This window comes from Thrips palmi, unplaced genomic scaffold (assembly GCF_012932325.1).
Source record: "Thrips palmi isolate BJ-2018 unplaced genomic scaffold, TpBJ-2018v1 HiC_scaffold_3, whole genome shotgun sequence".
Taxonomy (NCBI): Eukaryota; Metazoa; Arthropoda; class Insecta; order Thysanoptera; family Thripidae; genus Thrips; species Thrips palmi.
Window position 1 is genome coordinate 1 of NW_023144630.1, and position 130824 is coordinate 130824.

Below are 130824 nucleotides of genomic sequence, written 5' to 3' on the forward strand. Positions count from 1 at the left end.
TGGAGCCTTACAGCAAAATTGGTGGCATCAGCAAAGTTTAAAGAACGACCATCTTACTTTATATTTTACCAGCGAGGTTTAGACGGTCCTGCTTGGGAATTCCACATAGATTTTGAGGCAAGTAACTTTTCACTTTGGAAAAACCAAATTTGAGATGTCAAACTAATGCATTGCATTCTCATTTATACAGATCAAGAATAGACCCCAAGACGAGAATGTGGATAAGCTGGCTACAGTGGCTCTAGCAGGTTCCCATATACACCCTGATCATTTCTCAAAAGACTTTAAACAATTCATTAATAAGTTTCCTAGCTGGGCTTTTGTATCACCTCGATCAAGTGAGATTAAGATTTGGGAGATTTAAAAATCATGAAACCAAACCAGTGGCGGATCCAGAGGCGACTTTAGGGAGGGGCAAAGTAGCTCTTTTTTCCTACTTACAGGGGCAAAGCATAGCTTTTTGCCTTTCTTTCAGGCGTCATCTAGGTGCCATGGGAGGGGCAAAAGACTAACTCCCCCCCTCCCCCTTTCCCCTCCCCTCCCGTGTGGATCTGCACTTGAACCGAAAAGCACAGAAGACTTTTGTTCCCCCTTAAACTAGATTCAACTGTGTAATTTACTATCTGATAGATGAGTTTTAGAACAAACAGAACATATGATTAATGCTGGAGTTTTCTTTTTAATAAACTTGCCTGAAAAAGAATTTTTTTATTGAGTATGGTATTAAAATTTATTGCGTTAATGGTAGACTTTGTGCTATATTTGTATTACAGACATGTTACAAAATATGGGTAGGCATTTAACTTTCTGTGCAGAGCAACAACTTTGTCAACAGATCACCAGGCTTACTACCCACATACAGTCAAACACACTATTACTTATTACTTAACAGTGGGCATGTCCTTAATAAGTTAGGAAAATAATATGGCACACCATTTGTTGCACGGAGTAATATTGGAAGGAATGTGAGTAAATATGAATCTTTTGCTGCAGACCCAGACACATCATTAAAACAAAGTTTCAAATGATGTCGCTGGTGTGAGAGAAAGTCACCATGGCATCAAAACAAGAATCAGAAATTAAGAATTCCTTATCTTCCATTGCATTGTTGTTGATACCACAGTGAGTTTATCGTGGTATTCTGTTTTACCTGGAGCAGATAACTGATAACTAAAAAACATAAGTGCTATCTAACAAACATGAAAATCCTACTTTCAAATTCTAACAACAAACAAAAAGAAAGAGTTACAGGGAACAACGCACATTTTCTATTTGAAACATATTCCAAACATGTTAGTCACTGTTTTTGTTTTTTAATAAAAATAAATTTTGCATCTTTTTGGACTAAAATATTCCAAATTATTTCTAAAAAGTCGAAGTAACATTGGAATACATTCCATTGCTTGCCCATCAGACAGGGAGGGGGCAAACCTTGAAGACTTAGCTCGGATGATATCATCAATGCTTCTAATGCCACAATGTGCCACGTATTTGACAGCAGCCAAACCATTCTAAACATTAAACTAGCAAGGATGAACGATTGAAAATACCTCTGCACAGACTGTTGATGTTGGTAGCACTCAATCGTACAATCTTTTCCCTCCTGCTCCCCTCCAGTGAGACAGGCAGCGGCAGCTGAGTTCGCTGCGGTTGTACTAGCACCGCCGACGGCTAATGGGGCCGCGCGGCTGCCTTTGCGGCAAAGACTGGACGGGTCCGTCCACCCCTCCTCTACTTCTTGCTGTTGTTGTTGTAGAAGTTGGGCATCGGCGTCTTGGAGAAGTCGATGTGGACTTCCTTCTGTAGTCTGGGCGGCAGCTCGCGGTATATCGTCTCAGGCACGTGGTCTGTGAAGACAAAGTAGACAAACGCGTCATTCCCCGAAGCTCCCCGACCCTGGAGACTCCCAAAGAACACGAAACGCTTATAGTGACGTCATTTTGATGTCTATATAACAAATTTCGGTCAGAATTTTGACCAAAAACAAGCGTAATTTTGACGTCATTTTGACGTTCTTTGACTGCTTCGTGTTCTTTGGGCTGATTCCGAGAGTCGTCGTCGTCGTTCTGTCTCTGTCACACTCACGAGCCGTCCCGTTTCGGTACGAGAGAGACAGACTAACGAAAACCTGATGCACAGTGGGCAAGAAGACCGGTGGAGGCTGTCAAAACCCTGGACGCGTTTTGAGCTACAGAGTCGCGAAATGGGACTCGAACCGAACGTGAGACCCCACCAATGGATTGCTCTCCGAACGAGGAATCCATTGGTAGGGTCACATGTTAGGTTTGAGGCCTGTTGAGCGATTCTGGAGCTTAAAAAGCGTCTAGAGTTGGGGTCGCATACGCCGGTCTTCTGGCCCACCATGAGATTAGGGCCCAGCGTCCGACGCGCGCTGAGCGAGCCACGCCGCCTGCGCGGTAGGCAACACATCCTCGCGCCGTCGGATGGGTTGCCTACCTGCCATTGCCATTACCATTAAGGGCTAGACCATACATGATCGAATGCCAATTCGGGCCCGACACAAGCTCGTCTGCTGGGCCGGCGTGCTCTGACACTGCACTCACCGTTACACCGGTACACCAGGTCGGACCAAATGATCATCTCCTGCGAGAAGCAGAAGACACCCAGTCGGCCGCCCTTGAGCGTGTTGTCGAAGATGTTGCCCGAGTCGGCCACCATGCTCTCGCCCTCGAAGATGCGCAGGCGGATGAGGCCGATGGTGGGCCTGTGCAGCAGCAGCCAGCGGTAGGCCGTCTTCTCCTTCCAGCCGACGTTGCGCGGGTCCTTCCACAGCAGCCGCACCTGGGGAAGCGAAGCGATTAGAAGACCGGTGGAGGCGGTCAAAATCCCGGACGCGTTTTGAGCTCCAGAGTCGCTAAATGGGACTCGAACCGAACGTGTGACCCCACCAATGGATTGCTCTCCGAACGACGAATCCATTGGTGGGGTCACACGCTCGGTTCGAGTCCTATTTAGCGACTCTGGAGCTCAAAACGCGTCTTGAGTTTTGGCCGCAGGCGCAGGCCTTCTGGTCCACTGTGAGTCGTACCTGGTCGGGCGTGTCGCCAGTGTGCCACAGCGAGTTGCGCAGCATCTGCCCCGGCCCGGAGCGGCTGTTGACCAGCTTGATCTGGATGCCCGGCTCGGCGACGGCTCGGAACGGCGTCGACTGCCAGTAGGTCTGCGTGTGCTTCTTCCACGCCACGGTGTAGAACTTGTGGTTGTCTTGGTAGCTGCGCAGCGGAAACATGAAACGTTGATCAAAATTGCAGCCCACGGGATTCCAGAGGCCAAATCCAGAGGGCAAAGGGACCCACAGTGGGCCAGAAGACCGGAGGACGCGGCCAAAATCTCGATCGCGTTTTGAACTCCAGAGTCGCTAAGTGGTACTTGAACCGAGCGTGTGACCCCACCAATGGATTGCTCTCCGAACGAAGAATCCGTTGGTGGGGTCGCACGTTCGGCCCGAGTCCTGTTTAGCCACTCTGGAGCTCAAAACGCGTCGAGAATTTCTGGTCACCTCTACCGGCCCTCTGGCCCACTGTACAATGCTTTGCGATGGCTGCGTATACACACCTGAAAATGAAGCCGACGTAGTCGTCGTCGATCTCCGTGTCCACGAAGAAGGTGCCCTCGAAGTCGACGCCGCCGAAGGAGTCGAAGCCTGTGTGTATGAGACAGGGCAGGTCAGTGTTGCCTCTTGCTTGAGTAGGCAAAAAAGTTGCCACGGTATGGAACCGTGTATAAAGGGTTGCCAACCTCGGCCTGCCCACTAGGCAATGTCTGGGGCTGGCAATCGAGAAGTTGCCTAGTAGGCAGGCTGAAGTTGCCGACTCTTTCAAGGGTCATGCATCGTGGGAATTTTTTCCCTGGAGGGCAGCACTGCAGTGGGCCAGAAGACCGGCGCCGGCGGCCAAAACTCTGGACGCGCTTTGGAGCTCCAGAGTCGCTAAACAGGACTCGAACTGAACGTGTGACCCCACCAATGGATTCCTCGTTCGGAGCGCAATCCATTGGTGGGGTCACACGCTCGGTTCGAGTACCATGGAGCTCAAAACGCGTCCGGGATTTTGACCGCCTCCACCGGCCTTCTGGCTCGCTGTGCACTGGGCAGCGATGGTGAGGCCGAGCACCAAATTGCTGCTACACGGCAAATTCATTTCCACTCACCGACGGCGAGACCGGGGTCGGAGTTCATGGTCTGCACGATCTCCGCGCCCTTGTTGTAGATGACCCAGTTGGGGTCGATCTGGGAGTCGCCCTCGGGGTCCAGCACCACGGTCTGGTAGGTGCGGAAGTCCGTGGAGAAGATCATGGAGTTGTTGGGGCAGTTGTCGAGGTGGTCCGCCACGTTGTCCTTGTCGTAGTCGCCCTGGCACGCGTCGCCCACGCCGTTCTCTGCAACACGGAGCAAGGGGTCGTGTCGTCTCTCTCGCACCCACAGGGCGTCCCGGGACGGAGCACAGTGGGCCAGAAGACCGAGGCGGCCGAAACTCTAGACGCGTTTTGAGCTGCAGAGTCGCTAAACAGGACTGGAACCGAACGAGTAACGACGACCCCACCAATGGATTCCTCGTTCGGAGAGCAGTCCATTGGTGGCCCAAAGAACAGAAATTTGTCATCCAGACGTCAAATGATATCAAAGAATGGTCAAAATCCTGTTTGTCAGAATGACATCATTGTCGACGGTCAAAGTTAGGGTATTTTGACGTCAAGTTGATGTCAAATGATGTCACGAATCCATTAAATGTATAAAGGATACGATTCTACTCATCGGCTGATATCCCCCTTTTTAGTTGTCCCGCCCATGTGTGGTTGTAGTGTCTCCTTCCGTTAAACGTCGAAAGTCGCACCGCGGCCGGCCGGACTTGAACCCACCTCCTCGGCTTCGGGGGCGAGCTCTTTACCACTGCGCCACGAAGACATCTAAGAATCGACTGCTCGCCGCTGCTCTAAGACCAGCGGTCGGAAATCGGCCCGGCAGTTGACTCGAAAGTGACGGCAATTCTTTGGGATGAAAAAATGCCTGGTATTTTCCACTTCAGCACCCGAACGCGATAGACTTTCCAGAATACCAGAGAAGTCTGCATTTTTCACCGCAATTGCTGATAAAATGCGTTCATGGATGACATCAAACGGACGTCATCGTGACCAAGTGTACTTCAAGATCTTAACTTCACAGGTTATCGCCAGTTTACCTCTTTTCCAAATGGCGTAAGACTTTTTGAAAGGAATAATGCAATTCCAGTTAGTTTTGCTCGTAGTTTGTAATGAGTCAAATTGACATCATCCTGATGTCACCTTTCAAGAGAGTGACTAAATTTTGTCATTTTTCAGTCACTAGATGTCAATGTGATTATTTTCTGTTCTTTGGGGGGGTCACACGTTCGGTTCGAGTCCCATTTAGCGACTCTGGAGCTCATATCGCGTCAAAGGTTTTGGCCACTGTGCAGAGCTACGCCCAGCACACTGATAAAGCAAAGGGGGAAAAATGGCCGTCATGGGCATTAAACTGTTTTCACGCTCTCAAATTTCGCCTGGACGGACGCCCTACACTGGTAAAACTGGAGCGTAGTTGTATGCTACATTCAAGCATACAACTACGCTTGAAGACTCTACGCTTGACGTCAAGCGTAGAGAAGAAATCCTCCCATGCATTTAGATAGGCGGGAGAGGGGCGAAATGGAGAAGTACGCTTGAAGCCGAGCGTAGTTCTACTACGCTTGAAGAAAGGCGTAAAAGTACGCTTGAGTTCTACCAGTGTACAAGTACTCACGGTCGATGTCCTCCTGGTCCGGGTTGTACACCAGCGGGCAGTTGTCCTGCAGGTTGGGGATGCCGTCGTTGTCCCGGTCGTTGTCGCAAGCGTCGCCGCGGCCGTCGCGGTCCGTGTCCAGCTGGTCGCCGTTGGGGATCCTGGGGCAGTTGTCGACGTTGTCCTGGTGGCCGTCCTTGTCCGTGTCGTGGTTCGTGTCGCACGCGTCGCCCACGTTGTCGTTGTCGCTGTCGATCTGGTTCGAGTTGGGCACCTTGGGGCAGTTATCGCACACGTCGCCCAGGCCGTCGCCGTCCGTGTCCATCTGGTCGCGGTTGGCCTTCTTCGGGCAGTTGTCCTGGTGGTTGAGGATCTCTGCGGGGAGAGCGGGAAACTCGGTTAGCACAGTGGGCCAGAAGACCGGTGGAGGCGGCCAAAACTCTAGACGCGTTTTGAGCTCCAGAGTCACTAAGCAGGACTCGAACCGAACGTGTGACCCCACCTACGGATTCCTCGTTTGGAGAGCAATCCATTGGTGGGGCCACCCGTTCGGTTCGAGTCCCATTTAGCGACTCTGGAGCTCAAAACGCGTCCGGGACTTTGACCGCCTCCACCGGTGTTCTGGCCCACTGTGGCGCGCCTACGAACCGTCGTTGTCGATGTCGTCGTCGCAGGCGTCGCCGATGCCGTCGCCGTCGGTGTCCTCCTGGTCCACGTTGGGCACGGTGGGGCAGTTGTCGCAGGCGTCGCCCTGCTTGTCGGGGCCCTCCTGGTCCGTGTCGGCCTGGTCGGGGTTGTACACGAGCGGGCAGTTATCCTGGAAGAGGAAACAGTTTAGCAAAAGGGCGGAATCTTGCAGCCGGCTAAAGGCGAGCCAAAGGTAATGCTGGGTCCAGGGGTCTCAGAGACACGGCCCGGCTAGCGCGTGACACAGTGGACCAGAAGACCGGTGGAGGCGGCCAAAATCCTGAACGCGTTTTGAGCTCCAGAGTCGCCAAACAGGACTCGAACCGAGCGTGTGACCCCACCAATGGATTCCTCGTTCGGAGAGCAATCCATTGGTGGGGTCACACGTTCGGTTCCAGTCCCATTTAGCGACTCTGGAGCTCAAAACGCGTCCGGGACTTTGACCGCTTCCACCGGTCTTCTGGCCCACTGTGCGTCGTCGCTCTCACCCACCCCGCCGTTGGGCACCAGGTCGTCGTCGGCGTCCGGGTCGCACACGTCGCCGAGGCCGTCCTTGTCGGCGTCCTCCTGGCCGGAGTTGGGCACCAGCACGCAGTTGTCCTGCACAAAGAGGAGGTGTCAGTGGACTGATCTTGAGAGTCCTTCTCGTCCCTCTGTCTCTCTCGCATTCATGGAGCGTCCCGTACGGGTGCGACAGAGACAGAGCGACGACAGCGAATCTAGGAATGAGTTTGTAGTGAGTAGGGGGTGAAAGCCTGGTGCAGAGTGACTGCCGAGTGACTCCACCCTCCGCTCCCTCTCTCTCTCTCTCTCTCTCTCTCTCTCTCTCTCTCTCTCTCTCTCTCTCTCTCTCTCTCTCTCTCTCTCTCTCTCTCATTCTCTCTCTCTCGCCGCAGTCCCACCTTTCGGCAGCGGCTGAAGCTGCAGCCGAGATCGTAGTCGGGCCAGCCGTCCAAGTCCCTATCCGGACCGCAGACGAGGCCGTCTCCCGCGAAGCCGACGCGACACTGCGAAGAGCAACAACCGTAAAGCAACAAAAACAAAACGCCACGTAGTAAATCGGAAAATTGTAAAAATTGAGGAAAAAGTGACAGTCAAGGGCGGATCTGAAATAAGAGGGGCACACGTCTCTTGAACTTTGCCCCTCTCCCTCTGAGCCCTAGAAAGCCACCCGATTGGGAGGAAGACGACAACACCTCGCACAGTGGGCCAGAAGACCGGTGGAGGCAGTCAAAGTCCCGGACGCGTTTTGAGCTCCAGAGTCGCTAAACAGGACTCGAACCGAACGTGTGACCCCACCAATGGATTCCTCGTGCGGAGGGCAATCCATTGGTGGGGTCACACGTTCGGTTCGAGTCCCATTTAGCGACTCTGGAGATCAAAACGCGTTTCCAGTTTTGGCCGGCGGCGCCGCGTCTTCTGGCCCACTGCGCTTCGCCTGCGAGGCGAAAAGCGCCGCTAGTCCCCCTTTCCCAGGCCGATTCTGGATCCGCCCTCGGCGACCGTGCTGCAGTCTGATTCCGAGAGTCGTTTTCGTCGCTCTGTCGCTCTCGCACCTATACGGGGCGCCCCACGAGTGCGAGAGAGACAGAGCGACGAAAACGCCTCTCGGAATGAGTCTGCTGTGTGCTGACTGACCCTGCAGCGGTACGAGTTGGCGGTGTGGCGGACGCAGTCGGCGTTCTGGTCGCAGTCGGTGCCGTCCGGACACAGCCCGGGCTTGTTGTGGCACCCGACGGTCTGGTTGCCGACGAAGCCCTTGGCGCAGCCGCCGCAGTGGAAGGAGCCCTGGACACGCGAAAAACAAAACGATTCATTATCATGCACAATGTGAAAATATGTTGTCACTCTGCGACAAAAACGTGGGATATTTTCATCATTCTTAAATGATGACAATCTCATCACAAATTGATGACATTACCAAAATAGACCTTTCTTTTTCTATCCTTTTTATTTGTCCTTTCTTTGGTGAAGCAGCGGCCAAGCAAACTGATTCCGAGAGTCGTTTTCGTCGCTCTGTCTCTCCCGCCCTCATGGCTCATCCCGTGGCGGTGCGAGAGAGACAGAGCGACGGAGCGACGAAAACGACTCTCGGAATCAGTGTGCAGGAAAACAAGAGCACCGCGGCGGCCGGGCCGCGCGGTCGGCGTGCCCTTAGAAGGCCGTGCGGTCCAGCCGGCTCATTCCGCGCGGCGCTTTCGTCGCGCTGTCTCTCTCGCACTCACGGGGCGGCCCGGAGAGGTGCGAGAGAGACAGCGCGACGGAGCCGCGTTCGGAGGGAGCCGGCTGGACAGAAGCCTGCTGTCATCCTCAGAGGCCCCGGCCGGCCCCGCCTCGATCCAGGCTCCAGCCGGCTCCAGCGGTGGGTACATATGGGCTAGGCGCGGCAGCTCCGTCGCCGTGAAGCCAACCCGTGGCGAGGGCAAGTTCACCGTCATCCTCCCTCCCCTCCCAAACCCCGGACGCGTTTTGAGCTCCAGAGTCGCTAAATGGGACTCGAACTAAACGTGTGACCCCACCAATGGATTGCTCTCCGAACGAGGAATCCATTGGTGGAGTCACACGTTCGGTTCGAGTCGTGTTCAGCGGCTCTGGAGCTCAAAACGCGTCTGGAGTTTCGGCTGCCTCCACCGGTCTTCTGGCCCACTGTGCGGGCTCACCTCGGTGTTGACGCAGATGGAGTGCGGGGCGCAGCCGCCGTTGCGGCCGTCGGCGCACTCGTCGATGTCGCTGCAGCGCTGGCGGTGCTGCACGGCGTACTCCAGGCCCACGCCCTCCACGCCCGGCGAGCCGGTGTAGCCCTGCGGGCACGGGTCGCAGCGGTAGCCGGGCTGCATGTTGACGCAGCGGACGCGCGGGTCGCACGGCTCGGCCAGGTCGCACTGCGGGTCGCAAAGCAAGACAGGGGTTACAACAACAACAAAAATGACTTTTTGGATCAAGACAAAATTAACTTTTCTTGTTTTCTAAAGAAAAATTTTCGAGAGAGAGAGAGAGAGAGAGAGAGAGAGAGAGAGAGAGAGAGAGAGAGAGAGAGAGAGAGAGAGAGAGAGAGAGAGAGAGAGAGAGAGAGAGAGAGAGAGAGAGAGAGAGAGAGAGAGAGAGAGAGAGGGAGAGAGAGAGAGAAAGAGATTGATTGATTGATTGATTGATTGATTGATTGATTGATTGATTGATTGATTGATTGATTGATTGATTGATTGATTGATTGATGATTGATGGATTGATTGATTGATTTAAGGTACATGACAACGAGAGAGAGAGAGAGAGAGAGAGAGAGAGACGAACCTCGTCCAGGTCGTGGCAGGTGGTTCCGTTACCGGTGAAGCCGGCGGCGCAGTTCCCGCAGCGGTAGAAGGGGTGGTCCTGCAGGGGGTGGCACTGCACGCCTGGAACAGGAAAAAACGCGAAAAGCGTCAACGAACCGCCGAGTCTCACTTAGCGACTCTGGAGCTCAAAACGCGTCTAGAGTTTTGGCCGCCTCCACCGCACAGTGGGCCAGAAGACCGGTGGAGGCGGCCAAAACCCTAGACGCGTTTTGAGCTCCAGAGTCGCTAAGCAGGCCTCGAACCGAACGTGTGACCCCATCAATGGATTGCTCTCCGAACGAGGAATCCATTGGTGGGGTCACACGTTCGGTTCGAGGCCTGCTTTGCGACTCTGGAGCTCAAAACGCGTCAAGAGTTTTGGCCGTCTCCGCCGGTCTTCTAGCCCACTGTGCACTAGTCTTCTGGCCCTGTGACCAGGGCACTCACCTGGCCAGCACGGGTTGTTCTCGCAGCCGTTGCGCGGAGTGCACCGCTGGCCGTCGCCCTGGTAGCCGGCGGGGCAGGGTCCGCACTGCGCGCCCTCCACAGTGTCGTAACAACGCACGCCCTGGAAGCAGGGCCTCTCCGCGCACGTGTAGCCGGGCTTGCAGTTCCGGCCGTCGCCGACGTAGCCCTGCGGACAGCGGCCGCAGCGGGGCCCCTCCGGCGTGTCGCGGCACTCGGCGCCCGGGAAGCAGGGCGACGGCTGGCTCTCGCAGGTGATGCGGATGGCCGCGGGCTCGCCTCCTGCAAGGGGCACAGCGGATTTGCCAGGAGACCGGCGGAGGCGGTCGAAACCCCGGACGCGTTTTGAGCTCCAGAGTCGCTAAATGGGACTCGGAGAGAACGTGTGGCCCCACCAATGGATTGCTCTCCGGACGAGGAATCCATTGGTGGGGTCACACGCTCGGTTCGAGTCCTCCTTAGCGACTCTGCAGCTCAAAGCGCGTCTTGAGTTTTGGCCGTCGGCTTCGGTCGTCTGGTCCACTGTGGGATCCGCAACTTATCATTGGGCAGCGTGCCAGTAACTTAAGAATAGAGGGTTTGAGCGAGCACTGATGATGGTCTGAAAATTATTACAAGTGGTTCAGAATGATTTGACTGACAAAGTCCAGAGGCTAGAAAAGTAATGAATTGTTTTACGAATGAGTCCGTGTTTTCCTGACAATAATTTATTTTAGTTTTTTGGATTTATAGAGAGATTGGGTTTATTTAGTTAGGAGCGACCGGGCCCACATTTCTCGCACGATTTTGTTGTTTTGTTTCCAGAAAGTCAATATGCAAACGGCACAGCCGTATCTTCTTCTTCCCCCGACCCTACCCCCTTCCCCTCCCCCCTCCCCCTGACCCCTCGCCCCACCTCCCCCTCAACTTTAACGCCCCCTCTGCCCCTCCCCCGTCTCGCGACACACCGTGTACGAATCAGGTCCGGTCCGCAGACCGATTCCGAGAGTCGTCTCCATCGCTCTGTCTCTCTCGCACCGATAAGACACGCCCCGTGAGTGCGAGAGAGACGGAGCGACGAAGACGACTCTCGGAATCGGTCTGCTGTCCTTTTCGTTTTCCCCGAATCCCGCGTCGCGTTATGCGATGCCGCCTCTCGTGTCTCTTTTGCCTCTATTTGGAGGCAATGAGTGGCCGACCGGGGCGTGTCTGAGAGTCCGAGACTCGTAAAGAAGCCGTCCCCATGTCCGGCGGGGCAGGCCCGACCACTGCAGACTGAGAGTCGTTTTCGTCGCTCTGTCTCTCTCGCACTCATGGGGCGTCCCGTACGGGTGCGAGAGAGACAGCGCGACGAAAAGGACTCTCGGAATCAGTCTGCTGGGCCGGCCGGACAAATGGTGGACGGCGGGGGCGGTGCCGGGCGGTGCCGGTGTTGCCTTGTTGGAGAGCGGATGGCCCGCTAGTGGCGTCCGAGCCGACAAGATCGACATCTTGTAAAGTCTCGCCGGGGTGGTCGCGAGGCGCAGACTTTGTCTTTCACTCGGCTTCGTGCCGGTCGCTCTGTCTCTCTCGCAGCCTCACAGTGGGCCGGAAGACCGGCGCCGGCGGCCAAAACTCTACGAGCGTTTTGGGGTCCAGAGTCGCTGAACAGGACTCGAACCGAGCGTGTGACCCCACACCAATGGATTCCTCGTTCGGAGAGCAATCCATTGGTAGGGTCACGCCGATACATTTTCAGTGAGTTTGCGAAAAGAAGAGGACGTGTCGTGCTTGTGAGAAGGAGAGGTTTGAAAAAAATGGTAAAAAAAAATGAAGAGAAAAATCTCGTGGTATTTGAAAGAACGTACCTTTATTCGCATTGTTCGAGCGTACATGGTTATCACAGCTCAATAGATTGCGATCATAATAAAAAAGAGAGAACGAAGTATAAAAAATTAAATTTCCTCACACAGGAATGAAGTTCTCGGAATGAATCGTTCATTAAAGTTATCACTTAAAAAAAGCACATGTCTCCTTCTTTTCGCTAACTCGGTTAAAGTTAAAACGGGCCCGGAAACCTGACGGAATCAAAAATTTAGAGCCCAGAAAATATATCAAGTTTTTTTTTGTTTTGTTTTTGGTTGTTGTAATGCTTTTTTAGAGTAAGCAGCCCTACTTGTGGTCCTTGTCTCTCTGCCTGCGCCTGCCCCACCCCATCAGGCGGGGCTGGCTGGAGTGCACACTGTGCGGCACACTGTGCGGCGCACTGTGCGGCACACTGTGCACGCCACCTGGGTGCCGCAGCGCGCCCACGACAGATGGTGAGTCCGGCCGCCAGTCCGGCTGCCTGCGCGGCGCGCTGCGCGGGGCTTTACCTTTGCAGAGCTCGCACTGCTCCAGCATCTCGCGGAGCTGCCGCGTCTCGGTCCGCTGCGGAACAAACGGGGCGACGTCAGAAGGCGGCTCCGGCGCACAGTGGGCCAGAAGACCGGTGGAGGCGGTCGAAACCACGGACGCGTTTTGAGCTCCAGAGTCGCTGAATGGGACTCAAACCGAGCGTGTGACCCCACCAATGGATTCCTCGTTCGATGAGCAATCCATTGATGGGGTCATTCGTTCGGTTCGAGTCCTGTTTAGCGACTCTGGAGCTCAAAACGAGTCCGGGATTTTGACCAACTCCATCGGTCTTCTGGCCCAAAATTGAATATTTTGAGCATATATAAAGCTATCAAAGAAAATTCTTTGTAATATACGAACTATTTCCTTGTACAACAAAATAAATAGTTAGTACCTTAAATATGCTCAAAATACTTCGTAAGGTTTTAAGCGTGTAGCTTGTTAATAAAAAGAGGTAGATCAACAAGGGTGAAACAAAAAACAAATGAATTTAAAGAAAGCTGCTTCAGCTAGTACTACTTGAAGGGTGCAACTTTAGTTGGAAATCGAGCCTTGTTTTCGGTTCTAAGCTCTGAAGCTCAGCCCTACACTTTCGACGAGCCAGAGTTATTGCAGGCAATTGAAACGAAGAGACACCACTGTCATAGTACAGTGTATTTCATCTGCGAAAAATCTCAGACTACTCTTCGTCTGACAACACAAATACACACACATGCATAAGGAGGCTTTCTGGTCAGCAGCAGCCAAATTATCCACAAGCGGGTCGGAGCCGCCGTTGTTGTGGTGGTCAGGGTGCAGTGGTGCGTGCGAACCGGGTCACAGTGGTCCAGAAGACCGGTGGAGGCGGCCAAAGTTCGAGACGCATTTTGAGCTCCAGAGTCGCTAAATGGGACTCGAACGAAGCGAGTGACTTCATCAATAGATTGCTCTCCGAAAGAGGAATCCATTGGTGGGGTCACACGTTCGGTTCAAGTCCTGTTCAGCGACTCTGGAGCTCAAAACGCGTCTGGAGATTTGGCCGCCTCCACCGGTCTTCTGGCCCACTGTGCGGGTGCAGGATTACACACACACACGCACACACACACGGCGCATGCGGCTGGACTCAGAGCCGGATCCTTACTTGCATGATGTCGCACGCGTGCTCGGCCCTCAACTGCGCGTTCCTGTCGGCGCAACCACCAACCTGGTACTCCATCTCCTCGCGCAAGCGCTTCATCGCGTTGATCAGGTCGTCCAGGGTCTTCACCAGCAAGTCTGTCGGCACGCCGGACAAGGTCAAGGGCACTCAGTGTCGCCACCCAAAATTTCAACGACTCACCAACTCACCAGCGTCGGAAGGGTTGCCAACCTCAGCCTGCCTGCCTGCTCGGCTACAGGGGTAACCAACTCAAGATTTTCATGTACACTGATTATATTTAGAGTATGATTACATGTGATTTCTTTTGATTATTTTATTATTTATCACTGATTATAGGAGGTTATTATGTTGATTATTGGGAAATATTGGGGATTATTTGAGCGCCCACCTCGGAAAGCTGTTAAAGTGTCGGTAATTCAATATTGGTGACTTTGGGCAGCCACTGCGTCAAATGTAGTTGCGGTTATAGGCCTTCCTCGACGCCTTACTATTCTGAAGACCCTACTTTTTCATGCCCTGCCTCGGGAAGGCTTTGACCGCTGATAATTTGGGAGCAGTGGTCTCGCAAAAATGGTCAAAAAGTGTATGAATTTCAGAAAATCACCGTTTTTGCCGACTTTGAGAGGTCACTGCATCCAATTTAGTTGCGGTCAAAGGCCTCCCTCGACGCCTTACTATTCTGAAGACCCTACTCTTTTATGCCCTGCCTCGGGAAGGCTTTGACCGCTGATAGTTTGGGAGCAGTGGTCTCGCAAAAATGGTCAAAAGTGATTGAATCCCCGAAAGTATGATTGCCATTATTTCATTGGATGATGTTGATTATTTCACTGATTACCAACTAGACGTGCAATGATTATCTTGAGTTGGTACCCCTGCTCGGCTACGCCTGCTTGAGCAATCGCCTAGAAGGCTGGCTGAGGTCGGCAACCCTTTCAACACGAGTGCATCGTCGGAGTCTTTGCCTGGCAACACTGAGGACACTCGCATGCACACCCACAGGCTGAATGCCATCAAGAATATCCAGAAAAAATATTTAAAATTGTGAAAAAAATTGCAAATTAATAACGATTGCTGGATTTGAACCACGTTGAGTCTTAGCAGCGGCGCCCACTCACCCTTGTCACATTCGTCACAGCCGTGAAGGATTGGAATGTCTCCTGCAAACACAAATACAAAAAAATTTAAACCAACAGTTTGGGGAATTGAAATCAAAGTCTAGATTTTTTCGTTTCAGTGTGGGAGTTTATTGGTGGGCCAGAAGATCGGCACAGGTAATCAAAACTCTAGAGACGCGTTTTGAGCTCCAGAGTCGCTAAATGGGACTGGAAGCGAACGAGTGGCGCCACTAATGGATTTCTCGTTCGGAGAGCAATCCATTGGTGGGGTCACACGTTCGGTTCGAGTCCCATTTATAGCGACTCTGGAGCTCACAACGCGTCCGCGTCCACTGTTTTGGCCCTTACCTCTGTTGGGGTACAGCTCGTTGCCCTGCGGGCCGCGCTCGCCCGGCCGTCCAGAGCCGTCCGGCTCGATGGCCACCATGCGGTCCTCCTGCTTGGGGCAGTCCAGCTTGTCCAGCATCAGGCTGGCGTGCATGGCGCCGTGCACCTCCACGGCGTGCTTCCTCTCACGGCTCTGTGGAAGGGAAGAACGGGCTCGGTTAGAGTGGCCACTCCGCGTTAGAGTGACAATTCTCTTTTAGAGTGGCCATCACTTCTGCATTGGAAAAGCCATCACTTCTCCGTGGCTTCAATTCTGCGTTAGAGTGGCCATCACTTCCACGACAGAGTAATCACTGCAGCGTTAGTAAGACCACCACTTCCGCCTTAAGCTAGAGTGACCACCACTTCCGCGATAGAGTGACCACCACTTCCACGTTAGAGTGACCGCCACTTCCGCGCTAGAGTGATCACTTCCGCGTTAGGGTAACCACCAAATACGCCTTAGAGTGACCAGCACTACAACCGTTAGAGTGACCGCCACTTCCGCGTTAGAGCGACCACCACTTCCACGTTAGAGTGACCGCCACTTCCGCACTAGAGTGACCACTTCCGCGTTACAGTGACGACGCTTCGGCACCTACCACGTGCACGGTCTTGGCCTCGGCCTCCACGGCGTTGAACAGCTCCCTGGGCGTGCGGCGCAGGTTGAGCGAGCCCTGCGTCTCGCAGTCCACGTAGAGGCGGGCGCGCGCGCCGGGCTGCCGCTGGTCCAGGTAGAGGACCATGTTCTTGATGGGCTCCTCGGGCGACAGCGGGTCCACGGCCCAGTGCTGCGACTGCAGCTCGCCGTCCTCCGTCGTCACGTCCAGGACCACTGCAAGCGCCCAATCAGAGCGGCAGGCGGATTAAAATCAAAAACAAAAGAAGCAGTGCAGTGGTGGGACTCCAGCACGCCGCACAGTGGGCCAGAAGACCGGTGGAGGCGGCCAAAAATCCAGACGCGTTTTGCGCTCCAGAGTCGCTGAATGGGACTCGAATCGAACGCGTGACCCCACCAATGGATTCCTCGTTCGAAGAGCAATCCATTGGTGGGGTCACAGGTTCGATTCGAGTCCTGTTTAGCGACTCTGGAGCTCAAAACGCGTCCGGGATTTCGACCGCCTCCACCGGTCTTTTGGCCCAGTGCTCGCCGTCATCCGTCGACGACCAAGGACCACGGCAAGCGCCAAATCAAAGCGGCGGGCAAATTTAAAATCAAAATGGCAAATATTTTTTTAAAATTGCAGTGTGCGTGCAACACACCGCGTTGAGCAAGAAGCGCGACAAGGAGGACGCGATGCTCACCATTGTCGAGAGTGGACGGAAAGTCTGCGCGGCAAAGGCAGGCAAAGCCGGTCCTTTTACAGTGGCAGGACCGGCCGCCGTTTGTCACTCATCCTTTAACCTGGTTCGCTCCCCACCCACGCGCCACGTGGCAGAGAGAGAGAGAGAGGGGGGGCGAGCTGTCATGGGATCAACGAGACACGGCAGCAGCGTCGAATTTACAACCGTTTCATTTTTTTCTTCTTCTTAACTTGCTTCCAATGCAAGGCCCAAAATAAGCCCCCAGATGCCCCGCCCCACTCACGCATGTCTCCCCCCTCCCCCTCCCCTCCCCCCGCGGGGCCCACCCCGCGACACACGGCATTCCCGGTCAAAACCACAGCAGAGACACCCACTCACACCACCGGGGCGACACAAGGGGATTTGGCTGTCGGGCCCGCCGTGTGGTGTGGCACTTCATGTGCACTGCACTGTACGCAGAGGCATATTCGGGTCAGGAGGAGGGTCAAGTAGAAGCCGGCACAGTGGGCCAGAAGACCGGTGGGGGCGGCCAAAGCCCGGACGCGTTTTGAGCTCCATAGTCTCTAAATGGGACTCGAACCGAACGTGTGACCCCACCAATGGATTGCTCTCAGAACGAGGAATCCCTCGGTGGTGTCTCATGTTTAGTTCGAGTCCCATTTAGCGACTCTGGAGCTCAAAACGCGTCTAGAATTCTAGCCGGCTCCACCGGTCTTCTGGCCCACTGTTCAGTGGTCACTGTCAGGACGATATGCGGCAACGGCTCTCGCGGAATCAGACTGCCGCGAGGACAAAACTACTACTTCTCGCTACAGCTGCCTTCTGACTTGGCTGCGATCGAGATTCAACGTTTTAACAGCTGATTCACTTCGTGTGGAAAAAAAGAGGAGCCGCCGGTTCGCGAGTTTGGCAGTGCGGTGGCAGTGCCTCTCCCGACTTGACTTCTCCGGCTTTGACATTCCTCACGTGTGAGTGTCTGGACATCCTCGCGACCCCCGCGCGGCACCCACGCGGCCTGTCGCCGCCCCGCCCCGCTCCGTGCCACGCGGATCCGCTGTGGGACACCTGGTGCCTGAGGGGGCACCCGGCCTGCGGGCCGATTCCGAACGAAGTGTATTCCTCTCTCTCTCTCTCTCTCTCTCTCTCTCTCTCTCTCTCTCTCTCTCTCTCTCTCGACGGCTGAGGCAGCCGCGGTCGTTTCGACAGCAGTGCAATAAAGCCAGTGCGTGACGAGCTGGATGCTGGCCCGTGCTGGATCGACGGGCGGTGACGGTCTGACTCGTCTGACTCGGCCCAAAGAGTGGCGATGCATCTCGCCAAATAGGGACGTGCGCCACCAGGCCCCGTCGCACAGTGTGCCAGAAGACCGGCGGAGGCGGCCAAAACCCTTGACGCGTTTTGAGCTCCAGAGTCGCTGAATGGGACTCGTACCGAGCGTGTGACCCCACCAATGGATTCGTCGTTCGGAGAGCAATCCATTGGTGGGGTCACACGTTCGGTTCGAGTCCTGCTTAGCGACTCTGAAGCTCAAAACGCGTCTAGAGTTTTTGTCCGCCACCACTGGTCTTCTGGCCCACTGTGCCTCGGGCCCCGTCGCTCTGTCCCTCTCGCACCCATGCCCATACGAGACGCCCCCCAGGAGAGTGAGAGAGACAGAACGACGAAAACGATGAGTGGAATCAGTCGGCAGGGCGGATCAGCAAGCTGATTCCGAACGGTGCTGCTCTCTCTCTCTCTCTCTCTCTCTCTCTCTCTCTCTCTCTCTCTCTCTCTCTCTCTCTCTCTCTCTCTCTCTCTCTCTCTCTCTCTCTCTATCTCTCTCTCTCTCTCTCTCTCTCTCTCTCTCTCTCTCTCTCTCTCTCCCTCTCTCTCCAGCGTGCGTGTTCGGCATGCCCGCTCGGGGCCCAGTGGCCTGGAGGCATAGTCCGGAGGCGTGAGGCCAAGGCAACGCCAAGGCAAAGCGAAGGCACGAGGCACTTCGAAGGCTGTGCCAAAAGGCCGATGCCGAACGGGTGCTCTCGTCGGTCTGTCTCTCTCGCACCTATAAGGACGTATAAGGAGCGCCCCATGAGTGCGAGAGAGAGGAAGGGAGAGACGTTACGCTCGGAATGAGCCGACAGGCGCGCACAGCCCGCCTTGCCTTATCGGAGTCACCTTGCGTGCATGTCCCTGGGAGGGACGGCACCCCAGCGGGCCCCAGTGGGCCCCAGTGGGCTCCAGTCGGCCCCAGTCGGCCCCAGTGGGCCCCGGTGGGCCCCGGTGGGCCCCACTCCCACGGAGGGATGCGGGATTCACAGCACGCGGTTTCGGCACCGAGAAGTACCCACACGATCGACAGGACAGGTAGCCACGTTTTGCTCGCATGTGAGAATAATTTACACTGCACAGTGGGCCAGAAGACAGGCGGAGGTGAACAAAACTCTAGACGCGTTTCGAGCTCCAGAGTCGCTGAACAGGACTCGAACTGAGTGTGTGACCCCACCAATGGATTCCTCGTTCGAAGAGCAATCCATTGGTGGGGTCACACGTTCGGTTCGAGTCCCATTTAGCGACTCTGGAGCTCGAAACGCGTCCGGGATTTCGGCCGCCTCCACCGGTCTTCTGGCCCACTGTGCGGCGCGCCGAGTGCCACTCACCCTTCTTCTCGTGCCTGTCCAGCGTCAGGACGAACTTGCCCTCGGAGCCGGGGAAGTCCAGGGCCAGCAGCGTCTCCGGGGCGTTCTTCTTGCCGCGGGGCTTGAGGTGCGTCCAGGCCACCACCACACTGTCCTCCTGGAGCGCCGCCTCCAGGCTGGCACCCAGCTCTGGAACAACAAGACCCTCGTCAACGCTTGCACACTAAAAAGAGAGACAAAAACCTTTCTTGAAATGAAAAAGTTAATTGAAACAAGGAAAATTTACTAAATTTTCCTTGTTTGGAGGTTTATGGTGAAGTAAATTTTCCTTTGTTCCGAGGATAGGGTACCCAAATTTTCCTACAGTCGGTGCAAGCTTAAAACCATAAACAGTATTTTGAGTTTGTTTCGCGGAAACAGTTCAAAAATTACGTAGTATTTTAAAAAACTTCGTAATTTTTGAACTAGGTAATTTCCGTTTTTTTCCTTTGAAAGGTCTATAATAATTTGAGAGGTTTTGAGTTGAGAGTGGTAGAACCACAGCACCAATGTCGCACTTCCGTCAACGCGCGGCCATGGCCCCTTACGGAGCTAGGTAGGCCGTCCCGTCGAACAGGGCTGCGTCCGGGACTGCCTACCCGCCAGGCGGTTCCGCCGCTTAAGAGGCCGCCGTGTAAGCAAGCCAGTAGACAGCAACCCCCTTGCAATAAACAGCTTTATTTTTGGTAAAAGTATGTAATTGGCCTAAACAACAATGCCGCAAGAGCTACAACGGGGCGCCGCACAGTGGACCAGAAGACCGGTGGAGGCGGCCAAAATTCAAGACAAATTTTGAGCTTCGGAGTCGCTAAACAAGACTCGAACCAAACCTGTGACCCCACCAATATCCTCGTCCGGAGAGCAATCCATTGTTGGAGTCACTCGTTCGGTTCGAGTCCTGTTTAGCGACTTCGGAGCTCAAAACGCGTCTAGAATTTAGGCTGCCTCCACCGGTCTTCTAGCACACTGTGCTCCACGGCTGATGACCCCTGAAACCGATGACGTCATCACTCAGACTCAACGGACCAGGGAGCATGCCAATTTTTCAACTCCACTCGCCCTAGCTTCGCCACTCACTACGGACCCAGCGGGCGCGACTTACGGCCATCGGTACACTGTTCCGAAAAATAAACTAAAATGCCATTCGGCGGAGCTATTTTTGAACGGGTCGTATTTTAAGGTGGCGGCGGCGCGTCTTTACGGCCGGACAGAGGCCTGGCTTCAAAAGTGTCGCGTGGCCGAGGCCGGCCGAGGCCGTGTTGACCTGCCGCACACACTTGTTGGACAGCACGCCGTCGGCAGCCCGTCGGCACACAGTGGGCCAGAAGATCGGTGGAGCCGGTCGAAATTCTAGACGCGTTTTGAGCTCCAGAGTCGCTGAATGGGACTACCGAACGTGTGACCCCACCAATAGATTGCTCTTCGAACGAGGAATCCATTGGTGGGGTCACACGTTTGGTTCGAGTCCTGCTTAGCGACTCTGGAGCTCAAAACGCGTCATGAGTTTTGGCCGCCTGCGCCGGTCTTCTGGCCCACTGTGCGGCAGGCCGTCGCCAGCACACCGGCAGGCCGAGCCCCCTTCAAATATTTAGCGACCTTGGACACGATGGCCGAAGCTTTTGACACTTTACGGTGGCGTAGGCAATTCGCAACAAGGTACAGAGTGCCACACCGGCAAATGCAAAGAGATATCAGCCAATTTTTAATTTTAATTCTTTTTTTTAAGATTGAAAATTTGAAAGACGCGCGTGCCGTGTCGTCGCGGTCGTCTGTCAGCCAGTCCCAGGCCCGGCCTGAGATACAAATTTACAGTGCGGACGAATTTATTTCACCGCGGCTTCTCGTTAACTACATCGAGGACTTGTTTACGGAAACGGAGACGAGAACGGCCCAGGGCGCGAACCCCCGCTGAACGGCGGGGTGGGGCGGGGCGGGATGGGGTGGGGTGGGGCGGGGCGGGGCGGGGCGGGGCGCGGCGGCCGGGCGCGCCGTGCTCGACACATGGACACCTGGCTGTTCGCCAAGCGGGCGAGGGTAGCGGCCCTACCCCCATTCGTCCTCAAATGTCGCCCCCCCCCCTTCCCTATTCTTCGTCACATGCCTCCGCGCGAAACACACGACGCTCGCTCTCGAAAGTGCACAGCCTGCACTGCGGAGCACAGTGGGCGAGAGGACCGGCGCCGGCGGCCGAAACTCTAGACGCGTTTTGAGCTGCAGAGTCGCGCGGGACTCGAACCGGGCGTGTGACCCCATCAGTGGATTCCTCGTTCGGAGAGCAATCCATTGGTGGGGTCACACGTTCGGTTCGCGTCCCATTTAGCGACTCTGGAGCTCTAAACGCGTTTGGGGTTTTGGCCGCCTTGGCCCACTGTGCTGCGGGCTCGCCTTACCGTGGTCCAGGGCGTGCGACGCGCCGACGGCGGCCTCCGGCAGCAGGGCCGCCATGGCCACCGCGAGGAGCACCGCCCCGGGTCCAAGTCCCCCCAGTCGCCGCATGGCTGCGCCTTCGGCTTCGCCTCGCTGTGCCTCGCTGTCTCGAAGGCCCGCGTCCGCGAGGTGCGCGACCGCGTCCACTGGCGCCGGGGCTGGCGCGCTGCGCGCTGCGCGCTCGCTGTCTCTGGGCAGCGGCTCGGGGACGTCTCGGCGCGACACTCCGCCTCACCGCACGCACGCTCGACTGGGCACGAAGCCGCCACGCCGCAGCCTCTTATAGAGTCGCCATGACACACGGCGACGCACGGACCCACACGGACACACGCGCCTCTCTCTCTCTCTCTCTCTCTCTCTCTCTCTCTCTCTCTCTCTCTCTCTCTCTCTCTCTCCCTCTCTCTCTCTCTCTCCACCCCCCCTCTCGGCTTTCGTGCGTTCATTCGAGCATCCATTCATTCCATCATTCGATCATTCATTCAATCATCCGAGCGTTCATTCAACTATTCGAGCATTCATTCAATCATTCGAGCGTTCATTCATTCCATCAGTCGATCATTTCATTCAATAAGTCGAGCATTCACTCAATCATTCGAGCATTCATACAGTCATTTGAGCATTCGAGCATTCATTCAATCATTCGAGCATTCATTCAATTATACGAGCATTACAATCATTTGAGCATTCGAGCACTCATTCAATCATTCGAGCATTCATTCAATCATTCGAGCATTCATTCAATCACTCGAGCATTCATTCAATCACTCGAGCATTCATTCAATTATTCGAGCATTCACTTAATCATTCGAGCATTCATTCATTCCATCATTCGATAATTCATTCAATCATCCGAGCGTTCATTCAACTATTCGAGCATTCATTCAATCATTCGAGCATTCATTCAATCATTCGAGCATTCATTCAATCATTCGAGCATTCATTCAATTATACGAGCATTCATACAATCATTTGAGCATTCATTCAATCATTCCAGCATTCATTCAATCCTTCGAGCGTTCATTCAACCATTCTAGCATTCATTCAATCATTCGAGTATTCATTCAATCATTCGAGCACTCATTCAACCATTCGAGCTTTGATTCGATCATTCGAGCATTCGCATTCGTTCAGGATTCAACTGGCATTCGTGTTTGTATTCATTCGTTACTCTTCCTTACCATTCCTTTTCGTTCATTCCATTAACTTCCACGGGAAAAACAAAGTCATAAAAGGTATGCCCGATTTACGATTTACGCCCCTGGTACGGGGTTTATCGGTTCACGTCTCTAGAAGGCGAGTGAATTAGTATAGGACTACATGCAAAATTGTCATGGCCTTTCAAAGGCATAACGTTACGCCCTTGAGGGGCCTGAAAGACTCGAACCGAACGTATGACCCCACCAATAGATTCCTCGTTCGAGGAGCAAATCCATTGGTGGACGGTCGGTTCGGGTTCGAGTGCCCATTGAGCGACTCTGGAGCTCAAAACGCGTTCGGGATTAATTTTGATCGCCTTCACTGGTCTTTTGGCCCACTGTGCGCCACCGAGGGCGTAGGTTTATGCCTTTGTTTTTGCCAGTGTATTCATTCAATCGTTTATTAGATCATTCGATCACTCGCTCTTTCGTAAAAGGTTAAAGGGGCGGAGCCGGTTCACTGCCCGAGAACAGGGCCGCGTGTCCCTTCCCCTCAGAAATCCGTTTGTTTTTATTGAACTGGGCTGTGGGGGTGTCGGCAGACTGATTCCGAGAGCCGTCTTCGTCGCTCTGCCTCTCTCGCACCGATGCGGTTCGCCGCCCGTGAGTGTGAGAGAGACAGAACGACGAAGACGACTCTCGGAATCAGTCTGCAGCTCCAAAACGGCACCATTCCGATGCCCTTCCTCCGATCCGATCTCGCCTCCACTTCGGCTACCTTCGGCCCGCTTCGGCCGAGTAGTGCGGCACTCGAAACAGCAGACCGATTCAGAGAGTCTTTTCGTCTCTCTTGCACCCACGCGGGACGCCTCGCGAGTGCGAGAGAGACAGAGCGACGAAATCGACTCTCGGAATCAGTCTGCAGATTGGGATTGGGGGCGTAGCACAGTGGGCCAGAAGACCGGTGGAGGCGGCCAAAACTCCGGACGCGTTTTGATCACCAGAGTCGCTAAATAGGACTCGAACCGAACGTGTGACCCCACCAATGGATTGCTCTCCGAACGAGGAATCCATTGGTGGGGTCACACGGTCGGTCCGAGTCCCATTTAGCCACTCTGGGGCTCAACACGCGTCTAGAGTTTTGACCGCCTCCACCGGTCTTCTGGCCCGCTGTGCGTAGTCTGCTCTCTGAGCATCTCTGAGACCCCTGGCCTGGCCCAGAGACTAGCCCAACGTGAGCAGCCTCGACAATTTGGCCGCTCATTGGAATGGTCAACAGGTGCCGAATCGGCAGGCCTGACCAGCACACTGACTCCGAGAGTCGTTCTCGTCGCTCTGTCTTTCTCGCACTCTTGGGCGTCCCTTAGTGGTGCGAGAGAGACAGGGCGATGAAAACGACTCTCGGAATCAGTCTGCGGCCTTACCCCCCTTGTTGCCAGGCAGATCCTCAGAGGGAGAGGCTGCAGGATGGAGACAGCAGAACAGTATTGTCGTCACAAAAGGCAAAATTTGCCACGAAGAATCAGTGTCCGAGGGGTTGACAACCGTTGACAACTTTGACAAGCAAAAGCACGGTGCCGAGAAGGCGGGCAGGATGGCAATCCACTGAATCGTGGCGAATTTTCCCACTGTCGTGGCAACGCTGCCACAACCTGGGAAAAAATCGCCCCCTTGTCGCCAAGATGCATTCTTGTCGAAAGGGTTGCCTACTTCAGTCAGGCAAAACCGGTCACCCTCGCACCCTAAAGGACAGCCCCGTGAGTGTGACAGAGACAGAGTGGCGAAACGACTCTTCTGAATCGCGTAGCTCGTGGTGGCGCGCGGTGCTTGTCCGAGCGTTGCCTACCTGCCAGGCGCTCCCTCGCTTACTACACAGTGGGCTAGAAGACCGGTGGACGCGGTCGAAATTCTGGACGCGTTTTGAGCTCCAGAGTCGCTGAATGGGACTCGAACCGAACGTGTGACCGCACCAGTGGATTGCCCCTCGAACGAGGAATCCATTGGTAGGGTCACACGTTCGGTTCGAGTTCCCGTGCGGGCGAAAGACTTCCCTCGTCGCTACACCCTGCTCGTGGGACTCGCGCGGGGTATTGACGAGGCAAGGCCCTTCCGTTCGTTGGCCACCGCTCAACGCAGTGACAGCAGGTGGTGGCGCACAGTGGGCCAGGGGACCGGCGCTGGCGGCCAAAACTCTAGACGCGCTTTGAGCTCCGGAGTCGCTAAACTCGACGCGAACGAAACATGTGACCTCACCACTGGATTCTTCGTTCGGAGAGCAATGCATTGGTGGGATCACACGCTCGCTTCGGGTCCCATTTGGCGACTCTGGAGCTCAAAACGCGTCTCGAATTTTGGCCGCCTCCACCGGACTTCTGGCCCACTGTGTGGCGCACTGTGGACACTCAAGTCACCTAACAAGCGGACTTTCATCACAGAAAGCCCTTCTCTGATCACTTTGATACCTTGGCAGGGATGGGAAAGAGAGAGCACTTGCAGAAGCTAAAAGTCTCAAAATATTAAGTTTACTTCAAAATTACATTGATTGTACAGGGTCTGACAATTAAATCACAACATTTTACAAACAAGCACTATATACATTGATAGAAAACCAAGAATGCAGCACACACATACACCACAGCCAGTGAAGTTACTTTATTACAAAAAATATATCAATGTTAAAATTAACATCTCTCAACAATAATTAATTCAAAATATAGAAACAGCATTTTAACAAAGGCACTTATAACAAACAACATTCTTTCCATAAAACATAATAAAATGTTGCCTTCAAACTCAAAAAAATCCATCAAATTTGTCCAGCTTGGGGACTCCTGCTGGGGCAGTTAGTTTTTTGAATTTGGGTGGACCGGCGGGCTTTAGCTTCTTTAAAGGTTTCGGGCTAGGCACAGGGAACTCATCAGCAGCCGAATGGCCCCCCAGGCCATCATACCCTGCACCAAATTGTGATGTGGGCCGTAACGGAGCTTTGAGGTTGGAAGGTTGCAGCCTCTTGCTAAATATATTCATCTTGTTGAACTCAGCAGGCATGGATTGAGTCTTTTTCAACGGCACACCAGAGCCCTTCACAATGAGGGGCCGGACTCCCAAGGCTGGCGAACCGTCCAGCTCCAGTCGCTTGGCTTGCTGCGAGGGTATATTCTCAGTCTGGGACTGTGAGAAACTTCTCCCTGGGCCAGCCTGAAAGAAACCTCAGGTAAGAAAGAGATGGAGATAAAAATCTAATTTGGAACTTAGAACTTGAATATACACTTACTATGACAGGGGTGTGACTATCGTCATCTGTGGTCTCGTCGTCTTCTCGCATCCGCTTGAGGTATTCGGGTGCAGGGCTCTCTGTGATCAGCCTCCTGAGCGCTTTGTCCCGCACATTATCAGAGCTGGGTGATAGAATTGCTTTCTCCAAAAAGTTTATTTTTTCAGTTAGGCTTTTCTTCTCCTGCTCTAGATGGCGGATGTCACTTTCCAAGTGCCTGCAAACAGACAGCAATAATTTCATTTGTTTGATTTTTAGAAGTTAAAGTAACAGAGGGAAAGAACTTACTGCTTTGTGCTATCTGCAGTTTCTAAGGCTGCTTTCAGTTCTCTAATTTCTTGTCTTAACTTGCGTATCTCATTCTTATCAGCATTATGAGATTCTTTCATTTGTTCTCGACGCTCTTTGGATTCTTCAAGAGCTCTATTATAGAAATTAAAGCAAATAAACAATTAAAAAAGGAAAAAGCTGCACTGAAATGAAACGAAAAAATAATATCATTACCGCTTTAAACTAGATGTGAATAAGGCAAGACTTCGCATTCCTTCTTGAGAGAAAGTGGTTGTATCTAGTACCGCCTGCACATCTTCAACATTACCATGAATAATTGTTTCCATTCTAAAACAGAGGATAACAGGGTTTAACAGTGGATAGTATTTTTGCTGCTATTAAATACTTTGTTCATTTGATAGGATCCTGGTACCTTGAAAGTCTGTCAAGTTTTGTTTGAAGAGATGAAACTTTGGCTTTAGCTTGCTCTGCATCTTTGGCTTGCAGTCGCAGATAAGTTACCTTTTCCTCTAAACATTGTCGATGAGTATCAGCATCATCCATTTTCTTTTTGTACTTCACAATTTCATTTCTGTAGATTGAAATACAAAGGTTCAGCAATAGAAAATTGATTGGTTACCTGCAACTTGAAGATACTGAATGCATTGATTAATACCTTAGCCCTTTGTTCACATTTAGCTCTTTATCCAGTTCTTCTTTAACAGATGCAAGATCTCTTTCTTTGCAGCGGAGATTGAAAGAAAGCGAATCCAGCTTATTATTTATAGCCGCAGCATCTTCGACTTCTTCCCCTTCACCTTCAGCCAAATTAAAATAGAGCCTGAATAACTGCTTCTCTGTAGTTTTCTTACGGCATTGTGGACACGTCTTGGACCTGTCAAGATAGTGAAAATATTAGACATATCACAAGGTTACACCAGTGGGGGCAATGAAAAATGGAAACCATACCTCTCAAGCCATCCGATCCAACAGGTATAGTGGAAAAAGTGACCGCAAAGAGCTCCATGGATATCCTCACTGGGGAGCGTAAGTTCTCGACATACAATACACGTCAGACGCATTGTGACAGTACACCTGAAAAACAGAGGCGGTAGTGAATTTACTTCGATTCATTAGTCGGGCGACCACGAGAAAATTTGTTCTTCAGGAAGAAAAGAAATACACAAACACACTCTATAACCTAGCACAGTGCGAAAACAATAAACAATTGCGAGCGAGCGTAAAATTACAGAACAAACCAAAGAAAAACGTGTCAAAAACATACCAAATCAAAACATCGAAAACAGATAAGTAGAAGTTCTCTTGAATTTCGAAAGATTCAGCTCGAAAGAACTAAAACAAGGATTGTTGAGATGTTTTCAAACGACAGCAGCCGATGCGTCAAGGCGGGAAAGCGGCGAACAGACGGCGATATGAGAAATCGCGATGGACGTAAACCGGAAACGCGTTTCATTTGTTCATCCGAAAAGGAGTTGCATTTTAAATCTAGCCGTCGGAACATGATAAGTGTTTTTCCATTCCAATGGCTTTTGACTGGCTGAGGTCTTCGCTTGGCTGTGTTGCACTGTGTCTTTGCTGGGAAGATGTCCCCGAAAACCGCGGCGTCTCCAGCAGCGAGCGGACGCCTCTCGAGTTCCAGCGCGGCAAGAAGACGAAAGTCCTTCCCTCTGTTTACGCCCGCGGTTCGGCGAACCGCCGCCAGGGGGCGCCAGCAGACTGATACCGAAGGTCCTTCCCGTCGCTCCGTCTCTCTCGCACTCACGGGGCGTCCCGTGCAGGTGCAAGAGAGACAGAGCGACGAAGAGGACTCTCGGATGCGCGGCGCTGGTGCGCTGTGCGGGCAGGCTTGGCTACAGGCTTCCGCCGCCGGGCGGTCAGGCTGGTCAGGCTCTGCGTTTTCGCGAGCGCGGAATCAAAACAATCACCGCACTGCTGCGCTGCGGTCCAAGGTCACGATGGGCACCGCGTCCGCCGCGTCCGCGGAGAGCGCCGGTGTGCACACTGCAAGCGCCGAGTGAAGCGGCAGCATGACGGGGGCCTCGGCCGAGCCTAAAGGGCCTCAAGGGGCCGCCGCGGACGACGACACCGCGCGGCTGGTGAGTGTGTACAGTGTGTCAACTCGCACCGCGCGCCCGGCGGCGGCGGGCCGCAGGTAGCTCTCTGAATGCCCTCGTTGACATCGCCGCGGCGGGAGGAGCGGGGGAAGGAAGGGGTGATGGGAACGAATCGCATCGATTCGGCGGGGGGGGGGGGCACGCGAAGCGAGCGCAGCCTGGAGTTCAATCCAGGCTCACTAGAGTCAAGTGGTGCTGACTGACTCCGTCCGGACGGTCGGCCGTCGCGGCAACGCGCGGCAATGGTGAAGATAAGTGTGCTCTCTAGAAAAGCGCGGGAACCGCGGGAAGCGCGGGAACTGCGGGAAGCGCGGGAACTGTGGGAACTGCGGGAAGCGCGGGAACTGCGGGAAGCGCGGGAACTGCGGGAAGCGCGGGAACTGCGGAAAGCGCGGGAAGCGCGGGAAGCGCGGGAAGCGGAGGAAGCGCAGGAACTGCAGGAACTGCGGGAAGCGCGGGAAGCGGAGGAAGCGCAGGAACTGCGGGAAGCGCGGGAAGCGCGTGAACGCGCACCCTGCTGCCCAGTTTTGCCACGGACGCTCGCTTCCTACCCTCGGGTACGTCTACTTCAGTAAACCCTCCGGACACGCTCGTCCGAGCGCTCGTCGCCCTGGAGTTCCCCACGGACCGGAGGACGCGGCAAATATCCTAGACGCGTTTTGAGCTCCAGAGTCGCTAAATGGGACTCGAACCGAACATGTGACCCCACCAATGGATTGCCCTCCGAACGAGGAATCCATTGGTGGGGTCACACGATAGGTTCGAGTCCCATTTAGCGACTCTGGAGCTCAAAACGCGTCCAGATTTTTGGCCGCCTCCACCGGTCTTCTGGTCCACTGTGTGCTGGACGCGCGCTCTGTTGCAGCTGAAGGGGGTGATGCTGAAGCTGCTGCCGTTCTTCAAGGCCGTGGTCATCTACTTCGTCGTGATGCCCGCGGACACGCCGACCTGGCTATACGTCCTCGTCAAGGTCATGCCCGTGCTCAGCCTGGTGCTCTTCGTCGTGCTGCACGAGGGCCACAGGCTGAGCCTCCCCGGCTATCAGTACGTCACAAAAAAATCATGTTTTCAAAAGTTACATTCGGTAACTTTAAAAAAATGTAGTTTTGTTTTTTGAAAATAATTTTTGTAATTTTTTAAAAAAATCTTAAATGTTTGCAATAATTTTTTTTTTTTAATTTTGTAAGTTGAAAGTTGGTTTTTAATTTGCCCTGTTTTTAAGGTGTCGGTTCTCGCGCCGCGTGGCTCTGGCGCTGGCGCTGTCCGCCTTCGCCGACGCGCTCCTCGTCTGGCCGTCGCAGTTCCTGACCGGCATGTTCGTGTTCGTGGCCGTGCACCTGCTGTACATCGCCGCCTTCGGCTTCCGCCCGCTGCGGCCCGCGCTGGGCGTGGCGCTGTACGCAAGCAGCGCCTGGGGTAGGTATCCAGTGGGCCAGAAGACCGGCGGGGGCGGCCAAAACTCTGGACGCGTTTTGAGCTCCAGAGTCGCCAAGCAGGACTCGAACCGAACGTGTGACCCCACCAATGGATTCCTCGTCCGGAGAGCAATCCATTGGTGGGGTCACAGGTTCGGTTCGAGTCCCATTTAGTGACTCTGGAGCTCCAACGCGTTCGGGATTTCGACTCTGGCACTGGTGGCATTCTCCGTAATTGATTTCCCCGCGATCCAGGCTAAATTTCGTTTGTTGTTGTTACAGCGGTGAGCTTCCTGGTGCCGGGGCTGAAAGGACCTCTGGTGCTGGCCGTGCCGTTGTACACCGCGGTGCTGGTCACCATGTTGTGGAGAGCCGTGGCGCGGGTATGCATCTGGGTAGCGGCGGCACGCAATGCGCCGGTGGAGGCGGCCAAAACTCTAGACGCGTTTCGAGCTCCAGAGTCACCAAATGGAACTCGAACCGAACCTGTGACCCCACCAATGGATTGCCCTCCGAACGAGGAATCCATTGGAGGGGTCATACGTTCTGTTCGAGGCCTGTTCAGCGACTCTGGAGCTCAAAACACGTCCAGGGTTTTGGCCGCCTGCATCGGTCTGGCCCACTGTGCGGCAGAGGCTGCCTCCGGGGTCGAGCAGCAGACCTTTTGCAGTGCCGGCGGGCAGGGGCGCCGGAAGTGGGGTGCAGGGTGGGCAGGCTGCCCCCCCCCCCTGGAATTTGGCAGGGGGGGCATCGCCCCCCCTGGACTTTGGTGGGAAGCTGCGAAAATCGAGCCAGGCGGGCGGGCACCGGTCGCGCAAAGTATCTCCGCAGTGAGCGGCGAGACGCGGCGCGGCGGCCTCTTCCCCCTCCCCCTTGAATTGAATAATTTATATTAGTATTAGGGTCAGTTGGAGCAATTATAGGACACGGGGTAAAAATGGGACAGCATATTCCAAGGGGTACCCGACTCAAGATAATCATTGCGCGTCTAGTTGGTAACCAGTGAAATAATCAACATCATCCAATGAAATGACAATCATACTTGCGGGGATTCAATCACTTTTGACAATTTTTGCGAGACCACTGCTCCCAAACTATCAGCGGTCAAAGCCTTCCCGAGGCGGGGCATGAAAGAGTAGGGTCTTTAGAATAGTAAGGCGTCGAGGGAGGCCTTTGACCGCAACTAAATTGGATGCAGTGACCGCTCAAAGTCAGCAAAAACGATGATTTTTTTGAAATTCTTTCACTTTTTGACCATTTTTGCGAGACCACTGCTCCTAAACTATCAGCGGTCAAAGCCTTCCCGAGGCAGGGCCTGAAAGAGTAGGGTCTTAAGAATAGTAAGGCGTCGAGGGAGGCCTTTGACCGCAACTAAATTGGATGCAGTGACAGTTCAAAGTCAGCAAAAACGGTGATTTTCTGAAATTCATTCACTTTTTGACCATTTTTGCGAGACCACTGCTCCCAAACTATCAGCGGTCAAAGCCTTCCCGAGGCGGGGCATGAAAGAGTAGGGTCTTTAGAATAGTAAGGCGTCGAGGGAGGCCTTTGACCGCAACTAAATTGGATGCAGTGACCGCTCAAAGTCAGCAAAAACGATGATTTTTTGAAATTCTTTCACTTTTTGACCATTTTTGCGAGACCACTGCTCCTAAACTATCAGCGGTCAAAGCCTTCCCGAGGCGGGGCCTGAAAGAGTAGGGTCTTAAGAATAGTAAGGCGTCGAGGGAGGCCTTTGACCGCAACTAAATTGGATGCAGTGACAGTTCAAAGTCAGCAAAAACGGTGATTTTCTGAAATTCATTCACTTTTTGGCCATTTTTGCGAGACCACTGCTCCCAAACTATCAGCGGTCAAAGCCTTCCCGAGGCGGGGCATGAAAGAGTAGGGTCTTTAGAATAGTAAGGCGTCGAGGGAGGCCTTTGACCGCAACTAAATTGGATGCAGTGACCGCTCAAAGTCAGCAAAAACGATGATTTTTTGAAATTCTTTCACTTTTTGACCATTTTTGCGAGACCACTGCTCCTAAACTATCAGCGGTCAAAGCCTTCCCGAGGCGGTGCATGAAAGAGTAGGGTCTTTTTAAGCACCTTTTTTGGTGGGGGAGGGGGGTAATTAGGAACGTAGGATTTAAAATTGTTTGCCCCCCCTGAGGAAATACACTTCCGGCGCCCCTGCCGGCGGGCGTGTATCGGGCCCGAAATGGCATACGATCTTGTATTATCTAGCCCTTAATGGTAATGGTAATGACGGGTAGGCAGCCGCGGCTTGCCGCACTCTTGCGTGCTGTGCGGGCGGCCTACGCCAGCGCCGTTCCATTGCCATTACCAGTAAGGGCTAGTCGCGGGGCTAGTCCACCCGTCGCGGTGCCCGCTGCAGCAGACTGATTCCGAGAGTCGTTTTCGTCGCTCTGTCTCTCTCGCACCCCGACGGTACGCCGCTCGAGTGGGCGGGAGAGACCAGAGCGACGAAAACGCCCTTTGGAAGCAGTCTGGTTGGTTGTCTATGGTCTGCTAGTGATTGACGGACTTGCCGCCCTGTCCTGCAGGATTGGGACTTCCGGACGCTCGTGCCCGGCCATTGGTTCAGGCTCTGCCCGGCCGTGGGGGGGATGCTGTTCGTCGCGTCCTCATCGGATTCCACATGTTCCACAGGCCCATCCCTCACTCCCAGGTAAACAGCTTGACCGGACGCGTGCAGAGCTCCAGAGTCGCTAAATGGGACTCGAACCGAACGTGTGACCCCACCAATGGATTGCTCTCCGGACGAGGAATCCATTGGTGGGGTCACACGTTCGGTTCGAGTCCTGTTTAGCGACTCTGGAGCTCAAAACGCGTCTAGAGTTTTGTCCGCCTCCACCGGTCTTCTGGCCCACTGTGGGGCGGTCATAATCCCGGACGCGTTTTGAGCTCCTGAGTCGCTAAATGGAACTCGAACCGAACGTGTTACCCCACCAATGGATCGCTCTCCGGACGAGGAATCCATTGGTGGGGTCACACGTTCGGTTCGAGCCGTTGAGCGACTCTGGACCTCAAAACGCGGCTAGTTTTGGCCGCAGGCGCCGGTGTTCTGGCCCACTGCGACTTTTCCGTAATCAACATTCGACTGTTAAAGTTGCCAACAAAAACGTTGCGGCTGATTGGTTGTTGTAAATTTCAGGTCCTGATCATGACCACCTACTACACTGCCCAGCTGGGGATGGCCCTGAGCATCCTCAGCCGCAACGCCATCATGTTGAAGGAGCTCCAGGAGAGTGACAGGGAACTGAACGTGGGCGTAGCGCCGCGTAGCCCTTCAACAACGTCTCACAGTGGGCCAGAAGACCGGTGGAGGCGGCCAGTACTCTAGACGCGTTTTGAGCTCCAGAGTCGCTAAATGGGACTCAAACCGAACGTGTGACCCCACCCATGGATTGCTCTCCGAACGAGGAATCTATTGGTGGGGTCACACGTTCGGTTCGAGTCCTATTTAGCGATTCTGGAACTCAAAACGCGTCTGAAGTTTTTGCCGCCTGAGCTGGTCTTCTGGCCCACTGCAAGGGGAAACTACTTCGAAAAAATGTGTACACCTAATGCAAATTCAAAAAATATTCAACAAAATTCAAAAAATTCAGTGAAATTCATAAAATTAAAAAATTCACCAAAATTCTTTGAAATTCATCAAAATTTTTAAAAATTCACTGAAATTCATAAAATTCATTGCATTTGCTCCCTCGACGGGCAATTGGTCTTTGGACCTTCCTTTAGCATGCCTTTGTTACGGAGTGCAATTATCAGTCTTAGTTTGGGAGCAGTATTGTCTCAAAGTTGGCCGAAACGCTCAGAAATGTCTATGAAAAATCGTGTTTTGGGCCGATTTTAAGCAGCCACTGCGTCTGATCCAAGGCGGGCATTTTGCTCCCTCAACGGGCAGTTGGTCTTTAGACCTTCCTTTAGCATGCCTCTGTTACGGAGTGCGATTATCAGTCTTAGTTTGGGAGCAGTATTGTCTCAAAGTTGGCCGAAACGGTCAACAGTGTCTTTGAAAAATCGTGTTTTGGGCCGATTTTAAGCAGCCACTGCGTCTGATCCGTGGCGGGCATTTTGCTCCCTCAACGGGCAGTTGGTCTTTGGACCTTCCTTTAGCATGCCTTTGTTACGGAGTGCAATTATCAGTCTTAGTTTGGGAGCAGTATTGTCTCAAAGTTGGCCGAAACGCTCAGAAATGTCTATGAAAAATCGTGTTTTGGGCCGATTTTAAGCAGCCACTGCGTCTGATCCAAGGCGGGCATTTTGCTCCCTCAACGGGCAGTTGGTCTTTAGACCTTCCTTTAGCATGCCTCTGTTACGGAGTGCGATTATCAGTCTTAGTTTGGGAGCAGTATTGTCTCAAAGTTGGCCGAAACGGTCAACAGTGTCTTTGAAAAATCGTGTTTTGGGCCGATTTTAAGCAGCCACTGCGTCTGATCCGAGGCGGGCATTTTGCTCCCTCACCGGGCAGTTGGTCTTTGGACCTTCCTTTAGCATGCCTTTGTTACGGAGTGCAATTATCAGTCTTAGTTTGGGAGCAGTATTGTCTCAAAGTTGGCCGAAACGCTCAGAAATGTCTATGAAAAATCGTGTTTTGGGCCGATTTTAAGCAGCCACTGCGTTTGATCCGAGGCGGGCATTTTGCTCCCTCAACGGGCAGTTGGTCTTTGGACCTTCCTTTAGCATGCCTTTGTTACGGAGTGCGATTATCAGTCTTAGTTTGGGAGCAGTATTGTCTCAAAGTTGACCAAAATAGTCACAACGATTTTTCAAAGACACTTGCGACCGTTTTGATCGACTTTGAGACAATACTGCTCCCAAACCAAGACTGACAATCGCACTCCGTAACAAAGGCATGCTAAAGGAAGGTCCAAAGACCAATTGCCCGTCGAGGGAGCAAAATGCCCGCCTCGGATCAGACGCAGTGGCTGCTTAAAATCGGCCCAAAACACGATTTTTCATAGACATTTCTGAGCGTTTTGGCCAACTTTGAGACAATACTGCTCCCAAACTAAGACTGATAATTGCACTCCGTAACAAAGGCATGCTAAAGGAAGGTCCAAAGACCAATTGCCCGTCGAGGGAGCAAAATGCCCGCCTCGGATCAGACGCAGTGGCTGCTTAAAATCGGCCCAAAACACGATTTTTCATAGACATTTCTGAGCCTTTTTGCCAACTTTGAGACAATACTGCTTCCAAACTAAGACTGATAATTGCACTCCGTAACAAAGGCATGCTAAAGGAAGGTCCAAAGACCAATTGCCCGTTGAGGGAGCAAAATGCCCGCCTCGGATCAGACGCAGTGGCTGCTTAAAATCGGCCCAAAACACGATTTTTCATAGACATTTCTGAGCGTTTTGGCCAACTTTGAGACAATACTGCTTCCAAACTAAGACTGATAATTGCACTCCGTAACAAAGGCATGCTAAAGGAAGGTCCAAAGACCAATTGCCCGTCGAGGGAGCAAAATGCCCGCCTCGGATCAGACGCAGTGGCTGCTTAAAATCGGCCTAAAACACGACCCCAGCATCGCCGCGACCCCTTAAAAAAATTTCGCGACCCCGCTTGGTGGCGCGACCCTAAGGTTGAGAACCACTGTCCTAGATGGCGTGGGCGATCAAAGGCCCAAAAATTTATTGAAATTCATCAAAATTCCATTAGAAAACAGAGAAATTCATAGAAATTCATCTAAATTCATGAAATTCAAAAACTGCAGCCAAGTTCAAAAATTTCATCAAAATTCAAAAAGAAATCTTGAAAATTCACAAAAATTCATTAAAATTTGTCAAAATTCATAAAAATTCAACAAAAATGCAAAAATTTCAAAAAATTCATGAAATTCACGGCCATGTACACCAAAATTCAAAGTAGTTTCCCCTTGGCCCACTGTGCGTTTGCGTCCCGCAGCGCAAAACGGAAGCACAGTTTCTTCTCTTTGTCTCTGTCGCACTGATGGCGCATCCGGGATGGGTGCGAGAGGAACAGACCGGCGACGGCCCTTCTGAGACCCGCAGACCCGTCGTGCGAGTAGAACATTACACTGTCATTTTATCCATCACTGTCATTCCCTTCCCCGTTTTGCCTTTGATTCGTTTGGAAACTTAAGTTGTTTCGTGTTCAGCAGAGAATGTTGGAGTTTAGTTGAAACATCGGCTCCGTGTTTTGACTGATATTCACCTGATGGTTGATCACCTGATTGTTGATTATGAGGTGGTACTTGTTTCCTTATAGTGATAGACTTATGGGATCATAGTGGACCCGTCCTTTATGCATTCTTCTACTTGTGATTTACTGTTACTCTTGTAAGATTGTGCAAAAGTGTCATGCCAAAGTATTTGTGAGATTATTTTAACTTTCTTGTTGAATGTAGTTTGTGTGATTTAAAAGTGACGTCCCTAAAGTGGTCTCGACTTGATCTAAGACAATTGTGTATTTATTTACATTTACCCCAGATAACATACCAGATTATTCGACACATCTCATGATTTCAACCCTGACTGCTCGAATAAATTAAATTGCCTCAGCGACTTGACCTGAAACGGCTTGGACGTGAACGGGTGCACTAGGTCACAGTGGGCCAGAAGACCGTTGGAGGCGGCCAAAGCTTTAGACGCTCCAGAGTCGCCGAGCATGACTCGAACCGAACTTGTGACCCTACCACCGGTTCCTCGTTCCGAGAGCAATCCATTGGTGGGGTTACACGTTCAGTTTGAGTCTCACTTGGAGTTCAAAACGCGTTCGGGATTTCGACAGCCTCCACCGGACTTCTGGCCCACTGTGCAGGTGGGGGCCAGATGGGTTGCATAACCATCAGGCGCTCGGGGCCACGGCCACGGCTTGGCCGGGCATGGCTGCGATGGGCTTTCAGGATTTTAGATAGGCTGCGATGGCTGGCATGGCAGCGTCCAGTTCACTCCACTCCTATGCTTGATCCGAGGAGAGAGAGTCCTAAAAGTTGATCAGAAGCTACATAGCTAGGTGTTTTCCTCCTATGCGGGGAAGTCCGACAATCGTACCTCGGGTACCTGGTTCAATCGTTCAGGCGTTGTGTTCTGTTTTCACACCCACTGAATAATTCTGATTTAGAAAGAAATCTAATCAATTTTTCTCGGTTCGGTAGGGTTGAAACAAAGTTAAAAACAGACAAGGAAAAATCACATAATGTTATATTGAAAAGACACAAAATTGTTAGTCATCGCTGTCACTGTCATAATAATGATAATAGTCACGGACATAATGATTATAATAGACATTATTTGAGGTATAATAGGGGGATTGGCTCAAATAAGGAGATACAGAGGAGCAGGCCGTGATCCCAAAATCGTAGAATTTAAAGAAAAACAGTGCATACGTAACAAAATAGGTAACAACATCCCAAAGTTGAACGCCATACCGGAAATTCTTATGCATTATCAAAAGAACCAAAGAAATTACAGATAATCCAATTAAAAAACAAATGAGACCCTTGAGCAAACACACAAAGACGTGTGCTATCTGATCTACAAACTTGGCAGTGGCATCAAAAATATCAGAAATTACACACTTGGCATGGGAGAAGTCTGGAACCCCAAAGTAGAATCTAAAGAAAATGAATGCATACAAATAAAAAAGCAACTGAACTTCCACAGAAAGAGTGCCAGATTTGAATTTCTCAGGGAAAATTGCATGAGTTATGAAAAAAGTTACAAATAATCCAGCTGAAAACAAGATGAGACCCTTGAGCAAACACACAATAATGTGTGTGAGACCCTTGAGCAAACACACAATAATGTGTGCTATGCGATTTACAAACTTGACAGTGGCACATATGGTATAAGTAATATCAGAAATCACAATTTTGACGGTAATAGAGGGAGGCAGAGTCCAGAATGGGAAGAATTTAACGAGAGCCAATGTATACATAATACAAGACACATTAAATATCTTGTTAATGTTAAGGTGATTTCGGAAAATAAGAAACAAAATATCCTCAGTTGTCAATAAAATCAGACCAATAGTCCAAAATCCACCAAAAAGTAAGGCCATAAACCTGAGCAAAAACACAAAGATGTATACCATGCGAACTATCAACTCAACAGTGGTGCAAATGGTATGCCAAAAGTCCAAAATCATTAAATTGGCTCTGGTATAAAACTGTTGAACATCACCAGCCAATCTGATGAAAATAAGAATTGAACTCAAAACAAAGTCTCTAACAAGAGGTATAACATACTTGGTAATGGCAACTTCTAAAGTAAATATGATAGTCAGGGCTAGTGAGAGAAGTGAGAAGTTCACATGTGTGACCTCCTCCCTCGGTCCGTCACTGTAGCTCACAGATGAATCATTGAGCCCTGATTGTATTGGATCATCACAGGCCATTTTAGAGCTCTTTTCGGATGCAGTGGAGGTGATGCCTTCGGTGCTGGAGCCTCCATAGAGCTGAGGTTGAGTATCATCATGAGCCATTTTAGACATCTTGTTGGAGAGTCCCTTTACAGTTTTTACAAAGTGTATGACATAAGCTGGACAGCACTCCATTGGACCTTTCTCTAATATCCTCTTACATAGAAGCATTTGACTGTTAGACCTATCACACTTGAGGCTAGCCTGATGGGCATGCTTGTAAAATGTTGCTTGTCTCCAAAAACGTTCGAATGCAGGAAAGCTTTGACCATGGAAGCCCAGCAGAATGGATTGTATGGTATGAGTGTCTGATCCATAATAAACCGTTTGGATCAAAACCTGGCCAGATTTATTCAAGCATTCTTGTTTTCTTCTTTCAAATTTCTCTGATATTCCTTTATAGATAATCTTGTCTATTTGCGTAGTTGCAAAAGAAAACTCCTTGGTGAAACACGTCATTTGAAACTCTGAAACAGAATCAAAGAAAAATCCTATTGGAATGACCCAGTGTAGGTTCGAAAGACCTTTTCCAGCTTTAATCACATAATTTGCCCACAAGGTAGCATATTTAGGCAAAATTCATAAATACAACAAATGGGTCAACGACTAACCTTTCTTAATCTGAATATACTCAGAACATGATTGATCCAAGGTTTTCACTCCTTCATCAGTCCGTTCCATCCTATAGCCGGGGGCTTGCAGTGGCTCTAAAGAAAATCAACAGGTTGTTACGGCAGATCAATATAAAACATAAGTCACGCGGTTGAAAGTGAAAAACGTTAGGTGAACGGTTTATCCTACCCGCATTAGAGACCCGCATGTGCTTCCATCCGACGCGACGACCCTTAGGAACTTTTTAACTCCGAGACCGAGACGAGGGAATACCCCGCGTCGCCCCCCCCCTCCCCCGCTCCCACTGCTTCCCCCCTCCCCCTCCTCCATAGCAACCCGACCGGCAACGATGGCCGTGTTTGTAAACAATCCGAGAGACGAGGCGGACTCTGGCAGCGAAACCGTCGGCTCAGTTTGGACCGTCAGTGGTCGTGTTCTTTTGGACATGTTTCACGAAGAATTTGAGTGCGGATGAAAAGTTCTCAGGGTCTGTGCAATGCCACCTTACCCTTGACGAAAGGTTGGTCTGTTTCCAGAACCGGTGTGATTGCCTAACCTCAACCAGTGGCACCATTTTCTACGAATTCATGATTAACATGTCGCTGGTTGAGAGTCTGGTGTGCCATTCTTTGCACGCATCTTGAGCAGATTCATAGGGCCAAGTGTCAATTCGTATTTCGCATTTATTGTTTCAGGTGTAGTGGGTTGTCAGGATGGCTGATTATCGCTTGGACTGGGTTAAAGACAGGGCTTTGGCCTTCCTTGATGAGGATGACGAAGATTTGTTTGATGAAATGCTGGCCAGAAATGATGGTGAACTGGAGGACCGTTTACTTTCCTATCTTGATGATGACATCATGGGGGCTCATGATATTGGAAGGAAATTGTTTTTCGTTTACAAGACATACTATGAGAAAATAGTTAAAGAGGAAATTGTCGTTGCAGAAGAAGGTATTTTTCATTAATAGGTGGTTGTGATTTGATGTTTGTTTTTCGCCTCATAGAGAGACTTTGTTTCCAGTCGCGCCTCCAACTCCACCACCCCCAGAACCGGAGCCCGAGACAATCATCAGGAAAGGCAAGGGCAAAGGTGGCAAAGGTGGGAAGGCTGCCAAGGCTGCGAAAGGTGGGAAAGCAGCGAAGAAAGGGAAGAAGGGGAAGAAAGGCAGAGACGAATCTCCTCCCCCCGCACCAACCGAACCAGAGACAGAGCTTCAGATCGAAATAAGTGAAGCTGATCCAGCCGCTGAATCACCAACCGAAGTGGGCCCCGAGGAGGATGTGGAGGAAGAAGGGGTTCAGGAAGAGGAGGCAGCAGAAGAGCCGTCCCCAGCTGAGCCATCTTCAGAGGAAAAGGACTCCCCAGAAGGGGACACCTCTGAATCTCCAGAGGTTCCAACAGGATCAGAGGGTGGCACTGCTCACTCTTCTCCTACGCTTGAAGAAGGTCAGATCTTTTTCTGCTTTTGTTTTCAAATTTATCAAGTCCCATTTGGCAGACTTTAAATCTGGTTTACCTTTGGCCATATTTTTCAGGAGCTGAGGAGGAGGACGCTTTACCTGAAGATGACATTCAGCCAGATGAAGCTGAGGAGGATGTTGGCTACATGTCTTCAGAAGATCAAGGCCCGTCCCCAGAATTAGAAGATCCAGGAGGTGGGGGTGAAGGAGAAAATGTCGGAGAAGATGCTGAAGCTCCAGAAACACCTACAAAAAAGAAGGGCAAGAAAGGAAAAAAAGGGAAAAAAGAGAAGAAAACAAAAAAAGGCCGGAAAAGCCCTCCCACTGGTTAGTAACCCTTGCCCCCTTTTTGCATTCTGTAGAAAAAATTTGACATGTTTTCATCATTTATATTTTTGTTTCTTGGTTCACCTTAGCTGTGGAGATGGTTCCTGCCATTGAAGAAATTCCTGAGCCACAATTCATTTATGTCTCTGTGAGTTCTTCCTGACTGTTTTGAAAATATGCTTTCCTCATGTTTTGAGCTAACAAGTATTGCTTTTTCTAGAAAACAATTGAGCGGGTAATTCATGCCCCTCAACTTCACGGGCATTTGGGTATGCTGGATGAAAATGAACGAGCAGCTCCTGGGCGCCAATATGTTTACTTTCTCCGTATATCTGAAGAGGGCATTCCCCTGCCTGAAGGGCCAGGAGATGCAATTGCAGATATGCCCAAGCATTTTATTGTGGGGTGCACCACTTCCAATTTTATTGGTTCAGTGTCAAAACTTTTGAAAAAGGTAGAAAAATATTAATTTTGGTTCTGTTTTGGGCACTGGGCTTTATCTTTCCGAGGGTGAAGTGTTTGGGGTTCTTTGATACTTTACTTACATCTTGCTTTTCCAAGGCATACATTCCTCTGGTCCAGAGGCAATTTCGGGAACCAACCTCTTCAGGGGAAGGTGAACATGACACGAATTCAGTTGTCAGCAGTGCTATTTTCAAACGGCCATCAGATTATCGCCGAATGTGCTTAAACATACTGAAGGTAGTTGGAATGCAACATCTATTGTTATTGTTTACATTGTTTTGGTCATAGTTTCAATTCTACATCTAATATTTTCAGGTTGAGAAGGCGTCCAAAAAGCCAAAGCCAACTGCCAAGCAGGAAACTGGCTCTGTCTTAGATGCGACCATTCAATCTGCTCAAGAAGTGCTGGAAGCAGCTCAAATTGCCGAGGAGCAACAGATATCTGCGACCTCGTCGGCATTGAATGCAATGGCTGCAACGGCATCAGCGTCCGTAGCATCATTTGGTGCTGGCGCTGGAGCCAGTGGGGATGGCCCAGGCAAACACTCGGATGATGTGAAATCAGAGAGCATATCAGAGGACACAGCCAGTACAGGCAACATGCCCACCAAACAAGAGCTGCTCAGTGATATCAAGTCCTTCATATCCTCTGTGGATTGGTACATAAATCAAGTATTCCCCATACTTAAGATTTAAAACTACTTCATATTTAATGTGGGATGTTTTTCTGTCCTCTAGGACTATTCAGCATTTGGAAGGAGACAACACGTTGCATGTTCCAGTTGTTCCAGCTCTATGGGTTCAAGGGGCAACCCCTGAAACCTTGGCGGAAGATCCTGCTCTAGTTGCAGATCTTGAAAGCATTGTAACACAGTGGGAAAGGCATATAGTATCTGTTATTGATGGGTACATGGCAAAGGTAAAAATCAAACTATTAGTTTGTTTTATACATCTCTGTGTTTTCATGCCATCAGTTTTTAATTGAGTTTTAATTAATTTTCAGAAACCTGTTGGTGAAGGTCCACTTGCAGAATTTGAGTATTGGCAAGAACGTGATGCTGGACTGAGCTTATTGGTTGAGCAGTTCAAGGCACCATCGGTAGTATTGATTCTAGATGTTCTTGCTGCTGCATCATCTAAGATTGGAGAATATTTTGAAACCTTTAAATCTGAGTTCATGGTCACTTATGAGCAGGCAAGATATAATGTGAAATTTCTATCAACAGTTGTACGCCATTTCAAGGTAAAGTTCTCTGGTCAGTTTTTTCTCTTTGTTTTATTTTTATGTCCTGATTTGTTTGCTTAGTTAAAGTTTTTATTTGCAGACAGTTGAACATAATCAAGATCTTGGAGCTGTGAGAGATTCATTGCCTGCTCTCATAGATGGTCTTCACATGCTATGGGTTGTGTCAAGGTTCTATTGTAATGAAGACCAAATGGTGCCGCTAATGCTTCGCATTTCAAACACTCTATGTACTAAAGCATCAACAGCTCTTCAAGTCAAGACACTCTTTAAGTATGAAAGGATACTACACAAATTAATTTCAATGTACTAAGTGGGCCAATTCTTGATATTTTAAATTTTGAATTCCAGGCTTCCTCTGGTGCAGATTTTGCAACAAACCAAAGAGGCTGAAGAGATGCTTCAGAAGTGGCGCAGCTGTTACATGGATACGCGAGCTCGTATTGAAGCTTCTGGTAAAGGACAACGCTGGGAGTTTGATAAGAATAAATTGTTCTCCAACAGTGATTATATTGCCAAAGTATGTGGGAATCTTCATGAGGTATCAAAGGTAAAGATAAACAGTTCTCTTTATTGACTCTAAAACTAGTGTGTCAGTATATATTATTTTTACATACTTTATTCTTTTTTTTTTTAGAATATTCAAGAGTTTAGAAATATTTTTGGCCAAGAGCTTAAATCAATCATTAGCGATCCAGCTCAAATTGATGCTGTTGTTAAGAGGGTCGAGGCTCTAGTAGTGCCTATTGAAAGTGCGGATTTTGATATCTTCTCTAGAGGCTATGCTGAAAATTGGGATGCTCTTATGAGCTCCTTTAGGCACCACGTTGAAAGACTGGAAGAGGAAGCTAAATTTTTTATTGATGAATCCTTTAAAGCTCTGAGGTATGCAGGAATATTATCTTATCTGATCTTAGATTATTTTTTTCATAAGAAGGAACACTTTTATGATTTATCCTAATATTAAACTCGTTGTTTAGGTCGTCCACAGAGGCTCTTGAGATGCTTCTAAAATTCAAACATATGGAAACCAGAAAGGCTATTCAAGAACAGCTTATGACCAAGTTTGACTTGATTATGCAGCAATTTAGTAAGGAGGTGTCTAACATTGAACACATATTCACTGTAAGTAATAACCATAGTTTTTGTACATCAAATAAAAGTTTTTAAATTGGTTTATTCCATCTTTGCCAGCCTATTTGACAGATTTGTAATCTTTGGCTTTAGAAAGGTAAACGACACCCTCCTCTCCTACGCAATCAACCACCTGTGGCTGGGGCCATTTTCTGGGAGAGGCTTCTGTTTCAAACATTAAAGAGACCTGTCCTTGTTTTTCAAACTGTGGAGGACTTGAAAAAGTGTGAATTAATGAAAGAGGTAATTAATACCGACTGTTTTATTTTATTTTCCTTTTATTTTTGGAGGATGGTCCAGAACTAATGTGACATTATTTTCCATTCTTTATCTTTTCTTCCAGGCCTTTGCTGACTATTTGCAAGTTGGTAAACAAATGCAGCAATTTGAGTTGAGTCGTCTAGATTCGTGGGTCACCAAAGCCCAAGAAGATATAAAACAAGCCATGACAAGAAATGTTATGAGATTGGAAGAGAGCGTGCGTGAGTATAAATCATCTCTTTGCCCTTTGGAATTTGAAAAAAAATTAATTTTGTGGATTTTAAAAAAGTGTTTATTTTTGTAAACAGACGCATGTTTTCGGAAAAACAACAAATTTTCTGCCCGTAGTGGAAGAAGACATAATATGGGGCTGCAAAGATCATCTTTTCGCATGACACGAATGGGATCACAACAAACTTTTACTTCAAGTCAATCATCCATGACACGTTTTGGTCACTCCAATGCCATGACCACCAGACAAAGCATGATGTCTGTCAGCCAGGGAGCTTCTCAAGGAATGGGCTTGGGCTCTGTAGCCATTGGCTTAAAGTGGGCAGCAAGAGGACGATCGAAAACTGGAAGCAATCAAAAAATGACTTTCCCTGGACCATCATATTCTTTCACTTGGGAAGACTTCATAGGAGACTCAGTTTTGGTGGAAAACAATTTAAGACTGGAAGTAAATTTTGATCCTGATCTACTAAGTGTCATTGCTGAAGCTGAACTTTTAGAAATTCTGGGATATGATTTGCCGGTTCCCATAAAAATGGTAGCTTATCAAAAGGATCGATTCCATGCAGATTATCAAGCAATCTGCAAACTTGTGTCTGATTATAACAATCTAGTAGATCGACTAGATATACCTCAACTCCTATTTGTGAAATCGCATTTAAGAGAAGTTGAGAAGCAAATGCAGCCTGGCCTTTCAAGAATCAACTGGACTTCTCAAGGAGTTTGTGACTTTGCCCTAGGCTGCCAACAAGTCCTAAGAAACCTTGTGTCGCTTGTGAGTCAAATGGAAGCTGTGTCTGTGGAGGTGGCCCAAAGACTCACGCAATTAGAGCAGTACAACCTTTTCTTTGTGGAATCCCATGAAGAAAGCACAGACTGCCTGGGCTGCAAAGATTTTTTCTCTGAGATGGACCTGAAACGTGCTGAAAGTGTTCGGCAAATGATGAAATTATATGGTGATCTGGGGCCAGTGCTCATGAAACTGGAAGGTCTGGTGTTGCAAACAAGCACTGGCCGTGCACCTGTTATGGCTCATTCTTATCAGTACTGGGAGAGTCGCACCTTCTCTACATTTGTGAAGTTTGTCCTACGCAACCTCATGGATTTTGAGCATTTTCTTGTGGGAAACACGGCTTGTTTCCAAGTTGAAACTCGCCTAGCTGTGCCCGACGTGTCAATGATACCCACAACAGATGAAGTAAATAAAATAATTATTCATAGCATCAAAGACTTTCTAGAAAGGCTCAAGTCCTTTCCCAGATGGATGCATGGTACATGTTTGGAATGTCCTCAACAGCGAAGACCAGACTCTGACAAGACTCATCAATTTACCATGTTTGATGATCTTGGTCAAGTTCCGCAGATAACTGATATGGTTGTAAAACTACTGGAGACTGCTCGTAGGCTAACTGAAGAAGTTCATAAGTACCTTCTCAGGTGGAAAACATACAGGAACCTGTGGACTTTTGACAAAGTAGTAACTTGTGACAGATTTGCTCAAAAGAATCCAACTCTGCTGCAGTATGATGAAAAGTTCAGCTACTATTCGCAGCTTATAAATGAAATAGATGATATCGGAACATACCAAGATATTCATTGCATTCGAATCAATCTTGTTCCATTGATGAATGAAGTCAAATTCCATGCCAATGAATGGAAAGCATGCCTTGGACAACACCTCTCAGAAAACACTCACAACATGGTTCATGACTTTTTTAGTCAGTTGAATGTCATGAAGAAGGACTTGCAGAGCCAAATACAAGACTTGGAGTCCTTCAAACTGGTTCTCCAGACCATCTGCACAGTGCTGAGCATGAATGTTAGTGCTGAGCTGCTGTACAATGAGGTGATGGAGCGATACAAAACTCTACGTGCGCACAACATTGAAGTGAATAAAGATGATGAAGCTCTTGCTGCGACTCTGCCAGAAGCCTGGAAAGAACTGTACGTAGCAGCAATGTTGCGGTCTCGTAATCTTCAGAAAACTAAGGCTAAATTTGCTATTACAACTCAAGATGAAATTTATGACTTTTTAGCCGAATGTAATGAATTTGTGGAGAAATTCATTGCGGAAGGACCAGGCTCTGTAGGTGATGATCTTGAAAAAGGGTTCAAGCTCATGGATGTGTACAAAATAGAGATTGATGAACTTCTGAAGAAAAAAGCAAACATGCAAACAGCAGAGAGACTCTTTGACCTCCCTTTGACCGATTATTCAAATTTCCTCTCAACTGTAGAGGACTTCAACCACATGGAGCTGATATTTCAACTATACAAAGTTCAAAAGGCGGCTAGAGATGGTTGGTCTAAAACTCTTTGGGTTAATCTCAATCCTGTGGAGCTGGTTGATGGAATGGATGGTTTCCTGAAGGAATGGAGGAAGCTCCCAAAAGGTGCTAAACAGTTAGAAGTTGCAAAAACTCTTGAAAAGCGAATGAAAGAATTCAAAGGTTGTGTGCCTCTGTATGTTGAGCTGAAAAATGAAGCCATGCGTGAACGACACTGGAAGTCTCTTATGGATAAAACTGGAGAGCATTTTGATATGGCTGCAGATCGCTTCACTTTGGAAAACATGTTTGCCATGGACTTGGCTCGTTACACTGATGTAGCTCTAGAGATTATTGGCTATGCAGTGAAAGAACTTAGTATAGAGAAAGGCGTCAAAGATATATCTGAAACTTGGACTAAATTAACTTTGAGTTTAGCCAGGCATCAGAAAGGATCAGAAGACAGAGGCTATGTACTTTCAGCTGTTGATGAAATTTTACAAACCCTTGATGAGCACACAATGAGCTTACAGAGCATGTCAGCTTCTCAGTAAGTATCTCTTCTTCTTCTTGATATTTAATGAAGTAAAATAAAATTTTGATCTGAATGATGTGATATCCTTCTGATCAGGTTTGTTGGACCATTTTTGACAATTGTGCAAAAGTGGGAGAAAAATCTTGCAATAATAGGAGAAGTTCTGGAAGAATGGTTGAGTGTCCAGAGGAAGTGGCTTTATTTAGAGGGAATCTTTGTTGGTGGTGACATTAGACATCAGCTTCCTGAGGAAGCAAAAAAATTCGACTCCATTGATGCAAGTTACCGAAAAGTAAGTTTTGTTTATTTTAAATATCAAATACAGAAAAACCCATAGTTTGAATAATAGTAACCAATACTTAACACTTGCAGATAATGATTGATACAGCACGGAACCCAAAAGTTCTTGACTGTTGTGTTGTTCCAAGTGGCAGATTGACAGATCTTCAAGCATTGACTTATGGATTGGAACGTTGTCAAAAAATGTTGAATGAATATTTAGAATCCAAGAGAAATGCATTCCCACGATTTTTCTTCCTTTCTGATGATGAGCTGCTGTCAGTTTTAGGCAGCAGTCAAATTACTTGTTGTCAGGAGCACATGGTGAAGGTGAGCAGTCTTTTAATTTTATTTTTTTGTATTTTATTGCTTAGGTTGCACCTGCAATATCTGTTGCTGTTCATTTTCAGATGTTCGATAATATTGCAAGTTTGCTCCTTGGAAAAGATAACTCAGAGAGAGATATTGCGTCTGCAATGATCTCTTGTGAAGGAGAAGTAATGGAGTTCCGAAACCCTGTTTTTGCTGAAGGTCGTGTTGAAGAATGGATGAACAATGTTCTTGCTGAAATGCGGAGAAGTAACCAGTACATAACAAAGAAAGCAATTTATAACTATGGAAAAGTGAGAAGACCAAGGTGCAGATTTTTGCTAGTCTCTAATTTTTTCCGCTAATATTTTGCCACTTCTCTCTTACATTAATATTCAAATACTCTTAAGGTGCGAGTGGATGCTGGATTATCAAGGCATGGTTGTTTTGGCCAGTAACCAAGTTTGGTGGACTGCTGAAGTTGAAAATGTTTTTGATAAGATAAAGAAAGGAAACAAAAAAGCTATGAGAGAATACCTTGAGCAGATGAATAACCAGCTTGATGAACTGGTGGTGATGGTTCGTCAAAATCTTACTAATAATGAGCGCAAAAAGTTTAACACTGTTTTAATTATTGATGTCCACACGAGGGACATCATTGAGAACTTTGTCAGAGATAGTGTTATGGATGCTCATGAGTTTAACTGGGAGAGTCAACTACGATTCTATTGGGTAAAAGAAGTAGACAACCTTGCAGTTGTGCAGTGCACAGGTTGGTACCCTGAGTTCTTAGAATCTCGTACTTCTGTATACCTACTGAGACTTCTAATGTTGTACCTCACCTGCTATCCAGGAAATTTTGACTATGGATATGAGTACATGGGCTTGAACGGCCGCTTGGTAATAACACCACTGACTGATCGCATTTATCTTACAATAACTCAAGCTTTGTCAATGCAACTTGGTGGAGCCCCAGCAGGTATTGATGCTACATTCATCTGAGAAGCACTCATTAAATCATCAAAAAAGGCCATGAACAGCCAAAACATATTTTTATCTATTTTAAACTTGCAGGCCCAGCTGGAACCGGCAAAACTGAAACAACAAAAGATTTGGCTAAAGCTTTGGGTTTGCTGTGTATGGTCACAAATTGTGGTGAAGGTATGGACTACAAAGCTGTCGGTAAAATCTTGTCCGGCCTTTGTCAGTGTGGCGCTTGGGGATGCTTTGATGAGTTCAACCGGATTGACATCTCTGTTCTGTCCGTTATTTCCACACAATTGCAAACAATTCGCAGTGCCCTCATCATGAAAATGTCTCGATTCAATGTAAGATATGTAACAGAAAAAACCTATAATATATTTCTTTACATAAAATATATTTTATATTATGTTGTGTATATTTTTGTTCTTCTGCAGTTTGAGGGCCAAGAAATAGCCATGGATTTGAAAGTTGGTGTTTTTATTACAATGAATCCTGGTTATGCTGGTCGAACAGAGTTACCGGAATCTGTCAAGGCTCTGTTTCGTCCAGTTGTTTGCATAGTACCGGACTTGGAACAAATCTGCCTCATTATGCTGTTTTCTGAGGGATTCCTGCAAGCTAAGGTCATTGCTGACTCTAATGGTTTTGTATCACTATTGATGTTTTCCTGTGTGTAATTGTTTTATGTTTCTTCTTTTTTCACCAGGTGCTTGCCAAAAAAATGACAGTTCTATATCACCTTGCTCAAGGCCAGTTGTCAAAACAAAACCATTATGACTTTGGCCTACGTGCGTTAAAGTCAGTTTTGGTCATGGCTGGAGAGCTGAAGAGAGGCTCTCCTGATCTCCCAGAAAATGTGGTGCTCATGAGGGCTCTCAGGTATGTCAGTGCATCACTGCCTTAAAGTCTTATCAAAGGTGTTCTGATGAAACAGATGCAACAATTACATATCTTGCTTCTCTTTCAAATTTCCTTCTCTCTCAAAATTGTAATCCTTCTTCCTTTTACAGGGATATGAATTTACCTAAATTTGTTTTTGAGGACGTACCACTTTTCTTAGGTTTGATAAAAGACTTGTTTCCTGGATTAGAATGTCCCAGAGTGGCATACCCCGACTTTAATGCAGCTGTTGAAGAGGCATTACAAAGTGATGGTTACATCTTGTTACCAGACCAGGTAAATTTAATGCCAATTCTTTTATCAAAAGTTCATTCGTTCAGTGTGTTTTAATGACTACTGTTGCATTCGTACTCTGCCTTGCAGGTTGATAAAGTTGTTCAGATGTATGAAACAATGATGACTCGCCATTCAACCATGATTGTTGGGCCCACTGGTGGCGGAAAAACTGTTGTTATTGAAACACTGGTGAAAGCACAAAATGCTTTGGGCCTCCCAACTAGGCTCTTCATATTGAATCCCAAGGTTTTCTCAAAATAGTTCACTCTTTCAGATGATAAATTGGTAGTCTAAAAGATGCAACTAAAAATAATAAAGTATTATTTCTCTGTTAGGCATGCTCTGTCGTGGAGTTGTATGGTATTCTGGACCCAGCATCTCGAGACTGGACTGACGGCCTCCTGTCGAATATCTTCAGAGAAATAAACAAACCTTTAGAGCAGCCAGAAAAAGAAGAGCGGCGCTACATTCTCTTCGATGGAGATGTAGATGCCTTGTGGATTGAGAATATGAACTCGGTTATGGACGATAATAAACTACTCACTTTGGCAAATGGAGAACGTATCCGCCTTCAGCCTCATTGTGCACTTTTATTTGAGGTAAGTCAACATAATTTAAAATTCAATGCATTGTCTCCTTAGTCTATACCATGAGACACTCATGCAAAATAAATACCTCACAGGTTGGAGACCTTCAGTATGCTTCCCCGGCCACGGTTTCTCGAGCGGGTATGGTGTATGTCGACCCTAAAAATCTTGGCTACATGCCATACTGGCACAGGTGGCTTGCCAGTCGGCCCAACCCCAATGAAAGGGATTCATTTGCTGCACTTTTTAATCGCTATGTGCCTAATACTCTCCGCTACATCTTGGAAGGAATGAAGGGCTCGACTGAGGGCGATCCTTTGGTGATGGCAGTTCCCCAGACATCTCTAAATTTGGTGCGATCCTGTTGATGTGTTGTTGATTTCTCACCCGCTGAATTAAAATTTTCTGCGTGCTACATTCCTTATTGGGTATTTATAGGTGACCCAGCTGTGCTTCATGCTGGATGCTTTAGTCCCAGTGCCTCACCCAGACGATGAGGAGGACATTCCTCGAATCCAGCTTGTCGACTTGGGGACGGGAGATGATGAAGAGGAGGTGGAGCAGGCCCCAGTGCCGGGGCCTCCACCACCACCGCCAGACCCGCGGCTGCCACCGGGACACGTCCCCGAGGAGGAGGCCCCGGAGGCACCTCCTGAGGACGAAGGGGAGGATCCCATGGTGGCGCTGGAGCGGATGGCTCAGGCCGAGCTCCTGGAGTGCATCTTCCTTCAAGCTCTGTACTGCTCACTCGGAGCCCCCCTAGTTGCTGCCAGCAGGAAACCATTTGATGAATTTGTCAAACAGACAGCTGGAATCATGTCATTTGAAGACACTCCAGAGAACCCTGCTTCTACAAGTAAGCTTCTTAGACACAATCCTCATGTCCATGCACGTTCCTATTCAATTAATATCATTGTCTCTTTTTGTTTTCATCAGAACATCTTCCAGCGTCCGAGCCAACACTTTTTGATTACTTCTTTGACATAGAAAAAAGGCAGTGGTTTGCATGGAAATGGTTGGTTCCAGAATATGTCCATGATTCTACTAAAAGATTCAATGAAATTCTTGTACCTACTATAGATACAGAACGCACCACTTGGTTCCTTCGGTTAATGTTGAAGGTGAGTCTAATTCTTACCAGTAGTCTTTTTGAGCAAGCTTGCATTTTTTTAAAGGGTAGATTTATTGTATTTGTTTGAACAATTATTTTACCCAGAATATTACTCTGTGCTTGCTGCATTAGCATTACTTTAAGGATCGGATATTTCGCAAGGTACTGTATGCTCTTCTCATTTTGTTAATCCATCAATTTTTCTTGTGCAAATGGTAGACATTTTAGAGACCTTTAGTAAGCTTGGACTGACTTTCCACTTCTCATTGACAATAGGTAAAAAGGCCGGTTGTCTTAGTTGGTGATACAGGAACCTCAAAGTCAGCTATTATGTTGGATTTTCTTCGCCAGCTTAATCAGGAAGTATTTGTAAGTTTCATCGAACCTTATCCTTGTTTATCTTAAGTAATTATGCAAGCTGTATTTAATCTCATTTTGTTGAGTTTCCAGGCCAGACTGAATGTTAACTTCTCATCGCGAACTACTTCAATGGATGTTCAACGCACCCTTGAATCTGCTGTGGAAAAACGCACAAAAGAGATTTATGGCCCACCAGTTGGGAAAAAGCTTGTGATCTTCATCGATGACCTGAACATGCCTCAGGTAAAGTGCTCTTTGGATATTGCTGGTTGTATCTTCCTCAAGTCTTCTGTATCACTTTGAAAATGCCTTTTTTTATCATAATTTCAGGTTGATACTTATGGGACTCAGCAGCCCATAGCATTGCTAAAACTTCTGCTAGACAGGGGTGGCATGTATAATCGGGGGAAAGATCTTAATTGGAAGCAGCTCAAAGATATATGTGTGTATTTAGGACCAGATTTACAGTGCGAAACCATTTTTGTTCCGTGTTCAGCTTCTGTTCTTACAAATACTTATTTTTTTCCTTCCAGGCTTTTTTACTGCAATGGGAACTGCAGGGGGTGGCAGGAACGCTGTGGATCCGCGCTTTTTGTCTTTGTTTTCAGTCATGAGTTTGGTTTTCCCATCAGATGAAACCTTGAAGTACATTTACAATTCTATTCTTGCTGGCCACACCAAGCCATTCACAGAAGAAATTCAAAGGGTTGTCCCTGTTGTAGTCAATATCAATCTTGGGTTGTATAAGGTAGAGGATGCAATGAGAAATTTTATTGAAATATTTGTCAAGCGCTTCTCTCATTTAACTGGATCGGTCTTCTGTTTCCTTACAGGTTGCATTATTACAATTGCCTCCTACTCCCTCTCGCTTCCATTACATATTCAATCTGAGAGATTTGTCACGCATATGTAGTGGTATGGTTTTGACGCAACCTGAGCTGTTTGAGCAAACGAGACAATTTGTCAGAGTTTGGCGAAATGAATTCACCAGGGTAATTTGTGATCGCTTAATTACAACAGAGGTAAGTGATTTCTTTCCCTACTTTCCTGAAAGTTGTAAATATGTTGTTGTGTAATAAATTTATTGTGGTTTTGCATGGAAGGATCAAAGTTTGATGCAAGAAGAGATGCAAAAGATGATAGAGGAATATTTTCCTGAAGACAAAAAAGCAACCTTACCAAGCCAAGGGGAAATGTCACTCGTTGATGTAAGTAATGAACCATTTAATTGCTGAACTAGTATATTTAGATTTCATAATTTAAGTGCCTGAGACAATTGAATTTTAATATTTAGACAACAGAGCCAAGAAGTGCGGACCAGATTGCAACTACGGATATTGATGCTGAAGCAGAGGAAGGCTCTGAAGAGGGCGCCAGTCTGAAAGAAGAGGAAGCTGAGCATGTTACCAGGGAAAAGATGACTTTCCAGGAATATGTTTTAAGAGATCCTCTGTTATTCGGTGATTACCGTAATGCAATCAATGATGACGACCCTCGCTGTTATGAAGACCTGATAGATTATGAAGCAGTGTACCACCTACTTCAAGAGGTAGACAAATTTTCTTCCAGAATATTGGATAAATATTCAGCTTCAAGTTTATGGTGCCTCTCCTCCTCTCTTTGCTCAAGCTCTTGCTATATTTTTAACACCGTATCTTTCCTCTACAGTTACTTGTCGCTTACAATGAATCCTACTCAAAGATGGATCTAGTTTTGTTTGATGATGCTTTGGAACACATAACACGAGTCCATAGAGCTCTCCGCATTAATCGTGGTCATGCCTTAGTTGTTGGTGTTGGTGGAAGTGGGAAGCAAAGTATCACAAAACTTGCTGCCTTTGCTGCAGGTAAAAGACCAAAAGACATAGTTTGTAAAAATGAGGGTTTAATTTTTTCTTTTTTTTTTGAACTGATCAATACTGTTTGACAGGATGTGAGGTTTTTGAAATATCCTTAAGTCGAGGTTACAATGAATACATGTTCAAGGAAGACATGAAGAAATTGTTCTATTTGTTGGGTGTGGATAGAAAAAATGTGGTATTTCTCTTCACTGCAGCCCAAGTTGTTGAGGAAGGTAATGGTATTTTTCCAATTACTAATTTTTTCTTTAACTCATGAGAAACAAGTAATCATATTTGTCTCCAGCATTCCTTGAGTTTATTAACAACATCCTGACTATTGGCATGATCCCTGCTCTGTTCTCTGATGATGAAAAAGAAAATATTATGGTCTCTGTAAGATCCTTTGCAATGGATGCTGGCTATGGAGTAACCAAGTATGTCCTACATATTTTGCTGCATTAAAAAAAATAAGATAAAAGTCTGTACATATATAATTTTTTTTTCCAAGGGATGGAGTTTGGAACTATTTTGTGGATCTTTGTGCCAACAATCTCCACATAGTTCTAGCCATGTCTCCATCTGGAGAAAATCTTCGCAATTGGTGCCGCAGTTTTCCTGGTCTTGTGAATAATACTTACATTGATTGGCTGTTTCCATGGCCATCACAAGCTCTTTTGGCAGTGGCTCATGTCTTCCTCACAGATGTAAGTACTTGACTGTTGCGTCAAAAAAAAATTAGGAACCCAAATTTATGAAATTTTAAATTGTGCCTGTTTCTCTTGCCGATGCAGAACCCTAAAGTGCCTCAAGAACATAGAGATAGCATTGTGGAACACGTGGTTCACACCCACGAATCAGTTCGTGAATACTGCCAAGATTATCTGATTAAATTGAGGAGGAAAAATTATGTCACCCCAAAGCACTATCTGGATTTCATCAATATTTATTTACATCAACTGGATGTCCGAGCAGCTGATATTGACCATCAGGTATTGTCAATGTATAACTTTGAGATGTATTTTATGAAGGCGGTAGTCTTTCTATCATGCTGTGTTTACTTTTATTTTTTCAGTGTGAGCGACTGAAAGGAGGAATGGTGAAAATGCAAGAAGCCAGCGCTGAACTGGACATTTTGAACAAGAAGCTAGAAGTTCAGAAGAAAGTTGTGGCTGAAAAGCAAGCTGCTAGCAATGTCCTTTTAGCTCAAGTGAAGGAAGGTGAGTTGATAATTTAAAATATGTCTCACTGCCACACTGTGCCTGAATTTTATTGATATGTTCTGTTTACAGCAACGGAATCTGCTAATCAAAAGAAGGATAAAGCCACTGAGAAAAGTGTTGAAATCGAGCAACAGGCCAAGGTTATTGCATCCGAGAAGGGCGAAGCTGAAGAAGTACTAGCTGAAGCTATGCCTGCTCTTGAAGCTGCCCGAAATGCACTTGCAGAACTTGAAAAGTCTGACATTACAGAAATAAGGTAAGAGCTGACTGCAACGTTTTTCAGGTGAAATTTTTACATTTAGAGATTCACAACCCTTTTCTCATGTTTTAATGCTGCTTAGTGATGATGCGTACTGGGAGGAGCGGTATGTTATGCTTTGAGTGTGCTTTCATCAAGGCTTTCATCATTATCCTATTTCTTTTATTAATCTTATTTTCTTAAAAGAAGGACAAGAAAAAATAGTTTTTCTCCATTTTTGTCTCTATTGTATACTAGCAGTACTGTGATGTCTCCCTTTCAGATCTTTTGCAACACCTCCAGAGGCTGTACAGGTGGTGTGTGAATGTGTTGTAATCATCAAGGGCATTAAAGAAGTTAACTGGAAATCCGCAAAGGGAATGCTGAGTGACCCAAACTTCTTAAGGAATCTTCAGCAATTAAACTGTGATCTCATCACTCAGAAACAAGTTCAAGCAGTGAAAGCTCACATGAAAGTAAGAGGAGAATATTATTTGTCTGGTTTATTTATTTTCCCTCTCAGGTGGTGCGATGATGCAATCTATTTACCGGTAACTTTTATTTGTGTTTTATTCGGTAGAAATGCAATTTGGAAGGAATGGAAAAAATCAGCAAAGCAGGATATGGCCTTCTTCGATTCGTGGAAGCTGTCTTGGGCTACTGTGCTGTGTACAAAGAAGTGAGGCCTAAAAAGGAAAAGGTTGCTGCTCTTGAGACTGAATTTAAGCAGGTGAATGACAAGTGTAGTACAGTGTTATCTATTTTTAGAAACTGAGTTATCTTTCCTCTGCTAATCTTGACTTTCTTACTGTAGGCCACAAAATATTTAGACAATTTAAACCGTGAAATAACCAAGGTTGAAGCTGTTTTGGCAGATTTGAATGAGAAGTATGTTGCTGCAATGAGTGAAGCCCATGAACTTCAGGAAGAAGCTGACATCATGCAACGCCGCCTAGTGGCTGCTGATAAACTATTTTCCGGCCTGAGATCAGAAAATGAAAGGTACTGTATTAAGCTAGAAAATTATTTTTATTTCCTTCTTTGAGGTGCTTTACTCAGTTTGGTTTGCTTGTTTCCAGATGGACCACTGATCTGGCAAAGTTGCATGAAGACAAGAAGCAGTTACTCGGCAACTGCCTCCTATCTTCTGCTTTCCTATCATATGCTGGCCCATTCAGCTTTGAATATCGACAGACCATGCTTCATGAAGACTGGGAGCAGAGTCTTCTCGAAAAGGGAATTCCCTTGACCCATCCATGGAAGGCTCAAGAACACCTTACAACTGATGTTGAAATTAGCAAGTGGACCTCTGAAGGGCTGCCTCCAGATGAATTGTCTGTACAGAATGGTATTCTCACAACTCAGAGTAACTGTTTCCCATTATGCATTGACCCTCAACAGCAGGTGTGGCTTGCAAACTGTTGTTTGAAAAGTATTATTAAATACAGCATAGTAATCTAAGAATCTAATTGGCTGGGCTCTTTTCAGGCCTTGAATTGGATCAAGCGGAAGGAAGAAAGAAACAATTTAAGGGTGCTCACATTCAATGATGCTGACTTTTTAAAACAATTGGAAATGGGCATCAAACTGGGGCAACCTGTCCTCTTTCAAGATGTTGATGACTACATTGATCCCGTCATTGAAAATGTTCTTTCCAAAAACTTTAAAAGTATGCACCTTTCTTAAAAATAATAATAAGTATTCTTTTAAAATTTTAATACCTATGCCTTACGTTTCTCACAATAACTTTGTACTTCCAGCTCCTCCTGGTAGACGGTATGTCATGTTGGGTGATTTGGAAGTTGATGTTGACTTGAAGTTCCGTCTATATCTCACAACCAAGCTGAGCAATCCTCCATTCAATCCGGCCATTTACGCGAAGGCCACGGTCATCAACTACACTGTCACACTATCCGTAAGAACATCCCAGTTCTTTCAAGTTTAATGTTTGCTTCGGTGTCAATAGGACATTTTGAACTGTTTTTTTTCTTCAGGGCCTCGAAGACCAGCTTCTGAGTGTTGTTGTGCGGAATGAAAGGGCAGACCTAGAAGAGAGGAGGGAGGAATTGATTGCAGAAACATTTGAAAATAAAAATCTTCTTAGTCAGTTGGAGGATGCCCTGCTCCTGGAGCTAACAACGTCATCTGGAAATATGCTGGACAATCAGGAACTCATTGCAACTTTAGAAAACACAAAAACTAAGGCAACAGAGGTAAAAGAAAGAAGCAGTCTTATATTCTGTGAAAATGATTCGTTCTTTATTTTGAATTTTTCTATTTATTTATTTTTTAACAGGTGACTAGCAAACTGGAACTTGCTGCAGCAACTGCTGTTGACATCGATGGCCTGAGAGATGGATACCGCTCTGTGGCTGGGAGAGGGGCCATGCTGTTCTTTTTACTGTCAGATATGGCAGCTGTGAATGCAATGTATCAGTACTCTCTATCATCATATCTGGAAGTTTTTGCCTATTCTCTTCGAAAGGCACTTCCACATACTCAACTATCTCGTCGCCTTTCCAATATCATAGTGACACTCACAAAGAATGTGTATGATTATGGCTGCACTGGTATTTTTGAGAAACACAAGCTGCTTTTCTCCTTCCAAATGGCTATGAAGCTTCAAAAAGCTGAAGGAACTGTCAATCAAACTGAATTGGACTTTTTCATCAAAGGAAATGTTTCTCTTGAAGCTCCTTCTCGCCCACCTCCAGACAAGTGGCTTACTGGATGGACTGATATTCTAAAGTTATCTCAAGATTTCAGTTCTGATTTTGGCGAGCTGCCAAATGACATAGAGAATAATTTATCTGTGTGGGAAGAATGGTATGACCTTGATGCACCAGAGGATGTTCCCTTTCCAATGGGCTATTCAGAACGAATAAGGCCATTCCAGAAACTCATGATTATTCGATGTTTCCGTGTGGATAGAGTTTATCGAGCCGTAACAAAATACATCATAGAGACTATGGGTCAGGAATTTGTCATGCCTCCTGTCATAAGCCTGGACAATATATTTGAGCAAAGTTCTCCTCAGATGCCAGTAGTTTTTATTTTGAGTCCTGGCTCAGATCCTACATCGGAGCTCATGAAACTAGCTGAACGCTGTGGAAGTGGTGGAGGTCGCTTTAAGTATCTCTCCCTTGGCCAAGGGCAAGAACAGCTGGCTCTATCTTTGCTGGAGGTAGCTGTATCAAGAGGCCAATGGCTGATGCTTCAAAATTGTCACTTGCTGCTGCGGTTCCTTCGAGATTTGGAGAAGCAGTTAGAAGCCACAGGCAAGCCCCATCCTGACTTCCGTCTTTGGTTGACCACCGACCCTACACCAGGCTTCCCTATCAGCATACTGCAGCGTTCACTCAAAGGTACGCCTTCTGTTCCACCATGCACAATTGCACTTTTATTCCTTACTGCCTGTAATCTTATTCTAGTATTTACATGTGTCTTTGTTACCTTTTCACACAGTGGTCACAGAGCCTCCAAACGGTTTAAAATTGAACCTGAGGGGTACTTACTTTAAACTCTCTCAAAATTCTTTGGAGCATTGCTCACATCCAGTATTTAAGAAACTTGTTTATGTCTTGGCATTTTTCCATGCTGTCGTACAGGTTTGTAAACAAGACTTTATTGATCTTTTGCTTTTGCATCTAGTTCTCCTAATTGGTTTGCCTTTTAAAAAAAGAACATTGCTATTTAAATGCTTTCTTTACAGGAGAGAAGAAAATATGACAAAATAGGCTGGAACATCTGTTACGACTTCAATGAGTCTGACTTCAATGTGTGTTTACAAATATTGGACACCTACCTGACAAAAGCACACAATACCAAGGATACTCGAATACCTTGGGGAAGCTTGAAGTACTTGATTGGGGAAGTCATGTATGGAGGTCGTGTGATAGATAATTTTGATCGCCGCATTGTTTCTACATACATGGACGAATATATGGGAGATTTCCTGTTTGATACATTCCAACCGTTCCATTTTTATAAAGATGAAAATGTAGACTACCACATTCCACAAGACTCTGGCAAAGATGAATACATTAGTGAGTAATTTTGTTCATTGGAGTGAACATATTTTTTACATACGTCTTATCAAACAATGTTTTCAATTTTTCAGATTTTATTGATGAGCTGCCATTGATCAACAGTCCTAATGTATTTGGTTTGCATGCTAATGCTGAAATAGGATACTTCTCCCAAGCAGTGAAAGAAATGTGGAACCACCTGATCCAACTACAACCTCAGACTGGTAAAACACATTTTACAAGTACTCATCTATGTAAATTATTTCATACATAAATGTGTTTTTTAAATCAACTTAACTATATTTTTATATTTTTACACTATGGACTTTTACATAATGATAATAATAATACCCAAAAAATATTTTTACTGGATTTTTGACTTGGTAGCCTTTTGTTTTTAACTTATCTCATACTTCATTTTACTGCAGCCAATAGGATGGAATTGGACTCAGGTCGGAAGGTGCCCGAGGCACTTCATTTTTTGTGCTTTTCAATTTTTGTAGTTTGATTTTTTTTATTAGACGTTTTGATGGGTTGCAGTCTGATCTGTAAATTGAGGTAAATCTTGATTCTTCATTTTGACATTACAGGAGAAGTATCTGCTGGAGTGAGCCGGGAGGAATATATTGACAATGTTGCCAAAGACATTCTAGAAAGGTTACCGCCTCAGTATGAAGTGGCCAGAGTCCGCAAGGGTTTAGAAATGAATATCACTCCAAGTATAGTAGTACTTCTGCAAGAGCTTGCTCGCTTCAACAACCTAATTCAGTGTATGCAGTCTACTTTGACATCACTTCGCAAGGTTTGCTCACTAGTATTAATTATGGATTAACTGCTGTTTTGACCACTTTTACAGAACTGCCTGTTTCCATGTTTTCCTCTCAGGCCCTTGCAGGAGAAATTGGAATGAATTCGATTTTAGATAATGTGGCATCATCCTTGTACAATGGACAACTTCCAAATGAGTGGCGTAAGCGTGCACCAGCTACTTGCAAGACTTTAGGAAACTGGATGCAACACTTCATCAAGCGAAATGAACAGTACCATAATTGGGTAGGCTAGGGATGAACTTATTAACATTTAAAGTTCAATTTTTGTGTGGAACCTGTTTCTCTCATTCTTCTTTGAATGTTGCAGGCCATAGGTGGAGATCCTATGGTGATCTGGCTGTCAGGGTTACACATCCCTGAGTCATACCTCGCTGCATTAGTTCAAATGGCATGCAGGAAAAATGGGTGGCCACTTGATCGCTCTGTCATGTACACAACTGTCACTAAGTATCAATCCTTGGACGAGGTAGAAGAGCGCCCTGATCAAGGTTGTTACGTGATCGGCCTTTACCTGGAAGGTGCGCGGTGGGACATGGAAAACGAGTGCCTGGCCCGGTCGTTTCCAAAGGTTCTACAGGAAGAACTACCGATTGTCATGGTTATCCCAGTTGAAGCACACCGTCTCAAGCTGCAGGTAGGTCAATTACCTCAAAACAGCTGTGCTGGGTTGTGTGTTTTTCTACCATTAAGAAACCTCCATTTCACAATGTTTCAGAACACCATCAAAACACCGGTGTACACCACATCACTCAGACGCAATGCCATGGGAGTGGGCTTGGTGTTTGTGGCAGATTTGAGTACAGAAGAACACAACAGTCATTGGATCCTGCAAGGCGTTTGCGTAGTTCTCAACAGTGACTGAAGCAACAAGTGAGTAGAACCAGGCAGTTCATGTCATACTCATCATGGTCATTATCAAAAATAACAATTTTTTTTTCACCAACTTCCCAGTTTGAGGGAGCAACAAGTCAGGGATAGTACCAGTCTTCTTGAGGATAGTATAGTTGAACGAATGCAATCAGTTACCTTCCTTTTTACAACTTCATTTTATTTTTAATATTGCTGAGTGATGTTAATTTATGGATTCATGTTTTGTTTTGTTTTTTATTACATGACTATTTATTTAGTACTGTGCCTCTATGAGGTTTTGACTGTTAGCCAATATTTGACACTAAATGGGTTTTTCCCCTTCTGTTTGGTTCTCTTTTTAAAGAAATGTAACAGATGTATAAATAAAAAGTAACACATTATCAAAATAAATTTCATGTTAAATTCAATGAACAATACAATTTCACTTCATAGTAGCTGTGGTCTGGATGCTAGAGGCCACAGTATCAATAATCAGTTCTGGTTTTGCGGATGCTGATGGAAGTTTCAGCATTTCACATGATGTTGCCTTTATCGGCACACTCTCATAAAATTGATTTGGGTCCACCATTAGTGCTGTTGGGATCTGAAATGATATCACAACATTATAAAATAGTAAACAAGGGGGAATATCAGTTCAAAATTTGAGAAAGAAATTATTACCTTCATCTCTTTAATGTCACCCTCTCTGCTTGTAAATTCTCTAATCAAGTGTGAGGTACCAAACTCATGATACAAACGAGTATCATTTATTCGGACTAATACCCCATCAACTCGGAGGAAGAATCTCATAAGCACAAACAAACCAGTAGGCATCACTCTCTGAAACAAAATAATAAAACTTGAAAGTTGCAGGGAAAGAAATTGAAATTAAATACAGCACTGTTTAAACTTAATCTTACAATCTTAACAGAGAGGACAGCAGTTCCATTATCATGCAACTCATCTTCAAACAGAGTCACATCTGAATAAAACAAAATTTGCTCTCGCTTTTTCAACACTTCCATATCAATGTTGATATTAGAAGGAACAGCATTGAGTTCTCCAAGTAGTGTTCCTTTGTAATCTGTTGTAAAAGTCCAGTCAAATGGTTTGGCTTTCTGCTCAATGTGTGGTTGATCTGATCTGTAAATTGAAAAAATAATAATGAAAGAGTTATGACCATTACAAGAAAATTTGTAATAAAACACTTCATGCTGAAAGTACCTTGATGCCTTCCATTCTTCTGCGCAAGCGATTTCCACAGTCATTTTTCCACTATCAACTCTTCGCAGAGCATCCAGGGCATTGAATTCAATGCCGAGACCAGATTCATGTTCCAATCTCAGGAGGTTTTCGGGGAAAACCATTTCTGGAATGTGAGGAAGATCCAGCTTCCGGTTGTATCTGAAAACAAAAAGAAAAATCTCAGAATGAAAAACAAGACAAAAGATAAGTTCAGGACTGTCGAGATGTCACTTTATTTTCAACACGCCATTGACTTACAAGCAAAATGAACACAGCTTGTCATCTTCAGTGCATTCTACTCTTTGAGAACATTGAGACTCTAGGATATGGCTTTCGCAACTGCTGATGTCCCAGCCACATATCTTTAACTCTTTCAAACCAGAGGGCTTGGACGCATGATCTGTCTCAGTTTCAGCCCCATTTGCAGTGCTGAAAGAGTGGTTAATAAGGATTTGGATTACGATACGATGACACAAATTGACTCTGAATAAGAGCGAATCAGACACCCAAGACAAGAAAAGAAAAGGTTAAAATCAGAAGATAGGGACCACGTTACCTCATATTAATTTACGGTGACCTTCTTTTTAAATTTCAAAATAAGGCCTATTAGGATAACCTGAGATGAGCTGAGGACGGACTTTTCGCGCCAGGCGGCAAGTCTTTTTCTGAGAAAAGCGCTATTCGCTTTGAACGACAGTGAAGGTAGATGCGACTCTTAACGCAAGGAATAAATAAACGATTGCTGCCCTTCTGTTCACGAACTAAATAGACTGGTCCTTGTGCTTTCCGCGTCCCGATGACAAGCCGACAGTTTGCAGACGAACACAGACGACATCAACAAAGGACAATCGCCTCACGAGAAGAAGAAGGAGAAGAAGAAAGCATTTGTTGTTATTTTGAGGTTGGGGTGGATACCTTGTTGGAACAACTGAACAACTGTCAAACTCGTTTCTGTTTTTGGAGTGGTTTCTGAGGGGCCCCTTGTTGAGGGAGTGTCGTTTCCTCACTCACGTCTGACAGAGGTTCATTCCATTTCGAAAATGGATCCAGCACTGCTTCGTGAGCGTGAGCTCTTTATGAAAAGAGCTTACTCTACTCCAACGTGAGTGATTTTAGCATATTTTTCATTTTATTTGTAACCTGCCCCTAATTTTCAAGTCTGGTCTCATGAAATTGACTCTTATTTCCTACGTATCTTTATTGTCATGTTCAGTATTGTTCTGTGAGGTTACATCTCTGCACCTGTTCCATATGTGCCAAATTTCTCGACGTATGTGACAAATTTCCTTTTATGGCCTCCAAAATGTTTATTTTTGTTTTATTTTGGTTCACTGCAGTGTTGAGAAGAAACGTAAAGATCCAGAGGGTCCAGTCAAAGATGACAAGAAGAAACCGAAGACGGCACCTCCTCCAGCACCGTCGCCTGCTCCTCCTAGAGATGTTAAGTGAGTCGCTAGATTCGTTGAGTTGTGAGTAACTGACCAAGCGATCCATGTTTTTTCTTTCAATGTTTTGTATCTTTCTGCAGTTACAAGAGCATGTCGGGGAGTACTCAGTACAAGTTTGGAGTATTAGCAAAAATTGTCAAGCATATGAAACAAAGACACCAGCTGGGTGATGATCATCCTCTTACCTTAGAAGAAATACTAGATGAAACCAATCAACTTGATGTAGGATCTAAAGTGAAACAGGTAATAAGATTGTTGTCTTATTTTTTTCTTTACTTTTTAATTTTAATTCACTGAACCTTTGAATAAAGTGATGTTCTTCTCTCTTCTCAAAAATCCCAGTGGCTCCTGACAGAAGCTTTAATTCAAAACCCTAAACTAGAACAAACTCCTGAGGGGGGTTTTCTCTTCAAACCACCGTACAAAATCCGTGACAAGAAAGCACTACTACGTATTCTAAAGCAACATGACCTGAAAGGACTTGGTGGCATCCTCTTAGATGATGTGCAAGAATCTCTTCCGAACTGTGAAAAGGCCTTAAAGGTAAGTCATTTCTTTTAACAATTCCAATACAATCCGCATCTTGGGTGTCTTGGTCTGATTTCAACAGTCCCCTTCCATCTTTGTGAACATGAATTCTCCACATTTTACTCAACCATTTTGTGTATTTTTTTTAATGCAGCATCTTCAAAATGAAATTATCTATGTTACAAGGCCACTTGACAAAAAGAAAATCTTATTTTACAATGATCGCACAGCTCAATTAGTTGTTGATGATGAATTCCAAAAGCTTTGGCGTGGTATAGCTGTTGAAAGTGTTGATGATGATAAGATTGAAGAATACTTAGAGAAACAGGTAGGCCTAGAAATTCATGCTCATATTTTCATTATCTACAGTTGTTAATAATTAATTTTCTTGCACAATATTTATTCACCAACGCAATTAAAAATTTTTGCAGGGTATTCGCTCCATGCAAGACCATGGTCCTAAGAAACCTATGGCTCCCAAGAGAAAGAAGGCCAACAATAGAAAGAAGACTCACAAGAAACCAAGAGATAATGAACATCTGGCTGATGTGCTAGAAAATTATGAAGATAAGTAAATATTCTGACATTTTATTGAAAACGCAACAAATTGTTTTCTAAATTGCCTCTCATAGAGTCTTGTGATAGTAGGTAGGAGTATAAATTTTGTTAATAATCTAGCATAAGATTAAAGTGATGTTTCAAAGATTTCCAATACAGAATAAAGTATCAATCTTAGATCATCAGTTCTTATTTCATTTCAACATAACTCCCCCCCCCTCCCCCCGAAAAAGCAGAAACTTTTCAGTGGTTGGGGGAAGACCTTTGCAGAAAAGTCCCCTCATAATCGTCCTCTGTTCCTCCTAGCTGGACCCCCAAAGCTGCACAAACAAAAAAACCCAAATTATTTAGCGATTTGTCGTTCTTGAGGAACACCGACGTCGCACGCGTCTCTCGTCTCATGTCGGATTAATTCATCATCCTAATTGCAAAGCGGTCGCTGTAATTGTAAGTTAAACCGGCGGCTGCTACACTGGTATCGGTGGCTGCGCAGCGCGCGCTCTCCATCCGTGACTCGAAGGGAAAGTCTCGAGCCGAGTCGGTCTCCTTGAATGATGGCTGTCTTGTCGCGGCGAGCAGGCAGTGCGACTCTGCAGACTCCGCACAAAGAGAAGTGCTCCCGCTTGATACCCGTTGCACAGTGGGCCAGAAGACCGGTCGAGGCAGCCGAAACTCTAGACGCGTTTTGAGCTCCAGAGTCGCTAAACAGGACTCGAACCGAACTTGTGAACCCACCAATGGATTGCTCTCCGAGCGAGGAATCCATGGGTGGGGTCACACGTTCGGTGTCCTGCTTAGCGACTCTGGAGCTCAAAACGCGTCTGGAGTTTCGGCCGCCTCCACCGGTCTTCTGGCCCACTGTGCCTAGCCGGGCCTCGCCGTGAAAAGACACCAAAGCACGACGGACTGTCGCTGAAACAATCTCCGATGAAAGTCGTCGGGGAAGTCCTGGAGGTCCTAGAGCAGGAAGCGAGGTGATATGACAACCACCACAGCGTCTGCAGGCGTCTGCCCTGGTCTGCCGTAACGCTCTCTGTCTTTTTTGCTTCAAATAAGAGTAAAGCCTCGACACAGTGAGGCAGTGCCAGGAAATTCAAAATTCTGAAAGAGCGATAGTCCGAAGAAGTCCGGAGGCGGTCAAACTCCCGGACGCGTTTTGAGCGCCAAAGTAGTCAAATGGGACTCGAACCGAACGTGTGACCCCGCCAATGGACTGCTTTTGGAACAGGAAATCCATTCGTGGGGTGGCACGGGTCCTGCTGGGCGACTCTTGAGCTCAAAACGCGTCTAGAGTTTTGGCCGCCGGCGTCGGCCTTCTGGCCCACTGTACGGCAGCTCCACTAGATCCGCACCTGACAAGGTAAGCCCCTTCCAAGGAAATCGAAAGCTGTCCGGAACGGTCTCACGTCGCCGCTCCCCGCCAGTGTGCACGCTGTGGCTGTGACCTGTCTTACCGCTGTTACAGTGCAGCTACACTGGACGCTGTTAGCTGGTTGGAGTCGTTTCATTGTCAGCGAAAACCTCAAGGGTGGGTGCAGACAGACGAGCGACTCCAAAGGATCGTTTCGTCGCTCTGTCTCTGTCGCACTCATGGTGGTTGTGGGGCGTGTCGCACAGTGGGCGGAGGCGGCCAAAACCCCGGACGCGTTTCAGCTCCAGAGTCGCTAAATGGGACTCGAATCAAACTTGTGACCCCACCGATGGATTCCCCGTTCGGAGAGCAATCCATTGGTGGGGTTACACGTTTGGTTCGAGTCCCATTTAGCGACTCTGCGGCTCGAAACGCGTCCGGTGTTTTGACCGCCTCCACCGGCCTTCTGGCCCACTGTGCGGCGGCTGCGTGGCTGGCACAATTCATACGAGTGCCGCGCGCCGCCATCCACCACCGGCCTGCCGGTTTCCGGGGTCCGCAACTACAGTGCGGTGCGTGCGCGGGCGGGGCGGGGCGGGGCGGGGCGCTCCGCGGTACGGCCAATTTGAGTCGTTTACTCCCATAGTCGGCAGCCCGTCGACGACTTCCCTTTCCCCTCCTTGTCGTCCGCGGTGGCGTGCCGGCGGCGCCGCAGACTTGATTCCGAGGGTCGTTTTCGTCGCTCTGTCTCTCGCACTCATACGGCGTCCCGTATAGGTGCGAGAGAGGCAGAGCGACGAAGCCGACTCTCGGAATCAGTCTGCTGAGCGCAGAAGGCACGGCGCCTGCGGACCGCGGGCTGGGCCGCCACGCCGGTCTCCGCTGCTAGGCGGCACTGCCTACCCTGCGATCCGCAGGCGTCACGCAGTGGGCCAGAAGACCGGCGGAGGCGGCCAAAACTCTAGACGCGTTTTTAGCTCCAGAGTCGCTGAATGGGACTCGAACCGGACGTGTGACCCCACCAATGGATCGCTCTCCGAACGAGCAATCCATTGGTGGGGTCACACGTTCGGTTCGAGTCCCAATCAGCGACTCTGGAGCTCAAAACGCGTCCGGGGTTTTGACCGCGTCCACCTGTCTTCTGGCCCACTGTGCCGCGTCCGACGTCACGTGGCTTCAGGACGCCCCCCGCTGATGACAGCGGCGTCGTGTTTCTCACTGTAAACATTTCGGCAGGACCACCGCCGTGACACGGCACTGTAGGCACGGCAGCGTCGCGGCGCCCGCTTTCTCTCGGTGAGGCACCGTCCGACCTCGCCGGGAGTTGAACCCGGATTCCCCGCGCCGGTCGCTCACTCGCTGAGCGCTCGGCCACGGCGGGCACACACACTGTGGGCCAGAAGAACCAGTGGAGGTGGCCAAAACTTACGACGCGTTTTGAGCCCGAGTCGCTAAATGGGACTTGAACCGAACGTGTGACCCCACCAATGGATTGCTCGTTCGGAGAGCAATTCATTGGTGGAGTCACACGTTCGGTTCGAGTCCCATTTAGCGACTATGGAACTCAAAACGCGTCTTGAATTTTGTCCGCCTCCACCGGTCTTCTGGCCCACTGTGAAGCGCGGTCGCTGCCTCCGCCCAGAATCTCAGCAGGATTCGTCTCGCGCCACTGCACTGGAGTACCGGAGTCTTGCCCGAGTCTCGAGGAACCTGCTGAATGGACCGTCCTGCCTGCATGCCGACGGCATGCACTGCCAAACGCAAGACAGCCGAGCGAGTCAGAAGAGGTCGTTGCGCCGCCATATCTCTGTCGCACTTATGGGACTCTCATATGGTTCATATGGAGCAAGTACGGACGTTCCGTACTTCTCTTCGTACCTCCGTACTATATTTTTCCGGACCATTTCAGTACAGAAGCAGGGAATTTTTTACAGTGCACAGACTTTTTCGGCGGTGTACAGAGCTCAGCTTACGACTCGAATTTCATTGCGAAACGCGCGTATCAGTGGACGTCTCGACGCCGGTCGTTACACAGTGTTTAACGCCCCGCCGTCTTCCCGGCGCGGCCAGCGCGCAGCGTCTATCTCTCTCGCACCCCTTCGCACAGTGGGCCAGAAGACCGGTGGAGGCGGCCGAAACTCTAGACGCGTTTTGAGCTCCAGAGTCGCTGTGCAGGACTCGAATCGAACGTGTGACCCCCACCAATGGATTCCTCGTTCGGAGAGCAATCCATTGGTGGGGTCACATGTTCGGTTCGAGTCCTGTTTAGCGACTAGCTCAAAACGCGTCCAGGGTTTTGACCGCCTCCACCGGTCTTCTGGCCCACTGTGCCACGAGCCGCTCTGGGAGTGCGAGAGAGACAGGGTGGCGGTTTCGGAATCGCCCCCACTGATCGGCCGACGCGACACGCACCGCCGCCTCGAACTATCGTCGCCTCGCCTTGTATCAAATTCTACGCCGGAAGGAAAGAGATAAAAACGGAGCAAGGCCTCGGCGCCGCCGGGACTCCAGGACGTCCAGGGCGATCGGCACCGCCGAGGGCACGACGGCGTTGCGTCACAGGGCTGTTGTTGTTGATGATGATGATGATGATGATGTTGCTGGCGTTGTTGTTGGTCGTGGTGGTGGTGGGCGTTGCTGGTGGTGGTGGTGGTGGTGGTGAAGGTGGTGGTGGTGATGGTGGTGATGGTCGTGGTGGTCGTGGTGATGGTGGTGGTGGTGTGCTCATTGAGCGCCTGCTAAAAGTCCTTGCGTTTTGTTTTTGTCGTTGCGTATTTTTAACGGTCGCCTCAAAAAGTGCCGGCTGTCCACCGACCTGTCTACCGGGGATGATGACGACGGCGTGCTCACGCCGTGCTCCCCTTGGCGGAGTGTCCCAATCGGACAGCAGCGCACAGTGGGCCAGAAGACCAGTGGAGGCGGCCAAAACTCTAGACGCGTTTTGAGCTCCAGAGTCGCTAAACAGGACTCGAAGCGAGCGTGTGACCCCACCAATGGATTCCTCGTTCGGAGAGCAATCCATTGGTGGGGTCACACGTTCGGTTCGAGTCCCATTTAGCGACTCTGGAGCTCAAAACGCGTGCGGGATTTTGGCCGCCTCCACCGGTCTTGTGGCCCACTGTGCAGTGCCTCCGAGAGCGCCTCGCTGCGACAGGCTGGTCAGGCCCCTGTTTCGAGACCGCGTGTCGGATTTTGCATGTCGGATTTCGAAGCCAGTGCCCCCTTCCCCGTTTCCTCGGATTTCAGAGCCAGTGCGCCTCTCTCCCCATCTTCCCTCCTCCCGCGTTTGCCTGCACACAGCTGTGTGTCTGCTAGAGTTGGAGCACACTTAATGTTTTTGTACAAATTTTTTACGAGATATCACAGTTTTTTTTCCGCACACGAACTTTTTGTACAAATTTGTACAAAATTTTGCACAATTTTGTACAAAAATTGGGAAAAATGTGCAGGTTTTCGTACGAAAATTGCACGAAAATTTCATGAGCACTAAAAACTGTGATGTCTCGTACAAAATTGTACGTAACATTTAGTGTGAGGAAACGGTGCCGATGCACTCAAAGCGATTTGTGATGGAACCTGTTGTGTTTTGTTTTGTGGCGCTTATCGCGTAGAATGCTTTTCCGAAGGACAACAATTAGTCCCCTGCATCGATTGTTGTTACAGCTACAGTGGCGTGGATCACAGGGCACCTCTCCGTTTGATCGCCGCGATAGAAGTGGTTCAACAGGTGCGGAACAAGGAGAGGGCGATAAAATGAAGGTGTCGATCGGCGGCCGATCTTAACGCGTGCTCTGTGTTCTTGTTTCCGCTGTTCCACTGTTATTGGTGGAGCAATGCGGCACAGTCGTCGGTCGTTGGCCTGCACAGTGGGCCGGAAGACCAGTGGAGGCGGCCAAAACTCTAGACGCGTATTTGAGCTCCAGAGTCGTTAAACAGGACTCGAATCAAGCGTGTGACCCCACCAATGGATTCCTCGTTCGGAGAGCAATCCATTGGTGGGGTCACACGTTCGGTTCGAGGCCCATTAGTGACTTTGGGGCTCAACACGCGTCCGGGATTTTGACCGCCTCCACCGGTCTTCTGGCCCACTGAGGCCTGTCGGCCTCGTCGGTATGGCTGAAGTGAAATTGCAGTGTCGAAATGCCAGGATAGCGGGAGCCAGATTGCAGCGGCCGTGTTCCGAGACCAGATAAGTTCGGGGTTCGGGGACTGGAGTGTCTGTTTACGATAAGTTTCTCAGTGCTCTCTTCCAGTGAAGGGACAGGCCCGCGTCGTTCGTCCGGCCCACTGGAAAACCCAAAAACGCCCACTGAGTATCGGCCTAATTCATCCATTCATTCATTCATTCATTCATTCATTCATTCATTCATTCATTCATTCATTCATTCATTCATTCATTCATTCATTCATTCATTCATTCATTCATTCGTTCGTTCGTTCATTCATTCACTTTGTCGCTAGTTTGCGTAGCCATTAGTCCTTCGTTCCGTGGTCCCTGCACAGTCAGAACAGTCCCGCAGTGCTAATCACTGATTTGACCGACCGATTCCGCGGCGGCTCTTCCAGTGCTTCCAGCACACTGATTCCGAGAGTCGTTTTCGTCGCACTGTCTCTCTCGCACTCATGGGGCGTCCCGTACAGGTTCGAGAGAGACAGAGCGACGAAAACGACTCTCGGAATCAGGCCTCCACAGTGCTCAACCAACAAGACCGGCAACGGCAGTGCTGGCCGAGCAACGGAACCAGTGCCACTACTTGGCGGCGCAGTTTTCGGCTCCGATTTTCAATCGGTCTCTCTCCCCCCCCCCCTCCCCTCTCTCTCCAGCCTCCCCCTTCTCCCTCCCCACAGTGGGCCAGAAGACGGACGCAGGTGGCCAAAATTCTAGACGCGTTTAGAGCTCCAGAGTGGCTAAACAGGACTAGAACCGAACCCGTGACCCCACCAATGGATTCCTCGTTCGTAGAGCAGTCCATTGGTGGGGTCACACGTTCGGTTCGAGTCCCATTAGCGACTCTGGAGCTCAAAACGCGTCCGGAGTTTGAGCCGCCTCCACCGGTCTTCTGGCCTACTGTGCGCGGCCATAGATCCGTTCTTTGTCGTTCACGCAGTGAGTATTTGCGTACTTGACGTTCGGCACGCGAACGCAGCACGGCCTTGCAGTGCTCTGTAGACTGAGTGGGAGCTCTCTGTCTGTCTGTCTGTCTCTCTCTCTCTCTCTCTTTCTCTCTCTCTCTCTCTCTCTCTCTCTCTCTCTCTCTCTCTCTCTCTCTCTCTCTCTCTCTCGCACTCATGGGCCGCGCCTTTCCGGTGCGAGAGAGACCGACTGATGACCGCAGTGTGCGGAATCAGTGTACTAACCAGCACTTTGACTGACAAGGGACGAGGGGCGTCATCATTGGAGGAACATCGAAGGCCGGATTCTGATTGGCAGGCGGACCGAGGAACGGCCGGCGTCTCTCGATCGTCTCGGCAGAAAAAGAAAAAAAAAAAACAAAAAAAACGAGAGTGTCTTGTGGGGTGAGTGGGCGTCTCGTTAGAGCCATTTTTTTTCGCGAGTGCCAAGGCCTGCCGTACGGGGTGTTACACTGTTACTCGACAGTGTGACGTGACACTCGTCAGAGTGTGAATTTTGTCACGTTCGTTTGCATCCTGTAAACCTTTATGCACTCGCGCCCTGAGCTTCCGAACAGATTAAGTAAGGCTGCATACGACCTCCACCGCACATTTGGCGGATGAGGACAAAACTTTAGACGCGTGAGCTCTAGAGTCGCTGAATGGGACTCGAACCGAACGTGTGACCCCACCAATGGATTGCTCTCGAACCGAACGTGTGACCCCACCAATGGATTGCTCTCCGAATGAGGAATCCATTGGTGGGGTCGCATGTTTGGTTCGAGTCCCAGTTAAGGTGATCCCACAATGAGTCGGTCGGTCGCTCACGGTCGGTCGGACAGTCGATCAGTAACATCACCAACCGCCACCAGGTCGGCGTGGTTCATCGTGGTGCACAACATCCACCCCACGGGCGACAAGCTGCAGCGGCACGGGCTCGCCACGACGGCGGCGTGCACTACCTGCGGGGCGCAGGACACGCTGCGGCACCGCCTGGCCGAGTGCACCGGAGCCAGGACGATCAGGCAGTGGATGGACAAGAAGGTGGCCAGGACGAGCGCCGACCAACTCATGCGCCCGGATCGGGAGTGGACGCCAAAGCAGCTGGATAATACCATCCACTGGGTGATGGGCAAGGCCGTGCGCTTCATCATAGAAGCGCCCCTGGCGGAGCACACCGAGGGCAACTTCAAAGCCTTTTTGGAGGAGGCCCGGCAAGCCCTGGGCACCACCAGTACAAAGATTTTTGGGGACTTTATTAACAGGCTCCCTCTTAAATAAATCTAGTCATTTAAATTCTGTGATAGTGTACTGTGTACTGTGATAGTGTACTAACTGTGTTTACACTCTTAGCATAGTAAGGTACTAATAAGCAACTACGTTCTCCGTTAACTAGTAGTCACCAGGTAAAGCTCCTGCTTCGGCAGATAATATGTACAAATCCTTGCTACCGTAGTCATCAAGTACTCAAAAACTACTGTACCGCAAAAAATTGCAAATTCAAAAGCCCTGTAAAAATCTTCTGCTCCGGTACACAAAAAATATTGTAAAATGTTTAAAATAATTTAGGCTTTCAAAATTTCTATCCCGTCCAAAAGTGTAAAATTTGTATAAGCTTGTCCAATCTAAACGCAAGTGTATTAGGCTAAAATAGGTAACAACAAACTACATGCGTTAAATAAATGCACCTCAACAATTCAAAGCTGTACGGTAACACTACAAAAACAATAAATAAAATAAAAACTTTATGCACAACCCCAACAAACAACTATACAAAACAACTAATTTATTCCGATGTATAAAATCAACTAAATGTAATGTACCCTCTCAGCAAAATGTTGTATACCTATTTTAATTTTGACAATAAACAAATTTTACAAAAAAAACCGGTGGCTACGGCAAGAGCGTCGCCCACCAAGAGAGGAAGGACCGGGGTTCGATACCCAGCCCCTTCATTCTTTTCCTTCGCTACCGCTTCCCCTACGATCATTCTGAGTTTAGGCACCTATCGCAAGTATAACGGTGGTTCAGAGGGCGAGAGGTTCGGATGCTACGACTAGGGTGTAGGTTCGAATCCTAGACATAGATGTATCTTTTCATCAGTTTAGCACTTGAATTTGGTTTGATGAGTGCAACTTTCGGGGCGACCACTTGTATGCCGGTTGGTGGCCGAGGATGCTTAGGTGTCGGACGCCACGTGAAGGGTCTGGGTTCAAATCCTCGACGCGTTTCTGTTTTCCAAGTTAGCGGCTCCTCTCTGGTGCCAGCAGTACGAGTTTCGGACTGCACATGAGAAGGGTGGTAGTGGCCGATGGTGCTGAGGCGTCGTTCTCCGAGAGCAAGGTCTGGGTTCGATTCCCGGGCGCCTGACTCTTTTCCAAGTTTGTGGCTCTACACTGGTGCCATCAGTACGAGTTACGATTTAGGAAGATAAAAGGTAGTCGGTGGCCGAGGGTGTCAATGGGTAGCGCTTACAGCTAGAGAGGTCTGGGTTCAATTCCCAGACAAGGCCGATTATTTTGCCTCGACCCAAGTCATTCTCATGCCGGCTCCTTCCTATGTTCGGCCTTGTCTGGGAGTTGAACCCAGACCTCTCTAGCTGTAAGCGCTACCCATTGACACCCTCGGCCACCGACTACCTTATATCTTCCTAAATCGTAACTCGTACTGATGGCACCAGTGTAGAGCCACAAACTTGGAAAAGAGTCAAGCGCCCGGGAATCGAACCCAGACCTTGCTCTCGGAGGATGACGCCTCAGCACCATCGGCCACTACCACCCTTCTCATGTGCAGTCCGAAACTCGTACTGCTGGCACCAGAGAGGAGCCGCTAACTTGGAAAACAGAAACGCGTCGAGGATTTGAACCCAGACCCTTCACGTGGCGTCCGACACCTAAGCATCCTCGGCCACCAACCGGCATACAAGTGGTCGCCCCGAAAGTTGCACTCATCAAACCAAATTCAAGTGCTAAACTGATGAAAAGATACATCTATGTCTAGGATTCGAACCTACACCCTAGTCGTAGCATCCGAACCTCTCGCCCTCTGAACCACCGTTATACTTGCGATAGGTGCCTAAACTCAGAATGATCGTAGGGGAAGCGGTAGCGAAGGAAAAGAATGAAGGGGCTGGGTATCGAACCCCGGTCCTTCCTCTCTTGGTGGGCGACGCTCTTGCCGAAGCCACCGGTTGGTGATGTTACTGATCGACTGTCCGACCGACCGTGAGCGACCGACCGACTCATTGTGGGATCACCTTTAGCGACTCTGGAGGTCAAAACCGTCAAAACGCGTCTAGAATTTTGTCCACCTCTACCGATCTTCTGGCCCACTGTGCGCCGGTTTTGGCAGTGCGGGTCGAGGCGGCGGCGAGCAGCTTCATAGCGCAGTGTGCATCACACTCTCAAATGTTGTACAGTGAAGATTCTAGATATTATGGCGAAAATGTTCCATATTATGGTGGAGCAGCTGACTTTATAGCACACTATTTAGAATTCACTGTAACTTATTGCTTTATTACGAATTTTATTGGTATTATGGAGAAAATCTCCATCCAGCATAATACGTTGGTGCAGCCCAGACATTTACAGTGCATTGAGATTCCGAGGGTCGGTCTCGCGGCTGTCTCTCTCGCACTCATGAGGCGTCCCTTGCAGGTGCGAGAGAGACAGAGCGACGAAAACGAATCTCCCGGAGTCTGCGCGCAGTGTTGCTCCTCCGGCCAGCCTTCGGCCCTTCGGAAGGGTTCGGGTAGCTTCGGATAACGCCCTGCCGCGCACCGCCGTGCGCCCGAGCGTGACGGAGCGCAGGGGGGGGGGGGGGGGAGGAGGACGAGACGAGCCACTCGCCGGCACAGGTGAGTCAACCGGGCAGCGGGGGGAGGGGGAGAGAGCGAGGATGGCCGCGGGAAGGGAATGAGAGAGAGAGAGAGAGAGAGAGAGAGAGGGGGGGGGGAGGGGCTTGAAACGCATCAGCGCCGCGAGGTCCGCCGACCCGGCCACGCCGCTCCGTCGCCTGCCGGCCGCCTCGCCCTCGCCGCTCCGCCGTCGGTTAGTTGTTGTTTGGGCGGCAGTCCGACAGGTCGCTGCCCCGTCCCGCGCGCTCCCGCCAAAACGCGACGGCGCCACTCCGCGTTGTGACTTCGTGTGTTCGTGACAGGTGGCTTCGGGACCGTTTCGGCCGGCACCCCTTCGGCGGCTTTGTGTGTGGTGTGTGTGTGTGTGTGTGTGTGTGAGTGTGAGTTGCTCCGAGCGACCGTTGTGTCGTTGCCATGACGACCGGATGAAGGAACCTCGATCCGTTTGCCGGAGAGTCGCTTCCGGTCGCAGGACCAGCTGCTACACTGGCTACCGGTGCCACCCGCCGGTCGCTGCCGCGCTCGCGTGTGTTAGTGTGTGTGTGTGTGTGTGTTTGTGTGTGTGACCGTGACTGCCTCCTCTGCCCTGTGTATGGATAACCGTTGAGCGGAATACCGTCCCAGGATCATCGCTCTGCTTCTGTCAGGTTAGTTCCAGCCTCCTGCTTCCGAGGTTCTTAACGTCCCCGCCGGGACTTCTGCTGAAGGCCCTACCATTCAAACGGTTGTCTGGGGGATCAGGAGTTGTACTGTAGCCTCCCCCCCTGGAGCTGCGCTTAAGAGTTACGTGCGACCCCACCAACGGATTCCTCGTTCGGAGAGCAAGCCATTGGTGGGGTCACACGTTCGTTTCGAGTCCCGCATTTAGCGACTCTGGAGCTCAAAACGCGTCTGGAGTTTTGGCCGCCTGCGCCGGTCTTCCGGCCCACTGTGCGGGGGAGGGTTGGAGGGGTCACAAGTGGTCGGAAACCCGTCACACGTTGTCTTGTGGTTTAAGAACGCCCCCGCCTTTCTATCGCAATGAGGATGGGACACGTATGGCGCGGACAGTACAATGCAGCGGTTGTCGCCGCAGACGGACACTGTTAAAAGGCGGCGGACCGAAGCCAAGTCAAATAGGGCCAATGCTGTTGTTGTATTCGCTGATTTTCTCGAGTTAAGGCCGGATAAAATGCTTAGTATATCTACTTTAATGTCCGATAATGATTTCTATAGGGTCAGGGCGGGGAAGAACTGGACAGGGGAAGAACTGGACACCCCATATTTTACTTCAAATACCGTAGGCACAGGAATAACAACTATCAAAAGTTGTTCCGTGCCATCAGCGGTTCATTTCACGACAGTTGTCAGGCCAGTACATGCGGCATTTGAAGTAAAATGTGGGGTGTCCAGTTCTTCCCCTGTCCAGTTTTTCCCCGCCCTGACCCTAAATTCCCTTACACTTTACAAAATTATCTTTTTATCAGTAAAATCTCTTTCAGTGTGGAATTTTCAATTATTATTATTATTTTTCGTGACTTTCGCTTACGTAGTTTTTAGCAGTGGACTTGGAGGGATGCGGTCCGTGACCTAGGAGGGGATCAGGAAATGAGTGCCGACGCGTGGGAAACGCATTGACACCGAGTGCACTCGAAGTGCGAGGTGTTCGCAGCAGAGGAATGGCTGGCTGGCGGCATCTGCCCGAGGCGAGTGGGCATCCCAGTCGCACAGTGGGCCAGAAGACCGGTGGCGGCGGCCAAAACTCTAGACGCGTTTTGAGCTCCAGAGTCGCTAAATGGGACTTGAACCGAACGTGTGATCCCACCAATGGATTGCTCTCCGAACGAGGAATTCATCGGTGGGGTCACACGTTCGGTACGAGCCCTGGTTAGCGACTCTTGAGCTCAACGCGTCTGGAGTTTTGGCCGCGTGCACCGGTCTTCTGGCCCACTGTGCGCTGCATCTAGATTCCCCGTTTATTCCGACGTAAATCATTTCGCGGAGTTCCCCGTTACCATACGGCACACTGAGAAAATCCCTTCGGCGCCCGCATCAAACATTTGGTCGCAGCAACCAAACACATTAATGAAATACGGCCGGATGAAAGTTTTGGTCGTGGCGACAAAAGGCGGTTGGTCGTCGCAGCTAAGCTGGGTTTTTCTAGTACTACGAAACTTTTTCGAGACCTCGCCAAAACGTTTCAATTCCGCGACCAAAGTCGAGTTGGATCGTGCATTCAAATATTTCGCCATAAAAAGTTTCACAGATCTCGGATCCTTTCTCTTTCCTACCGGTCTCTGATAACAGTAATCCATTCCCTTGCTCGCACCAGCCAAAGACAGTTTCAGATGAACTGTGCAAGGGAAAACTGGTTACGCACCGGTCGGGAGTCGAACGCACGCCGGCCCCGGTTTACCATCCAGCCTCCAGGCACGGATCCAACTGAGCTACCGTGACAACTGAAAGTGGGAGGGAAGTGGCTGAATGTCTACATCGCATGGCGCCTCGGTCACCTCACGGATACGACAACCCTGCTGCGTAAAAGTTGAACGAGGAGATGAAAGTTGTCTGGCGACTGTTGAACATGTTCATGTGTGTAGACAAAGCAGTTTGGTGTGGCGGAAGAAGCGCGATTTACAACGGGAACTACGCTTGATTGAGGGTCAGAACGAAACACTTTGGGTCCAGTGGTGAAATGCTTCGATGTCTACGTTAAGGTTGGACGGATGAAACAATTTTTGATGGTGAAGACCAAAGGTTCGATGCTGACGCCGAAAAGGTTTTCTCAGTGCACTGCAAAACACAGTTACATGGTACGTTTCAAGGGAAAAAAGAGAGAAAAACCGCGAAAAGGGCAAAGAAATTCCGTTGTTGTCTTCTGAGAAGCGCGGTGCGCGTCCGCGATGCAGACAGACATAATTTCTTCATAGCGTATGTGCGTCCATGTTTTGCAACTCCTTTGCATCGCGCCGAGACTGAGACCCCGCGGCGCCACGCCACGCCACGCCACGCCACGCCACGCCACGCCACGCCACGCCACGCCACGCCGCGCCACGCCACGCCACGCCACGCCACGCCACGCCACGCCACGCCGCGCCACGCCACGCCACGCCACGCCGCGCCACGCCACGCCGCGCCACGCCACGCCGCGCCACGCCACGCCACGCCACGCCGCGCCACGCCGCGCCACGCCGCGCCACGCCACGCCACGCCACGCTTCCCAGTGTCATTTCCGGTGATTCACTGCCTTTGCACTGTGCGGCGCTGTGCGGCGATGAGAGAGACAGCGAGACGGCGCGCACTTTGTCTCGGGCATTACGCGCTTCTCAGGCGAAATGCGAAATGTGTAACGCCGTGTCGTCTCGGGTCGCCGGCGCGCACAGTGGGCCAGAAGACCGGTGGCCGAAATCCCGGACGCGTTTTGAGCCCCAGAGTCGCTGAATGGGACTCGAACCGAACGCGTGACCCCACCAATGGATTGCTCTCCGAACGAGGAATCCATTGGTGGGGTCACACGTTCGGTTCGAGTTCTGTTTAGCGACTCTGGAGCTCAAAACGCAGCACGGAGTCATCGTCTTGGCTGTGTCTTCAGCTGCCGCTGGGGGGGGGCTATGCGGGTGTTGCCTCGAAAGAAAGGCACAATTACTTCGCGCACCGCCCGTCTCGACACTGTCAGTTTGAAAAAAGAGGGAGGGGGAGGGGGGAGGTCACCAGTGTAGTGTATACGCAACTCGAGCCGCCCGCCAATATGTTTCAGTCAGTCTGTCTGCCTGCTCACGTCTAGTGCGCCATTTTCTCTTCTGATTGTCTGTCCGCCACCTCGACTGGCAGCGCACTGTCAGACACTGTAAAATATTTTAAGCTGGAACACCGCTTTTGGATATTTTCCTATCCATCTCCTCCTCCCTCTTCTTTGAGAAAGGTTGACCTAGGCTTTCTAGGATGCAAACTAAAAGTATTGTCCATAACTTTGGCCATATACGTACGTCCGCAAGCTACGTACAATATTATACGTTTATTAGAGGCTATTGTGCTTAAGTATTTGTAAAATTGTAATTTATTTATGTACAAATTTGTACATAACTTTCGTTTACTACAAATATGGCCATAGTTATGAACAAAAAGCCCATCAATTTGGTGTTTGGCGAATTTTATCTCCCTAAAATGTGTACAGAGCTGCAGGCATTGCCATCACTTGCACTGGTTTCTCAGTGTTAATTTGGACGATTTCCGACCTGGAACTTGACGGATTTGGCACGAACTAACTGACTGTTGCACTCACGTGACAAGCAGAGCGCAGTGTAAATGTCTTACGGTGGAAGGCTGCACCAACTTATTATGGTGGAGATTTTCTCCATAATACCAACGAAATTCGTCAAAATATCTTTAAGGTACAGTGAATTTCTCAATATGGTTTGTTGTGAAGTCAGCTGCACCACCATATGGAACATTTTCACCATAATATGGAGAATCTTCACTGTGCAACATTTTGTGTGCGTTGGCCTACCTTCTGTAGGGCTAAGTAGGCCTTCCGGGGCGACTGGAGGTGCCTAAAGGAGATCCGATGGAGACCCACCGCGACGTCGAAGGGGGTGGCGGGGTGCGCCGTGCGGTGGCCCAGTCCCGCTAGGCCTGGGCGTGGCGCGGACAACAATGTCCCATTGCAAAGGATCTGCGGATGCCGGCGGCTGCCTCCGCGATGCTTGGCGGTTCGCGGTCGAGGCTGCGCTGCACAGTGGGCCAGAAGACCGGTGGAGGCGGTCGAAACCCCGGACGCGTTTTGAGCTCCAGAGTCGCTGAGTGGGACTCGAACCGTTCGTGTGACCCCACCAATGGATTGCTCTCCGAACGAGGAATCCATTGGTGGGGTCACACATCCGGTTCGAGTCCTTTCTAGCGACTCTGGAGCTCAAAACGCGTCTCGAGTTTTGGCCGCCTGCACCGGTCTCCTGGCCCACTGTGCTTCCCTTCCCCTCGCCGCCCCTATTTGTCCCCTTTTAGGCCCTCTTTAGACAGCCATCAGCGACGCCAGCAGCGCAGCGTTGTATTTTATCTCCGGAGGAACATCTGTATTGTTTGAGTGCAGCGGCGGTCTGGCGGTCTTGCAGCTTTGGCGCCCTTCGGCCGAAACGGCAATTTGTGCTGCTACTGGCCCGCCCGTCTCTCTCGCACTCGGCGGGCCGCACGCCGTGACTGCGACGGAGCACAGTGGGCCAGAAGACCGGTGGAGACGGCCAAAACTCTAGACGCGTTTTGAGCTCCAGAGCCGCTAAATGGGACTCGAACCGAACGTGTGACCCCACCAATGGGTTGCTCTCCGAACGAGGAATCCATTGGTGGGGTCACACGTTCGGTTCAAGTCCCATTTAGCGACTCTGCAGCTCAAAACGCGTCTAGAGTTTTTGGCCGCCTCCACCGGTCTTCTGGCCCACTGTGCGGAGACGGAGCGATGAAAGGACTGCTGGCCGCGTCGTGAGAAGAAAAGACAGGTCTCTCGAGATCTGATACGACTATCACGTTTTTTCCCCTGCTCTCGATCAATGGATGAAATCCTCGTTAGAATAGTAGTTCGGCGCGGCTGTGGCAACGGCAGCGGAATGGCGACCGCAACGCAATGCAGGCCGTTCACTGCCAAAAAAGAAAAAGAAAAACAAGTGGTCACTTTGCTCCCCCTCCCCCCCCCCAAAAAAAAAATAATAATAAAAATGACTTTTTGAGTCACGACGAAAAATCAACTTTCCTTGTTTTTTTTTTCAATAAATTTTGTTTTATCCAACTAGGTATTGTGTGTTAAGAAAAATTTCCTTTGTGTGAAGATTTCATTTTCTTACAAAAACCAAACAAAACTAAAAATCATGAGACCATTTTTTCGGGTGCGTGACCTTAAAAAATATTGCACGGAGTTACGGGGTATTCGACACCGGGTTTGAATAGCGCAAATTTGCCCTTCTTCGTAAAAAAAATTAGGGTCAGTTGGGGTAATTATGGGACACGGGGTAAAAATGGGACAGCTGATTCTTAGACAAGAATCGAGATTTTAGAACTTGTGCCGTAGCAAATGTTATTTTCTCAATAAAAACATAACATTTGGTATGTCATGCGTTCAAAAATGTCAAATTTTGACTAAGAATCAGCTGTCCCATTTTTACCCCGTGTCCCATAATTACCCCAACTGACCGTACGCTGCCGCTGCAAACTAACAGTGCACAGTGGCCGACTGTGTAACGTTCCCCATTCCGCCCCGCGTTTAGATTCCCGTTCGTCTTCGGTGCAAATTTGTTTCCGCGTGATACACTGGCGTGATAGCCCGGCCGTCACGACCGACAAATTGTTTGCATACCGAACGAGAGTATCGATCCAGATCGGCGGTCACGCTCCGAGATCTCGAACACGATGGCGGGGATCATCCCGGAATCCCGTCGGGAGTGATCGATCGAGCCCCACATGGCGCACAGTGGGCCAGAAGACCAGTGGAGGCGGCCGAAACTCTAGACGCGTTTTGGACTCCAGAGTCGCTAAATGGGACTCGAACCGAACGTGTGACCCCACCAATGGATTGCTCTCCGAACGAGGAATCCATTGGTGGGGTCACACGCTCGGTTCGAAAAGAATTAACTTTGGCCCGATTCCTGTTTTTCTTACAAGGTTTCAGTACTGTAAGAAGTTCGAAGTGTGCAGTTATTACAGTACAGGTGGAGTGTCTTTCGGGAGAGGCTAAAGAATTGGGTCTCTTTTAAATACGATAATAAAGCCTGTGTTCAGTTGAAGGACTGGACTGGGAATGAAAGGTGTCGAGGGTTCCCCAGCCGAATTGCTTTTCATTTTATCGTTTTGATTGTACGTCAGCACGCGGTCTCCTGACCCGGTTACGCGTTTAAGTTCTCGAGTCCGGTGGCGGGTAATGTGTTTGGCGAAGGCTGGGCACTGAAATGAGATGCGGGTATTCGAACGCATGCTCTGGGTATCGGCCTGCTGCAGACTGATCCCGGAGAGTCGTTTTCGTCGCTCTGTCTCTCTCGCACTCATGGGGCGTTCCGCATAGGTGCGAGAGAGGCAGAGCGACGACAACGACTCTCGGAATCAGTCTGCGGGCTGGCTGGCACAGACAGAGGTGTCTCTCAAATCAAATCTGTCCACTTTCTCCGTCCCTGGCAACGACTGAGTGACTCGTTCGTAGCACCGCACCGGCACTGTAAGTCCCGCTAGAACACAACTTTTTCCAGTGTGCTACCGGCTGAAATTACCCGTGGGCATTTGCAAAAAGTATCTCGAGCCGTCTCACAGTGTGCCAGAAGACCGGTGGAGGCGGCTAAAACTCTAGACGCGTTTTGAGCTCCAGAGTCGCTAAATGGGACTCGAACCGAACGTGTGACCCCACCAATGGATTCCTCGTTCGGAGAGCAATCCATTGGTGGGGTCACACGTTCGGTTCGAGTCCCATTTAGCGACTCTGGAGCTTAAAACTCGTCTAGAGTTTTGGCCGCCTCCACCGGTCTTCTGGCTCACTGCAACGTCCGACTTGACCGGGACGCCTCCCCTGCGACGACGTAGGCCCACGGCGTGCTACCCGGTCGGTCACTAGCCGACTCGTTCCGGACAGCAGCTCTGTCTCTCTCACACTCATGGGGCGTTCCGTGTGGGTACGAGAGAGACAGAGGACAAGTCGTGACTGCACTGGTCGCACCTGTTGGCCGCATGACGCCGCCCGGTGACGATGTACGTCTAGCAGCCCCACATCGCCACATGCCCATCCACTGCAAAAAAGCAAATCGCAGTTTGATTCGGAAAGTGGGGCACGGGAAAAGTCCCGGAATAAGTTCGCAAATCACGAAGCATTTCCTTCTGTATCAGACTAAATGTTTATGTAGAATTTTGTACGTGCGTGGAATTTTACCCAATATTAGGCGTAAAAAAGCATTTTTTTTTTGTAAATTTGAGCACAATGTTATGCAAAATGTTACACAGGTTTAAAACCGAACCTAACCACGTTTAAAATTGTACATAACCATTTGGCTTGCGTCCATGGACGCTTATGTATGCTCTATCCTACTTTTGCTTTTAAAGCCCCAAATTGTTGGTAAAGTTTCCAGGGCATGCTGTGGGGCGTAAAATGCGAACCACGAATCAGGGCCTGAGCGTATCTTGTTCGAGGACAAGGACCAGCCAGGGACCGTCATAAAACAAGTCTCGGCTTCTTGTGACATTGAAAGCCCCATGGCCCCGCACCGCTCAGTGTGGGCCACTAAGAGGTATGCAGTCCACACCACCACAACGGCGCACGGTGGGAACTTTCGATCGTAAGCCTTTATGCCCCCCACCCTGCATTCCGAACACTGTTGGTCGCTCTGTCTCCCTCGCACTCACGCGTCGGGCCGTAAAGGTGCGAGAGAGACGGAGCGACGAAGCACCGTCCCGCAGTGGGCCAGAAGACCGGTGGAGTTGGTCAAAGTCCCGGACGCGTTTTGAGCTCCAGAGTCGCTAAATGGGACTCGAACCGAACGAGTGACCCCACCAATGGATTGCTCTCCGAACGAGGAATCCATTGGTGGGGTCACACGGTCGGTTCGAGTCCTGCTTAACGACTCTGGAGCTCGAAACGCGGCCAGAGATTTGACCGCCTCCGCCGGTCTTCTGGCCCACTGTGCGTCCTGTTCGGAGTGCAGAGACGTATCGTTCGCTCGCGCAAGGCTGCGAAACAGACGCAGGGGTATCAGTGCGACCTCGGCGTGTCACAGGCCGGTGCACTGCCTTTTCTCACGTCTGTCAACCCAGTAATTAGAAATTAAAAGTACGCCCGAGGAAAGCCTTTCCCAGGGCTTGCGAAACGACTCGCGATAGGAGAGCCGCGCAGCGGGCCAGGAGACCGGCGCCGCCGGCCGAAAATCTAGACGCGTTTTGAGCTCCAGAGTCGCTAAGCAGGACTCGACCTGAACGTGTGACCCCACCAATGGATTCCTCCTTCGGAGAGCAATCCATTGGTGGGGTTACACGATCGGTTCGAGTCCTATTTAGCGACTCTGGAGCTCAAAACGCGTCCGGGATTTTGGCCGCCTCCATCGGTCTTCTGGCAAATCCACTGTGCGTCGCTGACTTAGTGCTAGAGAGACTTGCAGCGCTTGAAGGTTTAGCAGAATTCGCCGGCCGCCATAAAGAACCGGATGCAGTTAGCGTCTAGTTATGACTTTGTAAATCGCCCGCCCGCTGTCTCGGTGTTCGCAGTGCAGGCTCTCTGTGCACGCAGCGCGCGCCTGCAGGGAAAGGATGTAAGACGGGCGGACGGATTCTGCGTCGAGTGAGATTCCGCATTGGAAGTAACGAGACTTGAACCGAACGCGCTCTAAATGTCACGGTCCAGTGGTTTATCGCGCGTCTTGGGAGTCAGGTTGCGTCCGCTCGATTTCTTCAACATTCCTCACCGAGGAGTAACGAACTAGGTTCAGACGAAACAGATATTGGAGGAGAGGCCACTGAAAATTTTAGTCGCCTCGCCTCAACGCGTTTTGAGCTCCAGAGGGGACTGGAACGGAACGTGTGACCCCACCAATGGATGGCTCTCCGAACGAGGAATCCATTGGTGGGGTCACAGGTCCGTCTCGAGTCCCATTTAGCGACTCTGCAGCTCAAAACGCCGTCTAGAGTTTTGGCCGCCTCCACCGGTCTTCTGGCCCACTGTGCGGCGGTCCCTTTGGGGCCGTTGCGCTGACTGACGTAACCGAGCGTACCGCACCGGACCGATAGACAGAACGTGGTGGAGTACGCGCGAGCCTGCAGGCTGCGTTGCAGGACCGCTGCCGTTGCGGCAGGGCAGGGCTCAGCGCGGTGCACTTCACCAGCGCCGCGCGGCGTGGCCGATTTTTCGTATTTTGAGCGGCTCTGCCGCAAGCCGTTGCTCGTCACCACACACACACACACACACACACACACACACACACACACACACACACACACACACAGACACGCACGCACGCACGCACACACACACACACACACACAACCACACACACAGCGCCAATTCACCACGCACTGCGGAAGAGTGTCTTACTCTGCGGGTCCGTGGGTCCGTTCCGTAACGCCTCATGGACCACACCGCCGTGACCACGCCACGATCACCGCGGCACACTCACACACACACACACACACACGCGCACACACACACACACACGCGGAGGATCAGTCACTTTCGCTCGACTGGCCCGAGGCGCTCCCGTCTTCCCTGGCTCGCCGCGGCGGCGCGGATGGAGTGTGGGCGGACGGGTCTGCGGCTGCGGCACACTGTACAGGGTGTTGTCCGGTCGGACTTCGTGTTGTTGTTGATGATGATGCTGTTGTTCACGACGCACAGTGGGCCGGAAGACCGGCGCAGGCAGCCAAAACTCTAGACGCGTTTTGAGCCCCAGAGTCGCTTAACAGCTGGACTCGAACCGTGTGTGTGACCCCACCAATGGATTCCTCGTTCGGAGGGCAATCCATAGGTGGGGTCACACGTTCGGTTCGAGTCCCATTTAGCGACTCTGGAGCTCAAAACGCGTCTTGAGTTTTGGCCGCCTCCGCCGGTCTTCTGGCCCACTGTCCGACGCATCATAGCCGAGTCATTAGGCTGTTTGGTTTACGACGGACCGAACTCTGACATCAGCGTGCCCGTGCTTTACGCAGAGGGGCTTGCTCCTCCGGCGCCGCACTTTCATTCACACACACACACACACTCTCTCTCTCTCTCTCTCTCTCACACACACACACACACAATCCCCACCCCCCACACACACACTCCCCACCCCCCACACACACACACACACTCACACTCACTCACGCGCGGAGAGAAGGGTCAGACCTTGGGTAATAAGTGGTCGTCCGAATCCGTTGCAAAACGACGGACTGCGAGCGAGGTGGGCGACAACTCCACACTCAGGCGGCGGCGGCGAGGCGGAGTGAGCCTTTGTTGTGTCCCTCGGATTGGAAAGCTGTCCAGAATGAGCGTCGCGTCGCGATGCACACTAGGAAGGCACTGTCGAAAACGCTGCTTGGAAACTGAAGCCTGCGCTGCACCGTGGGCCAGCAGACCGGTGGAGGTGACCAAAACTCAGGACGCGTTTTGAGCCCCAGAGTCGCTGGGCGGGACTCGAACCGAACGTGTGACCCCCACCAATGGATTCCTCGTTCGGAGAGCAATCCGTTGGTGGGGTCACACGTTCGGTTCGAGTCCCATTTAGCGACTCTGGAGCTCAAAACGCGATTAGACTTTCTGCCGCCTCCACCGGCCTTCTGGCCCACTGTGCAGCCTGCACTTGCACTGGAGCCTGCAGGGCAGTGCGGTCTGCACCAGGGCGGCGAGATAGCCGGTGCTGCGCATGGCTGCATGGCCTCGTTCGTGGTGCAAACAACGGTGCTAATAATCGCCTGCTCCACTCTACGTCTTCTTCACCCACCCCGCGTCCTTACCGCACTCTCCTTTGTCATCTTGTTTATCGCCCTTTTCCTCGTGTTCGTCGTCTTTGGCTGTTCTCCCATCTATCTTTACCTTCTTTGTCTTTGTCTTCCTCGTCGTCATCCTCCTGGCGACTCCTTTCTTGCTTTGCCATGTTTTCTCGATTCTTTCTTGCTGTCTTCTTTGTCATGCATCTCGTCCTCTTCCTCGTCCACTTCGTCCTCGTCCTCCTCCTCCTGCTCGTCCTCCTCCTCCTGCTCGTCCTCCTGCTCGTCCTCCTCGTCCTCCTCGTACTGGTCCTCGCCCTCCTCGTCCTCCTCGTCCTCCTCGTCCTCCTCATCCTCCTCCTCATCCTCCTCCTCATCCTCCTCCTCGTCCTCCTCCTCGTCCTCCTCCTCGTCCTCCTCCTCGTCCTCCTCCTCGTCCTCCTCCTCGTCCTCCTCCTCGTCCTCCTCTGCCTCCTCCTCCATGACCTTTCACCGCTGCACCGCTGCATGGCACTAGTTCCATTACGTCGTCCGTTTCGTCATCGCTCCACTTGTCGTTATCACCGCCCCGCGCTCCGCTCGCCCTGCCCGCCACGGCCACGGCGTGAGCCACCACGGCTTGGATGACACCTTCCCTCGCACAGTGGGCCAGAAGACCGGTGGAGGTGGCCAAAACTCCAGACGCGTTGAGCTCCAGAGTCGCTAAACGGGTCTCGAACCGAACGTGTGACCCCACCAATGGATCCCTTGTTCGGAGAGCAACCCATTGGTGGGGTCACACGTTCGGTTCGAGTCCCATTTAGCGACTCTGGAGCTCAAAACGCGTCTGGAGTTTTGGCCGCCTCCACCGGTCTTCTGGCCCACTGTGGGTTCGCTTGTTATCAGCGCAGCCGAGCCAACGGGGCACCTGCTGCCTTCTGCCCGCTTTTGCCGACCGCGGCGCCGCCATGACAAACGGCTGGTCCGCCCGGCCGGTCGTTGGCACTGCCTCGACTCAATCCGAGAGTCGTTGTCCTCGCTCTGTCTCTCTCGCACTCCAGCGGCGTCCCGTGTAGGTGCGAGAGAGACAGAGCGACGAAAGCGACTCTCGGAATCAGACTGCTGCCGAGGCGTTGACATTTCCTCAGCGACCCGCTTGCTTGTTTGGCCGGCATTTTGCGTCGAGGGTGACGGATGGGCGGAAGAAAACGGAGGAGAAAAAGAAAAAGGAGGAAGAAATGATCTGAAGGACAGATAAGGGGAAGCGATCAAAAAAGCGCGAGATGTCTAGGGCGGACGGGCAATTTTGTTATTTCAAAAGTATTATTTCGTTAACGGCTACAGATTCAACAGCTCTACATAGGATTACTAAATCTCAAAATTAAAGTTTAAATTAAAGTTGCGCCGGGCACCCACCGGCGTGGACGCCGCCTGCGAAGTGCTGGTTAGGCCGTACTGCAAGACAGCCATGTGTTGCGGCGCTGCCTGCCTTCCAGGCGGCGGCCCTCGCTCAGTGTGCCAGAAGATCGGCGGAGGCTGTCAAAATACCGAACGCGTTTTGAGCTCCAGAGTCGCTAAAAGGGGCTCGAACCGAACGTGTGACCCACCGATGGATTGCTCTCCCAACGAGGAATCCATTGGTGGGGGTCACACGCTACGTTCGATTCATGTTAAGTGACTGTGGAGCTCAGAATGCGTCAAGAGTTTTGGCCGCTGGCGCCGGTCTTCTGGGCCACTGTGCGCGGTGACCTCCAGTCATGGACCTTGATTATGCTTTTTGTAGCGATACAAGTGCCCGCATTGTCCAGGTCATATTGTTGCACACACACACACACACACACACACACACGAGCGGCGTCATCCTCCTCGAGCCCCGTAATATGCAGGGGCGGCGTGTGGGCGGTGATGCGGCGGTTTGCTGACATTTATTTAACCCGTTTCATCACGCGGACGACCGTCCTTGCTGCGAATGCAGCGAATGCGACGGGGAACGCTGCGAGCTGCCCTCCGGCCAGAAGACTTCGAGACCGGCGCAGTCGGTCGAAACTCTAGACGCGTTTTGAGCTCCAGAGTCGCTATGCGGGACTCGAACCGAACGTGTGACCCCATCAATGGATTCCTCGTTCGGAGAGCAATCCATTGGTGGGGTCACACGTTCGGTTCGAGTCCCGTTTAGCGACTCTGGAGCTCAAAACGCGTCCGGGATTTTGACCGCCTCCACCGGTGTTCTAGCCCACTGTGTACTCCGTGCCACTCCGTCGCCGCCCGTCCCCCACAGCGGCGCCAGCCGCGCGGGATGCTAAATTAAAAACCAACACAGTTGCAACACGTCCGCCTCAATCTTTTTTATTTCGCAGTGCCCGGACTCCTCGGACGGTCGAGAACAATACAAGTACGCTCGTAGTAGCATTCGGTCGTTCGCTGCCGCTGCGTTCGCTGCGTTCGCTGCGTTCGCTGACCGCTTGCGGCCGTTTATGTAAGCGCGCCGCGTTTTTACGACAAGGAACGCACGCCGGCGTTTTGTAATGTCGTTCAGACGCACCTTCCCCTTTCGCTCGTCAAAAACAGTGACGCCTTTGGCGGACGGAGCGGACGCGGTGCACAGTGGGCCAGATGACCAGTGGAGGCGATGAAGGTCCCGGACGCGTTTTGCGGCTCCAGAGTCGCGAAATGGGACTCGAACCTAACGTGTGACCCCACCAACGGATTGCTCTATGCACTAGGAATCCATTGGTGGGGTCACAGGTTCGCTTTGAGCCCTGCTTAGCGATTCTGGAGCTCAAAACGCGTCCGGAATTTTGATCGGCTCCACCCGGTCTTCTGGCCCACTAAGCGACGGAGTGTTGGTTCTGGTGCCTATCGCATTCCTGCGAAGAGAAACACACACACACACACACACACACACACACACACACACACACACACACACACACACACGTGTATTACACCACAAGGGCCGGATAATTGTCCTATTCGGCTATCCGATTGAATGCAATCTAATTGCAGGGTTCGTGTCGGGACGGCTGTCTCGACTGATTCCGAACAGTGCTTTCGTCTCTCTCTCTCTCTCTCTCTCTCTCTCTCTCTCTCTCTCTCTCTCTCTCTCTCTCTCTCTCTCTCTCTCTCTCTCTCTCTCTCTCTCTCTCTCTCTCTCTCTCTCTCTCTCTCTCTCTCTCTCTCTCAGCGTGTGTAGTGCAATCAGGTGTTCCGATCGGCACGGTGCCCGGGGTGCGAACAGTGCGCCGGCAGGTACACTGGCTGCCCTCTTGGGTCGGCCAGCCACTCGTGAACAAGTCGTTAGCGTCGCGCTGGTCTCTGTCAGTCAGTTCTAGATGACAAACCCATCGTCGTTTCGTGAGCCAGAAGACTGGCGGAGGCGGCCAAAACTCAAGGCGCGTTTTGAGCTTCAGAGTCGCTAAATGGGACTCGAACCGAACGTGTGACCCCTCCAATGGATTCCTCGTGCGGGGAGCAATCCATTGGTGGGATCACACGTTCGGTTCGAGTCCCATTTAGTGACTCTAGAGCTCAAAACGCGTCCGGGATTTTGGCCGCCTCCACCGGTATTCTGGCCCACTGTGCAGTGTGGGCGAGCGTTAGGCCTGGCGACGGCACGGCGACGCGGCGGGGGAGGCACGGAGTCCTCAGCAAGTGCACACATTGCGTCACACTGGCAACAGCGCGGCGCGCCGCGGGGAGGGGAGGGGTTGAGGGGAAGGGGCGGGCAGGGGTGACCAGGAAAAAAGAAACACAGGTGGTGGTGGGTGTCCTCACAGAGGCTCTAGAGGAGCATTGCACCAGCAACCGTGTGCAAATGAAAAATGGTGCAAACTGATAGAGCGCTAATCCACACGGCGTCTGGTGCATCAAACAGCAAATGCAACTTGCCTACACAGTAAAGGGCAATGGACTTTTTGTACGAGTGGAAGGTGCATGTGCATGTTTCGTACGAAATACGCAACGTCTTCAATTTGCAAACCGAAACGAATTCCACTAACTTTTCCTCGCAATTTCCGCCACTCTTTGATTATTTTTGCAGGTGCCCATCGGCACTTAAACCCCGTTTTTAAAGGTGTGGGGAGTATTGGCGCGCCTGTTCCAGGCGGTTTGCCACAGTGGGCCAGAAGACCGGTGGGGGCGGCCAAAACTCTAGATGCGTTTTGAGTTCCAGAGTCGCCAAACAGGACTCGAACCGAACGTGTGACCCCACCGATGGATTCCTCGTTCGGCGAGCAATCCGTTGGTGGGGTCACACGTTCGGTTCGAGTCCCATTTAGCAACGCTGGTGCTGGAAACGCGTGTAGAGTTTTGACCGCCTCCACCGGTCTTCTGGCCCACTGTGGTGGCGGGCCTGCGGCAGCGCGCGTGAACTGGCATTGGCAACACAAACCGCAGCACACGTGGCCGCAGTGTGTCTATCTCCCTCGCTCCGATCAAGGGTCGTTCATTAATGACGTAACGCCTCTAATTGGGGTCAGTTGGCAAATCTTACATGGGCACAATGAGGTGAGCCACAGTGGGTCAAAAGACCGGTGCGGAGGCGACCAAAAGTCTACACGCGTTTTGAGCGGCAGAGACGCTAAACAGGACTCGAACTGAACGTGTGACCCCACCAATGGATTCCTCGTTCTGAGAGCAATCCATTGGTGGGGTCACACGGTCGGTTGGACTCCCATTCAGTGACTCTGTATCAGTCGGGGAGACTTGTCCCCAACAGATGATAGGTTTCTGGGGTTTCCTTAAATTTAAATTTAAATTTTCATTAATGAAATGGACTACTGGAAACCCGAATTTATTTTTCTGTCTCTTGATAGCTCAATTCCTCTTGCCGTAGTAGACCACTTTTCTCGGAGTGCTCAGTTCCCTTCCCAGTGTAGCGTCATGGCCAGTGATGCTTTTTTCTGGCAGAGCAAGACAAAGTGTAAGGACGTAAGGGAATTCCTTGGGCCGCCGGGCCGCCCTGTTTTTTTTATTCTTTTTTTTTCTGCGGCTACAGTGGAGTGCCTGACTGCGGCTGCTTGATGTTCCCCTTCCTGATTCCCCTGCAGAAGACTATGCTGCCGAGAGTCGTTTTTGTCGCTCTGTCTCTCTTGCACTCATGGGTCGTCCCGCACAGGTGCGAGGGAGGCAGAGAATCCGACTTCTGAAGTGCCAATGATCCTGAAAAAAGAAAAAAGCTGACGAACCCAAGTTGATTAGGTGCCATATCGACGGAGGAGGCGGGCGTGCTCATTTTTCTGGAAGACGATCTCCAGTAGTCGAATAGCAAAAATACTCCATATTGTGGTGAAAATTCTCCATACTGCGCTGGAAATTCTCTATATGGGGGCAAAAATTCCCCATGTTGTTGAATTTGAAACTTACCTCTAAAAAGTAATTGCAGAACTCATACATTATGTCAATTTGTTTCATTGTATGGAGAAAATCTCCACCATAACATTTTGGTCCAACCTTTCGCACTGTGAGACATTTAGCGTGCGGTGCCAGGCCAGGCGGCCTTCTGTTGAAATCCTACTCTGCTGGAACTCGAACCGAACGTGTGACCCCACCAAAGGATTGCTCTCCGAACGAGGAGTCCATTGGTGGGGCCACACGTTCGGTTCGAGCCCTGTTTAGCGACTCCAGAGCTCAAAACGCGTCTAGAGTTTAAGCCGCCTGCGCCGGTCTTCTGGCCCACTGTACAGCGAGACAACGAGGAGGAAACGATCCCGTCGACAAGGATGGCGATACACTGCAACGCGGAAATCGGCCTTCCCTTGAAATCCGACAGTGTCAGGCAGGACTGGATACGACTGTTTCACGGATACCGTAATTTTCCCCGCTCGGCAGCTCTCCTGGGGCGTTTACGGGCGTCGTCCCGCATTTCACGGAGGAAAAGTTATGGCGCCTCGACTTTGCTTGGAAAAGGACGACTTTGAGGAGGAAATTATGACGATTTATGCGGCGTTGTTTCTCGTCGCTTCCATAGCGCTGCCATGGCCATGGTGCACAGTGGGCCAGAAGACCGGTGAGGCGGTCGAAATCACGGACGCGTTTAGAGCTGCGGAATCGCTAAATGGGACTCGAACCGAACGTGTGACCCCACCAATGGATTGCTCTCCGAACGAGGAATCCATTGGTGGGGTCACTCGATCGGGTCGAGTCCCATTTAGCGACTCTGGAGCTCAAAACGCGTCTAGAGTCTTGGCCGCCTGCACCGGTCTTCTGGCCCACTGTGAGGTGGTGGCATCGGGATATCGGAAGTCCTTGACGGACCCGGCGGCGTCCGATGGAGTCCGACGGAGTCCGAAGGGCCTTTTCGAGGTCCGGCAGTGAAAGGTAAACACAGAGGCGTTACGAGATTACCTTCTCTGTGATTTATGTTAGTTGAACTTACTCGCAGTGAGGCAACCGCGTAATGACAACCGTCAGCAACGCCTCTGACGCAACGGAGAGAGAGAGAGTGAGAGAGAGAGACAGAGAGAGAGAGAGAGAGAGAGAGAGAGAGAGAGAGAGAGAGAGAGAGAGAGGAAAAAAGAGTCATGTAAACTGGACGAAGCTTCTGCCTTTCTGTTGTTCAGGGACTGTTGTTGTTCGGGGCTGTTCATAAAATACGTCACGCGTTTTTGGGTCATTTTTGACCCCCCACCCCTCCCTTATCACAACTTCGTCACATTCGGCTGACCCTCCCTCCCCCCACCCACTTGTGACGTATTTTTTGAGCATGAGCGAGAAATTGCGATAAATACATCAGTTAGTTTCATTTCATTACACACTCGAGTAAAATAAACGCTTCAGTAAGTTAAAAGACAATTAATTAACTTCGCAGGAGGGCGATTTCATTGCTTACCCACCCGAAAATGTCGTATTAAACGGGTATTTTTAAAAATACGTCACAAGACCCAACACCCCCACCCCCCTCAGCGTCACAACTCATCACACCTCGCCGATACCCCCACCCCCCCTAAAACGCGTGACGTATTTTATGAACAGCCCCTAACGCGCAGCACACTGCTGAAAGGTGGGACAGGTTCCAGGTTTTTTCTGTAACAGTGTTGCAGTTTTGTTGAGCAGGGGGTGAACCGGTGACTTCAACGCATGACGGAACAGGCGATTCCTTCCCTCGCGTCACACAGTGGGCCATTGGTGGGGTCACACGTTCGGTTCGAATCCCATTTAGTGACTCTGGAGATCCAAACGCGTCCGGATTTGGACCGCCTCCACCGGTCTTCTGGCCCACTGTGCAAACCATTGGTGCCCCGGTTATTTCCGCCCGCGGTGCGTTGGCTTAGTCACGATCGGAGCGCGCCGCGCCGCGTATGCCGTCGTGAGTGATGGAAACATGTTGGGAGCGATGATGAATTCGTGACGGTTGCTTTTTCGTGGCGCGTGTGGCGTCTGTGTTATTACACTGTCTGGCCGCCCTTTGTGGTGGATTGTCATGGTAACGCATGGAAGCCTTGGACCCCAAACACGTGCTTTGTGTTTCGATACCCCGGCTGAACAGCCAACACGGGTTATTTGACACCAACCGGTATGCATTGTCCCGCGACATCGCACAGTAGGCCAAAACTCTAGACGCGTTTTGTGCTCCAGAGTCGCTAAACAGGTCTCAAACAGAGCGTGTGACCCCACCAGTGGATTCCTCGTTTGGAGAGCAATCCATTGGTGGGGTCACACGTTCGGTTTGAGTCCCATTTAGCGACTGAGCTCAAAACGCGTCCGGAATTTTTACCGCCTCCCGGTCTTCTGGGCCACTGTGCCTGCACAGTGTATAGGAATTTTTCCAGACCACTGTCTGGTAAATTTCTAATCATGTGTTTGCGCACAGTGCAAGTTTCGGCCGGTCAGCTATTAATTAAGCGATGACAGTGAATTTTCGAGGCCATGGCAATCTTAGTACCGCGCTGGCAATCATGGCAACGGCATGAGTGAAGTTCCTGGGATAATGTGAGAATACGTGTGTGTCTGCGGAAGTTGCGGCCCCACTCTCTGTACTCCCACAACTAAAACAACAACAACAACAAATAAGATCAGCGTGTGTACGGCGTCCCCCCATTTCGCGGCGCTTAGCGAGTCCGGGGTCAGTCCCGGCCGAGAGGAGGAGAGAAAGAAAGCAAAGCATTCGAAAGTAAACCCACGACGACGGGATACATAGTACGCACATGCTGGGGCCGCACAGTGCGCCAGAAGACCGAACTCTAGACCAGTTTTGAGCTCCAGAGTCGCTAAATGCGACTCGAACCTAACGTGTGACCCCACCAATGGATTGCTCTCCGAACGAGGAATCCATTGGTGGGGTCACTCGTTCGGTTCGAGTCCTGTTCAGCGACTCTGGAGCTCCAAACGTGTCCAGAGTTTTAGCCGCCTCCACCGGTCTTCTGGCCCACTGCGCAGACGATTTTCGGACGGCCCCCCATAACGAGCGGCCCGTTCGATACCGCGTCAGCTGATGAGCGCCAGGGCGTGAGGCTGCACGCACACTCGGACCAATTTCCCGCTTCTTCTTCTTCTTCTTCTTCTTCTTCTTCTTCTTCTTCTTCTTCTTCTTCTTCTTCTTCTTCTTCTTCTTCTTCTTTCTTCTTCTTCTTCTTCTTCTTCTTCTTCTTCTTCTTCTTCTTCTTCTTCTTCTTCTTCTTCTTCTTCTTCTTCTTCTTCTTCTTCTTCTTCTTCTTCTTCTTCTTCTTCTTCTTTTCTTGATCGGCACCAGGTAACGGGAACACCTCAGGCGGGCCCACTAGACTACTACTCCTACCACACTGAGAAAACCTTACAAACTATTTTGGGCCTTACAAAGAAAAGTAGTTTGTATAACAAAGTATTTTGAGCATACGTAAGCTTACAAAGAAAATACTTCGTAATTTACGAACTATTTCTTCGTATAACAAAGTATTTTAGTTTGTTATATGTATGCTTAAGATACTTCGTCAGGTTTTAAGAGTGCACTTCTGGACAAATGCGCTCATATCCAGCGCGGCGCAGCCTGGCGTGTCTGGCTCGATGAGCTTTTCCCCGCCTGCCGCCTCTTTTCTCCAGCGTGGCTGACTTTCCGCAAAAAGAAGGAAGGGAAAAAAACCCAATTTAATGATGGGATGGGAACCGGAATTCGGGCGGGCGTTAACGCCGCGTGGGTATTTGGGGGACTGGATTACCATGAGCTGAGCCCTGATCAGCAGCGCGTGTGTGCAGTCGGCTCGTTTCACTCCCAAAAAAAGGAAAAGAAATGGTGAATGGTGAGCGACAGTGGGCCAGAACACCGGTGGAGGCGGTCAAAATCCCGAACGCGTTTTGAGCTCCCGAGTCGCTAAACAGGACTCGAACCGAACGTGTGACCCCACCAATGGATTGCTCTCCGAACGAGGAATCCATTGGTGGGGTCACTCGATCGCTTCGAGTCCCATTTCGCGACTCTGGAGCTCAAAACGCGTCCGGGGTTTTGACCGCCTCCACCAGTCTTCTGGCCCACTGTGCACTTGGCAGCTGGAAGAAGCTTCGCACCGTTGCAGTGTTTCTCTCGCCAGGTGTGATCCAGTGGTCTAGCCAGCCCCCGTGCGGTGCTTTCCTGCCTTTTTTTCCCTGCCTTTTTCGAGGCGTGGTTCGCCGCCATAGCTGCATGTGCGCGAGACTTACTATTCCTCTCAGTGCTCCGGGCCGATTTCACGGCGACGAGCTCGTTTGGAATTCCGGACGGCACGAACGCACGGACAGACGGACGGACAGACAGACTGACGTTCAGACATTCAAACAGACAGACAGTCAAACAGACAGACAGTCAGTCAAGCAGTCAGAAATTTAAATAGACAGAAATTTAAATAGACAGAAATTTTAACAAATGGAAATTTAAACAGATAGGAATTTAAACAGGCAGAATTTTAAACAGACAGACTTTTAAACAGACAGACATTTAAACAGATAGACATTTAAACAGAAAGACATTTGAACAGACAGATAATTAAGCAGACAGACATTTAAACAGACAGGCATTTAAACAGACAGACATTTAAACAGACAGACATTTAAACAGACAGACATTTAAACAGACAGACATTCAAACAGACAGACATTTAAACAGACAGACAATTTAAACAGACAGACAATTTAAACAGACAGACATTTAAACAGACATACATATAAACAGACAGACAATTTAAACAGACATACAATTTAAACAGACTGACATTTAAACAGACAGACATTCAAACAGACAGACGGACGGACATACAGACGGACGGACAGACAGACAGACAGACAGACAGACAGACAGACAGATGGCCGGACAGACAGACCGACCTCGCCCACTGCGGTCACCAGGATTCTCTTACAGGAACAGGACAGGTGCGGACAGGGCGGGCAAGGCTTCGAGGCGGTGGCGAATCTTACGGACAGGCCGTCCTTGTGGCCAGCGGCGTCTCTGTCTCTCTCGCCCTCGAGGCGCGTTCGAAGGGGTGCGAAGGAGAGAGAGAGAGAGAGAAGGGGGAGAGAGAGAGGAAAAAGGGGAGAGAGAGGAGAGGGAAAGGGGAGGGGAAAGGGAGAGGAGGAGAGAGAGAGAGAGAGAGAGAGTTTTAGTTTTTACAATTGTTTTGGGGGGGTTTTTTGTTTACAAAAAGGGGCCCGGGGGGGGAAAGAGTCAAAAATGTTATAAAAGCATGCCGTTTAAATGTTTCTTGAGGTGTTTTTGAAAAGTGATGAAGTGCAGTGTTTTACAATTTGTTCGAATTTTTATTTTTAAACAGTTAGCAAAAAAGGGTTTTTTTTTTTTTTTTTTTTTTTAAGCTTTTTTGATTCTTTTTTTTTTTTTTTTTTTTTTTTTTTTTTCTTGTTGAAGTTTTTTTTTTTCATTTTCTTGTTGAAGTTCTGGCAGATCTAAATGGCGAGCAGGGCACCATTTATCAGAAATGTTTCTATGAAATTTTCTTCAGTTTATTTATTGATGCATGGTACTCTTCAAGTAGAAGTCTAAATTTTAATCTTCTTTGAAAGATGATGAGATAGTTTGGAGGTGGGGGAGATGTTCTTTAATTCTTTTCTGGTATGATCTATAGATGGTGCTCTTGGCTAGAGAGAGAAGAATGTTGGCAAGTCTTGTAGCAGGAGTGATTGGGGAGAAGCCAATTAGTGCTTGTTGAAGGTTGAGTGGGCTGGTGCTTTGGGTGATTTGGAGAATTTTTTCTGAGGTGAAAGACCAAAGCGGCTTTTTGTCTTGCATTTGAAAATCATGTGAATGATGTTTCCTTCTTCTTCCGGGCACCAAGGACAATGGGGAGAATCTATGATATGCCATGCGTTAAATTTTCTTCGGGGTGACTAGGGCATTGTGAAGAAGTCTCCAGGAAATGTCAGAATCTTTTCTTTCAATTGGAGAGTGGTAGATGGAGGACCAGTTGAAATTCTTCCTATACCACTGTGACATTCCATTTACTTCGGTTTTGTTATCAGCGGCTGAAGACATGCTTGGTACAAAATTTTCTTTCCAGCGGGGAAAATTTTTGGGTTGGCTTGGTCTTGAACGGTAAATTGAAATCTCTGTTCTTCAAAATCTGAGTTTTCTTCTTGACTTCCTTTTTTCTTGCTGTTGATGTGGGTTTTTGATTTGCTGGAAATTTGATGGAGAGTCTTCTTTGGAGTGACAAGGAAAAATTTTGGAAGTTTAGTTTTTTCCAGTTGTCATTTTCTTCAAGGAGTTGTTGCATCTTCTTGAATCCAGCTTTTTTCCATTCGGGAAATTTATCCTGAGTTTCTGTCCGTCTAAAAATTTTGCTTCCACTTAAAGGCATTTCTCTGATTGTTTCCATGGATAATTTTGTAGAAATTGGTTTGGATTAATGTTGAGCCATGCATTCAGTAAGCTTTGATAAAAATAATTGAGATTGACAAAATAAGTTTCATCTTTTTCATGACTGAAGAAATGTATGGGAGACAACCCTCCATAAAGTGAGGGTTGTAACGGTGAAAGAGAGAAGATGCATTTTGGGCGGAAAAATTTTCTTGAATCTTGCTGGCCAGGTTGAGGCGGAGAGAATTAATCTTGGCACTGATGTTGATGAGGTCTTGACCGCCTTTTTCAAGAGGAGAGTAGAGATAGTTTGGGTGGAGCCAGTGTTTTCCCTGCCACACAAAGTCAACCATTGCTTTCTGTGTTTCTTCAACAAATGGTGGGTGGGTGCAATACATTTAGAACATGGATTAGAAGTGATCCAACAAGTTGGTTGCATATTATTTCCTTCCCTGGTAGGAAGTGAGTTGGACAAACTGGGACCACTTTTTTAGAGTTCCTTTGACTTTGGTTGTGAGCATGTTCCAATTTCTTTCTTCATAGTTTTTTTCATTTCCAAAATATACTCCCAGAAATTTTTCTCCTTCATTGTTGCATTGCGATTCAAATGGGGACGACGTTCTTGTTTTCCAGCTTCCACAGAAGAGAACGGAGGATTTTGTGTTGTTAAGTTGCCCTCCTGATTGTTGGCTGTAGATTTGAAAAGCTTCTGCTATTGTTTTGAAGTCTTGATCTGAAGTGATGAATAAGTTGATGTCATCCGCAAAGGCAGTGCCTTTTACAGATAAAATGGAGTTGGGGATTTGGTAACCTCTGAAGTGCACTAGGCTGTACAAGTAACGAAGAAAGGGCTCGATTGATATTATGTACAGAGGCCCTGCCAGTGGGTCGCCTTGTCGGACTCCAGTTTAAAAAAAGAAAGGGGCAAGAAGAGTCGAGGTTATCTTGATGTATCCTTGAGTGCCACTTAGAAGTGATATTATTGCATTGCAGAATTTAGGTCCAAATCCATGCAACTTCAGCAAATGATGTAAATATTGGTGAGAGATTTTATTGAAGGCTTCCGTCTGGTCCAGGCTGAGAACTGCCAGTGGTGAGTTAGAGTTGTTGGAGTGCTTGATGACATTGCGGATGAGATGAAGGTTATCATAAATTGTTCTCTTTGGTACACAATAGCTTTGGTCAGATGACAGTAAGGTTGTCACCACACTTGAAATCCTCTTGCTGTATGTTCTAGATACAATTTTGTAGTCCACATTGATGAGTGCAATGGGCCTCCAGTTCTTGAGTTTCATCCTGTCACCTTTCTTGGGTATTGGTGCAATTACAATTTTCTTCATTGTTTTTGGAAGTTCTCCGGTTTGTTGAAAATTCTGGATAACCTTGAGAAAGTGTTTTTTTTGTTCCCAGAAAAATTTATAAAACTCAATGGGAAGTCCATCCATTCCAGGGGCTTTGTTGAGCTTCGCTTCATTTATGGATTTTTTTATTTCTTCTTCTGTGATGGGCTGGTCGCAAAATTCTTGCTCCGCCTGAGAGAGTCTTGGTAAGTTTTGGTAGATGGGGTTGGCTGGGTCAATGGTGGTGGTTTTTTTGCTGCTGAAGGATGACTTGTATGCATTTTGTACAAAAGAGAAAATTTCTTTTTTGTCACAAGAAATTTTTTCCTTTTATTTCCAGTTGATCTATGGCGGCAGAAGGCTTTCCTTGTTTAGCCATTCTGAGGAAGAACTTGGACTGTGTGTTGGCTTCTTTGCAGAAACTAGTTTTCAGATTTTCAGCTTTTCTGAACTTGTCTGTTGGTAAGCATCTGAAACTTCTCTCTGGCACTCTATTAGCATTTCTTCATCATGTCTTGATAGTTTGTGTTTTGGGTTCAATGTAATTTATTTGAGCATGGAGTATAGAAAGTTTTTCTTGCTTCTTTTCTTTTAGTTTCTTCATGAATCGCTGAGATGCTAACTTTATTTCTTGCTTCAGGTCATCCCACAAGATTGCAATATTTTGATTTTCTTCAAGAGATTTTTCTTCAAAGTGGGAAAGAATATTGCACACTATTTCTCTATATTCTTGAGATTTGAGAAGATCCGTGTCCAATTTCCAATATGGTGGATGATACTTCTGCTGGTTGGCGTTGAGATTTACATGGACACTGGAGTGGTCCGAAAAAGATGGTATAATTTTAGTGTTGATGACTAGGTTGAGATCTCTCTTCCTAGTGTACACTCTATCTAGTCTTGACATGGGGTGATTATGGTGAAGACCTCTATAAGTGAACTGTGATTTTCTTGGATTAAAATCTCTCCAGATGTCTGACATGTTGTGTTGCTGGAGTAAAACTTGAAGTTCACGAGCAAGTTCTGTTCTTTTTTCAATGCAGTTTCTTCTGTCTTCTTCTTTTAGGGTGACATTCCAGTCCCCAGCTAAAAAAATTTTTGATTCTTCATTTTGCTTCTCTATGTACAGATGAATTTGCTTGATGACAGTTGAGGCTAGATTATTTTCATGAGGCATGTAAACATTTATTAGATGGTACTCTTGATCACTGATTTTAAAATTAAGTGTTTGTAGATAGCCGGGCACTGGATTTTGATGTGACAGTATTACTATTTTTTCGTAAAATTCATTTTTTATTGCGATTGCCACACCTGATGCTGGCTGTACTGGTGGGTTTAGAAGATAATGGAAATTACTCGGATAGGCCAAAATTGTGCCAGGATGAAGGTTGGTTTCTTGCAGCAGGATGATATCACTATTGTTGGTTCTTGAATATTCTTGAAGACTCAGCTGTTTTTGATGGCTTATAAGTCCTTTGGGGGTTGAGTGAAAGAATGGAGAGCATTATGCAAAATAATGCATGTGAAAGCATTTTTTGAAAAAGTAAAAATCTTGTAGTGGAAAACAAAATGCTATAAAATAGAATGCTTTAAAAATATTTAAATATAACATTTTTTAAATGAGACTACTTCTTGTCAGGGACTTTGAGAGCAGCAGTTGCACGCTCTATTCTTCTCTTCAGGTTAAAATCACTACACAGGAGTTCAGCTTTATCAAGATGCTCTATCAGAGCAGTCTTGTCAATGTGATACTGATCAGCAATTTTCTTGGAATTAGCTTTTCCCCCGCAGTTTATGAGGAAACTGAGAATTGAAGCTGGGTTATAATTTGATTATCAAAATCCATTTTCTTCATTATATCTTGAATAGTCTTCTTCTCTTCTTTCTTGTCTTTCTTGGAGAGTTTTATTTCTAAACTGTCACAAGAATCAAAGTCCACATCTGAAATGTCACTTTCACTGCTGTTTTCCACTGAATCATTTTTTGAAAATTTATTTCCTGTGACTTCTTGTTTATCAGGTGAAAAACCAGCACTCCTCTTCTGGCTCTTGGCTTGACTGTCTCTATATGAAGCACTTATAGAGATTGGAGATGAGAAATCAAAAAACATAGCTGAGTCTCCTGATGCGTTGAGGCTTGAAGTTTCTTCTGGTGCAACTATAGCTGTGTCAGGGGATTTGTGACGGTTGGTTTCTTGAAGCGATGACTGATGTTGAAGTTGAGAGTTTTCTTGATTTGAAGAACGTTGTTTGGGGATGGGTGAAGCTATGTTGAGAGTTGAGCTCAAAACTGGGGGGGCGTTTTCTTGCTGGCCTGTCTGGCCTTCTTGAGTTGGCTGAACAGTGTGCTGTCTCACTTGGGTTGTTGTAGACCGGCATGAAAGTGGTTTTATTGAGAATGCTGGTACTGGCTCGAGGGATGTTTCTTCTTTCTTGAGTAGTCCTGGGGGTGGAGTGGTTGAATAGACGAGTCCCAACAGGTTGTTGGAAGAGGGGAAATTCTCTCTCATGAAGTTCTTTCTTCTTACATTTGTCCACATTGTGACCTGGGACCAGACAAAAACTGCAGATAATTTCATCTGTTTCAATGTACAGCATTGACTTACTTCCATCAATCCTGTTTGTAATGGGGATTTTCTTCGGCATTTCAGGGCCATCTCTTGAAGTGATGATGTAGATTGATCTTCGCCAAGACTTGATGTGACGTAGATCTTCATGGGCAGTGGAGACTCGAAGTCTAGATGGGGCTGACACAATTTTTCCATATGGTTGTAGTAGCTGCTTCAGTTCATCGTCTCCCATCTCTGGAGGACAGTTTGAAATGACAAAATTTTTTGGGTTCAGTGACATACTTCCTGATTGGAATGTATACGTTTCCAATGGTTACTCCCCCTTCTGTGCACATTTTGTTTACGTACGTTTCATCAGTGAGGTACATGCAGACTCTTCCTCCGCTAAGTCTTGTGGCATAATGGATGTTTTTACCTGAGATTACGTCTGCTACTGCACGAAGGCATTGGTCTTGAAGTACATTGTCAGTGTTTTCTAGAATGATGGCGAATTTCTTTGAAGGTGAGTAAGAATTCGGAGTGGTTCTGTTGTTGTTTACATTCTCAGAGGGAATGCCATTCGTGGGTTGATTGTTGACACTGCCGTTTTCGATGTTTTGGTGATCTTGATCGATGTTTTGGCTTCGGGGGTGGTGGTTTTCTTCTGGATCGATGAATTCTTCGGAGTATCCGTAGTGGTTTGGTGAGGATGCAGCAACTTGAGCGAAACTCATGGTGATGTTGAGGTTATGCCAGGCGGGGGCCCGGCGTGGTCCAGTAGTGAATGGAGATTTTTCGTCTCCAAACGAAAGGGGGAGTAAAAATTCTTATCACATCTTGATGATTGATGGAAACATTCACTAATTCACTTTGGGTGGGTCCCAAAAACTAGCAAGAAACTAGTTAAAAAGCTTTTGAAAGCAGGAGCTACACACGGTCAACTATCAGTGGTCCCCTCGAGAGAGAGAGAGAGAGAGAGAGAGAGAGGCGACAGAGGCGACAGGCGTGGGACAGGCGAGCCGCGAGGGCGCCGTGACCACCGCTGCGATGATAGAGGTGTCCACTGCGGGGCGGGGCGGGGCTCCATTCCTGCGGCTGTCATTTGGCGCAATGAGGCCGTGCCTCGCGGGGTGCGGCACAGTGGGCCAGAAGACCGGTGGGGGCGGCCAAAACTCCAGACGCGTTTTGAGCTCCAGAGTCGCTGAATGGGACTCGAACCGAACGTGTGACCCCACCAATGGATTGCTCTCCGAACGTGGAATCCATAGGTGGGAACGTACGATTCGAGTCCCATTTAGCGACTTTGGAGCTAAAAACGCGTCTAGAGTTTTGGCCGCCTCCACCGGTCTTCTGGCCCACTGAGCAATGGCTGATCACTCCGGTCGCGGTGCCTATTCGGTTACTCGAGCTCGTTTCACTCACTCCATTTTTGACCCCAGCAGAGCAAACTCCGCACGAAGCCGTGACACTCGTGTGCGCTCTTCATCTCGACTCGTTTCACCCGCGAGGCTCGCCGCGAGGCTAGGCGTCCCGGGGCGTAATTATCGCGTCGTGGAAGTCCTTTCTCCCCGTGTCCCCAGACGTGTCCCTAGACGTGTCCCAGTCTGTCCCCTGCACTGCAAGTCCCTTGTCAGGGTGCCGGCCCCGCCAAGGCCCGGTCCCTTGCCCGCTGCCCCTGATTTCCCCGCGTCCAGTTCATGGTCCCGTGCCGCGGCAGTCCGCCGGCCCTGCACACTGAGAGTCTCGCTCTGTCTCTCTCGCACCTCTGCGGAACGCCCCGTGAGTGCGAGAGAGACAGAGCGACGACTCTCGGAATCAGTCTGCAGCGCGCGGCCTGTGCCATCCGGTCAGCGGACACGCTCCGTGGCGCTCCGTGGCGCGCATGGCAAGGGCCGCGTCGAGTCCATGGCGGCCACCATGAAGCACCACGCCAAGGCTGGCCGTGCGGACGGCCAACGCCACACAGTGGGCCAGAAGACCGGTGGAGGCGGCCAAAACCCCGAACGCGTTTTGAGCTCCAGAGTCGCTAAGCAGGACTCGAACCGAACGTGTGACCCCACCAATGAATTGCTCTCCGGACGAGGAATCCGTTAGGTTAGGTTAGGTTAGGTTAGGTAGTGGGGTCACACGTTCGGTTCGAGTCCCATTTAGCGACTCTGGAGCTCAAAACGCGTTCGGGGTATTGACCGCCTCCACCGGTCTTCTGGCCCACTGTGCGACTTGGAGACGCATTTGAGCGCAGTGCCCTTTCTTTCCGTGGGACCCTGCGCCACCCCACTGCTAAGTGGCCCTTAACGCGGCGTCCTTGCATCGACGCGGCGCCCTGGAGAAGTCAAGGCAGTGGCCCACTGCAGTGGGTCAGGCAGCCCAGCAGGAGGACTCCGACAGTCGTCTTCCTGTCTCTCTCGCAACCACGGAGCGTCGCGCACAGGTGCGAGAGAGACAGAGCGTTGAAAACGACTCTCGGAATCAGGCTGCAGGGCAGCCTGGCCAGGGCGTGACGCCTTTGACGCCCTCGCGGCGCGGCGCACAGTGGGCCAGAAGACCGGTGGAGGCGGCCAAAACTCTAGACGCGTTTTGAGCTCCAGAGTCGATAAACAGGACTCGAACCAAATGTGCGACCCCACCGATGGATTCCTCGTTCGGAGAGCAATCCATTGGTGGGGTCACACGTTCGGTTCGAGTCCTATTTACACGGAAAAAAATAGATTAGCTGTCACAGCTAATATGTTTGCTGTTATTTCTTCAGCTAAGAAATTTAGTTGCTGCAACCAAAAAAATAGCTTCGACAGCAAATATTTTGCTCCAACAGACAATATGATAGTTAGTTCTCACGACTAATAATTTTAGCTACGTGGAACGAGAAGTTTGCTACACATCTCAATAGTTAGTTGTAAAGACTGACATGTAATCACAGACACGAAAAGAAAAAAAACCAATTGATATTGGAATCGAACCTGGGACCTGATGATTGAGAGACAAGGCCGCTAACCACTGCGCTGTCACAGTGATGACGTCTGTCTTTCGCCAAAGATCGCCTATGAAGCCGACAACGACAGATTTCCCGAGTGTGTCGGCGAGACACGTCTTAAGGGTCGCTCTGTTGTCCGTTACGCAGAGCGTCATTGTGGCGTAGTGGTTAGCGGCCCTGTCTCGCAGTCGTCAGGTCCCAGGTTCAATTCCATTATCGATTGGTTTTTTTTCTTTTCGTGTCTGTGATTACATGTCAGTCTTTACAACTAACTATTGAGATGTGTAGCAAACTTCTCGTTCCACGTAGCCAAAATTATTAGTCGTGAGAACTAACTTTCATATTCTGTTGGAGCAAAATATTTGCTGTCGAAGCTATTTTTTTGGTTGCACCAACTAAATTTCTTAGCTGAAGAAATAACAGCAAACATATTAGCTGTGACAGCTAATCTATTTTTTTCCGTGTAGCGACTCTGGAGCTCAAAACGCGTCGAGAGTTTTGGCCGCCTCCGCCGGTCTTCTGGCCCACTAAGCGGCGTGGCCTCTCCGCCTGGATTGAGTCGGCTGCACCTGGACAGAGCCAACAGGCCGTGCCATGCCGTGTCATGCCGTGCCGTGCCGCGCAGAGACCGCAAAGACACCAAAGACGCCCCGGAGGCCCCAGAGTGGAGCAACCGCCGCGTCAGATGTTGGCCTGTCAGCGCGTTTGGCCCGCGCTGCTCTGTCTCCCTCACACCCCTACGAAAGGCCGCTGTAGTAAGAGAGAGAGAGAGAGAGAGAGAGAGAGAGAGAGAGAGAGAGAGAGAGAGAGAGAGAGAGAGAGAGACAGAGAGAGGAATCTGCCCGCTGTCCGTCAAAGTACCGGCCGTTTATCGAGAGCTCTCCGGAGTCGTGAGCTCGGCGCCAACGGACCGAAATTCCAGACGGATCGCGCGCACCGCACAGTGGGCCAGAAGACCGGTGGAGGCGGTCAAAATCCCGAACGCGTTTTGAGCCCCGGAGTCGCTAAGTGGGACTCGAACCGAACGTGTGACCCCACCAATGGATTGCTCTTCGAAAGAGGAATCCATTGGTGGGGTCACACCATCGGTTCGAGTCCCATTCAGCGACTGGAGTAAAAGAGCGTCTGCGATTATGACCGCCGCCTTCGGTCTTCTCGTCCGGACCACTGTGTATATCCCTCTGTTTACAGTGCTCAAGGCGTGTGGTGTTACGCCCTACAAACCCCGCAGTGAACGCGCACTGTAAAAAAAATCCTTATTGCAGAGGCTTGTTTTTATGAGTGTCTTGAGTGGAATTTGCTAACAAACAATCGGCTATTCGTACCCTTAATTTGTGGCGATTCGTAGAGCGAAACATTCCTTGCTTGCAAGTGTGCCGACCGGAAGGACTGTTGAAAATTTCATCGTTTTCGAAACTGAGTGCTGAAAATCAAGTCTCATTCAAAAACTCACCATAAACTCACCAAGATTTCCGCAGAAATCTTCTTGCGTTTTGGTTCGCACAGCAAGGCGCGTTTTGAGCTCCAGAGTCGCTAAATTGTACTCGAACCAAACATGTGACCCCATCAATAGATTCCTCGTCCGGAGAGCAATCCATCGGTGGGGTCACACGTTTGGTTCGAGTCCTGTTTATCGACTCTGGAGCTCCAAATGCGTCCAGAATTGAACGCCTCGCCTGCACCGGTCCTCTGGCCCACTGTGCACTCCGGAACGATTTATCTCGGACTAATTCTTTTCCCCGTCGTGCCTTCGGCTCTCAAAGCCGCACCGTTCTGCGAACTAATCCTCCCTGCGGCCGACTCGGATGACGATAGAATAAATGCCTGAATATGAAATCCCTTAACGGTCCCCGCGGGTGCAGGTTCAAATCCCGGTGCCCGTCTCATTTGGCGTAATGACGGCCATTGCCCCGCCACTGCCAACCACCAGCAGCCACTGCCATCCTTGCAGATGGCTTAAGAGACACGCCTCCCGACACGTTGAGCCGCCGAGCCCAGCCCAGGGTCCGCCGTGGGACTCGAACCATGATGACGAACCGCTCCCTGAGTGTAGTGTGCACTGACCCAGGTCAACAGGGTCTCGTTCACCGAGTCACAGTGGGCCAGAAGACCGGCGCAGGTGGCCGAAACTCCAGACGCGTTTCGAGCTCCGGAGTCGGTAAGCAGGACTCGAACCGAGCGTGTGACCCCACCAATGGACTCCTCGTTCGGAGAGCAATCCATTGGTGGGGTCACACGTTCGGTTCGAGCCCCATTTAGCGACTCTGGAGCTCAAAACGCCTCCGGGATTTTTACCGCCTCCTCCGGTCATCTGGCCCACTGTGTGGAGGTACCGAGCGCACTCCAGTAGCACAAACTTTTGCTCTGCACTGTGACTCAAGCAGAGCCAGAAAACTCCGGCGCCAGAGCGCACTCCAGGACCGCCTGGAGTGTCATCATGGGCTCTATTGCATGCCGCGGGGGCGTGGCGGGGCGGGGCGGGGCGGGGCGGGGCGGGGCGGGGCGTGGCGGGGCGGGGCGGGGCGGGGCGGGGCGCCGGACACGCTGCCGCCGTATAGCGGGATGGGATGCGAGCGTGTCGGCGGAAGAGAGACAGAGATAGGTGGCAAAACGGGGGAGGGGGGGGGAGGCACTCATTTGGCTCCAAGTAGTCATTGCCTCTCTAGAGAACGACTGTTCTGTTCTGCAGTTTAACGACAAGTTTCTGCGGAAGCTGCGTCCGACCCCACCAACGGATTCCTCGCTCGGAGAGCAATCCATTGGTGGGGTCGCACGATCGGTTCGAGTCCTGTTTAGTGACTCTGGAGCTCAAACGCTTCGAGAGTTTTGCCGCCTCCACCGGTCTTCTGGCCCACTGTGGGGCGTTGGTTGACGGAATTGCAGAGTGCGGTGCACAGTGGGCCAGTTGACCGGTGGAGTCGGACAACACTCTAGACGCGTTTTGAGCTCCGGAGTCGCTAAATGGGACTCGAACTGAACGTGTGACCCCACCAATGGATTGCTCTCTGAACGTGGAATCCATTGGTGGAGTCACACGTTCGGTTCCAGTCCTGCTTAGCGACTCTGGAGCTCAAAACGCGTCTAGAGTTTTGTCCGCCTCCACCGGTCTTCTGGCCCACCGTGGCGCTGCTGAGAACGAGTCCTCCGGCCGCTCCCCTCCGGTCTAGTCCCCTCGCCGGGCGGAAACCGCTCCGGAAACGCCGGAAACGGGAAGAGTCCGTTTTGTCATCTCGTCTGCCGCCGCCAAATGGCTGTGTGGAAAACGTCGCAAGGTTTGCGGCGCTGCGAGCCGCTACCTTTGCCGGCACACAGTGTGTGCCACACACGCAATGCGACTCGACTTCCTTCGCATACGTCAGGGCGGTGCTCAGTCGCTGCACTTTCATTGGACGACTGAAGGCTTATGTCTGCATGGACTTGAACGACTTCACTACGCAATGCACAGTGGGCCAGAAGACTGGTGGAGGCGGACAAAATCCCGGACGCGTTTTGAGCTCCGAGAGTCGCTAAATGGGACTCGAACCGAGTGTGTGACCCCACCAATGGATTGCTCTAAGTACGAGAAATCCGTTGGTGGGGTCACACGCTCAAGCCGAGAACGAGACCCCGATCCGGAGATCCTGGAGATATTTGGGGAAATGTGAAAATGAATTTCGTTTTGGGTTGCCAACCCTGACTGAATCCCTTTTTTTACATCACTTAAAGTTTTCACTTGAAAGAGCATGCATTTAAACCCACTTTTCGGTTTCATCCACGGAGGAAATCAATTTTTCGATCCTATAAAATGCGTCTGCTTCGCCACTTAATGCAGTCTTCACTCCAGTAACCTCGCCCGAGCGCTCACTGTAGGTGTGTACAACTTCGGTCGTTTCCTGTTAACCTGAGTCACCTGAGTCTTTCGTGCAATTAAGCGTGCCCGGGGAGAGTGACGGGTTCGCCGCCCGTCTTCGCCTTTGTTTTTTTTTTTTTGTTGTTTTCCGTCTTTTTTTCAACGAATCTCGGATGGAGCTAATCGGAGACTTTCTTTGTCTTTTGTCTCCACGGGGGGTCGGCCCCTCTGGTCCCCGGCAGACTGATTCCGAGAGTCGTTTTCGTCGCTCTGTCTCTCTCGCTGCTACACGGGACGCGCCGTGAGTGCGAGAGAGACAGAGCGACGACGACTCTCGGAAATCAGGCAGCAGGGCACGCACAGTGGGCCAGAAGACCGGTGGAGGCGGCCAAAACTCTAGACGTGTTTTGAGCTCCAGAGTCGCTAAACAGGACTCGAACCGAACGTGTGACCCCACCAATGGATTCCTCGTTCGGAAAGCAATCCATTGGTGGGATCACACGTTCGGTTCGAGTCCCATTTAGCGACTCTGGAGCTCAAAACGCGTCAGGAGTTTTGGCCGCCTCCACCGGTCCTCTGGCCCACTGTGGCACGGCCCAGGGCCCGCGCAAACAAACGAAAATGGATTTCTCTGGCCGTGTTTATGAAAGTGAGATGAAAGCGACAATGCCCTGATCGCGTCGTGTCCGCTCCGCTCTGCTCCGCGGCGCTTCGATTCGTCTCCCGACAGGCCGACGCCGCGACGGGATTGGCAGTCGCCGTGAAATTCGAGACTCTCTGCCGGCGTCGTCTTTTCGTTTCACTTCGTGGGGCCTCGGTCGGCCTTGCCGTGGACTTGTCGGACTCCGCGACGCCTGCAGCGAGACCTCCGACACGAGCTCCGACAGCAAACGCGCGCCCCGTGCACTGGTAAAACTAAAGCGTAACTCTATGCTTGAATCAAGCAAAGTTACGCTTGAAGACGTTACGCTTGAAATCAAGCGTAGTCTAGAAATTCTCCTATGCATTTAGATAGGGGGAATCTTGGCGGAAGAGCCTGTTACGCTTGATTTCAAGCGTAAGCTGATTACGCTTGAAAACAGTGGGTAATACTACGCTTCAGTTTTACCAGTGTGGGTTCTTGAATTTGTGTTCTCGACTAATGCGTCAATCTATACATTCATCCATTCATTCAGTCGGTCAGCCCGTCAGTCGTTCATCCGTCATTCATTCATTCATTCATTCATTCATTCATTCATTCATTCATTCATTCATTCATTCATTCATTCAAGCAAACAGTCAGCTGTTCCTTCTCATTGCGTTACCATTCCTTTACCATCTAGTAACTCTGCATTCACCGTGCATTCACCGTCCTTACCGTATATCACGATTTAATCGCCATTCATCCACCACACGGCAAAAGTACCGCCTGGGATTCCCAGGCGCATCATGGGGAAAAGGGCATATTTTCCAGGCACCGCCTGGGAATCCCAGGCGGTACTTTTGCCGTGCATGCACTTATCCTTCACCCATTCATTCATGCATGCACCATCCATGCATCCATTAGTAATTCATCGAATCCACCACTAATGTATTCATTTGTCATTGATCCATGCATTCACCATTCATGCATTTATTTGTCATTCATCCAAGCATCCACCCGTCATGCATTTATTTATTATTCATCTATGCCTTCACCATTCATGCACTTATTTGTCATTCATCCATGCATTCACCATTCATGCATTTTTTTGTCATTCATCCATGCATGCATTCACCTTTCATGCATTCGCCATTCATGCTTTCATTATCACGGAGCCCTCAGCAAAATATCTAGACAATGGCGCGCGGCGTGACTGCGTCCCGATCGTCTGAAATGGCGATGCGCTGCGATTGGCTGCGATGCGCCCACAGTGTGCCTGCAGTGGTGTGGCGCCAGCGGAGTCCAAATCGGGACGTTGCCGCCGTGGCCTTCCACAACTAATGACTCGGTATCGGGGACGCGGTCAGACTCGATCAGGGGCCACATGTGCGCCGCGGCAACGCGTAGGTGCAAATGACCAAAAAAATAAATGAAAAAGTTGAACTTTTAGCCTACCAAGAATTAGTTTTAAATAGACTTTCATACAGTGCTCAATGGGCCAGAAGACCGGTGGAGGCGGCCGAAAATCCAGACGCGTTTTAAGCTCCAGAGTCGCTAAATGGGACTCGAACCGAAAGTCTGACCCCACCAAAGGAATGCTCTCTGAACGAGGAATCCATTGGTGGGGTCACACTTTCGGTTCGAGTCCCATTTAGCGACTCTGGAGCTCAAAACGAATGTCGAATTTTGGCCGCCCTCACCGGTCCTCTGACCCACTGTGCAGCGCTAACAAAAAGGTGCTCGGCGCATATAGTAATCTATTTCGGCATAATGTTTAGGTCTCTTTATTTAAAATGTTTCCCAAAAAGAAATTGTGATTCCTTTAAAGAAAAACGAAAATTGAAACAAAAAGGTGTGTGTTGTTTTAATTGGTGCCCCCATTGCGTGGCCTGTCGGTGGCCTGTACGGCCCTGTAGGTGAAATTGGCCTTGAGAGGTGGAAACGGTCGGGGAGCGCTCTCGTTGCGTGCCGCCGCACTTTGGCACCGAAATGTTACGTCAGGGGGAACCGCCAGGGTCAGAAGCAACCCCGTGACGGCGTTAGGGACGGAACCCGCCTCCGGTCTCACTCACACATACGTACATACACACACACACGTCAGTGTGTTTGTGTGTGATATCTCAGGACGAGGTGTGTAGCACGTGTGTGTGTGGCACGTATGAGTGGTGTGTGTGTGTGTGTGTCAGTCCGTGTCATTGCACGTCAGCGTAATGAGCGTCTAGTGATGAGGGAGTGTGAATGCAATGTTTTCCTAAGAGAGAGAGAGAGAGAGAGAGAGAGAGAGAGAGAGAGGGGGGGGGGAGAGAAAGGGGGGGGGGTCTTTAGTTCTAGTAGGCCCAGGACTAGTGAATAGGGGGTGAGGGGCACATGAATAGGGGGAGAGTGGGATCTACCATGATGACCTACATGGGTCGTGTGTGAGAGAAAGACACTCACACGACAAAAGCGCAGTTGTCCAAGACAAGAAGCGTTCAAAACTTTATATTTACACTTATTGCCATCGGACGTCACATCCTCCCAAACGTGCCTCTTTTTTACTCCCCAGATCCTACTGAGCTTTTTCTTCGTAATACGAACAAAACGCTTAGTATTATGACAGCGAAGGTAGTAACCTATGATGAAGGGTACTCAGTAACTTAAGTTCAGTTTGCTCATATTACGAACACATTTCTCTGTATTACGACAGATTTGTGTCGTGAAGTACTGAGAATAAGCTCAGTATTATGACTGCACAGCTTTTTCCAGTGGGAAATGGGGAGTGTTTTTTTACGGTGCCGAAAAGGGGAGGGGGGGGGCTGTCCGTCTGGAGTCGAGACAGTGAATGAGGACGCCACCGTGTCGCCGCGGTGCTTTGCGTGTTTTCGGCCCCGCGAAAGTGGAGACAGCGCGGTGGGATGAAGACGATAAGGTCTCGGATCGGTCGAGGTCCAAAAGAAACGTGTTCTCGACCAATTTGTTTTTTCTTGGCGGTTACTGCCCAATTAAGCACAACCCTCTCCAAATCTCTTCGGCCAATGTTTCTATCTGGCACTGACGTCTGCCGACAAAACTGACGGAGGCGGCCAAAATTCTAGGGACGCGTTTTTAGCTCCAGAGTCGCTAAGCAGGACTCGAACCGAGCGTGTGACCCCACCAATGGATTCCTCGTTCGGAGAGCAATCCATTGGTGGGGTCACACGTTCGGTTCGAGTCCCATTTAGCGACTCTGGAGCTCAAAACGCGTCTAGGGTTTTGGCCGCCTCCACCGGTCTTCTGGCCCTCTGTGGCTTGCCTCGGCCGCTGGAGAGGGGAGGCGCGTGTCCTTGGCCCTGGAGCCGGGCCGGAGCCGAACTGGGGCATCTGCGGCCGGACTGCCTCCGACCCGTCGCCCGCCGTTTCGGAGAAATCGGACCTCGGGCTCGAGACGAGGGGGCCCGAGGGGGCCCGGCCCGGCGCCCAGCGGGGTCGCCAGCCGCCTCACTGCCATGCGAACCAAACTTCAATACCCGCTGTGAGATGCACTGGGTGCGGGGTGCCCAGTTTACGTGTTCTGTTGTTGTTGTTGTTGTTGTTGTTGTTGTTGTCGTGGCATGATTAGCGGAAAGGTCGCCGCCAGCCCTAGGACTAAGTTACGAGGGAGATGCGCAATCCCCCACCAGTTCACCTGATTCAGAACGCATTGCCAATCGCATTTGTGTGCGCCAACGCTAGGCCTATTTTGTTGCTCCGTCAAGTCCAATTTATTGTCGCTCCTGCTAATACCAACACGTTATTCACTCAAAAAAGCGATCCTTAAAAAAAAAAACCTTTTTTGTGTACGTCAGGAAAATTTTCAGTTTGAAACTCGATCCGAGTGTGTGACCCCACCAATGGATTGCTCTTCGAACGAGGAATCCATTGGTGGGGTCACACGTTCGATTCGAGTCCTGTTTAGCGACTCGGGAGCTCAAAACGCGTCCAGAGTTTTGTCCGCCTCCACCGGTCTTCTGGCTCACTGTGCTCTGCCGTCATGTTGTTGTTGTTGTTGTTGTTGTGGTCGTTGCTAACGTTGTCGTTGTTGTTGTTGTTGCAGGAGGATGTCGCGGTGATGGCGTGCACGCAGCGTGCCCTGCAGCCCTCCATGGCCCCTAGCGTGACGCCCCCCGCGGCGTGCCACTCGGAGCACGCCGAGCAGGCCGTGCCCGTGCGCGTGCGGACGGTACGCCTCTCCCGGCGGCCCGGCGGCGGTCCTGGAGGCGGCACCGGGGGCGGCGGCCTGGGCTTCTCCGTCCGCGGGGGCAGGGAGCACGGCACGGGCTTCTTCGTGTCCGCCGTCGAGTTCGCCTCCGAGGCGCACCTGCACGGACTCAAGGTGCGGCGCACACTCCACAGTGGGCCAGAAGACCCGTGGCGGCGGCCGAAATTCTAAACGCGTTTTGAGCTCCAGAGTCGCTAAATGGGACTCGAACCGAACGTGTGACCCCACCAATGGATTGGTCTCCGAACGAGGAATCCCTTGGTGGGGTCACACGCTCGGTTCGAGTCCTGTTTAGCGATTCTGGAGCTCAAAACGCGTCTTGGATTTCAGCCGCCTGCGCCGGTTTTCTGGCCCACTGTGCACTCGTAAAGTCTCATGGTGAAGATAATTACCAACAGCCATCTACAACTTACACGTCACTTTCTTTCAGGTCGGCGACCAGCTTCTGCGAATAAATGGATTCTCCCTGAACCAGGCCACCCACAAGGAGGTCCTGCAGCTGGTGTCCAACCAGGCCAACATAACGCTCAAAGTCAAGAGTAAGTAAGCGTTTAATTTTTTTTGGCGAGACGTTCAAGTTTGTTTTGTTGTACGAATATCTTTACGAAAAACGCACGTAAATAAAATCGTTCGAATAGTTACTCATTTGAAACAGAAATTGTAACATCTCGTACAAAATTTGTACAAAAACACTAAGGGTGTTATGCTAGTAAATAGTCAACAATGGATCATCGCTAGGACAGTAACCCGTCTCTGTCTTTTAACTCCACTTACAACGATAGGGACTCAGAATGAGCGGCTGTACGTTAGGCAACCCTCGGGACGTGTTCAGCTAAGTTTATGGCCTAACACCGAAGGATTCAGCGCCGTTTTAGAGCCCCGTCTGTCTGTCTGTCTGTCTGTCTGTCTGTCTGTCTGTCCGTCCGTCGACCTGTGCTGACCTGGCGGCGTGCCGCGGCGCGGGGAAGAAGCGGTGCCGATTAACACTTTCTCTCTCTCTCTCTCTCTCTCTCTCTCTCTCTCTCTCTCTCTCTCTCTCTCTCTCTCTCTCTCTCTCTCTCTCTCTCTCTCTCTCTCTCTCTCTCTCTCTCTCTCTCTCTCTCTCTGCCCCTCCCTCACCCTCCGCCAGTTTAATTTTTGTGAGGAGCCACATAAAGTGTTCTGCGCCACGATCCCTCCGTGGTGGAAACCGACTCACGATGAGAATTTAGTACAAGTACACTGCCACGCCATGCAAAACTCGCCGACCAAGGAGGAAAAATTAGCAGAAAAGTTCATTTTCTTTCTCGTTTCTTTTGCACGTACCCAATTAATCGTTTTCTATGGCTCTTCCCTCACTAAATTTTGCGTAGCACAAGATTTTTGTCAGAAAAGAAGAACACACCCCCCCCCCCTTACTGTCCCTAAACTCTGCGTCACAATAAGAAAGTGAAGTTTAATTCTCTATCATTATAGTTCTTGTTGTTTTAGTCCAAATCTTCAGAGAGCACTTTCCAGTGGCGGATCCAGAGTCAGCCCAAGGGGGGGGGGGCAAAGTAGCTAGCACTTTTTGCCTACTTACAGGGGCAAATCGGTGCTTTTTGCCTACCTTTCAGGCGGCTATCTAGGGGTCAAGGGGGGGCAATTGTCCTTTTGCCCCCCCCCCCTGGATCCGCGCTTGGCACTTTCTTAGTCAAAGGGATATTTCTTGGAAAATGATCTGTCTATCTACCGTTTCTTTAAGGGCAAAAAAATCTCATTCAACGAACGTTAATGAAAGCAGATGATACTCGTTTGGTTTTCTTGTTCGGGGTAGTATGGGCTCATTCCAAAGATAGTATTTAAAAACTGAGTCCTTTGTGCCGTGGCCTGCACCGCCGCGCCGTGCCCGTTGGATTGCGAGTGCGAGCACCCGGTGCCTCTGCGCTGTAGCGGGGAGGGATTGTCAATGCCGCGCGCAGGCCGTCGCGCGCGAGGAGGGGGTGCCATTGTCGAATTCCGCGCAGGCTGCGCCTCACCGCCAGCCAGACACACCAGCCCGCCCCGGCAGCCAGCCTTATATTGTTAGGATACGCGCTTGGTTTCTGGTCTCGAGAGTAAAAGCACGCTGACACCTTCATTTGTGTATAGTAGTTTTAAGTATGTTTCAAGTGTGAAGGTATCATCTGCTAAAAAGGGGCGGGCCTCCCCCCTCCCCTCTCTCCTTCTGGACACGGCGCCTGGTGAGTGCCTAGTACTCCCCAACGACTGAATCCACCCACACTTGTTTTACTTCTGAATCCAAGCTGGCAGTGGTTCTAGTGCGCTGATTCCGGCGCACTACTTGGCTGGAGGGTCACACCTAGTTAGAGCTGTGTGTGTGTGTGTGTGTGTGTGTGTGTACGCGTGTTTGTTTCTGTAATGCGTGTGCAAAAGGAGAGTAAGTGAAATCATTCTTCCTTGAGCCTCCACTCTGCGAACTGAGCGAAGCCGCACGATCTAGAATGGGTTTCCTCCAGCCAGCGCACACACACCTACACACACACACACACACACGACAGAGGAGAGCTTTTCTTTCCCTTTTGTGAGTAAAAGGGAAGTGGACGAATTAGGGACACACACACATAAAACACTCGCACACACACACACACACACACTTGCACACTTGCCCGGCCGCGCGTATGCACATGAATGCCTGGAAGTCCCGCGACGATTTTTCTCCCACATCCCCCTCTCCAGTCCACACGAGCGCAAACACACACACACACACACACACACACACACACACACACACGAAAACAAAGCCATTTTGTGGGACTCTGGAGGGAATCCCATGGCACTAGAGAGGATGAGATTTGGTTAAAAGGATCGTGGAGGTAGTGCTTTGTTGAAGTGGATCGGTGTACTTACGAGCTCGCAGGCCCACAAAAGCCTCGGGACTGCACCTTGAGTGTCACAAATTTTGGACGAAGTTGCAATTTTTGCGTAGATTGACTACCGTTGACTACTTTTTCACCGAATGTGTGCGTGAAGGGATAAACATGCGCAGTTTTCATACGAAACTGGTACAAAAAGTTTATCTGCGAAAAAATAACTGTAACGACTTGGACGAAATTGTTTGTTTATGATATTTAAAGTGTGGAAGTATGGTTCAAAACTCGTTCACAGCAGGATGCCTGCTGCGACACTCATCGGGAAAGTTGATTGGTTAGACAAAGAGTCACAAAGATGACGCTCTAATGGCGGGAAAAAATGCATATTAAAAGGCAAACGTGCTGTCATAGCGCGGATTTTTCGAAGCGGGATTTCTCTAGGCCGTTGAGAGGCCACTTGTGTGTGGGAATGGCGTTAACGCTACAAAGTCGGACTGCATAATGAATGCACGCTCACTGATCGCATTCCCTCCTTCTCTTGTTTCAGCCGTCGGCGTGCTGCCCGTCAAAGAGTGAGTAGCAAACGTCCCACAGTGGTGCAGAAGACCGGTGGAGGCGGCCGAAATTCCAGACGCGTTTTGAGCTCCAGAGTCGCTTAATGGGACTCGCACCGATCGTGTGACCCCCCACCAATGGATTGCTCTCCGTACGAGGAATCCATTGGTGGGGTCACACGTTCGGTTCGAGTCCTGTTTAGCGACTCTGCTGCTCAAAACGCGTCTAGAATTTTGTCCGCCTCCACCGGTCTTCTAGCCCACCACGCGTCCTCTCCGAGTCATTTTTGCCAGCAAGGAAGTCACTGTACAATGTAAAATAAATGTGTCTGGTCTGCAGCAAAAGCAACGATCCCCTAACCTGGCGGATCGTCCCGGACCGACCCGAGGCGCCGCAAAAGCAGCAGCAGCTGCAGCAGGGGCCGCCAGAGACGACGGAGCAGCAGCTGCAGCAGTTGCAGCGACTGCAGCAGCACCTGCAACTGCAGCAGCAGAAGCAGCAGCAGCACAATGCGGGGGACATCGTCCGCATGGTGATCGAGGTGCCGCCCAAGGCCAAGCTGGGATGCGGGTACGTCAATGCACTGTAGGACTATCTCGAGGTTACCCCCTTCCCCGCCACCAGCCCCACGGTGGTCGGCCAGGAGGCGGTCGGAATCCCGGACGCGTTTTGATCTCCAGAGTCGCTAAATCGGACTCGAAGCGAGCGTGTGACCCCACCAATGGATTACTCTCCGAACGAGAAATCCATTGATGGGGTCACAGGTTCGGTCCGAGTTCTGTTCAGCGACTCTGGAGCTCAAAACGCGTCTGGAGTTTTGGCCGCCTACGCCGGTCTTCTGGCCCACTGTGCCCCTGCCCGGCTCAAGGTGAAGGACTGAAGACCAAGGCGGCGCCGTTTTTCGCGCCGAAAGGCGAGGAGGCTTCTTTGTGATTGGACTGGACGGAGAGAGAGAGAGAGAGAGAGAGAGAGAGAGAGAGAGAGAGAGAGAGAGAGAGAGACGAAAGCCCTGTTCGGAATCAGCCTGCTGGTCCGCGTCGTGCGCCAATCCCTCCTGCAGTAAAAGCGCGGACCAATTTAAATGCCATTGTGGCCCCCTCCCCCCACCCGCCTCCCCTCTCCTTCCCCCTCCCTCCTCCCCCCGTTCCCCACCCCATTAGTGCCACTGTCCCGCAGCCCCAGTTTTCACTCCGATGCACCTGCCTCTCCTCTAAATCGCGCCCCGCGGCGAGTTCACCGCTCAATACAGTAATCGTGCGCCGAGAGTGCGCCCAGGGCTGCGCGTGCACTTTAGTCGCTCTGTGTGTGTGTGAGAGAGAGAGAGAGAGAGAGAGAGAGAGAGAGAGAGAGAGAGAGAGAGAGAGAGAGAGAGAGAGAGAAGTGTGTTACCATGCGCTAAATGTCACGGAACAGTTTTGCACTCAATGAACGCACACGCTGTTCACCGTGTAGCATTGCGTTGCAGTGGATTCGAAGCGGTGGCTCGATGTGTGTGTGTGTGTGTGCCGCCCAATTTCATCCCGAAGGTGTCCAGTGGGCCTGAAGTCCGGTGGAGGCGGCCAAAATTCTAGACGCGTTTTGAGCTGCGGAGTTTGCTAAATGGGATTCGAACCGAACATGTGACCTCACCAATGGATTGCTCTCCGAACGAGGAATCCATTGGTGGGGTCACACGTTCGATTCGAGTCCTGTTTACCGACTCTGGAGCTCAAAACGCATCTAGAGTTTTGGCCGCCTCCACCGGTCTTCTGGCCCACTGTGCGGTGGCATCGGTGGCTTGATTTCGCCCTTCGCTCAATAATGTCTGACTCTCTGTTGTCCACAGCATCTGCCGCGGGCCGGACTGGCGGCCGGGCATCTTCGTGCAGTTCACCAAGGAGGCGGGGCCGGCCCGGGAGGCGGGGCTGCGGCCGGGCGACCAGCTGCTGCAGTGCAACGGCACCCCGTTCACGGACATCCCCTTCTCGGAGGCCGTGGCCGCCATGAAGGCCGCCCCCACCCTGGACCTGCTGGTGCGCCGCGGCGCGGGCTGCGACCTGTTCCCCGGGGAGTCCTCCGGGTACAACTCGTCGGCCAGCTCCGTGGCGGGCGGGGAGTCGCCGTCGTGGGACGAGCAGCCGGCCGCCGCCCTCAACGGTCACCATGGTCACAACGGCCAAAATGGTCACAACGGCCTCAACGGCCACCATGGTCACAACGGCCAAAATGGTCACAACGGCCTCAACGGTCACAATGGCCACAACGGACTCAACGGCCACAACGGACTCAACGGCCACAACGGCCAAAATGGACATAGCGGCCTCAACGGCCACCTCAGGCTGGCGCCGCTCAGAGAGGAGCCCGGTCTCCAGGGACCCTCCGCACACCACGTGTCCACCACAGGTGAGGCTTTTGTGAACACACTGTTAAATAGATGTCATGGACTGGAGCAGTAGGCCACAAGGGGGGTGTACTTTTCTTACCCTGTACTTTTCTTCCCCAACCTACCCCTAAGGATCCCTGTCGTTGGGTTGTCCACAAAGCACGTAGCGTTGGAGGAACGGGTCTAACCTAACGTTACATACAGTCCGTGGGACGGTGTTCGAAATGATCTATGGCACGTGGTTCTGAAATGAGGGTCGGGTCAGGTCTGAACCCTTTTCGTTGTACTGGTGCGTCGAATGTGGCCCGCCTTTCAGGGGTTTCCTGTTGGGCCCCTAAAGCCCCCAGAGGGCATGGCCCGCTTAACCCCGTTCGAAAGTCTAAGCCTATTAAGCGGCAGCAGGCGGCGTAGCGATTGGCACCCTCAAAAAAATTCTGCATTGTTGATTTTAAAAAAGTAGTTCATTTTTGGGTATTTAAGACATTGAGAGAAAGAGAGGGAGAGAGGGAGGAAGGAAGAGAGTTTTTTTAGTTTATGAAAGTTTTCATTGGGGGGATTTTAAATTCACAATGCGGGCCAAAAAGGGGAGTGTAAAACTGTCACAAAGAATTCATGCCGTCTTTGTTGTTTCTTGAGGTGTTTTCTTTTGTAATTGGTGCAGTTTTTACAATTTTTTTTTATTTTTATTTTGAAAGCTATACATTTCAAGAATTAAGGAGAAAGTTTATTTGGAAAAGAAAAGGTTTCAGAAGTTTGGCATTTAAAGGATACGCATGAGAAAGGAATGCCTTCATGGCGCCGTGCAGGTAGGCAGCAGCGTCGCACCGCAGTCACCGCAGTGGAGATGGTGGCCTATCCTCAGGGTGGCAGGGGCTCGAGAAACGTCAGCAATAAGTTGGGGATTTGAGAGAGAGAGAGAGAGAGAGAGAGAGAGAGAGAGAGAGAGAGAGAGAGAGAGAGCGAGTAGGAGGAGGGGCAGGGGGAAAGATGGACACTCGACTCAGGGCAGGCCAGGGAAAAAGAGACGTTTTACGCTCGATCGGGTCGTTTAGCGCGGCCAGGATGTCCGCTCGTTATGTCAGAGTGGTTGCTGTCCTAGGGCAGGACGCCACGCCACCGTAGCGCGCTCTGATAATAACCAGTTGTCGTTGCGTCGTTCGTCCTGGACGGTCGGTCGCTCGGCGTGCTCCGCGCGCACAGCCGAGAACGGCGACTCGGCAAGAAATTAAGAGAAGACAAATTAAAAGACGAGCCGCTATGCGCTTCCGCTGCGCGGCGCCGCGCTTCCGGCGCTACACTGTCTCTCTCGCACTCATGGGGTCGTCTAGCTGGAGAGAGAGAGAGAGAGAGAGAGAGAGAGAGAGAGAGAGAGAGAGAGAGAGAGAGAGAGAGAGAGAGAGAGAGAGAGAGTGGATGTGACACGGTCACCTCTGCTTCCGTCTGCGCACGCTTTTCTTGCCTCTTTTATATCACTCGGCGCTGCAACCGGCGGTGGCGGCGGCCCTGCGCCAATACCGTCGCGATGCGGTTCCCGGAGCGCGCGGCGCGCGGTCACGCGATGAGAAAGAAAAATAAAAGCGCCGGCGGTGGGATTCGAAGCCGCGACCGCCGCGTGACTTCCCCTCGTTGAGGCGAAGCAGGGCGAAGGCGGTCGGACGCCGTGGCCGATTCCATTCTCATTCCGAGGATGAGGATTTCCCTTTCGGCCTGCCTGCCTGTCCGACTGTCTGTCTGTTTGTCTGCCTGCCTGCCTGTCCGACTGTCTGCCTGTCTGTCTGTCTGTTTGTCTGCCTGTCTGCCTGTCTGTCTGTCTGTTTGTCTGCCTGCCTGCCTGTCCGACTGTCTGCCTGTCTGTCTGTCTGTTTGTCTGCCTGTCTGTCTGTCTGCCTGTCTGTCGGTCTGTCTGTCTGTCTGTTTGTCTGCCTGCCTGCCTGTCCGACTGTCTGCCTGTCTGTCTGTCTGTTTGTCTGCCTGCCTGCCTGTCCGACTGTCTGCCTGTCTGTCTGTCTGTTTGTCTGCCTGTCTGTCTGTCTGCCTGTCTGTCGGTCTGTCTGTCTGTCTGTTTGTCTGCCTGTCTGTCTGTTTGTCTGTCTGTCTGCCTGTCTGTCTGTCTGTCTGTCTGTCTGTTTGCCTGTCTGTCTGTCCGTCTGTCCGTCTGCCTGTCTGTCCGTCTGTATCGTCGCTTTGTCTTTCGCCTGATTGTGTGCCGTTGCTTGCAGGCAATCTGTGCACCGTCATCAGACTGGAGAGCCCCGACAACGGCTGGGCGTCGGGGGCGCTGGACGACGTGGACGCCACCGCCGTCAGGGTGAGTCGCAGTTTCTCCCGCGACTCGAGAGTCGCCGTCGGGCAGACTGATTTCGAGACAGAAGACCGGTGGAGGCGGACAAAACTCCAGACGCGTTTTGAGCTCCAGAGTCGCTAAGAGGGACTTGAACCGAACGTGTGACCCCACCAATGGATTCCTCGTTCGGAGAGCAATCTGACTCCTTCTTTATGAAAGTTGTCGTGTGAAAAAAATCGTTACTATGCCAATTTGTTAGAAAATCACATTCAAAGTAAGCATTTGTACATGGCGCCTTACGGGTGACTGCCGATGCTCTTTTCGTGTGTTGTGCGGGTAGCATCGGCGGTCTCTCGTAAGGCGCCATGTAAAAATGCCGACTTTGGGAGTGATTTTCTATCAAATTGGCATATTGACGAATTTTTTCACAGGGCAACGTTTTAAAAGAAGGAGTCAGAGAATGGAATAAAGTAGCTGACGGCTACTTTTGACGTCAAGAACAAATTAGACGAACTTCTTTCAAATCAGTCCACCAGGCTAACAGCCGAGGGGTGACCCACTGTAAAATTTTGTGTACAATGATTGTTTGAATGTGCAAGAATTAGCAAGATTTCTGACGTTTTTGCCACACATGTTGCCTACTTACAGGTGTTTTTGCCACCTGAATGTGGAATGTGGTCAAATTTTGTACAAAGAATTCACTGGTAAAACTAAAGCGTAGTATTACCCTCTGTTTTCAAGCGTAATAAGGTTACGCTTGAAATCGCGTAACAGGCTCATCCGCCAAGATTCCCCCAATCTAAATGCATGGGGGAATTTTCAGGGTATGCTTCATTTCAAGCGTAACGTCTTCAAGCGTTAACTTTATGCTTGACTCAAGCATAGAGTTACGCTTTAGTTTTACCAGTGAATGTGGGAAGCTGTTCCCCCCTCGCTAACAGCGCCGTGGCCGTTGCAGGGGGATGCGGAGAGGACGACGGTGGTGGTGCAGGTGCACCGAAGCGAGGCCGACGACGACGAGGAGGCGTGCCGCCCGCCGCCGCCCGGACCCCCCGGCCCCCCAGGACCCCCCGGCCCCCCCGGACCCCCCGGGCTGCCGGGGCCGGCCGGGCCCCCCAGCCCCGCGCCCTCGTCCACCGCGTCCGCCGCGTCCACGTCCACCTCGTCGTCCAACTCTCTCTCCTCCGCCATCAGTCAGGAGCTGCAGCGGCGCAGCGAGGTAAGAAGCGGCAAGTGGGACGAGGAGGGAGATGGACCAGCACAGTGGGCCAGAAGACCGGCGGAGGCGGCCAAACCTCCAGACGCGTTTTGAGCTCCAGAGTCGCTAAATGGGACTCGAACCGAACGTGTGACCCCACCAATGGATTCCTCGTTTGAAGAGCAATCCATTGGTGGGGGTCACACGTTCGGCTCGGCGAGTCCCATTTAGCCACTTGGAGCTCACAACCGTGGTTATGAACGCCTCACAGTGGGCCAGAAGACCGGTGGAGGTGGCCAAAACTCTAGACGCGTTTTGAGCTCCAGAGTCACTAGATGGGACACGAACCTTACGTGTGACCCCACCAATGGATTGCTCTCCGAACGAGGAGTCCATTGGTGGGGTCACACGTTCGGTTGGTGTCCCATTTAGCGACTCTGGAGCTCAAAACGGGTCTAGAGTTTTGGCCGCCTCCACTGGTCTTCAGGCCCACTGTGCGCCTCCACCGGTCTTGCCCGCTGTACACCGCGCCAGCAGACTGACTCCGAGAGTCGTTTTCTTCGCTCTGCCTCTCTCGCACTACAGTGCACTGGTTCGATTGGACTGAGAAAGGGACGAGAAGAGCAATTTTTAATCCGTTTGCCCTTAGATAGCCGCCTTAAATGTAGGCAAAAGTCCACTTTTTTACCCTCCCCCTCCGTCGCTCGTGCACCTCTGAGTGATCCGTGACCTGGGAGAAGCAAGCGAGAGACCTAAACGCACGAGAATCCTTTCACATGAAAACAAAGTCAATACGAAATATATCTACTGCTGTCGGAACTTTACGGAGCGTTACCTGCTTGGTCTCATTTCCACCTGCTGCCCTTGGCAGTGTAGCAGCACGTAATTAACGAACGGAGTGGCATCGCATTGGCAGTGTAGCAGCACGTAATTCACGAACGGAGTGGCAGCGGCATCGCACGCCCCCGCACAGCAGACTGAGCGTCGTTTTCGTCGTTCTGTCTCACTCGCACCTGCAGGGGACGCCTAATGAGTGCGAGAGAGACGGAGCGACGAAAACGACTCTCGGAATCAGTCTGCAGCCACGGCACGGCCGAGCACGGCGTAGCGACACCATCTCACGCTGCTCATCTGTTGGCTCATCTTTGTGCCGTCTGTCTGTCTGTCTGCCTGTCTCTCTGTCTGTCTGTCTGGCTGTCTCTCTGTCTGTCTGTCACTCTATCTGTCTGTCTGTCTCTCTCTGTCTCTCTCTCTGTCTGTCTGACTGGCTGTCCGTCCATCCGCTCTTCTCCCCATTATGCTTTGTCCGTCTGCCGTGCTTCTCGCTCCCTCTGCATCCAACGTAAAAAGAGAAAAAAGGCGGCGTACGAATGAGTCAGTACACACTAAATTCTTATTGACTGACTTTTCGTCCATAACTATATGGTCATATTTGTACCTACGAATGCTATGGCCAGATTTGTACAATTTTATAAAAAAGCACAATATGGAAATACGGTCCCTAATTTAAACATAAAGTTGTAAATAGCTTGCGTATGTACGGCCATAGCTATGGACAATTAAAGTACACTGACATTTAGTGTGCACACTGTGAACACGTTTGTGTCGGTTGTGTGCGGCGACGACCGTTAGTATCCTAGTAGTAGATGGCCAGAAAGAACTTCGATGTCAGCGTATACAGTGGGCCAGAAGACCGGTGGATGCAGACAAAAACCTTCGTTTACGGCTAGCATTTCAAAGTGACGAAGTTTCCAAGATCCTGGCACGCTATCTTGACTTTTTCCTCCCTTCCAGAAATTCTCATTCATTTTTGACCCTCCAGAAACTCCCAGAGCAGTGTTTCTCTTCCCTCTGTCTTTCCCTGGAGACCTATGGCCAGCCTTGCCCGCCTGCAGCTCCCCCTCCCCGCCCCGGTGCACCGCAGTGTGCGAGTCGGATGGGCTGCCTATCTCTAAGGCGCAGTGCGCGGCCCAGGCGCAGTGGGCCAGAAGACCGGTGGAGGCGGCCAAAACTCTAGACGCGTTTTGAGCTCCATAGTCTCTAATCAGGACTCGAACTGACCGTGTGACCCCACCAATGGATTCCTCGTTCGGAGAGCAATCCGTTGGTGGCGGGGTCACACGTTTGGTTCGAGTACCATTTAGCGACTCTGGAGCTCAAAATGGGTCCGGAATTTCGACCGCCTCCACCGGTCTTCTGGCCCACTGTGCCTGGCTGTGCGCGGTCGGAAGGCGACGGGCGTCTACAGAGTCCTGTATCGCCTGGCGGTAGGCAGCCCATTCTACTCGCGCGATGGGTCGGCGGCCTCTGGACCTTGAGCGCACCTCAAGGCGCACCTGCACTCCTGCACCTCTTGCGCCAACCTGAACTTGAACTTGAGGCGTGGCCCGTACTGGGTGGAGGGTTCGAGTTCGAACGAATACCACCCAGTAGCGCAAGGGGGAAAGGTGGGGAGGGGCATTTCATCAATGTGACCAACGTTACTGCAAATTGTTTCACTTATTTCGAGTTCAATTAATCTTCATGGTAAAAGCGGCTCTGGGTTTGCCTTTGAACTCCCTGGATATTGCCCACATCACACTTTTATTGTAGGTACGTGACATCACGTTGAATCGAATGTGACAAAATGTCACGTTTCTTTGAGCATTGTGTCTCATTCGTTTCAAAGTGGATACGCAAATTTTCGGCTGATTCACATTCAAACGAATGTCATGTGACATCACAATGCTCAAAGGAACGTGACATTTTTGTCACATTCGTTCGCATTCGTTTCCACGTGTTGTCACGTTCTTGAAATGATAGTGTACCAGAGGCTCCCTGGGAAACAAGGGCGGATCCAGAGACGGGAAAGGGGGTGGGGAGATGACGCAAAAGTTGCCTACCTACAGGGGCTAAGTGCGACTAGTTGCCTACCTACAGGGGCTAAGTGTGACTAGTTGCCTACCTACAGGGGCTAAGTGCGACTAGTTGCCTACCTACAGGGGCTAAGTGTGACTAGTTGCCTACCTACAGGGGCTAAGTGTGACTAGTTGCCTACCTACAGGGGCTAAGTGCGACTAGTTGCCTACCTACAGGGGCTAAGTGTGACTAGTTGCCTACCTACAGGGGCTAAGTGCGACTAGTTGCTTACCTACAGGGGCTAAGTGCGACTAGTTGCTTACCTTTCAGGGGGTGCCCCCCCCCCCCTCAGGGATCCGCCCTTGCTGGGAAAACCAGGAACCGTTTCACCGACTTGCACTTTTTCAGCCGCATTTTTTCACAGTGTACCTTAGTTTCTACCGCGTGACAGCTTTTAACAGTGTGCCTTGGTTTCTGCCCCGCAGCAGAGGCAGGCGCAGGGGACGCAGGGCGTCGGCGTGGACGGCAGCCCCCCGGTGCCTCCGCCCGTGCCGGGCGTTCCGGGCGCGCCGCCGCCGCCCAAGCCCAGCCCACTGCAAGGGGCGCTGGCCAGCGTGCTGCCAGTGGACCAGCACAAGCGCGAGCAGCACGAGCGCCTCATGGACGAGTTCCGGCGCGCACACCGCAAGATGTTCGCGCACGCCGTCGCCGAGGCCAACGCCAAAGGCGCCGCCCCGGCCACCCCCGCCGCCTCCAAGGACGAGCAGGTGAGCGAAATTTAAGAGGACTGCCTCTCTCTTTCTCTCTCGCACCCCTACGCGACGCCCCGCAGGTGCGAGAGAGACAAAGCGACGAAAGCGCAGTGGGCAAGAAGACCGCCGGCGGCGGCGGCCGAAACTCCAGACGCGTTTTGAGCTCCATAGTCGCTAAATGGGACTCGAACCGAACGTGTGGCCCCACCAATGGATTGCTCTCCGAACGAGGAATCCATCGGTGGGGTCGCACGTTCGATACGAGTCCCATTTAGCGACTCTGGAGCTCAAAACGCGTCTGGCTGGAGTTTTGGCCCCCTTCACCGGCCTTTTGGCCCACAGTGTGAATAGTCGACCTGACAATAATGCTCCGGGGCCGAGCCGGCACGCGATCAATTGTGGTCCAGCCTGTCAAGCTGGCTGCGCAGGCTGAGGTAGGAAACCCTTTCGGCACCGACTGGGGTCCCAGTGGCGTCGCACAGTGGGCCCAGAAGACCTGTAGGGCGGGGATATGCAAACCCGTCGGCACTGCCTGGAGTTCCACACCTACACACACTCACACACCCACACCCACTCACACCCACACACACCCACACACACTCACAAACACACAATCACGCACGCACACGCGGCGGCTTTGAATTTTTCCCAGGCGCTGCGCGTGCCTTACCCAATAGCATTCTCCGTGACATGGAAAACACACATCGGAGTTTGGATACACAGCAGTCCAGCAGGAGCAGAGTGGACCGTGCTTTTGCAGTGCTGTTGCAGGCAAATCAACCGCGCCAGAAAAACGTAAACGATGCATGCGACTCCTGTACACACTCCACCCGCACAGTGGGCCAGAAGACCGGTGGAAGCGGACAAAACTCTAGACGCGTTTTGAGCTCCAGAGTCGCTAAATGGGACTCGAACCGAACGTGTGACCCCACCAATGGACTGCTCTCCGAACAAAGAATTAATTTGTGGGGTCACGCGCTCGGTTCGAGTCCTGTTTAGCGACTCAGGAGCTCAAAAAGCGTCTAGAGTTTCGTCCACCTCCACCGGTCTTCTGGCCCACTGTGACCCGCCGCCAAAGACCTGTGCGAGCTCCAAAAGGTGCATATGCTTTTCGCCGCCTTGCAATTCCGATGTGCCCCGGTCGCTCAGTGGGCCAAAACTCCACTGGGAATCAAGGAATGTGACGTCACGTTCGTTCAAACGCGAATCATGTCACGTTCCTTTGAATACTGTGTCACATTCGTTTGAACGTGAACCAGCCTCGTCGAGGCCCGGGTCCAGCCGATTCACGTTCAAACGAATGTGACACAATATTCAAACGAACGTGACACGATTCACGTTTGAACGAACGTGACGTCACATTCCCTGATTCCCAGTGTCCCGACGCGTTTTGAACTCTAGAGTCACTGAACAGAATTGTTCTCCGATCGAGCAATCTGGTTGGGTCACTTGTTCGGTTCGAGTCCCATTTAGCGACTCTGGAGCTCAAAACGCGTCCGGGATTTTGGCCGTCTTGACCGGTCGTCTGGCCCACTGTGCTCCGTGTGTTTAATCTAATGCTGCCACAATCGCGTGTAACCTCGACTCATTCGTCCCACTCCACCAAGTTGATTCACTCGCTCGGCACTGCTCACGCACGGGTGCGATCTCCTAGCCGCATGTGGGAGCCGCGCCGCACCCCGCACTGCCCCGCGCGGTGGAGGTGGAACAAAACAAACAAAAGAAAGTCGAGCGGACTGGAAGTTTGTTGTTGTTGGCGGGAGATCTGAAAATGCGAGCGTCGTTGCGACACGCCGTGCATGCGGTACAGTATGTGAACTTGGCCGGTCCATGGGAATGGCATATGCCTCTCGTGTGTCGGCGTGTCCCAGCAGCACAGCAGCGCCCAGACGGCACACAGTGGATCGGTGGAGGCGGTCAAAATCCTAGACGCGTTTTGAGCTCCGGAGTCGCTAATTCACTGCAAAGCCAGTGGTAAGTTTACTTGCCACAAATTTGGCAAGCCGTTTTGGATGCCAAAATTTGGCAAGCTTTGGTCGGAAATCTCCATAAGCTTGCCAAGTTTTGGCAAGCTGGGGGTTATTTCCGGGCCAAGCTTGCCAAATTTTGGCATTCAAAACTCCTTGCCAAATTTGTGGCAAGCAAACTTACCACCGGATTTGCAGTGTTGGACGTGTGGCCCCACCAATGGATTCCTCGTTAGAAGAGCAATCCAAAGTCCCTATTAGCGACTTTGGAGGCGTCTAGAATAACTTTGTCCGCCTCCAGCAGTCGGCCCACCGCACATATCAGCTGTGTCTTAACAAATTCCTAACGAAACTCTGTAATACGCACAAGCGTCAATGAATATTAATGAAATGTCGATTGAAGGATGAGAGTGTGGGGAAACCAGGAACCGTTTTTGCCGCCAAGATTCAGGAAAACACGGCGAAAGTGTAAAAAATTTATTTAGGTTTTTTTTTTAACTCCTCTGCGCAGCTAGGACCTTACTCCTCTTGGTTTGGATTGAAACAGTAGCCTATGGACCGTGGGTAATTGCGGCCAATGGAGCGAGTACCAACTTCGGCTTCTAGTTTTGATGACTTTTTTTTACGGTTATGATTGTTGTGGCTTTCACAAAGGTTACGTGGGGTTACTGCGATTGAATGGTCAGCCCTATTTTTTTCTTTCTCCCCTTTTTCTTTCTTTGCGGTGTACGTCCTTTGTGCACCGCGGTCGGATCGCGCAATAATCTGGACAGGCCGCGTTTGCGCTGCGGTGTGCTTTCGTCGCTCCGTCTCTCTCGCACCCGTGGCACAGTGGGCCAGAAGACCGGTGCAGGCGGACAAAACTCTAGACGCGTTTTGAGCTCCAGAGTCGCTAAATGACACTCGAACCGCACCTGTGACCCCACTAATGAATTCCTCGTTCGGAGAGCAATCCATTGGTAGGGTCACACGTTCGGTTCGAGTCCCATTTAGTGACTCTAGAGCTCAAAACGCGTCTAGAGTTTTGTCCGCCTCCACCGGTCTTCTGGCCCACTGGGCCACGAGTGCGAATGAGACGGAGCGACTCTCTTCAGAATGCAGGGCGTTTGTGCCGTCCGCCGCAACGCACCACAATACAGTCCTTCACTGCAGACTGATTCCGAGAGTCGTTTTCGTCGCTCTGTCCCTCGCACTAAAACGGGGCGCCCCGTCAGAGCGAGAGAGGCAGAGCGACGAAAACGACTCTCGGAATCAGTCTGCTGCAGGCCTTCACCCGGCCCGCTAAACCAGCCGCTTTTTATCTTTTTGAGAGGGGCTGTACGCAAGGACACTTTTAAAAACACGTTTCAGTGCGATTTGGAGACAATTAACTTGTCATTGGTGACTTACTGGAGGAAGAGTGAGGCAAGTAACTACAAGCATTTCTTCATAATGCGATGCGAAGCAATTCTACCATGCCTTAATTTTCTCTTCTCGGTTATGAAGCAAAACTGCTTCGTCGGCTTTTAAGAGTGTGGGTGAGAGAGACGTTGATCGGAATGAGCCAAACGTCAGCGTTACGTCATTCATGCACGGCCCGAACTGCCCTGCATGTCCGGCCACCACTTCGACTGGATCCACGAATCTCTCTCTGCGCGGGGCGAGGCACAGTGGGCCGGAAGACCGGTGGAGGCGGCCAGAACTCTAGACGCGTTTTGAGCTTCATAGTCGCAAATTGGAACTCGAACCGAACGCGTGACCCCACCAATGGATTGCTCTCCGAACGAGCAATTGGTGGGGTCACACGTTCGGTTCGGGTCCCATTTAGCGACTCTGGAGCTCAAAACGCGTCCGGGATTTTGGCCGCCTTCACCGGTCTTCTGGCCCACTGTGCGCGAGGCGGAGGCGGGGCCGTTAATAAAAATAGGAAGTCATTACAGACCGGCCGGCCGAGCGCTTTACCCGTTTCAGCGCGTTGCCGCGAGCCAGCCAATCGGAGCGCTGCACGCTGCACTCCGCGGCACCGGCCAGCCAGGATTTCCTGGGCCGCGTTCCGAAACCGCGGCCGCACAGTGGGCCAGAGGACCGGTGGAGGCGGCCAGAACTCTAGACGCCTTTTGAGCTCCAGAGTCGCTAAATGGGACTCGGACCGAACGTGTGACCCCACCAATGGATTCCTCGTTCGGAGAGCAATCCATTGGTGGGGTCACACGTTCAGTTCGAGTCCTTTTTAGCGACTCTGGAGCTCAAAACGCGTCTTGAGTTTTGCCGCCCCCACTGGTCTTCTGGCCCACTGTCTGTGCGGACTGCACAGCAGCGCGCTCCCCGACGGGGAGCCAATTGTCTACTATATTTTGCCCACCTCCAGGGGCATATTTCGTGGTTGGCCTCAGGAGGAGCCTGGAACTCTAAGGGTTAAAAAAGTATGGTGGCTCCACGCAACGGGGAATCCTTTCGTACCTATCGCAACTTTTTAAAACTACTTATTGGACTAGTTTAAAAAGTTTCATTTGGTCTTGGTCTAGGTCCGTGCCATTTGAAAAAATAAAATCATATGTTGGTTTGGTAATTATGCCATTTTTGGTCAGCGCGAGCAGGCGAGCAGCGGGCTGCATACAGTGCATGGGGCTTCTCGTCTCTCTCTCTCTCTCTCTCTCTCTCTCTCTCTCTCTCTCTCTCTCTCTCTCTCTCTCTCTCTCTCTCTCTCTCTCTCTCTCTCTCTCTCTCTCTCTCTCTCTCTCTCTCTCTCTCTCTCTCTCTCTCTCTCTCTCTC

At 50.2% G+C, this 130824-nt stretch overlaps 7 protein-coding genes across 14 annotated transcripts; 3 read left to right on the forward strand and 4 right to left on the reverse strand.

Moving 5' to 3' along the window:
- Positions 1-692: 692 nt before the first annotated feature.
- LOC117648150 (cartilage oligomeric matrix protein) lies at positions 693-24224 on the reverse strand. 6 transcript variants are annotated; one of them, XM_034390401.1, is made up of 21 exons: positions 21539-21694; positions 19131-19298; positions 15792-16024; positions 15172-15343; positions 14824-14865; positions 13691-13824; positions 12549-12603; positions 10468-10497; positions 10198-10254; positions 9731-9831; positions 9103-9324; positions 8081-8230; positions 7345-7449; positions 6935-7042; positions 6404-6572; positions 5777-6130; positions 4171-4398; positions 3577-3664; positions 3050-3233; positions 2565-2802; positions 693-1847 (listed from the first exon to the last, which is right to left on the reverse strand). In XM_034390401.1, exons 1-21 carry the CDS (start codon positions 21642-21644, stop codon positions 1732-1734), a joined length of 3060 nt encoding a protein of 1019 aa, XP_034246292.1. In that variant the 5' UTR covers positions 21645-21694; the 3' UTR covers positions 693-1731. The 6 variants fall into 6 exon arrangements, with proteins under 6 accessions (XP_034246292.1, XP_034246295.1, XP_034246291.1 ...); XM_034390403.1 differs by having other exon boundaries at positions 717-1847; positions 13754-13824; positions 21539-21693; XM_034390404.1 differs by lacking the exon at positions 21539-21694 and adding an exon at positions 24136-24224 and having other exon boundaries at positions 10198-10497.
- A 987-nt stretch (positions 24225-25211) lies between these two features.
- Positions 25212-27975, reverse strand: LOC117648314 (E3 ubiquitin-protein ligase TRAIP-like). The gene is made up of 8 exons (XM_034390773.1): positions 27541-27975; positions 27225-27350; positions 26932-27150; positions 26689-26847; positions 26490-26603; positions 26274-26408; positions 25986-26202; positions 25212-25909 (listed from the first exon to the last, which is right to left on the reverse strand). The coding sequence occupies exons 2-8, from the start codon at positions 27335-27337 to the stop codon at positions 25505-25507; spliced, it is 1362 nt and encodes a 453-aa protein (XP_034246664.1). The 5' UTR covers positions 27338-27350; positions 27541-27975; the 3' UTR covers positions 25212-25504.
- Positions 27976-28000: 25 nt separating this feature from the next.
- Positions 28001-33402, forward strand: LOC117648315 (lysoplasmalogenase-like protein TMEM86A). 2 transcript variants are annotated; one of them, XM_034390775.1, is made up of 7 exons: positions 28001-28372; positions 29256-29434; positions 29613-29806; positions 30088-30188; positions 32354-32467; positions 32962-33110; positions 33335-33402. In XM_034390775.1, exons 1-7 carry the CDS (start codon positions 28304-28306, stop codon positions 33375-33377), a joined length of 849 nt encoding a protein of 282 aa, XP_034246666.1. In that variant the 5' UTR covers positions 28001-28303; the 3' UTR covers positions 33378-33402. The 2 variants fall into 2 exon arrangements, with proteins under 2 accessions (XP_034246666.1, XP_034246665.1); XM_034390774.1 differs by lacking the exons at positions 28001-28372; positions 33335-33402 and adding an exon at positions 28538-28947 and having other exon boundaries at positions 32354-32478; positions 32965-33098.
- Positions 33403-36961: 3559 nt separating this feature from the next.
- LOC117647971 lies at positions 36962-39092 on the reverse strand. Of its 2 annotated transcripts, XM_034390002.1 has the most exons (4): positions 39000-39092; positions 38810-38905; positions 37584-38665; positions 36962-37550 (listed from the first exon to the last, which is right to left on the reverse strand). In XM_034390002.1, the coding sequence occupies exons 1-4, from the start codon at positions 39016-39018 to the stop codon at positions 37002-37004; spliced, it is 1746 nt and encodes a 581-aa protein (XP_034245893.1). In that variant the 5' UTR covers positions 39019-39092; the 3' UTR covers positions 36962-37001. The 2 variants fall into 2 exon arrangements, with proteins under 2 accessions (XP_034245893.1, XP_034245892.1); XM_034390001.1 differs by having other exon boundaries at positions 36962-38665.
- Positions 39093-39166: 74 nt separating this feature from the next.
- LOC117647961 (dynein heavy chain 10, axonemal) lies at positions 39167-60808 on the forward strand. The gene is made up of 62 exons (XM_034389978.1): positions 39167-39330; positions 39506-39761; positions 39832-40257; positions 40347-40598; positions 40688-40746; positions 40819-41052; positions 41160-41300; positions 41379-41722; positions 41802-41982; positions 42067-42306; positions 42389-42579; positions 42658-42856; positions 42944-43191; positions 43287-43431; positions 43534-43683; positions 43784-43922; positions 44010-46749; positions 46831-47026; positions 47107-47343; positions 47424-47650; positions 47733-48094; positions 48176-48301; positions 48397-48650; positions 48741-48929; positions 49013-49185; positions 49317-49482; positions 49570-49728; positions 49818-50081; positions 50165-50422; positions 50508-50925; positions 51006-51190; positions 51313-51342; positions 51457-51549; positions 51631-51783; positions 51871-51982; positions 52074-52288; positions 52374-52562; positions 52644-52748; positions 52835-53089; positions 53209-53386; positions 53470-53613; positions 53685-53814; positions 53889-54084; positions 54172-54369; positions 54453-54597; positions 54670-54856; positions 55122-55314; positions 55419-55568; positions 55653-55840; positions 55918-56242; positions 56327-56507; positions 56599-56753; positions 56833-57051; positions 57135-58203; positions 58304-58446; positions 58551-58884; positions 58959-59090; positions 59457-59668; positions 59752-59919; positions 60004-60330; positions 60412-60566; positions 60648-60808. Exons 2-61 carry the CDS (start codon positions 39524-39526, stop codon positions 60556-60558), a joined length of 15414 nt encoding a protein of 5137 aa, XP_034245869.1. The 5' UTR covers positions 39167-39330; positions 39506-39523; the 3' UTR covers positions 60559-60566; positions 60648-60808.
- A 135-nt stretch (positions 60809-60943) lies between these two features.
- Positions 60944-62630, reverse strand: LOC117647962 (TIP41-like protein). The gene is made up of 6 exons (XM_034389979.1): positions 62347-62630; positions 62049-62219; positions 61770-61949; positions 61466-61688; positions 61227-61385; positions 60944-61149 (listed from the first exon to the last, which is right to left on the reverse strand). The coding sequence occupies exons 1-6, from the start codon at positions 62349-62351 to the stop codon at positions 60988-60990; spliced, it is 900 nt and encodes a 299-aa protein (XP_034245870.1). The 5' UTR covers positions 62352-62630; the 3' UTR covers positions 60944-60987.
- A 24-nt stretch (positions 62631-62654) lies between these two features.
- LOC117647963 (general transcription factor IIE subunit 2) lies at positions 62655-64506 on the forward strand. The gene is made up of 6 exons (XM_034389980.1): positions 62655-62892; positions 63128-63235; positions 63319-63481; positions 63581-63781; positions 63921-64094; positions 64198-64506. Exons 1-6 carry the CDS (start codon positions 62831-62833, stop codon positions 64339-64341), a joined length of 852 nt encoding a protein of 283 aa, XP_034245871.1. The 5' UTR covers positions 62655-62830; the 3' UTR covers positions 64342-64506.
- Positions 64507-130824: the final 66318 nt, after the last annotated feature.

Coding starts and splice junctions, on each gene's coding strand:
- LOC117648315 (XM_034390774.1), top strand. CDS start 28,633: ATGGTGAAGATAAGTGTGCTCTCTAGAAAAGCGCGGGAACCGCGGGAA. Junction 28,948..29,255: donor CGCTCGCTTCCTACCCTCGG/GTACGTCTACTT, acceptor GCTCTGTTGCAG/CTGAAGGGGGTGATGCTGAA. Junction 29,435..29,612: donor CTGAGCCTCCCCGGCTATCA/GTACGTCACAAA, acceptor CCTGTTTTTAAG/GTGTCGGTTCTCGCGCCGCG.
- LOC117647971 (XM_034390001.1), bottom strand. Junction 38,666..38,809: donor GTATATTCAGATTAAGAAAG/GTTAGTCGTTGA, acceptor ATTCTGTTTCAG/AGTTTCAAATGACGTGTTTC.
- LOC117648314 (XM_034390773.1), bottom strand. CDS start 27,337: ATGCGTCTGACGTGTATTGTATGTCGAGAACTTACGCTCCCCAGTGAG. Junction 26,203..26,273: donor ACTGCAGATAGCACAAAGCA/GTAAGTTCTTTC, acceptor GTCTGTTTGCAG/GCACTTGGAAAGTGACATCC. Junction 25,910..25,985: donor ATAGTCACACCCCTGTCATA/GTAAGTGTATAT, acceptor GGTTTCTTTCAG/GCTGGCCCAGGGAGAAGTTT.
- LOC117647963 (XM_034389980.1), top strand. CDS start 62,831: ATGGATCCAGCACTGCTTCGTGAGCGTGAGCTCTTTATGAAAAGAGCT. Junction 63,782..63,920: donor ACTGTGAAAAGGCCTTAAAG/GTAAGTCATTTC, acceptor TTTTTAATGCAG/CATCTTCAAAATGAAATTAT. Junction 64,095..64,197: donor AAGAATACTTAGAGAAACAG/GTAGGCCTAGAA, acceptor AAATTTTTGCAG/GGTATTCGCTCCATGCAAGA.
- LOC117647962 (XM_034389979.1), bottom strand. Junction 61,689..61,769: donor GAAGAATGGAAGGCATCAAG/GTACTTTCAGCA, acceptor TTCAATTTACAG/ATCAGATCAACCACACATTG. Junction 61,150..61,226: donor GTGACATTAAAGAGATGAAG/GTAATAATTTCT, acceptor ATATCATTTCAG/ATCCCAACAGCACTAATGGT.
- LOC117647961 (XM_034389978.1), top strand. CDS start 39,524: ATGGCTGATTATCGCTTGGACTGGGTTAAAGACAGGGCTTTGGCCTTC. Junction 56,754..56,832: donor ACTACACTGTCACACTATCC/GTAAGAACATCC, acceptor TTTTTTCTTCAG/GGCCTCGAAGACCAGCTTCT. Junction 58,885..58,958: donor TGGCAAAGATGAATACATTA/GTGAGTAATTTT, acceptor TCAATTTTTCAG/ATTTTATTGATGAGCTGCCA.
- LOC117648150 (XM_034390399.1), bottom strand. CDS start 21,644: ATGCGGCGACTGGGGGGACTTGGACCCGGGGCGGTGCTCCTCGCGGTG. Junction 9,325..9,730: donor CCTGCCACGACCTGGACGAG/GTTCGTCTCTCT, acceptor TGCGACCCGCAG/TGCGACCTGGCCGAGCCGTG. Junction 8,231..9,102: donor CCATCTGCGTCAACACCGAG/GTGAGCCCGCAC, acceptor TCGCGTGTCCAG/GGCTCCTTCCACTGCGGCGG.